Source organism: Trichosurus vulpecula, chromosome 9 (genome assembly GCF_011100635.1).
Source record: "Trichosurus vulpecula isolate mTriVul1 chromosome 9, mTriVul1.pri, whole genome shotgun sequence".
Lineage (NCBI taxonomy): Eukaryota > Metazoa > Chordata > Mammalia > Diprotodontia > Phalangeridae > Trichosurus > Trichosurus vulpecula.
The window spans coordinates 186,394,651-186,538,829 of NC_050581.1; the positions used below are offsets into that span (position 1 = coordinate 186,394,651).

Consider the following 144,179-nt stretch of genomic DNA (forward strand, 5'->3'; position numbering starts at 1 on the left):
AACTAGTCTCCTATTGTAGGACATTTAGGTTGTTCCTAGTTTGTTTTGCAGTTACAGACAATATCGTTAAGAATGTCTTTCAACAGCACCTCTTTTTTTGGTCATTTTTGGCTATTTTTTTAGGTATCCTGCCAACATTGGAATTTGGGTTTCATGCATTAGAATTATGCATTCAAAAGAAGTTCTCTTCCTTACGTCACCATCTACCAGGGCCTTGTACACAGCCGACACACAGTTAATATTTGTCAAATTTTGCTGTACGATCACAAGACCATAGATCTAGAGTCAGACGATACTGTAGACATCATCTAATCCAGCCTCATCGTTTCACAGATGGGGAAACTGAGGCCCACTAAGGTTAAGTGACCTGTCCAGAGTCACAAATACTAATGTCTGAGCCTGGATTCGAACAAAGGTCTGACGACTCCACACTCAAAACTCTTCTCATAATGTTACCTGATTTCCCTAGGTCTTTGACAGTAAGGTATACTATAAATTAGATGGTTTTGTAATTATTTTAATGTTGTGGGGGACAATGTTCAAATACCTGGAGAATCTGGAGAATGTTACCATGAAATAAAAGGAAAGTCTGACCTCTAGTAATGAAAGGATTTTGAAGGATTGAAGGATTAAGAAATCTTAGATTAAGTACACGGTATTCTAGTCATCAAATGTAGGAGTTATCCTCCACATGTCCTAATTTTTGAGCTAGAAGATAATTTGGGGATCCTCTCCTCCACTCATTTTAAAGACAAAGCTGAGATCCAGAGAGTCTAAGTGATTTGCTCAAGATGGCCCAGCTCATCAGGGACAGAGACGAGACTAGAATCCATGTCTCCTTGTGGCCCCTCAGTCTGGGGATCTTTCCAGGGTACCCTTGGCCTTTGCCAAGTCTATGCTTGGCTGCTGTTTCCTGTCTCCAGTCTTTTTTTGTCTTTGGTTGCTCACAGGTGGTCTCAAGCAGCAGATGACCTTCAAAGCACGTACGACAACCTGACAGGAGATGTTTTGGTATCAGCAGGAGTCATTGCCTACCTGGGTGCTTTCACCGCAGGCTTCCGGCATGAATGTACAAAGGACTGGAGCAGGCTGTGTAAGGTAATGGATGGATCCTTCATACGTTTTGTTTCAGAAGATTCCGACGCTCCTTTTGTCACTAAGCACATGATACAGTCTTTTTTATTTAAAGTTTTATGGATATTCTCTACATGCTACTTCCCTCTCCCCCAGCCCCAAAACTTCCCCTGATGCTAAGCCTTCCCTCAGAACAAATATATAAAAGCTTAGCAAACTGACCAACGGAGTGACCCAACCTGACGGTTCATGCACCATTCCATTCCACGGCCCCTCGCTTCCCCATTTCATCCTCTGTTCTCTGGGACCAAGGTTACTCAGGGCATTTATTATGATAATTTAGCGGCCTTTTAATGTTTTCATTTCTATTTTTGTAGTCATTGCATACATTGATTTCCTAGTTCTGCTTTTCTCTCCCTGTATCAGTTGATATAAATCTTCCCATATTTCTTTGATTTCCTCACATATAGTGTTTCCTCACAATAATATTCTGTTACTTCTGTTATCTACCACATATTCCCTGGGCAGTGTGGTGGTGCAGTGGATAGAGCGCTGGGCCTGGAGTCAGGAAGACTCATCTCCCTGAGTTCAAGTCCGGCCTTAGACACTTACTAGCTGTGTGACCCTGGGCAAGTTGCTTAACTCTGTGTGCCTCAGTTTCCTCATCTGTAAAATGAGCTGGAGAAGGAAATGGCAAACCGCGCCAGTGTCTCTGCCAAGAAAACCCCAAGTGGGGTCACAAAGAGTCAGACATGATTGAAGAATAACCGAACAGCCACATATTGCACAAGCGGTTCAGCCACTCTTGATAGACAAGCACCCACTTGGTTTCTAGTCTTGTTTTTGCTCTCACAAAATATTCTGTGCATGTTTTTGATATAATTTTGGTATAGATGGGACATTTCTTTCTGTCTTTTACCTCATTGGAGCATTGTCGCCTATTTTTTTAGATACTTTGTGGGGGAAGGATGGTATCTGGATGATAGAAATACTGAAGTTACTGAAAAATAATCATCTGTTTTTCCTTTATAAACTCAAGTTTTCATTCAGATCCTTTCAATCTTTGTTTTTGGTCATTTATCTACTTACTCATTAATTCATTTATCTATCCATCTGTTCATCCATCCACTAATTTATTTATTTAGGAGTTAATAATGGAATAGAATTACAAGATATTATCAGGGAAATGTCTCAAGGGAGAAAAGAGGGCTGGCTAGGCAGGGTCATCCATTTAGATCTGGAATGGACCGTAGGAGCTCTCTCATCTGATCTCTCTCATCTGCTGCTGCTGAGGAATTTGGGGACTTGCTCAAGGCCAGAGTTAGTAAAGTTAGACAGGGGATTGTAGACACTACTGGCTCTTTTTATTACATCACGAAGAATGGACAGCAAGCATGATAAAGGCTACCAGCTTGTTGGTTGGCCCTCTGATCGAGCTCTTTGAAAAGTCATGGGCTACAGCATGGGATGGGCAGGCCAGGATGGGTCGCCATTTGCATCACTGAAGGAAATGCCCGCATCATTGAGATCACAGATCCACTGCTGTATTTGCACATGTAATAATATTTTTGTATTGTTAAATGCTAATACTTGCTAAAGGCAATTAAAATGATCTGTCCATATTTCAGAAGATTCATGATTTCGTCAGCGTCGGCCCCTTGGGTATGGGGAGGAAAGCACTGGCTTTAGAGTCAGAAGATTTGGTCTTAATCCTGGGCTCTGCCATTTTCTGGTTGCATGATTTTGACCAATTATGTCTCCTTCACTGACCTCAGTTTCCTCTTTGCAAAGTGACAGGGTGAGATGGTCTCTGAGGTCCTTTCCAGCTCACACCTCCCCCACACCCTAAATGAGTTTTTGTATTGGCCGGCCTTTTAGTGTCAAGCCTCTCTAGCCCCTGAAGCTAGTCCTCAGATGACAGGTGTCCTCATATCTAGGCCCCATATCTTTCAGCTTGGTGGGACCTCCCAGAGATTATTTTTGTCTGGCATAGAGTTCTAGACATCCCACAGTGTGATTCTATGTGAGGACTGCAAATTTGGAGGACCACACTGGTACTGTAATTAAACTTTCCAACTGCAGTGTGAAAGAAATCAGAACTCTATATTGCCTTGTATTTCTTACAGGAAAAAGAAATCCCTTGCTCCGAAGAGTTCTCCCTGAGTAAGACTCTGGGTGATCCAATCAAGATCAGAGCCTGGAATATTGCTGGACTACCAACGGATACATTCTCTATAGACAATGGTGTGATTGTTAGCAATTCCAGGCGTTGGTAAGAACCAGTGAAAATGATTATTCTTCCTACATGTTTAATCCCAGACTCTAAAGAATACTGCACTTTTTTTTCTCCAGACCTTTTCCCTAGTAATGCCAATGTCAGATTTGAATTTTTGGTGCTGGTATGTGATTTCATCACATTGGCAACTCCGGATGTGCAAATACTTTCTGCCAGTGCAGATGGGCAACCCTTCTGCAATTATGGTCTAAGAGGGTTGTCCAGAGGACTAGATGGGTGACTTATCCAGGGTCACAGAGCTGTTATAGGTCAGAGGCAAGGCTTGAACTTAGGGCATCTGGAGTCCATTCACTCTATCCATTCACTCCACCATTCTCCCTCTCGTGATAGAATAGGGGTGATATAACCTGAAGACCACCCTCAAAGGGTCTGCAGTTTTATCTTGGAATTGATGACCCTGGGACACATTTAGGAAAGTGCTTTCCTCAATGAAGTAGTCCTTCCATCCAGATGGTATCTGTAAGTGAAGGATGTTCACAGCAAACATTATCATCACATAGGATTCTTAGAAGCTTTAATAATCTCACAAAGAAAGAAATGTGGTCTAGTTCATCTTATTTGTTACCAGTACTTTGTTCGGTATATAAATGTTTGAGGCCACAATGCTTTTACTCCTCCCTTTCTTGCATGTTGTCTCCTATGAATGTGTGGGTGTCTCCACTGACTTTTCTTCTTTCTACACTGTAGCTATGGCGTATGTGTTTAGCTTGGGGAGTTTATATTTTCTTTCTTCTTCTTTCGCAGTTGAATATCCTTTTAATTAGATTATTAAGACTTGAGACAAACATATTCTTACCATGCCTTGTTAGGTATACTCCCTTCCTGGCCGGGAGCCTGTCATTCCTGTGTTTCAGATTGTGGTGCAGAAATCTAATCTCATTTCTCAAACACTGTCTTCACAACTGGTTGTTCACTTCTTAGATCTTTCTTTCTCTTCTGAAGCACCTTTCTCCAGTTAGTAACAGGGATGAACACATCGCCTGTGCCTCTCATGTACAAAGCTTCTCGTGCAAGACTTTAGCGCTGCTTTATTGGCTCTTTCTTCCTTTCCTTTTAAAGGCACTTTTTAAATTCCTAAATAGGTCTCAATTGTAGGCCTTCTCAATTAAAGTCCAAGTAAATTTTCATTGAATTTGTGATTTTACCTCAGAGGAAAATACAAGCAAGACAAGCCTCTTTTTGTTGTTGTCCCTCCCTGCCCCCTAAATATTTCCCATCATGTTACTTTTCAATTCATATTTTTAGCCGTGATGTGTTTTCCAAACCTTTCCCCCTGTCTTTTCTCTCTCTCTAGTTGAGCCAGTAAGTAGTCTGTGTCTGAGAGTACTTTATCTCAGCAACACCCAAATTACAAAGCAATTTGAATCATAGACTCCCTTTGCTTTTCTTCCTTCTCTTTTTCAGGCCTCTAATGATCGACCCCCAGGGGCAAGCCAACAAGTGGATTAAGAACTCTGAGAAGGAAAACCAACTAAGCGTGATTAAGCTCTCAGATTCAGACTACATGAGGACGTTGGAAAATTGCATTCAGTTTGGTACCCCGCTTCTTTTAGAAAATGTTGGGGAAGAGTTGGACCCGTCTTTGGAGCCCTTACTGCTTAGACAAACTTTTAAACAAGGTAGAAAAGGAAAATCATAGTGATAGTAGTAGTAGTGATAATAATAATGAGTCATATCTTTATATTCCTAAGGTTTATATACATACTCTCATTTGGCCGTTTGAAAGCTGCTGACTTAGAAAAACTAATAATTAACAAGCCAAATTGTCTTTGCAGAATGAAAAGAAATAGCTCTCTGAATTCTGGTGTGAGTCTGTCCCCTTCCCATACTCTAAGGTCCAGAACAGCTGGCCGCCTTGCTCTTCCACGCACGTGGCCCTCCATGACGCTAGTCACTCCCCATTTCTGCAGTGCTCGTATCTCTGCCTGTACCTCACGTAATTTCTCATTTCCTTTAGGACTCTGCTCAAGTACTGCCTTCTACATAAAGCCCTTTCTTAACCCTGCCCTCCACTCCCCAATTGCTAGTGTCTTCCCTCCCTAAATTAGCTTGTATATATTCTTCCTCCATATAGATGCGTATACATCTGTATGTACATATATTGTGCCACCTAGCTGCCCCATGTGTGTATATATGTGTATGTGTATTTATATATATATTATGATATATATATATATATGATATGTATATTTATATATATACACATAGGGGCAGCTAGGTGGCACAGTGGGTAGAGTGCTGGGCTTGGAGTCAGGAGAGCTGAGTCAAATCCAGCTTCAGAAATTTCCTAACCGTATGACTCTGGGCAAGTCACTTAACTTCTCTTTGCCTCAGTTTCCTTATCTGCAAAATGAGCAGCCGAAGGAAATGCCAAACCACTCCAGTATCTTTGCCAAGAAAACCCCATGGACAGAGGTCCACAGGGTCACGAAGAGTCAGCCATGACTGAAGTGACTCTACAACAACAACAGATGCTTAGATAATGACTTGTTTTCTGCCCCATAGAATGTAACCCCCTTAAGAAGGGGAGTGGTTTAATTTTTGTCTTTGTAGTCCTAGTACCTACAATTCAATTTCAGTTCAATAAACATTTATTAAGCTATGTAGTATACCAGACACCATGCTAAGTGCTGGTGATACAAAAAGATGCTAAGGCAGTCCTTGTCCTCAAGGAGCTTACAGTTTAATGGGGGAGACAATACGCAAACAACTCTGTGGTGACAAGGTCTATACGGGATAAACAGGAAGTAGTTAATAGCGGGAAGGCTAAGAGGGGCTAGGGAAGGCTTCTTGTAGAAGGTGGGATTTTAGTTGGGACTTCAAGGAAGCCACGAGTAGTCAGAATGGAGGAGGAAGCAAAGGATTTTGTATTTGATCCTAAAGGTGCTGGGGATGCACCGTAATGTATTGAGTAGGGGAGTGATGTGATAGCTGTGGAGGAAAGACTAGAGTAAGGACAGACTTGGGGTGGGAAGACCAGCCGACACCCTGTTGGCTATTGCAATAGTCCAGGTGTGAGGGGAGATGAGGGCCTGCACCTTGTGACTTCATATCCCCTTTGAGCCTCAGGTAATTCCTTAAAACTGTAAATTATTAATAGATTATTATGGAGCAAATTCTCACACTGATGAAATCATAGGTCTTTGACTTTACCGACTCTGAAGGGGTTGATGTCAGATTGTCGCTTGTGAATGAAAATTTGGGGCTAACCAATAAGGAGTGAGCGAGGAAAGACCAGGCACTGCTTCATTCGTTGCTGCCATCTTGGATGGCTTACCCATTAGATTAGGCATGGGATAGGGAGTCAGGGGTATCATATGTTTAGGGAACACAATCCCAAGGTATGAACAACAGGGTTAATTTTGGGTCATGGTTGGATTGGCCTTTCCTTTTCTCTGTGCCCTCCCCAGTCAAGCAGGATAGTCTTCACTGTCAAAGTCTAGTGTACCTGCCATCTTTAAGTATCTTCTGCAAACTATTCGGATTTCTTGCTGGGGGTAGAGGGCAAGAAGGAAAAGTCCTTCAAAAAAAAATCTGATCTAGAGGGTGTCCGCAAAAGGATGTCCACCCCCAGAATGAGCCATACTGCTCGACTTCATCCTTGCTCTGTCTCCTAAAGCCTAGCACAGTGCTTGGTACATAGTAATAAATGCTTGTTGGTTGACTGATCCAACTTTATTTTCTCTGATTATTAAACTCAATCTCCATCTTTGTTAGCCATTAAAAGCACTTTAGAGTCATTAGGGAAACACCAATAGGACCTTCAAGGAAGGGGAGCCACACCAACCAGTTTGAGCTGTTCTTTCTTGTTTTTTGAAACATCAGGAGGCATTGATTGCATCAGACTCGGAGAAGTCATCATTGAGTATTCCTTTGATTTCAAATTCTACATCACCACAAAACTGAGAAATCCGCACTATATGCCTGAGCTGGCCACAAAGGTTTCTCTGCTCAATTTCATGATAACACCGGAAGGACTTGAAGACCAATTGCTAGGTATCGTGGTCGCGAAGGAGAGGTAGGTGCTTTCTTAGATGCAGCCAGAGAGGTTGTAAATTCTAGAAGGCCGTTAACCTATAGCTATGCATTTTGGGGTAGTTTCGTCATATTTTGTATTTCTGCATAATTTACATAATTTCCTTATCCTTTACATATTCTTTAAAAGCTAATACAGGTGTTAACTCTGTTCGGCTTTCACTCCATATAGGTGTGTTTTAGGAAACATAATTTGGGCCTTGACATGATGTAATATGTGTATCTCATATACCACTGAAATATAAGTGTTCTCAGTCTTGGGCAGTATATAATAGAGCTGTTCCCACTGACAACTAGAGTGAAAACTAAGGGGGCAGCTAGGTGGCACACTGAATAGAGCACTGGCCTTGGAGTCAGGAGGACCTGAGTTCAAATCCGGCCTCTGACCCTTGACACACTTACTAGCTGTGTGACCTTGGGCAAGTCACCTAACCCCAATTGCCCTGCCTTCCCCCCTCCAAAAACAAAACAAAACAAAACCAAAAAAAACAAAGAATGAAAACTAAGGAGCTTAAAATGGAAGAGTGGGGATTTTTTTTAGGAAAATAAATAAAAACCCCTTTTTGTGTAAGTAAGATTTTTGATACCTGGGATAGACTACCAGGGTAGACGGGAATCTGCCATCACCTGTGACATTTATTTTACTTTTTAAAAATCAAATGTATTATCTATTTACTTTTAGCATTCATTTTTAAAAAAGTTTTGAGTTCCTAATTCTCTCCCTCCCTTCAGTCCCTCCTCACCCTCAAAAAGGCAAGCAATATGATGTCGATTATACAAGTGAACTCATCCAAAACATATTGCCACAGTAGCCATGTTAGCAAAATAAGCAAGAAAAATAACGGGAAAAAAAATCTGCTTCATTTTGCACTGCAACCTCTCTCTGGAGGTAGATAGCATTTGTCATCATGGGTGCTTTGGAACTGTCTTGGATCATTGTTTTGATCAGAATAGCCACGTTTTTCACAGTGGATCATCATTACAACATTGCTGTTCCTGTGCACAGTGATCTCCCGGTTCTCCTCACTTCACTTTGCATCAGTTCACGTAGGGTTTGCCACGTTTTCTGAAACCACTCCACCCCTTGTCATTTCTGATAGCACAATAGTACTCCATCACAGGCATATACCACACCTTGCTCAGCCATTCCCCAGTTGATGAACATCCCCTGGATTTCCAATTCTTTGACACTACAAAAAGAGCCGCTATAAACACGCGTAGTTCCAGATTGTTCTCTGGAATGGTTGGACCCGTTTAGTGCTCCACTAACAGTTCATGAGTGTGCCTATTTTTCCACATCCCCTCCAGCATTTGTCATTTTGGAAAGGTGTGAGGTGGTACCTCAGAGTTATTTTAATTTGCCTTTATTATGGGGCAGCTAGGTGGCGCAGTGAGTAGAGCACTGGCCCTGGAGTCAGGAGGACCTGAGTTCAAATTCAGCCTCAGACACTTGACACACTTATTAACTGTGTGACCTTGGGCAAGTCATGTAACCCCAATTGCCCTGCCTTCCCCCCTCAAAAAACAAAACAAAATCTGCCTTTCTCTAATCAATAGGCATTTAGGGCATTTTTTTCATATAACTATAGATAGCTTTAATTTCTTCTGAAAACTGCCTGTTTATATCCATTGACCATTTATCAATTGGGGAATGGCCCTTATTTTTATAAATTTAACTCAGTTCCCTATATATTTGAGAAATGAGGCCTTTATCAGAGAAACTTGCTGTAAAATTTTTGATACTACTTCATTGTCTATGGTACCTTTTAGTAAAATGTAGTTTCCCTGATTATCACTTTTAATTAGGGCTATTTTTGCTTTTGCTTTGTCTGAGATCATGACTTCTGCTCCTGCCTTTTTTTAGTTCAGCTGAAGCATGATAGATTCTGCTCCAGTCCTTTATTTTCAACTCTGTGTATGTATTTCTGTTTGTGTGTCTTTTATAAACAACATATTGGTGGATTCTGGTCTATCTAACCTGCTCTCTGCTTCTATTTTATGGGTGCGCTCATCCCATTCACATTCACAGTTATGATTACTAACTGCATCTTCCTCTCCATCCCATTTTCTTCTATTACTTCTTCTCTATTTTATTGTGTCCCTGCTCAAAAATCTATTTTGCTTCTAATCACTTCCTCTCTTAATCTGTCCTTCCTTTTGTTACTCTCCCCACTTTCTCTTATCCCCTCCCCTCTTACTTCCCTATTGGATAAGATAGATTTCTATACCCAACTGAATGTGTGTATATGTATATGTATATATGCATATATATTTCCCTCTTTGAACCAATTATGATGACAGTATTGTTCAAACATTGCCCACCACCCTCCCCCATTTTCCTTTCCATTGTAAAAGGTCTTCTTTGTGTAGCTCTTTTATATGAGAAAATCTCTCCATTCTACCTCTCCCTACTCCATTCTCCCAGTGCATCCCTATTTTCATCGCTTCAGTTTTTGGTGATCATTCCAACATAATCAGCTCACACTCCTGCCCTCTATGTAAGCTCCTCTAAACTTGCCTAATAATGATAAAGTTCTTAAGGGTTACATGTATCATCTTCCCATATAGGAATGTAAGCAATTTAACTTTACTAAGACCCTTATGATTACTCTTTCATGTTAGCCTTTTTATGCTTTTCTTGAGTCTTGTGTTTGAATGTCAAATTTTCTGTTTAGCTCTAGTCTTTTCATTAGGAATCTGAAAGTCCTCTGTTTCATTAAATGTTCATTTCGCCCCCCTCTCCTGCTCCCCTCCCGCCGACGGATTATATCCAGTTTTATTGGGTAGGTTATTCTTGGTTGTAATCCTACCTTTTTTGCTTTCTGGAATATCACATTCCAAGCCCTCTGGTCCTTTGACATGGAAGCTGCTAAATCTTGTGTGATTCTGACTGTGGCTCCACAATATTTGAATTATTTCTTTCTGGCTTCTTGAAGTATTTTCTCTTTGATCTGGCAGCTCTGGAATTTGGCTAGAATATTTCTGAGAGTTTTATTTTGGGATCTCTTTCAGGAGGTGATCAGTAGATTCTTTCAATTTCTATTTTACCCTCTGGATCTAATATATTGGGGCATTTTTCCTTGATAATTTCTTGACATATGATGCCTAGGTTCTGTCTTTGGTCATGACTTTCAGGTAGTTTATAATTCTTAAATTATCTCTCTGGTCTATTTTCTGATGAGATATTTCATGTTTATTCTATTTTTTCATTGTTTTTGCTTTGCCTTATTGTTTTTTGATGTCTCATGGAGTTATTAGCTTCCACTTGCCCAATTCTAATTTTTAAGGAATTAATTTTCTTCAGTGAGCTTTGTACCTCTTTTCACATTTGGCCAATTCTGTTTTTTAAGGTGTTATTTCCTTTGGTGTTTTTTGTACCTCTTTTACCAAACTATTAATTCTCTTTTCATAATTTTCTTGCATTGTTCTCAATTCTTTTCCCAGTTCTTCCCCTACCACTCCTATCTCTTTCTTTAACTCTTCTATGAATTCTTACTGGGCTTGGATCCAACTAGCATTTTTCTTTGAGGCTTTGTTTCTGGCTGTTGTCACATTGTCTTTTTCTGAGTTTGTATCTTGGTCTTCCCTGCCACAAAGTAACTATTTGTGCTCAAGTTCTTCTTTGTTGTTGTTTTTTGCTCATTTTCCCTGCCTATTTCTTAACTTTGATCTTTATGTTAAAGTTGGGCTCTGCTACTCTAGGGGTAGGGAGGCCACTGTCCCAAGCTTCAGGCTTTTTTGTGCTTCTGTTTTCAGAGCTAGATAGTTCTGGGGATCTGCAAGTTTTTGGTGCTTCCAAGGTAGTGTGATGCTGGGAAAGGTGTGGTCACTGCTCTCTTGGTCTATACTCTGGTCTTTACCCAGGAAAGGCATCTGGTCCCCTATTGCCACAATCACTAGTGCTCATGACCAGGGCCCCTGCTCCCTTGTGACTGACCTCCAGCATGCCTCTCTATCTCAGAACTGCCACCCAGCATTGTGTATGAGCACTAGAGTTGCCAATCAGTGCCAGTGCCAGCAAATGTCGCCCTGTAATCTCTCTCTGCAAAGGTGTCCGGCTCCCTTACTGTGTCTGTTCTGAGAGCTCGCTCTGTTGCTGCTGCTGTGTGTGGGCTCCAGATAGGTCTCTGCCCTGGGGTTATAGACTCCATCTGTCACCCTCCTAAGTTTTCTTAGGCTGGAAAAATATCTCACCCTGCCCTTTGTTGGCTCTGCTGCTCTCAAATGTGATTTGAGGCATTGTTTTTAAGTTGTTTGGAGGGGAATGTTGGGAGAGTTCAGGTGAGTGGCCTCTGATCTGCCGTCTTCTCCAGATCAGTTTTCCCTTTATTATGTTTCCTTAATCCTCTAAGTTTATGAAAGTTGTGAGAAACTGCATGTTTGATGGCCAGAACTGACTTCCTAAAGAAAATGCTTCTCCTTTGTTAGACCAGAATTAGAAGAAGAGAGGAATGCTCTGATTCTCCAGTCTGCCGCCAACAAGAAACAGCTGCACGACATAGAAAGCAAGATTCTGGAAACCCTGTCATCCTCAGAAGGGAACATCTTGGAGGACGAAAGTGCCATCAAAGTCTTAGATTCGGCAAAGCTCATGTCCAACGAGATCTCAAAGAAACAGCAGGTGAAGCCAGAAACAAACGAGCGCATGATTAAACAGACAAAAAAGGCTTCCGGAAGATCTGTGAAATGGGGACGTCCATGAGAAGTCAGCACGGTGTGACCGACAGAGGGCTGGCCTTGGAGTCAGGAAGGCCGGGGTTCAAATAGGGCTTTTGACGCGTGGTAGTTGTGTGACCTTTGTCTACCTGCCTCAGTATTCTCATCTGTAAAATGTGTGCTGATAACAGCACCTGCCTCGCGGGGTCACGGCGAGGAGCGGATGAGATCACACTCGTAAAGCGCTTGGCGCGGCGCCTCACGTAGCAAGCGCTACATAAATGTCAGCTACTGTGAGTGTTATTCTGCAGAGTTCAGTTCGACGTAAGGAAACGCTTTCTAAACACCAGAGCTGTTCCGAATTGGAGCAAGCCGCCTTGTGGGTGCTGGGGGTGCCACAGAAGGGGTTTCTGTTCGTCTACGGCTTAGACTGGCACAGACAGTGTCAAAAACATTGAATTTAGAGTCGGGAAGGCTTGGGTTTGAATTCTGCCTCAGATACTAGTTCTCTGATCCTGGGGAAGTCAGTTAACCACCTTTTGCCTCTGTTTCCTTATCTGGGAATGAGGGGGTTGGATCGATGGCCTCTGGGGTCCCCACCAGCTCTAAATGTATGACCTTTAGAGTCTCCTGACTCTGAAATTTGGTGATTTTGTGAAAATTCTTAAGCTTTTTCTAACTAAATCCTTACCATCCGTACCCAGCTTGTTGCATTAATTGTAGGCATGGCAGGGGGTGGGGCAGGGAAGTTATTCTTGACAACTATGAGTCAAACTAACATTTTACAAAGAACAGACGAGAACTTCAAACCTTTGACTCACCCAAATAATAATAATGATGATGATGATAATAATGGTTAATAGCTAATGTTTATATGGCACTTACCGTGTGCCCGGCCCTGAGCCTCAGGACAGCCCTGGGAGGCAGGTGCTGTTAGCATCCCCATTCCACAGATGAGAGAATCGAGGCAAGCAGAGGTTAAGTGACTTGCCCGGGGTGGTCTGAGGTCAGACTTGAACTCGGCTCTTCCCGGCTCCAGACCCGGCGCTCTGTCACTGCCCCAACAAAGGGCGGTAGCAGTGGTTAGGCTCGTGAGACGCACATACTGCAGGCTCAGAGAGGCAGAGACTTGTAGGAGACAGAGAGCAGGCGGCAGTTCATCTGCCCTCGGTCATTTTGTCCAGCCCTTTCATTTGGGGGAGCAGAAGCCCAGGGGATGAAGGGGTGTTCCCAAGGCCACACACTACGTGTCAGAGGAAGCGTAGGAACTCATGTCCCAGAGTCATGGGTCAGTGACTGGGCACTTCTCATTTTACAGAGGGTGGAGCTGAGGCTCAGAGAGAATAAGGGACCACATGGGGAGTAAGTGTCTGAGGCAGGATTTGAACCCAAGTCTTCTTGGCTCCAGGTTCTGCACTCTATCCACAACCACAGGCTGCCTCTCCCCAGAGAGCCATCGTTCTTCCTGTTCCATGTCTTTGTCTCCTCATGCCCCTGAAATGGAAAGAGATCGTCTGTGTGTGAGGCACTATCCGTACTCCATTAGGCCTTTGTCTTTCTGAAAAATTTAGTAAGAGATGGACTTAAAAAATATATAATCTCAGGGCAGCTAGGTGGCACAGTGAGCCCTGGAGTCAGGAGGACCTGAGTTCAAATCCAGCCTCAGACACTTGACGCTAGTGGTGTGACCCTGGGCAAGTCACTTAACCCCAACTGACTCACACACACACACACACACACACACACACACAAAATCTCTACTTATATTGACTCTATTATTATCATCATTATGTTGGGACATGCCTCTAAAAAAATAAATTATGTTACTTGAAAAGATTGTTCCAGAGAGTGAATATAAGCCTTCTTCCATTCTTGATTCCTCTCGCTTCCATAGATTGCAGAAAAAACAGAGATCAAAATAGCAGAGTCGAGAGAAGGCTACCGGCCCATTGCCAAGCACTCCTCGGTGTTATTCTTCAGCATCGCGGACCTGGCCAACATCGACCCCATGTACCAGTACTCCCTTACCTGGTTCGTTAACCTTTACATCAACTCGATTCACGATAGGTAAGCTTCGTTTTCCGCTCCACTTATCCTCTGTAGGCAGAATTTCTCGCTTTTCCTGTTTGAAGGTGCTGGTGCAGACTGCTCAGTTTCTCCGTCCCTCCTTTATGTCTCCCTGTCTCTTCTCATCTCCCAATGTGGCCATTTCCCAAGGCCTCCTGATCTTTCTTCCCTCGGTACTCTGTGTCTTGTAGGCCTCATCCCTTCTCATTATGGCAGCTGGTTTTCCTTTCTGCTGCAGGGGGATAGGTTAGCTTGGGAACCAGCTTCTGCCCCAGGTCATTGATCCTTCCAGAGGCCCAGATAGCCAGTCTACTATGAGGCTTTCTTTCATCTAGACCCTCCACACACACATGATCCGTGTAGTCCAGTGGGGCCCAACACGTAAGCCTGCTCTGCCAGGCCCACAGAATCAGAGGGGGACTCCAGGAGCCTTCTCATGCAGGAGTTCTTAAGCTTGTCATGGACCCCTTTGGTCATCTGGTGGAGCCTATGGACCACTTTTCAGAACAATATCTCTTCACAATGGAAGAAATGCTAAATTTCTGTTAGAGGTTCATGAAAATAAAGATGTAATTTTTTCCCCTTCCAAATTCACAGACCTCTCATCTAATCCAAGTCGCGCCCACAAGAGAATTCTCTTTGCAACACGGCCAACAAGGACTTATCTAGCCTTTGCTTGTAGCCTTCCAGTGACAGGGAGCTCATTACTTCCCAAGGTAGCCCTTTCCATTTGGGGATTAATCTTATTAGCAACAACTGTCATGACATCATGTGTAAATCAGACTTTTGCACCTTTTCCCATCTCTCTTAATTCTGCCTTTGGGGCCAAGCAGAACCGTTCTCAACCCTTGAAGACATCTCTTTTCCAGGGCAATTACTCTTTGTGTTTTCATCTGCACTTCATATGATATGAACACCGGGTCCTAGAGGCAGCTGGTCCTGGAGTCAGGAAGACTTGAGTTCTAATTCTGCCCCAGATGCTTACTAGCTTTGTGACCTTGGGCAAGTCACTTCACCTCTATTTTTCCTCAGTTTCCTCTTCTATAAAATGAGGCCCTTGGCTTTGATGGCCTCTAAATTCTATAATTTTTCAATATCCTGGATATCCTCCCCTCAGTACTTTCCATTGCCTTTTCTTAAAATGCGATGCCCAGAATTGAACGTCATGCTCCCAGTGTGACCCAAGTAGGGCAGAGTACAGCAGGACTATAACTTCCTTATTCCTGGGTACTTGGCCTCTTTTAAGAAAATATTCATGGGTTTACAACATTCAATTCCACAAGTTTTTGAGTTCCAAGTTTTCTCCCCCTCCCTGCCCACCCCTTCCCCAAGACGGCATGCGTCTACATATACATATTATCACTTTAGTCATGTTGCAAAGAAGAATTATAGCCAAAGGAATGAACCACGAGAAAGAAGAAACAAAACAAAAAAGAGAGAGAGCAAATGGTCTGCTTCAATCTGCCTTCAGACTCCGTAATTCTTTCTCTGTATGTGGGCGGCATTCTCCATCATGAGCCTTTTGGAGTTGTCTTAGAACCTTGCATTTCTGAGAAGGGGCCAAGTCTATCAAAGTTAGTCCTTGCACAATGTAGCTGTAATCATGTATAAGGTTCTCCTGGTTCTGCTCCCCTCACTCAGCATCAGTTCATAGAAGTCTTTCCAGGTTTTTCTGAAGTCCACCTGCTCATCATTTCTTATGGAACAATAGTATTCCATTACATTCATATACCACAGCTTGTTCAGCCATTCCCCAATTGATGGGCATCCCCTCAATTTCCAGTTCTTGGCCACCACAAAAGGAGCTGCTATAAATATTTTTGTACATGTGGGTCTTTTTCCCATTTGTATGACCTCTTTGGGATACAGCCCTAGAAGTGGTATTGCACATTTTTATAGCCCTTTGGGCATAGTTCCAAATCGCTCTCCAGAATGGCTGGATCAGTTCACAACTCCACCAACAATGTATTAATGCTCCAATTTTCCCACATCCTCTCCAGCATTTATCATTTTCCTGTTTTGTCATGTTAGCCAATCTGACAGGACAGATGTGGTACCTAAGAGGTGTTTTGATTTACATTTCTCCAATCAATAATGATTTAGAGCATTTTTTCATATGACTATAGATATCTTTAATTTCTTCCTCTGAAAACTGCGCATTTATATGCTTTGGTCATTTATCAATTGGGGAATGACTTATATTCTTATAAATTTGATTCAGTTCTCTATATATTTTAGAAATGAATTGGTCTCTCTTAATGAAGTCAAAGATCACATTCACTTTTCTTCTGCATCACACTTTACTCATAGTGAGCTTGCCGTCCACTCAGACCTTTGGACCTTTTTCACATCAGCATATACTCACTCGTAGTCATCGTCCCTGACCAGGAGAGGATACCTGCCTTTGAGAAAGGACAGCCCTGCCAGGGGCCTGGATTCTTTAGCAGCCTAGGTCCTGCAGAGGTATATTTATAATGAGCTCCCTTAGAGCTCTATATGCTGATGGAACTCTCAGCAGGTGGGGTGGGGGTGGGGCAATGGAGAGGTGAGAAGCCATAGGGTGACCAGCAAGGCATAAAACTCACCTGGTTCTTGTGGACAGCACCCTGCATTGCTGCTTTTCTGTTCTGAGCAGCCCTCAGCAGCAGCCCCAGATAGTGCTGGTCCCCCTCTGCAACCCTGTAAGTGGGTGGGTGGGTGGGTGGGGCAGTTAAATCAGCACCATGGCCAGCAGCTCAGCTGGCACTACCTCCTAAGGCTTCAAGGATGGCCTTTATACTGAGGACTTCCCCAGTTGGCTGAAGAGCTAGAAGCGGCTTCCTATGCCCCAGGCCCACATGTCCAGTTGGCAGCTTGTTGGGGCCCTGGGCCTCAGACCCTACGAGAGCCACGGGTACCCACCACACTTCATATGGAGAAAATCCTGCTTGGCTTCAGCTTCATCTCTTAAGCCCTCATCCATCCCTGACCCTGACTTCAGAAACATTGCTTTCATCTGTCCTAAATGTATGTCTGTTCTTGAACATAGAGGGAGGTCTTCAAACAGTCCGTCTCCAGCTAGGTAAGGCCCTTGTGGGCAGAGTTAGAGAGGCTTCTCTAGAAACCATTGGATCATCTGGCCTTCCTAAAGTCCGTTTCCCTGTTGCTTCCATCCTACAACTTAACTTTGGAATTTTGTTGCCCCCCAAACCACAAGGCTGTAGAGGATTGCTTACTGAACTATACAGATGACTTTGCTAAAAAAGTTCAGAAGAGAGGTGGTTACCTGGAAACTGAGCCATCCAGGGAGGCTTTATAATGGAGGTGGCATGTGATCTGGGTCTCAAAGGCTGAGCATTTGGAGAGGGAGGGCAGAGGTAGGGAGGGCCTTGTCCTTGGGGTCAGTCAACCAGCCTTGTTCGTTTGCTTTTTCCTTTGAAATGTTTTTAAAACCCATCCTCTCATTTTCCCGCCTCTATCACTTTGGTCCTTGTCCTGTAATAGCTTTCCCTTTCTCCACGTGGATCCAAATCCTCCTATCCTTTGAGACACAGCTCATTCTACCACCTCAGAAATTTCCCTTGGTTTTACTCCAGCTGAAAGCGCACCCACGCTCTCTCTCTCCTTCCCTTCCCTTCCCATTGTTACATTGTTGGTGGAGTTGTGAACTAAGGAAACTTTCTTGCTTTCTTTCTTATCTTTTGTTGGTGCATAGATTGCCTTGTTGTGAGTTATTTCACATGTACACGTCTCCTCTCCCCATCCAGACTGCCTCTTTATTCTTTGCATTTCCTTGTGGTGCTTTCCATTCAATACATATTTGTTAATTTATTTCAGCCTTGCAGTTGGGTAGAATTAAATCAGGCATGTTTGCAAAGTGGGTGAGATAATGGAAATCGTATTTCACTTTTCAATGGAATGATAGTATTGTGTGTTTGTGACACTTAAAATTCAATTATTGAAATGTTTTTTTAACCTAGTTTTTTTTTCTTGTTTTGCTCTAATTTTATCATTTTAGTAACCGATCCAAGATTTTGGAAAAGCGCCTACGTTACTTAAATGATCACTTCACGTATAACTTATATTGTAACGTGTGTCGGTCCCTGTTTGAGAAGGACAAGCTGCTCTTCTCCTTTTTGCTGTGTGCTAACCTGCTTTTGTGAGTGGCATCCTCCCAGCCCCCAAGCCCCTTACCTCCCACCTTAGCTCAATTAACAAAACCTTAATGGGAAAAATAGAATCTAAACCCAAGGACTTCTTGCAGTTTCTCTCTTGGGAAGCCTGTATGCAGCCCGCCCCCCTTTCACTGGGTATCTTACTGACCCAATAGTAGTTAGAATACGATGATGTCATTCTCTCTACTTTTCCAACATCTCCCTCTATTGGTGTTTGCTTTTGAAATACAGAGCCAAGAAAGAGATCGAATATGCAGAATTCATGTTTCTTTTGACTGGTGGAATTGGCCTGAAGAGCCCTGAGGCAAACCCTGATCCTACTTGGTTACAAGAAAAGAGCTGGGAAGAGCTGTGCCGGGCCAGTGAATTCCCAGCCTTCAAAGGCCTCAAGTAACTGAGCTGCTAAGATATCACAGAGCAGAGGGCGGAGTAACTGGATGAATGAAGCTAGTGGCTAGTGACTGTTTGGGAATAATCCTGTAGGAGCCCATGCTGCCCCCTCTCAAGACAGAATCTTGTTTCTCTTTTATTCAGTAGAGTGTATGCTGTCAGAAGGCAGGAATGTTCCATTTTTGTCTTTGCGTGCCCAGCACCCAGCATGGCGCCATACACCTCAGTTTCCTCATCTATAAATGGGGATAGTTATGGTAGCTACCCCTCAGAATTGTTGTGAGGACCCGATGAGGCAGTATTTGTAAAGCGCTTTGCACATCTTGAACTCCTTCAGGAATATTAGCTATTCTTACTAGCAGGGCTCAGAGTGGACACTTCAGAACTCTTTGTTGTATTGCATTCATTTTTTTTCAAATAAAAGGAAAAATAGTTATGAAAATGTTTCTCTTTTAGGGAACATTTCCAGAAATCTACTAGAGACTGGCGTGAAATCTATGACAGTAAAGAGCCGCATACCGTTCCTTTCCCCAAACCGATGGACACAAGTCTGAATGAGCTCCAGAAGATCATTGTGCTCCGTTGCTTAAGGCCTGATAAGGTAACAGAGACTGTTTATTCCTTAGCCCAGCCTTTCCTTCTTCCGCAGGCTTCCTTCCGCACCCTCATGAGATTGCTTTGAGGTTCTGGGATTAGCTAGGAGACATGTCACATTTCGGAAAGCTCGGGCTTCCTTCCCTGCCACGAAGCCTGGGAAGTCTCCTAGTGCAATAGGTTGGCAGGCTTGGACCAACTACCCTATCTGCAAGCCAGCTGGTCACATCAAAGAGAAATAAAATTTTATGAAGAGGAAGTGAGTTCAGTAGGTGGACCATAGATTTCAACACAATCAAAACCATCTCTATGCTCCACTTTCCTCGTTTAGATAGGAGAGCGGGTCCAGGTAGGCACTGCAGTCCTCATCTATCACTCTCTCTTAAAACTCTATGGCTTTTGTGTTTTATTTGATAATTATCTGTTTATGCCTCATGTCTCCACTAGATGGCAATCTCCGTGAGCACCAGGACCCAGGTCTCATTAAAGCCCAGTATCTAGCACCTAACGCAGAGCTGAACTGAGCACACAGTAGGGTTATCTATGGAATGAAGGAATCTCTTTCTGTGGATGGATTCTTTCTAGGCTTTCTTTTCTTTTCTTTTCTTTTTTTTTGAGGGAGGAAGTCAGGGCAATTGGGGTTAAGTGACTTGCCCAAGGTCACACAGCTAGCTAGTAAGTGTGTCAAGTGTCTGGGTCCAGATTTGAACTCCGATCCTCCTGACTCCAGGGCTGGTGCTCCACTTACTGCGCCACCTAGCTGCCCCCTTTCTAGGCTTTCTAAAAGAAGACTACCCTTTCACCAAGTCACTGACTGGAGGCCACTAGATGGTGCAGTGAAGAGAATGCTACACCTGGAGTCAGGAAGACCTCTGTTCAAACCTGACTATAGACCCTTATTAGCTTTTTGACCCTGGGCAAGTCACTTAACTGTCTGCCTCAGTTTCCTCATGTATAAAATGGGGGTAGTTATAGTACCTACCCCTCAGAATTGTTGTGAGGATCAAATGAGGTAATATTTATAAAGCTCTTTGTAAGCCTTAAAATCCTACAGGAATATTAGCCATTCTTACTAGCAGGGCTCAGAAATGGCGTCTCCTTTATTATCCCATCAAGTCTGTAAGGTTTGCAAAACATCTTCCAAGAGATTCCCCTTTGGTAATTCCTTGGGGGCCTGACAAAGCCAACTCCACTCGCTACTTTGTTTGCCTCTTACACTTCACCAGAATTCCCTTTTGTCCTTGGTTTTGAGTATATCAAGAAAGTTAGAATTGACATAAGTCAGCTCTCCTCGTGGCCCATCCATCTGCTCATGTGTCAAGAACCTAGAAACTCTCCAACGGTCCAAAGAAACCAAGACAACGACTCCTGTTTAGAGAGCGCCCACCTTTCTCACCAGCACCCTGTGGGACAAGGAGAAAGTCGACCGAGTAGCCCCTGGTCAACAGCTAGAAGGTGTCAGAGGCAGGCTTGACCCAGGTCTTCTGCCTTCTCAGGCCAATGCTCAATCGCATAAACCACCTCGCTTCTTCTCTCTACTGGGGGAGAATGGAGCATGTACACAGATAAGTAAGCACAGGCAGTTTGAGGAAGGAGAAGGCATTAACAAATAGGAAGATCATGGAAGGCTCCCTGGAGGAGGTGATGTTTGAACTGACCCTTGAAGGAAGATGAATAAACCAATAAGCATTTATCAAATACCTACTAGGTGTCAAGTGCTGGGTTCTGAAGATACAAAGATAGAAGTAAATAGTCCCTGCTTTCAAAGAACGTACGTTCTATCAGGGGAGACAACAGATACAAGCTTATAAACTATAAGTACACACACACACACACACACACACACGGTACATTTTAGAGGGGTAGGTCTTATCAGGTGTGTGTGTGTGTCTGTGTGACTGTGTCTGGAGGGGGGTAGTGGATAGTGACAGGAATAGCTTCATGCAGAAGATGGTGCTTGAGCTGAGTCTTAAGGGAAACCAGGATTTGAAGAGGTGGAAGTGAGGAGCAAGGACATGCTGGGAATAAGGTCTAGCTGGTGCAAAAATATGGCAACAGGAGATGGACGGTCATGTGTGAGTTACAGCAAGATCGGCATAAGGATTTGGAGTGTCTTAGAAGAGAACTGAGCACATTCTTGACATCGGGACCTACTGGGATGAATGCTTCAAGGCAGGAGAGATGGGATGCTGAGTTTGGTGAACAGCGTAGAGTGTGTGAAATAAGGCAGGAAAGACTATAGGAGGCCTCAAACACCAGCTGCCTGCCTCACCACTATCCTGACATTTGGGGTAGGGGCTGTAGCTCATACTTTGGTTGTATTCCTGGTGTTTTCCATGTACTAGCCATTCCGTCAGTTTTTCTTGCTGCTGATGTAACATTCCCTTGGGCTTCACTCACTGAACCATTTGGGCCCCTAGAAGGCCCTTCTTTCCTCATGTGTCTTAGGGTGCTTAGCTTCAGTTCTGTTATGTCACCGACCCCCCCCCTTTGGAAATCTGAGGAGCTCCAAGACAAAGTGTGGCAGTAGTTTATGCCGGAGCCACATCCACGCTGTCCTCATCAGATTAAAGTGTTCGCGCCTCCCATCCTTTCTAGGCCGGGCAATGTTGATTTTCCACGGGAGGCCTTTCTCCTTTACCTTTCAATGCCTGTCTTTTCACGGGTGCAGGCTGTTCAGCTTTTATTATAGTTTCTCTCCTCCCCTTCCCCTTTACATCTCCATCAATGAGTTGGCATAGTTTGCTTTACATTAAACCTTTGCTCTAAATATTAAACAAAATGCTTTGTTCAGAACTATGCGAGAGCCTGTGCAAAGTCAAAACCTGCTTAAGCCCTAACTTTTCATCTTCTCTTTTAAACAGATTAGCCCGGCTATAACGAATTACGTAACCGATAAACTGGGAAAGAAGTTTGTTGAGCCTCCACCTTTTGATTTGGCAAAAAGTTATTTAGACTCAAATTGCACCATTCCCCTCATCTTTGTGCTGTCTCCAGGAGCAGATCCCATGGCCAGTAAGTGCGTGGAGGGTGGAGACTCTTAAGAACCTTAAAAATGGAACCCTGGCCAGTTGCCCTTTTGGTAAATTTGGATTGGAATGGGACTTGGTGAAATGAATGAGTGGGAAAAGGCACGGAAAAGGATTAATTGGGCATTTACTGTATGCCAGGCACTATACAGGTACAAGCCTTCAAGGAGTTTACATTTTAACAGGATCTTACCTTTCAATATAGGAAATGTAGAAAGAACTCTGGACTTGATGTCAGGAAAAACCTGGGGTTTGATTCCTTCTCTGGCACTCATTAGTCATGTGATTATGAGCAGGTTACCTCACTTCTGAGCCTCGGTTTCTCCATCTATGAAATGGATAATCACACCTCTGGTATGGAATCACAAGGTTGTTGTGAAAACCAAATGAAGTCACGTAAAGTGAACCTTCCATTCACTCTGTGGTCTGACCAACCAGACCTAATGGCTATTCTGCACGCAAGGCAATCCCTCTCCAAACTACTTTGTGTTTTTTGCACACACACACACACACACACACTCACACGCACACTCTCTATATAGTGTGTATATATACTATATGTACATGTATTCTCAATGTACTTACAGAGATATGTATATGTTTTCTGCCCCATCAGAATATAAGCTCCTTGAGGACAGGGACTGTCTAACTCTTGCCTTTGTATCACTAGCACTGAGCACAATGCCTGGACTACATATAATAATAAATGCTTGTTGACTGAGTGAGTGATTGATTAAAATTCTGTAAGAAGAGGCAGCATGGCCTGGTGGATCAAGAACTAACCTTGGAAAATGGTAGATCTGGGTTCTACTAGAAATTATTATGGGACTTTATTTGGTCATTTGGATATATATGGAAAATGGCGATTATGCTTTTGAATGTTCAAACATCTAGACCCTAAGGTAATTTTGAATTTGGTATTTTTAAAAGTAATTTTATAAACTTTAGAATATGGCCACACATCCAGGACCTGTGATTTTGACTCCGTGGAACTTCTTTCCCCTGGTAGATTCCAGCTGTTAATAATTGTAGATAAGTCACAGGTGGGCTTTGATCAGGTGTGTCTACTTCTTTTCAAAAAAAGCATTTTATAATAACTAGGCAATTTTTCTGTGCTCCTGTTAGGCCTTCTGAAATTTGCAAACGATAAAAATATGTCTGCAAATAAGTTTCAAGCCATATCCCTAGGACAAGGACAAGGGCCAATCGCAGCAAAGATGATCAGAGAAAGCATGGAGGAAGGAACGTGGGTTTGCTTACAGAACTGCCATCTCGCTGTGTCGTGGATGCCAATGCTTGAAAAAATATGTGAAGAATTTAGCATCGAGACGTGCCAGCCAGCCTTCCGGCTTTGGCTTACAAGCTATCCCTCTGAAAAGGTACACCGATGTTGGACAGACATTGGCTCTTTTCTGTAAGGACTTTTTACACTGCACATTTAAAGTGGGCTTTTCCTCTCTCTGGATTCATTGTATGTTTCCTATTTTCTAGCAAGTAGTGTGCCTGTTCACAGGATTTTGAAGTTGGTGGTTTTCTGTGATTCTCCATCTTTTTTCCCCCTTTAGTTTCCAGTAACAATTCTACAGAATGGAGTTAAAATGACAAATGAGCCCCCCACAGGTCTCCGGTTGAATCTCCTTCAGTCATACCTCACAGATCCTATTTCTGATCACCAGTTTTTCAAAGGATGTCCTGGGAAGGAACAGGTGAATATTTTTTTCTTGGGGGAAATGTTCACAGCTTTGCTTTTTCAGTTTGTTCATTCTTTGCTCTGACCTTTAAAAGTCTGTGTAATGGAAGTATCATTTCCCCCTCCCCCATCTGCTGGATTGGACTGAGGCTTGCAGGGACCATCATATGCATGGGCTACATTTTACTGTGTCAAGCTTTTTGTTTTTGCCAAAAACATATTTCAAGTTCTAAGCAGTTTCTCACTTGAAGGCACAAAATTTGCTAAGGCACTCTCGAGTCTGGAGTGGACAGAATGGCAAATCTGGTGTCTTTGAAGGCATTTTTTACTACACGGTGCTCTTTTAAAATGTGACGTGTATGTGTGTATGTGTGTGTGTGTGTGAATCTGAGCACCATTAAGATGCCATGCTCCTCCTCCTTTTACTCTTCTGACTTTTCTGTTTCCATTGAGGGCTTCTCTTCCCCATCTGTCATCTTAACTCTAGGTGCTCTCCAAGGCTCAAGTATTACTCTTCTGACTTTCTTTCTTTTCATTCTCTATTTGAAAAGCTCATTCTTCTTCTGGTGTCAGCTCTCAGGTCTTTGGCGATGATCACCCAAATCTCTAGTCTCACCTCACCTTTCCCTCCACCTTACAGCTGAAACCTTCTATACATGTTGTCTTCTTCATTCCTCCAAATCATTCAGCCTCATGACTTTCCATTTTGTCAGTGGTGTCCGTATTCTTTTCTATCATGCCTGAATTATGGCTAGATCTATGAGCCAGATTTTGCAGAATCACAGAAGCTGAGAGTTGGAAGGGGAACTTGGGGTCCATCCAGTCCAACCCATCCAGGAAAGGAATCCCCATTATAACACAGCTTATCATTGGCTGTCCATCCCCCTCCTGAAGACCTCTAAGAAGGGGGAACCTGCCACCTCTTGAGTCTTCCTAGCTTCGGGATTTGAAATCTGTTGGCCAAACTCATCTTCATAAAATCCTAGTTTATTCATGTCACTTCCATCCTATAGAACATATAATGACTCCCTATTTTCTACCATATCAAAGCTAATCAAACCAGTCTTCATAATCTGACTCTTACCCATCCAACTAGGTTTTCCACTAACTCTTAAACCTCAGATTGTGTTTTGTACAAACAAAGCCAATGCAAACAAGATTAGGAGGGAAGCAGAAAACTGGGAAAGAATTTTTACAACTAGGGTCTCTGATAAAGGCCTCATTTCTAAAATATATAGAGAACTGAGTCAAATTTACAAGAATACAAATCATTCCCCAATTGATAAGTGGTCAAAGGATATGAACAGGCAGTTTTCAGAGGAAGAAATTAAAGCTATCTATAGTCATATTAAAAAAATGCTCTAAATCACTATTGATTAGAAAGATGCAAATCAAAACAACTCTGAGGTACCACATTACACCTGTCAGATTGGCTGACATGACAAAACAGGAAAATAATAAATGCTGGAGAAGATGTGAGAAAGTTGGAACACTGATTCATAGTTGGTAGAGCTGTGAGCTAATCTAATCATTCTGGAGAGCAATTTGGAGCTATGCCCAAAGGGCTATAAAATTGTGCATACCTTTTGACCCAACAATACCACTTCTAGGGCTGTATTCCAAAGAGACCATAAAAACTGGAAAAGGACCCACATATAAAAAATATTTATAGTAGCTCTCTTTGTGATGGCCAAGAACTGGAAATTGAGGCGATGCCCATCAGTTGGGGAATAGCTGAACAAGTTGTGGTATATGAATGTAATGGAATACTGTTGTGCTATAAGAAATGATGACCAGGTGGACTTCAGAAAAACCTGCAAAGACTCACATCAGCTGATGCTGAGTAAAGCAAGCAGAACCAGGAGAACATTGCACCCAGTAACAGCCACGGTGTGTGATGACTGACTTTGATAGACTTAACTCTTCTCAGCAGTGCAAAGACCTAAAACAGTTCCAAAAGACTTATGATGGAAAATACCATCCACTTCCAGAAAAAGAAATATGGAGACTGAATGCAGATTAAAGCAGACTATTTTCTTTTTCTGTTTTGTTTTATGTTTTTCTTTCTCATGGTTTCTCCCATTAGCTCTAATTTTTCTATACAACATGACTAATGTGAAAATATGTTTAATAGGAATGCATGTGAAGAGCCTATATCATGTTGCATGCTGTCTTGGGGAAAAAGAAGGGAGGGAGGGAGGGAGGGGGAGAAAATTTAAAACTTACGGAAGTGAATGTGGAAAACTAAAAATAAATAAATTAACTTATAAAAACAAAACAACAACAACCCTCATCTATCTAGCTGTCTCTCTGTATCATCCATCCATCCCTCTCTCTCTCTCTCTCTCTCTCTCGCTCTGTCATCTATCATTCTAAACACTTTTTGAAAAGCCTTTTGAGAAAAGACATGAATAATTAAGGAGACAGAGTGAACAGACTGAATATATGATTTTTGAAGGAATTGACAGGTGTTTTCTGCCTTAAAATCTATTACTAATAATAACTGACGTTTATATAGCACTTTAAAGGTTTGCGAAGCACTTTGTAAATGTCATTTTGTTCTATACAAACACCAAGCCTGGGAGGTCGATTCTCTTATCATTCCCATTTCACAAATGAAGAAACTGAGTCAAAGAGAGGTCGTGACTTGCCTAGGGTCACACAGCTAGTAAGTGTCAGATTTGAGTTGAGGTCTTCCTGACTCCAGGTCCAGTACTCTATCTACCACACTAGCTAACTGGAATTATAGGAAAACCCAGACTTAAAGACAGCTTGCGCGCTTATGTATGTGTCTGTGTGTATACGTGTATGTCTAGATATAGACATATATATGTATAAAATTTTTCTACGTGCACGAACAGAACAGACACAAAATAAATTCAAGGTTATGTAGGGAGGGAGGGGTTTAGCAGGAGGGGAAGAGGCAGATGCTTAAGCTGAGTCTGGAAATCCGTGGAGGATTCTGTGGAGGGTTACTGTTTGCTTTCCCAAACGATTTCTTGCTTTGTACATGGATATGCAGTAAGAATCCCCCATTGTATTTAAAGTAAGGGTGGCTTTACAAAACTTTGGTTGCGCACAACTTTTCAGAAATCTATCGAATTGCATAAAGCAAGTCATGCTGGTGTTTTCTCCAATATGCTGTTCAGGAGTATGAGAGGAGCAGTGAGCAAAATGAAACATGTTCTGTACTGAGCGACAGTTTGGCAAAGTGACGATTTTCTGGTGGTTTAATCTGTCTTTGACCCCTCTCAAAGGAGTGGGGCTCACTTACCGACCAGGGCTAAAGATGAGTTGTCAGCCAATCAATCAACATGAAGTAGCCCCTATGTGCCAGGCACTGTGCTGAGTGCTGAGATATAAGAAGAGGCAGAAGACCTCAAGGAGGCCACAGTCCATTGGATGGGATCCCATTGGTATAGATGCCTTTCCCAATGCGGGTCTGCACCTGCTGGGTGACTTACAGTCTTAGAAATGTGGCGTGACTTGCCGGGGGTCACGGAGCCCAGAACTCAAGTCTTCTTGACTCTGTATCACCTTCTCTCTCCTCTGTATCATGGCACTTTCATTATGTTAATAGTGGTTGATAAAGTGGTTTGTCCTGAGTTCTGAAAAGATGAGCTGTTATCTCTTCCCCTGTTGGGACAGCTTGATATTAGTGGAGAAAACCCTGCTGGGCAGAATGGTCACAGACTTATAACCTGGTGGCGCTAGGAGGGATGTGGATGAGCAGAGGACCGACGGTGGCTTAGGATTTGGGCCTGCTTTGTTTTGCCCCTGCAGGTGTGGGAGAAGCTGCTTTTTGGAGTTTGTTTTTTTCATGCCCTTGTCCAGGAGAGGAAGAAGTTTGGTCCTCTTGGGTGGAACATCCCGTACGGGTTTAACGAGTCCGATTTGCGCATCAGTGTCCGGCAGCTGCAGGTAAGGTGGTTTATATTATTGCTGGAGTATTTTGGTAGCTGTATTCTGGCCAAAATGTGGTCTTTGAGAAACAGAGTGAGCCAGAGCCCAGGCTTGCTTGTTCCTCCAGTGGGGAGGTGGGCCTGTGGGGAAGGGCAGGAAGGCCCCTGATGATGGGGCATTCATGCCCCTCTTCCTGAGGAATCTTTCTCGTGAGATCATTGAGTCACAGACTTAGGGCTGAAAGGGACCTCAGAGACCACTGAGTCTAACCCCTATCATTTTACCCATTAGCAAGGTCAAGAGAAGGAAGTCACAGGTGGCAAGTATTGGATTTGAACTTGGACCTTGGACTCCAAATCCTTGAATGGCAATATGCATGGAGTCGGCTCATATTCACCTCGTGCTTCTCCGGTGCCCTTTGAGTGGCCCTCAACTTGGCTTCTTCCGGGGGTCCAGTAATGACTGACTCCCACCTCTATTGCATCAGTGGAAGAATCTTGGGGTTGAAAAGACAGTCTTTCGCTTTGGGGAGAAGCTTGGGGCCATTAAAAGCACCTCAGCATCTCCTAAGTCCTAAACCAAGTTTTCAATGGCCTCAGGGATAGAGTAGATGCATATGGTAAACATTGGGGGACAGTGGTGTTGACCCTTTATAAAACAGGGAGAAACTGTCCCCCAATTCCTGGAAGAAATCCCTCCCCTGCATGAGAAATAGAGTGGCTGAAAGTGGGGTGGTATTGGCAGGAAGTGATGCCCCGCTGATCCCTCTTGGCTATGCCTGTGGTGGGACCTAGATCTGTCACTTCATCTGTCCATCAGAGTGGGCACCTACGATGCTCCCCGAGGCCCTGGCCAGCTTGAGAGCCTCTTCCTGAGGTTAAATCTGGCCTCAGACACTTACTGGCTGTGTGACCTTGGGTGAGTCATTTAACTCTGCCCCAATTTGCTCTTCTGTAAAATGAGGTGGAGAAGGGAATGGCAAACCACTCCAGTATCTCTGCCAAGAAAACCCCAAACGGGGTCATGGAGAGTCGGACATGATTGAAAACGACTGAACAAAATTCCAAATTTAATATCATAGTAACAAGACTGGCTTGTCTGTGTTTCCTTTTGAATTTCTTTCATCTGTGTATTTGTAAAAGTTTCATTAATGCATTCTTCTTTCATCGCTTTCACTACTCATGAATTCTCTCTTTCCTTCAAAGTAGAAATCCTCCCTTGGAACCAATACATCTAGGCAAGCAAAACCAAAAACATTGCGGAAGCTGGGATGAGGTAGAGACGCCCTAAAAGTGTCCTCGTTTTTCTTGATTTCAGTTATTTGTAAATGAGTATGAGATGGTTCCCTTTGAAGCTATCTCGTACCTCACTGGCGAGTGTAACTACGGCGGGCGCGTGACCGATGACTGGGACAGGCGCCTCCTGCTCACCATCCTGGCTGACTTTTACAACCCAGAAATCATCGAGAACCCTCATTATGTATTTTCTCCCAGTGGAAACTACTATGCCCCTCCTCGGGGGACGTATGATGATTACATTGAGTTTATTAAGGTAACTCTTGGGGCTGAGGCAGGGGTCTGGAAGCCCGCTGTAATCCTGTGTATCCCAAACACTTCACACTGTAGCTGGCACATGGAATACAGGACCATATTTTGATATAGGAAGTCTTGGGTTCAAGTCTGGCCAGTTACCAGCTGTGTGACCCGGGGCAAGTCACTTAAGGTCTGTTTGCCTCAGTTTCCTTATCTCCAAAGTGGGGACAATAATAGCGTCTGCCTGCCAGGGTTTCTGTAAAGCACCTTATGAATGCTAGCATCAGTATTCCCTCCTTTTGTTCCAGTCAGGGTCTTCAGGTGATGTTTGAGACTGCTCTCTAGGCCCCTTGTTGGTGTATCCCTGCATCATGCGAATGATCTTGTGTTTTCCTGCAGAAACTTCCGTTCACTCAACACCCTGAGATATTTGGGCTGCATGAAAATGTTGATATCTCCAAAGACCTCCACCAAACCAAAACCCTCTTTGAGTCTCTGCTCTTAACCCAAGGGGGTACCACCCAGTCTGGGTCATCGGCCAGCACCGACGCGACTCTGCTGGAAATCACCCGCGATATTCTTGGAAAGGTGGGTAAGAGAGAAGCCCAGCACCTTCTTTAGAGCGTGTGGTCTTGTCCTCCCTGGGCAGATTGTGTTGTGCCCATCTCTGGAGCAGCACAGACCCAGATCTCTGTCCCTGGACCTGAGGGTTGCAAAGTTACAAGAGGTAGAGTGGGACAGGACAGGTAGGCAAGGAGCCCTAGCCATGGCTGGTGCTAGCCAGCTGTATGAATGTGGGCAAGGAATCAGACTCCCGAGCAAGAGCTGGACGGGATCTCGGAGGGTGTCAGTCCAACCACCTCATTTTACAGATAGGGCGACTGAGGCCCAGGGAGGGGAAATACCTTGTATAGGTGGAGGTGATGGAGGCTGGATCGGAATCCAGGTCCTCTGACTTGGCGGCCTTCCACTTGCTTCTCTGAGCCTCAGCTTCCTGATGTATAAAATGGGCATCATAATGCTGACGTCTGCACCTAATAGGATTGATCGGGGCCTCCGGTGAGGTGCTGTGTGTAGTCCGTAGTCTGGTCGGGCATTATCGTCGTCATCATTACAGCGACATTATTAGTACATGATTATTTTGTTATTGTGGTTGAATTGATTGCAGGTGACCCAGTGAGTGTAAGTGGTTTGTTTCAGTTTGTTTCACAGTTTAAAAAGATCCCTCGCAGGAAGCCAGCGCAGATGACATCTCACTAGTACACGTTAAGGTTTACCTAGCATCATCTTCCTGACAGCCCTGTGGGCTCCGTTGTACAAGTATTATGAGCCCTATTTTTTTTCAAATGAAGAAACTGAGTCAGAGAGGTTCAGTAATTCGCTGCAGGTTACCCAGCTAGAACGAGGAATTGAACTCCGGTATCTCGGCTGGGCCCTGTGGTCTTTTTATCATTCAGCAAAAAGGCCGCATTCTCTTTAACATATTTCTCTCAAGGAAATAGGTTTCTATAGATTGTTTTGGCTGTTAGAAATGGCAGCCCCCTGGAGCGTGGCTAGGCTTGTTCTCTTAAGGTAAATCCAAGTTGCAGCGATGGGTGACTTCTCGGCCCCTTCATCTTTTCATGAAGTTTATTTACAAACAGTGCAGGCCATGTTCTCAATAGTTCTCTTTCTAGTGATTTTTATGGTTGTTTCCCAAATTGCTCTGGGTTTTTTTCTGAGCAGATCCAATGAAAGGCCTTTCTAGACTTCCCAGCCACTAAACTTGGATTGTTTTGCATGTGCGCGTTCTATTCATTTATCTTTCTGCCGGTCATGTAGTAGCACCTAAGGGTCCAGAAGACGGGTCTTGGGGTCTTTCTTTTTCCTTTTTGTCTCTGTAGCCCCAGGGCCTTGTGCATAGTGGGTATTTAAGACATGCTCATCAAATTGCATTTTTAACACCAAAGAGCTTATAAGATCTGTGTGGCCCTGGTGACCTCTGCCTGCCTCAGTGTCCCATCTATAAAACAGGCATAATAAATAGCAGCATCTACTCTCAGGGTTGTGGGGAGGATAAAAAGAGGTGATTGCGAAGCGCTCCACAAGTGCCAGCTGGCACTGTTGTTATTATAAAAACGGAGATTCACAAAACAGAAAAATGATCCACTCGACGGGAAGATTCTTCCCTTTACTGTGGATTTCTCTAAGGTGGAGTTCTCCTGGTCCTTGTAAGTGTGTGGTGCTTTTAGGAGTCAGTGGCTCCAGATTCAAATCCCACCTTTGACCCTGGCCAAAACGCTTCACCTCCCTCCTCTGTCAAAGGAGGGGCTTGGGCTGGACGACCTCAGAGGTGGCCCCGTCCAGCTCTAGGTCTGTGAACCTCATAACAGTACCAATCCTAACCTTCCATGCACACTTGAAGGTATATATGCAAAGCTCTTTACAAATGTTATCTCATTTGATTCTTACGTCAACCCTGGGAGGTTGCTATTATGATCCTGATTTTACAGATGAGGAAACAGAGGCAGATGGGCTAAATGACTTGCCCAGCGTCAAACAGTAGGTGTCTGAGGTTGGATATGAACTCGAGTCTTCCTGACTCCAAGGTTACCATTAGATTCACTTAGCCACCTAAATGCCCATTCTGTGATCTAAAAACTTTTAATTTACTGAGGGATGAGCATCTGTTTATAAAAGACACGTTTATCTACTACTTGAAGGGGGTGGGATGTCATGCAAAGATCTTGGGTTCCAGAGTCCTCTAGCACACTTAGATTTGAAGCCTGCCACTGACCTTTGCTTCCAGTGCGATCTTGGGCCAGTCCCTTAAATTCCATGGGACTCAGTTTCTCCCTCTCTGAAATGAGGAGGTTGGGCAGGATCGCCTCCCAGAGCCCATCTTGGTACAAATGGGAGCAAGATCCACTCAGTAATACCCCGATTCGTTTCTAGGACCGTGAATAATCACATAGGAAGCACCCTGTTTGTCTCAGAGAGTAACTTACCATTTACAAATTCATTGTCCTAGCTCCCCCTAGACTTTGACATTGAATCAGCCTTATGGAAGTATCCTGTAAGATACGAAGAAAGCATGAATACGGTTTTGGTGCAGGAAATGGAGAGATTTAACAAGTAAGCAACCGATCTATTCTTAGTGATTCTAGCCTTTTGGTTTGGTTTTGTTTTGATTCCAGCTTTTTAAACACTTGCTTTAAAAAGATAACAAAATACCATTGACCTGTTATTTCACTGGGTTTGGCTCTCCCCACTGCGGAGATTCCCTGTACCAGTGCAGGTGAACAATTGTTTTGCATCTTAAAATTACCCTTAAGGAGGTGAGGCTTACCGATGTTGGTTATATAATGAATGCATGCACCAAACGGTGACACCTCATTGCAAAAATTGAGCTCACCCTCCTTTATTAACTATAATGACAAATGCCTGCATTCCTGCTTCCCCCAAAACCTCCAAACCCCACCCCAACACCCTTGAGAATTCAACCAATATTCTGTATCGGCCTTGGAGCATCATGACCACAGAACTGATGACCACAGGACTGTTGCCCACACCTTCCTGGCCATAATACTGATTCAAAAGAAATTAAGGACAGTTTTGATCAATGTTCTCATCTTCAAACGCCATGAAACAAAAGACTTTCAAAATATAATGGAAGAAAACCAAATGATGTGGCCAGAAGATGAGGTGTACGTCATCCCTGTTATCTTTTTTGTCATTGGAATTGTACCAAGGACCCTTCAGTGAGTCTATAGGATGTGAGCTCACATCCCAGGACTCCTATTCTGTGATAAAAAAGTAACTGTTTCATCCATCTGTGCACATAATGGTGATATAGTGACTTGTCCTCAAAGGATTTCGATCAGAACCCAGAGGAAAAGATGAGAGAGAGAATACGAATGATGCTAACACGTTAATGCCAGTTTAGTGTCCAAGGTGAGATTTGAACTCAGGGCCTCTTGACTCCAGAGCCAGTGCTCTATCCCTTACACCACCTAAGCTGCCCTTGAAATATCCCTTTTTTAAAGAATATTGTCTTTGGCCCTTTATGTAACTGAGAGACAGCTGTGAGTGGTGGCTGGAGATGAAAGGCCGTGGACTCATGGCAAAGATGCATCTTCTAGCATTCACTAGGAAGCAGTGTTCTTACTGTCACTGTCCCATAGGCATGTATCAATAACTAAGCTTTCCAACTTTCAGCCTGAGCAGAACAATCCGCCGCACTTTGCGCAACCTCGAGAAAGCCATCAAGGGGCTGGTGGTTATGGATTCCGAGCTCGAGGCTTTGTCCAGCAGCCTGATGATGGGGAAGGTGCCAGAAACGTGGGCCAAGCGCTCCTATCCGAGCCTCAAACCCCTGGGAAGCTACATCACAGACTTTCTCTGCAGGCTGAACTGTTTACAGGTAAAAAAACAAAAACAAAACCTGATTCCCAGCTGATTGGTCTTTTCTTTTGGGAGGAGGAAATGAGAAACCCGCTCATATCCTAAAAATCTGCCATTCAGAGCCTACCAGAAGGTGTTTAATATCTTCAGAGTGGTGGAATCTAAATCCTTGTGCACTGAAAAATCTGGCCTCTAAGTGCATGTATCTTGGGAAGCCACTCCACAAGAACTGTGCCACCCAAAGGTGTCATTAGAGAAATGCATAACAAGAAACATGGGTAGGCAGGGCAAGCAGCAAGGTCTTGGTACAAGAGCAGGCCTCAGCATCAGGCAGACCTGGGGTTGAGCCCTGCCTTTTTGTGACCTGAAGTGAGCCCATCTCCTCTTCACTCAGGGGCCCAGATAATTCTGTAAGATTATTAAGTTGCAGAATAGGTATAGATCTACACTGACAGAGGAGGTTTTCTCACTGGGAGTTCCCAATATCAATGAAATCACAAGTCTGGCAAAAAAAAAAATCTGTATAGAAGTAATAAGATGGTACCAGATGAAACTCATGTAAGTTGTAAAAAGGAAGTAATTTTGTTGTCTTTTCCTTCATAGGTCTGGTTTGAACAAGGAAAACCCAATGTGTTTTGGCTCTCAGGTTTCTTTTTCACCCAGGCCTTTTTAACGGGAGCCATGCAGAATTTTGCTCGAAAATACACGATCCCAATTGATTTGCTGGGGTATGAATTTCAGGTACAGTCAGCCACTCTTTGATCTCACTGGTATATTATGTTCATGGGAAGAGGATTTGTCTTGGGAGGCCTTCAGAACTAGCATTCAACTTTTTACTTATTCCCTGGGCTCCCTATATGTTCTCTGTATCTCGTCCTTGTGACAGAAGTGTTATTGAATCTGATAATTTTCCATGAAAGGCTATTGTGAGTGTTCAGCTTGGGGTTTTGTTGTGGTGTGAGTGGCAGGTCAGAACACCAATACTGTCCCCTGGCCTTGATTTTCCATGTTTTTGTCGTCCATCACTAGAAATGTCAGTGATAGATACAATTTGATTTGACATTTCCAGGGGATAGAGAATGTGGAGGGGGGCAGTCAGGGAGGCCTGAATTCAAATCCTGTCTCAGACAGTATCACCTTGGACAATAATAGCTAGTAATAACTGACTTTTCTATAGTACCTCCTATGTGTCAGGCACTGTGCTAAATGCTTTACAAAGATATAACTTGATTCGACAAGTAACAACCCCTCTGTGCCTCAGTTTCTTTATCTGTAAAATGGGGGGTTGGCCTCTAAAGCCCCTTACATGTCTGAATCTATGGTTTTATGAAGCTTTAAAAAACCCTTTATAATGGTGATTTCCAGCATTTATTTGGCATGTGTGCCAAATTATTCTTACAAGGTGGTTTATCTTGTAAGGCCACCTCAGGACTGACTTCAAACCACTTGAGGGCAGAGCTGTAACAACATGGGGATGGGATGCCTTCTCCCTGGCTCCTCGGAGGCCCTCAGAAAGTATGGCTGTGACTGCTCTGTGGTTGCCCCCCCTCCAAGGTCCTTTGGTTTTAGCAGCCTTGGCCAGGGTCCACCTTCTCCCCAAGCCTGGCAGGGCTCAGGGCCAGGACTTTCTGGGGATCAGGCTACGCATAGTAGGGCTGTTCTCTGTACTTACTCTTTCCCTAGGGTAGAATTCGCTTCTAGCAGAGACTCAGCTAGTTACACCTCTGCCTGGAAAAATCCAAGGGAGTTTGAATATGTGAGAATATGTGAGCTTTCACAAGAAAGCATGAAAACCTACAATATTCTAATTGTTAGAGCTCCCACACATGGATAACGCTTGTTTTATGTTTTGGAAATGCTTTGCTCTTGTTTTGATGCTTGTGTGAAGAAGAGTTATTCCCAGGCTTTCTTGTAAAATTCTAACTATAGATATTTTTTTGTGTGAGGCTAAGCACTGAACATTCCAGTTTTTGTAATGTTGCGAAAACCCAGAAGCAAGCAAATTAATTTGGATATTTAAATAAAGGCCCTATCACATCTTTGTCATTGGATTATCTCTTGTGCAAAGTTGAGTCTGTTTCAGTGAGGCCAGAATTCATTCATTCATTCATTCATTCATTCATCTGTCCATTCACTCATTCATTAGGTGCCAGCTTTAATTGCAATATAGGAGAAATCTTGGAAAGACTGAATTCAAGGGAAGTTAATCAGAGCTTGGGGGCCTAGTGCCGGAAAGCCACATGCTTCACCTTATCAGAAGATTTACAAACTCAGAACCTTAAATCTTTTGACACGCCTGGCCCTGACTTTTCCCAGGTGCCCCGCAGAGAGGTAACAGGTGTGTCAGCCCTCCTAACTGCCCTTGCTCTTTCAGGTGATTCCTGCAGACTCAGTTGAGGAGCCACCCACAGATGGCGTTTACATCCACGGCTTGTACCTCGATGGAGCCCGTTGGCACAGAAGGAGGTTAGTTCAGACTCTCGATATACTAGAACATGGTGATGTCATTCCAACCACTCAGTTAATACCTAGTATTGAACTCAGCATGGGGGTAATGTAAAGAAGCAGTTTTTGCCTTCGAGGGATGCTGAGGAGAGGAAGGGAGGTCCTGTCTCACCAAAGGAATTCACGTGGAGTCTGGATGGCTGCTTGTTGGCCATGTGATTGTAGAGATGCTTTTCTGGTATGGGTTGGACCAAGTCAACAAGCATTTATTAAGTGCCTACTGTGTGCAAGGCACTGTGCTGAGCATCCGAGATACAAAGTAAGACAAAAGACAGGGCTCTGCGCTCAAGGTGCTCACATTCTAATGGTGGAGACGGCGTATAAACGATGATGTACATGGAGAGAATAGATGGACATTGATCTGAAAGCAGAGGCATTAGCCACTGAGGGAACTGGGGAACTAAACTAGAATTAGGCCTGAGAGCCTGTCATAGCACATTGTTTTAAGTTTTTCTGTTCTCTCCATACCTCTGCTATTGGCCTGGCCTACTTCTGGTAGAAATCTTTCCTTATTCCCCAGCTGCTAGTACTTCCCCTCTGATTATCTTGTATTTATGTTGTATGTATTTTATATTGTATATCTTCATTCTGTACATTTATATACAGTATATATGGCATTGCATATATTTGAATATGTATAAATTGTTTTTTCTGATAGAATGTAAGCTTCTTGAGGGCAGGGATTCTCTCTCTTACCCTTTCTCTTGCTTTTTCCCCCTTCCTTCCTCCTTCTCTTTCTCTCTTTTCCTCTCTTTTTATCCCTCCCGCCCTTCCTTTCTTTTTCTCCCTCTCCCGCAGCTAGTGGTACAGTGCCTGGCAATGTAGCTACTGCTTATGTGGGATGGATTTCCCTCATCCCTTTCTCCAGTTTTTTTTTTGAGAGAGGAAGTCAGGGCAATTGGGGTTAAATGACTTGCCCAAAGCTCACACAGCTAGTAAGTGTGTCAGGTGTCTGAGGCCAGATTTGAACTCAGATGCTCCTAACTTCAGGGCTAGTGCTCTACTCACTGCGCCACTTAGCTGCCCCATCCCTTTCTCTTTTTTTTAAAAAAACCCACAACAAAATCCAATACACTTCTTAGTTATCTGTTGTTCTTTATAAAAATTCCAGTAAAATACCCAAATGCTTGTTGCATTTTTAAAAATTTCATTTCTCAGTTTGTTTCCTATAGCTTTTCTCTTTATTTCTCTCTGCAGAGGATTGCTCACTGAACAGTATCCTAAAGTTCTCTTTGATTTGATGCCCATCATTTGGATAAAACCAAGTAAGTATTTCTAATCACGAAGTTTCTAAGAGTATCCGGGAGGATAAATGGTGGCTGTCCTCCCAAACAACAACAACAAACCCCCAGAATTTCTCGCTGATATTTTTAGTGACAAAGAGTGACTTTGCCCTCTAGTTTATCTTTACGTTAGAATTTTGTTGATGGCTATAGGGATGCATTTGCTTGCTTGGCTTTTCTTATTTTTTGAGGAGGATTGGTTTGAGGAGGGAAATGAGGTGTTGAGGGTCCTCAGCATAAATGTTTGCTGTGGAGGACAATTGTTTGAGGTCATTCTGCTCTGCTTCTTTCTCCCCTGCATCCTAGAGAATGTGTCCAAAGTGGGGGTGGGGAGAAATCCTTTTTCTTCTTTCCCCATGGATTTAAGTCTGTTGAAAATCATAGAAGTTTTGTTGCTTGCTTTCGTTTGTTTTGTTGCTTTCCACCAGGAAAAGACTATTGGTGCCCACCCAGAAGGATGGCCAGGGCCCTGGACTGCACACCTTGTGACCTAAGGGAGGGGTAGTGAGAGCTACAACCCATGCTGTCTTCCCTGGAATGACCATATTGTCCTTCCTAATGATCTTTTCCCACTATTGCTTTTCCACAGGCCTCCTTTCTGAACCCTGGATCACAATAAAATCATGCTTGCCTAATAGGGTCACCTAAATTATGAAGGGCAGAGTGGAATATCTAAACCAGATCTCCTGCCTTCCAATTACAGATAATGCAAAAAAGGGAGAAATAGTCAAACTTTAGGTGGCAAATAACACTATTTGAAAACCAAATTCCTGAACCTCATAAATTAGAAGAAAAAAAAGTCCGGATTAAAAAGTGATTTTAAGAGGGAAAGCTTACTGTAGAGACCAGGTACATGAAAAGAGACTATCTTGACATAAGCAAACCATAAACACTTGGCCTTCCAATAGGTCTGTCTCCTGGTTTTTGATAGTTGACCGCAGGTGAAGCGCCGTGAACAGTTTTTAGCAGCCATGTTTCTAATATACAAGTAGCATATTGGTATATATACCAAGTAGGGGCATAAGGTGTAAGAAGATTGAAAAGGTTGAGAGGGGGACTAGGTTATAAATGGCTTTGAGTGCCAAACAGGATTTGTGTCTGATCCTAGAAGTGATACGGAGATGGTGGAGTTTATTGAGAAGGAGGGTGACACAATCAGACGTGTGCCTTAGGAAAATCACTTTAGTGGCCAAATGGAAGATGGACTAGAGTGGGAGAGACTCGAGGCAGGCAGAGCTGCCAGCAGCTATTGCAGTAATCTAGCTGTGAGGTGATGAGGGCCTACACCAGGGTAGGGGGCAGTGTTAGAGGAGACAAGGGGGCCTATTCAAGAGATCTTGCAGAGGTGAAAGCAGCCAGAGATAGTGCAGAGGTGAACTTGACCAGATGCTGCAGAGGTGAAATCAACAAGAGATGTTGCAGAAATAAAATTGCCAAAAGATGCTGCAGAAGTGAAATGGACAAGAGATACTTCAGAGGTGAAAACACCCCAGATGCTGCAGAGGTGAAAGTGACTAGAGATGCTGCAGAGGTGAAAGTGACTAGAGATGCTGCAGAGGTGAAATTGACTAGAGAAGCTGCAGAGGTGAAACTGATAGACATCAACAACAGATTAGATATGGGGTGGTGGTGGTGGTGGTGGTGGTAAGATAGTGAAGAGCTGAGGATGATGGCTAGTTTTGAGGCTGGGAGACTGAGAGGATGGTGATTTCTCCTACAGTAATAGAGGAATTTTGGAAGGAAGGAGAGTTTAGAAGAAGAACATAATGAATTCCATTTTAGACCCTAACTGCTATGACATCCTGCATCCCTTTTTCCTTTGAAGAAACCAGGGCTGGAAACAAAATAGGTTGCCATCCTACTGGGGAATGGTTGAACAAATTGTTCAACAGATGAATGCAATCTAATATTGCCATGCTGGAAGAAATAGTATATTACCAGGGGACGTTAGCATTCCTATGGCTCTTCCTTCCAACTCCTGACCTTCCAAATCCTCAGGCTTTGACTTCTTTCTTCACTCCACCTCAGGAGCACATAGGATGGTAACACAATGATCCTCGCCATTACCTACAAGGGTTCTACTTTCTTTATTAGAAATTCTGACATTCTCCTCTCCTACTATCATCCATCTCATCCTGCGTGTCATCCCTCCTGAACCTATCCTCTGTCCTCATCAAGACCTCCAATGCCTTCACTGCTCAGACTTTCTCAGGCTGTTACATCAGCTCTGATTTCAGTTTCCTGAAGGAGGCCGTTTCAACTGTGCATTATCCTCTGCCCTTGAATTCCTTTCCCCTTGTCCTATCACCAGTCATTTTTCACCAAACCTCATCCCCAGTATTTGGCACCATGGATCACCCTCTTCTCCCAGATACTTGCTTCTCTCTGGGTTTTTGTGACAGTGCTCCCTCCTGGCTTTCCTCCTACCTCTCTGACCGCTCCTTTATTCATCATCCCTATCCTATCACCTAGCTGTGGATATTCCCCAAGGTTCTGTCCTAGGCCTTGTTTTTTCTGTTTTGCTCTTTTGGTATCCTCATCGGGGGCACCAGGTGATGCAGTGAGTAGAGCAGTGGGTCTGGACTCAGGAAGACTCATCTTCTTAAGTTCAAATCTGGCCTCAGACACTTAGTAGCTGTGTGACCCTGGGCAAGTCGCTTAACCCTGTTTGTCTCAGTTTCCTCATCTGTAAAAGGAGGTGGAGAAGGAAATGGCAAACCCTTCCATTCCAGTATCTTTGCCAAGAAAACCCCAAACGGGGTCATGAAGAGTCGCAGATGACTGAAAAATGACAGAATAACAACAATACCATCATAGATTTCTATCTTCAGCCTCAGTTTCTCCTATGATGTCATTTTGGTCTTCTTAGAGCATGAATGTCACCAACCAACCAACCAGCCATCGTTCACAATTGTTCCATCTCCTGCCTTCTGCGACCCAGCCAAACTCACCTCTCTCTGTTCCTCACACACAGCGCTCCACCTCCCATCCGCATAACTCTGTCCTGTCCATCCTTCATCCCTGGAATGCACTGCCTCCTCATTTCATTAAGTTCCTTTTTTCCTTCAAGACTAAGCTTGAGCTCCATCTTCTCCATGAAGCCTTTCCTGATAGTCCCAAGTGCTTGCTTTCTCCTTCTCAGACTCCTTTGTGTTTAATTACCTGGTTTTATTTATATTTATTCTCTTCGTATATATATACATATACACATACACATTATAGATATGCATATATACATACACACATACATACACACACATCTCCTTTGTTAGAGTGTAAACTCCTTGAGGGTAGGGATGATTTCGCCCTTTGTACTTGTACCCCATATGCTTTGTACTTCACAGGAATTTAATAAATGATTGTTGCTTGATCGATTCTGATATATGGGCATATGCCTCTAACACAGATTAACTGGGTGACCCCGGGCAAATCATTTAACCACTGAGTGTACTATTCTCAAAGCTTCTAAGTTGCAGAACTGTGGCAAGATCTGCTTTCATGGAGGAAAGAAAGGATAGAGTTCCATCCTCCCTCCCTCTCCCCTTCCTCTCTCCCTTCCATGTAGAATAGTGAAGTCATGGGTCCTAATCAGATATTTAGAGAGGTAAACAAGTAGTGTGCAGGGCAGTGTTTTGACCGCTACTCAGCTGTTGGAGCTGAGGCAGGTCCACTTTTTAGAAGACCAACTATTCTGATTATCCAGGAATAACTGGTCTTTACTGGCTATTGTTTTCTGTCGAAAACTTACTCAACACTTTCATTTTTCTAGCTGAGAAGTCCCATATCATAAGGACCAGTGCCTATGTGTGTCCCCTCTACAAGACAAGTGAGCGGAAAGGGACCCTGTCCACGACTGGCCACTCTACCAACTTTGTCATCGCCATGATGTTAGAAACAGACCTCCCTGTCCAGCACTGGATCAAGCGAGGGGTGGCTTTGCTCTGTCAGTTGGATGACTAGGTTGGACGAATCTAGAGAACACCAGAGTGACATCTGAGCCGTCACATGTCTTCAGAGTCACTGAAGAATCTCAACCAACTTTCAAGAACCAGTGCCCTTCCTGGGCACTTTAAAAAAAAAATGAGGCTGATATTTATAGGAACTTTTCCCCCCAGAAACCACTGTGCTTAATCTGGACTATCACGTGATTAGCAAGATATTGCTAAATTATCACACTTTTGTGATTGTGAAAAGAAATTTTATTGTTATTTTTTTAAAGTATTACATTCCTCCTCTTGTGTAACTGATTTCTTTGTTTATGGTGTCGAATGTAGACAAGAGAGAATCTGGGGGGTCTGATGAAAGAGAATGAACTGCCCGAAAAATCAGTCGTCCCTTACCATTGTTCTAGACTTGGTGATGCCATTTCATGATTCAGTCCTCTAGTGGATCCTGTATGGGGGTCTTCCTTGCAATGGTGCAGGTTGCCACCTGTCCATGGGTGTTCATCCTGTGCAACTCTTATCCCAGTTCCTTACAAAGTCCCCTCAACATGCAGAAGACTCCCTCCCTTTCCCTTCATATCATGTGGATGCCAATGGAGAACATGGGCTGCCCTCTGTTGCTCTCACCATCGGTCTAGCCCATCTTTTTCCCATTTTCCATTTCCTTGATCACATTCTTCACGCCAGATTTCTTCATAATTACTCCTTTGTAATGTGTGCCTTCTCACATTTTATCCCTCTCAAGTCAAGTCAAGCATTTATTAGGCGCTAACTATGTGCCAGACATTGTGCTAAGTGCCGGGGATGTAAATACAAATGAAAAAGAAAGCTAGTTCCTGCACTTGAGGAGCTCACATTCTAGTGGAAGAAGACAACATATTTTTAAAAGCAGGATTGGAGGGAGCTGAGAAGGTACTCAGTGGGGGATGGGGCAATGGTGGAGAAGTGTGGAGAGCCAGGAATAGAGCCTGGAGAGGGAGGAAGGAGTGAGCACGGCTGGACTAGAGGTTCAGGGAGGAACTGATCAATCAGAGCAAAAGGGCTCTTCATTATCTCCCCTGCTACTTTCCTCAGGTAGAAACAAAGCATTAATAGCCCATATTTGATGAGCAGCAATGTGGGCACAAGGTCTTGTTTACCTTAGAGAACTTTGAAGGGGAACACCTTGTTCCCCATAAAGACCGGTAAATAAATCCAAAAGGATGCTTAGAAGGGTGGGGAAGGCTAACGAAGTCTCACACATACAGCTGCTCTCTCAGCTGTCTGTAACATTAAGCAGTAACACTTCCACCCACCCTTTTGATTAGACTTTCAGTGGGAGATGAAGGAAATTTGAGATTCTTTTTCTCGTCCTGGCAACCCTGATCAGGTTGGAGATTGTTGAGATACAAAAAGAAAAGGAAATCTTTTTTCTTGGTTTGTATAAATTTATGGCATTATAAACTAGAGACTAAGTTTGTAACTGAAATGTACTATCTTTACTGTAAATTTCCAAAAGAAGGTTGAAAGGTTTTTGTAACTGCTAAAAATCTTAGTGGATTTATAGAGGTTTGCAGGTAGGATTAAGATTACATACAGGTAAACAGCCCATGCCTCTATTACTCTCTCTCCCTTCAGTGGAGGGTGATATTTGCATTTGCGGGGGTGGGGGCAGGGGTAGAGGGAGATTTCACCATATATAGAAAAAGCAGAACTGAAGTTAGTTTAAAATGATTCAACAGAATGTGATTGTTTAGGTAATTTAGTGGCTAAATCACCTAAACTGAAATAGACTATGCAAGTCAAGAAGTAAAAGTTTATCAATTAATTAGTATTGTATAAGGAAATGTATGCAGGAGAGAGTCAGTGGAGTGTTAGACTATGATATGATTGGGAAGTAAGATGAGCTTCTTTAAGAAAAGCGGCAAAGGTAAAACGAAGTGTGGAATCAGAGGATAAGAAGGGAGGTTGATTTTGAAGTCGGTGTCTTTAATCCAAGTTAAGGGGGCGGTGTGGTAGATGGGAACACCAGAGAGAAGGCTTAAGCCACTAGAGATAGAAGGATAATAGAAGGAACCATAAAGAAAACTGAAGTCCTTTTGCACGGACTGTGTGGATGGAGGGTTTGGAGTTTGGGAAAGGTTTGAGAAGGCTTTTTATCTCATTGAGATAGGAAGGATATGAGAAACTTTGGAGAAACACCTGTTAGCAGTTTGAGACAGGTAGTATTCTATATTCAAGTTATAACATTGATCAAATAGAAGCTATAGAAATCAATTTCCAGCATGAGAGCGTTTAAGAGGCATACACCTTGAAGGACCTCAGAGCATCACGGGCTGTGAAAGAAGGAGATGAATTAGGAACATTGAGATTTTCATTGTTATTTTGTGATTATAAGTACAGATTTGATTTGGCTGAAATCTGTCCTGAAACCAAGTTATGATGTGGTCTCATCTAAAGTAAGATTGTTCTTCTCTCAGGATAATTGTGGTAAATGAGAACTTCATAAGAAATATTTAGCATGTGATATCTAACATTAGGGCAGCATGCTTGAAAATTGTATGGATCGAGAAAATCTGAGTTCAGAGCCATTCTCCGAAACTTACTACTTTGTGTGACTCCGAGCAAGTCACGTTACTGGTGTTTGCCTCCGTTTTCTTAACTGTGAAATGAGACGATAGTAACGCCCCTCCTCCTGGGGTTGTTGTAAGGATCAAATGACCTAAGAATTGTAAAGTGCTTATGAGCACAATGCTTGGCACATGGTGAGTGCTGTATAAACGTTGGCTGTTATTATTTTTATTAAGTGTAATTATACTGGTTTTCGAATGCAGTTATCGTAGAATGCCAAATTGATGGATAGATGAGGTGATTGTCTATATAAGAGGATTTGGAAGTACATTCAACTGAATTACTCAATTGGCAATAAGTTTTGTGTTATGTTTTAAAAACCATATCGCTTATGTTATTGTTAGACTTCTGATTTTTCTTGTGAATTTTGTGAAACCATTGTATGAGAAATGCTATTAACTTGAAAATGGTGCCCAGAGGGCGACACGTTTGTATCATTAGAAAATTAACTTCTCTTTTAATCTGGATGCTGTTAGATTATGAACGGAACTGAATGCGGTCATAATGTTTGAAAACTATTAAGCATTAAATTGGATAGATTTTGCTCCACAATGGATAATAACTTACTGTTGGAAAAGATGTAGCACAGACTTTGTAAATCAGCCTTGTCTGTGAGGTTCCTTGGGGTCTTTTGTTTGGCCGGCATCGTGTTGGGAACTTCTGAAGTAACAGACCTCTCCCACCAAAGTGGGGGACTAAAATGGTTGTGTATAGTAAGGAGTGAGTTTTGTCTGATGGATTATTTGGCCACCCTGTGGGCCAGAAGATTCCAATCTGTAACAAGAGTCCCTGAGAACTCCACGCATGATTAATCAGTTTGTTAGGAAGTCCAGGGGTGCCCTATTAATTGGGTCTAAGATCTTCCTCATGCTCAGAGACCCCTCCCTTTCTCTACTTTTATGTTTTTGGGAGGGTGTGAAAAATAGGAGATGCTACAATTCACTGATTGGTCAGTTCCAGAAGTGGGGAAATCTTATGGTTGGCTAAGGGAAATGTCCATCAATCATAACCACTTTGTCAACAGGCCTTTCACAGGTGAGGAGACCTTCTGCAGGTAATCAACTCTAGGTCATCTCAGCAGGGGCTTTCCAAAGGTCAGCAACACCTCAGGGCCTTCTACACATCTTAAGATCGTATTGTTTGACAAACAGCATCTTAGGGTCCAAGGAGGTTGTGGGTTTGAATCCAAGGTTACTAGGGAGTGGATGACTGTGATTCCTAAGGGTGAGGAGGCAAATGAACTTTATTACAGTGTGTTACAGAGGGTGGGAGTAATAAAAAAATTACATTCTTTTTGAATTTCTTACCAACAATATGAATCTGGCTGATAAATATAATCTATTCCTTGTAGATTAATCATTCATAATTCTTATCCTTACAGCACTAACATACATAACTAAATTAAACTTAAAACGGCTCTGTTTAATTCACTAGTACAGTCATTGTCATCCATCAAATCACAATAAACTGAATAAATACTGATTAATTTGAGTAGGGGAGTATCAAAGTTATCACCAACGTCATATCAATAAGTGACAGCTGGGACTCGAGATGGGATATGCCGATTAAATGGCCATTGAGAGTGGGTATCCAGGAGCAAGGAGGCTGGATATTATTTAATATTGCTGATCATTATTACTGTGCTGCATTTGGCTTTAATGTTTCCTGGTGTTTATGTTTGCCTGAAAGACAGCTATGCCCAGATTCCTTTAATTTATTCTTTGGGGATCAGGACCATTCCTCCTACAACTCTTTGATCAATTAAAAGTCTTCTGTTCATGGTAACCTCACCTGATCAAAACTTAACTTATGGAATAATAATGTTACCAGACATCCCTCGAGTAGAAGCCAAAGGGAAGTCTGAGCTCCCCAGATGATTTAGTTATTCTTCTACCTAACTGTGTTTAGCGACGATTCGGCTAGCAGCTGCTGTGGGGGTGAAAGACCAACACAAGCCCAACAACAACGCTGCCAGCACAGATTCTATTGATCTGCTTTACTAAGGAAAGTAACATTAAGAGGTTAACAATCTTACTTTAATCCAACATATAAACTCATTTAGTTCAGGAGGAAAAGGCAACAACCTGAACTTCAGAGCCAATACAAAAAAGTTACAAACATACACAATATAAACAGACCAGATCACAATTCATAGTTACCAAGAAACCATCAACATCTGGGTTGATGAGCTGGGAGGCTCTTAGAGTGGCTGCCCAGAGTCCCACCCTAACGCTCCTCCAGGAGTGAGAGCCTCAAGCAAACAGCTCTGTTCTCTCTTTTTATGTGACCAGAACTTAGGTGTCTACTATTGGCTCTGGTCTTAGCAACTCCCCTTAGGGCCCTGGGGGCTTCCCACCTCTCTCAAACTAGAAAACTAGTTTACTAACCATCCTGGGGCTTTGCACCTAGTAGTAAAAGGATGTGGGACTAGGGTTTAGCACCTAGTAAGACTCAATCAAAGATACTTAATTTAGCATTCTAAAACAGTAAAAAAGTCCCAACTTAATATTACACTATGTAACGATTTCCCTGATCACAGTTTTCTTGGTTACTTTAGCGACACGTAAATCTTCCCTCTCAATCATTCCATTGTGAACTCTCCAAGTGCAGTTTATTCTGTAACCTATCTGTAAACCTATAGTTTATCTATAGAGTCTGTTGACCAAAGTTTGTCTCCTCAAGGGATGTATGAGATTATGACTGTTTAACATTGAAGGAATCATGCAATTATGATTTCTGTAATACTCATGACCATCCTGTACCTGTTTCCTGATGTACATTTAAGTCCCTTAATGTATAGCCCCTGGGATATACTCAAATCGATCTCTCTGACTATGAGACATTGGGAAGAGTTTGTCTCCAAACTCTTGGGGCCCCAACCCCTCCTTAAAGGAATTCCATCAAGCTCCAGCTGGATGAGCTGACTTCACTGAGTCAGGCTATTGAATGAACTCCCTTTGAAATCAACCCAGATTTCTGCTTCTATAATTATGCTTTAGCTTGTATGAGAATGCTGGGCCTTAAGCTTCAAAAGAAGGGATTGTGGAGAAAATATTTTCCTTTATTAATATTGTTGAACCTAGCTTTATGTGGCTAGAAAATTGTCTCACCCAAAAACTTGCTGTAGAGGTCAGACTGACTTTAGAGATGCTCCAGGGAAGCCAGGATGGCTACAGGAGTGTATGGAGATATTCAGAGGGGATTAGCATCTCTGGTGTGAGGACTGCTCATCTGCCCTTGGTAGCCATCTGGCACTCAGCTCTCACCTGTGGCTCCAAGAAGTTGTAGCCTGTGCAGCCACACCCTGTATGAAACCATCTCGGCAGAAGGGCTAAGCCAGGTCAAGGGTAACTGATGGTTCTCAAACCCATCGGTGAGTCAGGGGGATGTCTACCCCCAGCACATGAAGACTTCTCCTGGAGAAATGGGTGGATGAGAACTATCTGTTCCAACAGCCAAGAAGGCAGCTGAAGCAGGCACCATGGAGCACTTAGAGCTTGGTCAGACATGGAAGACCCCAAGGTCATCCCCCGTTTCCCAGGCCATCACTAGTCATCCTGACTTTAGTCTTGCCACTGGGCTTTGATGGCTCAGGAAGAGGGAGTGAGGCTGACGATTTTGTGCAAGTCTGCCTCACTTAAATCCAATTCAGATGCAAGTCAAGCAAGGATGAAAAATAGCAACAACGGATCCCACCCAAAGCTTGTGTTTTGGGTTTTCCAAGTTAGATTGACTTACCTGCTGATAAACACCTCAAACTGCCCTTCTTTTGGAGACTACTTGCTGCCTATGTGAGATCAGTCAGGCAAATGTTCTTATTTCCTTGTGTGAACTCTGGATAATGTATTATATATAGTAATATATGTATATATATTATGCATAGTGCAATATATAATGTATTTATATGTATTATATCATAATGAATCCTATATATACATATATACACATATAATACATACACACACACATACATATATAAAACAAAGACTCATGGAGAGAGTCATTCCTTCTATCTAGCTGTCTGAAACTATTTTGGGGTTTGCTCTCATGAGTGGCACTATATACCAAAGAATCTGCTACCAGGAGATATGAAGGATGCATGCAAAGATGCTGGTAAAGCTAGTTTGCAATTATGGCTCCAAGCTGGCTTCCAAATTCCTCACATTCTTTCACAGCCATGAAAGGTGCTTTGTACAAATATTATTTTTAATCATTAATGTTCTTATCAACTGGTATAACCTCACAATGTTGGGCTGTTAATATTTTAAGCCCAGATTGTATCGAAATATTCTGTTAATATTTAAACTTATATCTTAAATATCTTAAACTCATGTTCCCCAGGACACCTTAAGGTCAGCCCCACAGTCCAAATAAAGCAGCTGCCCAGTGCAGAACTTGGGTCAACCCTGATTTTGTTGCCTGTATCACTGACATTGACGATTTTGGGTTGGCTTTGGATATGGGAGTAGAAGTGGAAGGAGGGTCATAGAGGGGTAGAGGGGCCACTCCTCTCCCAGGACTTCCATTTTTACCTGTCTTAGCCAGTAAAGGCCAAGACGTTAAATCCTTTCCATTTGTCTTTTGGTCTCTACCCATGAAGCTGGTGTTTCCAAACATAGCCAGCCCACATGTGAAAAGCCAGTCTATGCCAGGCTGTCTTATGATTGGGTATTTATAGTAAGGCTGTTCACAGCATTGTAGGAGAGGGAAGATTGCTTGGGTGTCAATGAAAATCTTCAAGCTGGTTACGCTCTTAAAATTTCCAACTTCAGTTCTGTTTGAACGGATGCAAGAAAAGGTAAAAACACTGAAGCTTGAGTTTGTAGCGACTTCTTTTTCTAAGCAGAGCGGAAGCAATTGCAGGATTGCCTGTAATGCCTCAGATCTGAACAGGCAAGGCTGATTTTACACTCTTGTGAAGGTGTACTTGTTCCTATGCTGGCTTATTTTAAAAGTGTATTTACTAATGGAATGTACAAGTTCTTCTCAACGTGCTGGGCACAGGAAATACGTCCTGCCAGAAGAGGCTACAGGCATGAGAGAAATATGCTTGCTATTCCTTATTATTAGGTTTAAGTGCTTTCAGAGTCTTACTAACATGTGTTTGTCCCCTTCCTTCCCTGCCCCCTTTCTCAAGAGGTTGCTTAGTAAAGAAAAGAGAGGCAAGATACCTGGGTTCAACTCCTCACTTTGATATATACTAACTGTGTGGCACTGGACAAGTCACTTAACTTTTGAGTGCCCTCAGGCAGATCTCCTAAGACTAAAGGCTACAGATGAGTGACTGATAGGCATTGGTGGAGGGAATGGCCATCCTGGGAGTGGGAGAGGCCTATCCCAATGCAATCTCAGCCTGAAGCAAAACTACTGTAATTTGTTACTAAATTTTCTTTTCTCTGCTAGCCTTAATACAGGAAAGAGAAGGAATGGAAAAATGAATCAAGTTTCCTGCCCAGTTCTTGCTTAAAGAAATTACGTTGTTATATATTCTGAATTTTTAAGAGACTACGCTTGAGTCCAATCCTAGTTCCATGGCAGAAGGATTTTCTAGTGACCTTAACAGAAAGGAACAATAACTTTTTGTAACTGTGTAAGGGCATGGGATATATATTTATTTATGCAATAAAGATTCAAGCAAACTCTAGGCAAATAGCTTACTGATGATCAGAGTTGTCCAAAAGTGGAAGGGGTATGTCTCAAGGAGGTAGTAGGCTCCTCATCACTGGAGGTCATCCAAGCAGAAGCTCTCTGACCACTAGTCTGAGATGTTATAAAAGGGACTGTTGTTCAGGTATTGCCTGCACCAGATGGCCACTGAGATCTTTTCTAGCTCTGATAGTCTGTGATTCTCCAAATGATCATGTTCATTTAATGATCATTAAATGTCCCCCAATTCTCTGCTGAAGTGATGATTTAAAACTAGGAAACAATGTGTGAAGCTCTCAGAATCCAGTCTTTTTAAATGAAGTTTAAAAACTATATCCCCCCTTCCCCCCCAGCATTTTCTTCAGTAATCCGTTCTGCCACTGTGGCAAATTTCTCAAATGCAGCTGTCATTTGGAGTTCGCAACTGAGGGGAAAAAAACCAATTTAAGCATTGCTTGGATTGTGGTTTAAAGCAACACACACGTCACATGAATAATTACAATGCCGATGAAGACTTGGACGATGACTTTGCCACCCAGTTTGTCATTCAGCAGAGTTTGCAGGATATATGCAAGCCAGAGACCATAGAGCATGCAGAAGACAATGAGAGGTAATGGCGGCCTCATTGGAGATACGTTGAATGTGTTATTTATGCTGATATTTGTGATAGCTCACACTTATAAAGCATTCTGGCTCGTGATATAAGGCAGAGCTAGCCTCGAAGCCAGGAAGAGCGGGGCACAAATCCCGTCTCTGACACACATTAGCTGTAGGACCCTGGGTGAGTCATGAAGTGTCCCTGTGCTCAAGGAAACCCTCTAAGACAGGATTTCTTTAATCTTTTTTGTGTATGTCCTGGACCCCTTTGGAAGTTTAGCAAAGTGTAAGGAGCCCTTCTCAGAATCATATTTTAAAATGCATAAAATAAAATGCGTAGAATCTGCCAATTAGTAAGCACCTAGTATGTACTAGGCACTGTCATCACAAAGTGATTACAAAAGAAACCAGTCCTATTGAAATGCATTTGTCAAAATATTTTTTAAAAAAATTGACAGACTCCAGGTTAAGAACCCCTGCTCTAAGTTGACAAATTGTGGTGAAGATGATAATGAGCATTGGTGGAGGGGGTTATTTCACCCAGGAGTTCCTTCAACTAGTGAAAGCTCAGGGCCAGTTGCCACCCTATGTGACATAACAAAGCAGCTTCTTCAAGTAATCCCCTGAGAATAGGTAGTATCTCTACGATTATTCCTCTTTCACAGATTAATAAAAAGAAAAGCCCAGAGAGGTTAAGTGACTTGCCCAGGGTCACACAGCCAGTGTATGTCAGAGCGAAGAGAGACTTTTTGATTCCACATGCATCATTGTTCTTCCCCAACCCCTCACTGCACCATCCATTTGGTAGCTTCCACCTGTGTTTTCCATTCATTATTCTTGTTTAAAACCATTGACACAATAGATGTAAATGGTCACTACACACCAATGTGTGTATTTTAGTCTCTACTTCAGTGTGTGGTTTATTCCGTGCCGTATTGTGTTAGTTTCTAGTAATTACTTAGTCCTAGATTTCTTTCTTAGATCCCTAATCTCTTAATTTCTCCTCTTGTTTTTTTAAAAAAAACCCTGTTTTCACCACCCTCCTCCCTCATCACTGGAGTGACAATTTCTTTTTTTAAATCTCCTTATAGTCTCCATTCTTTTTTGAGCCCAGAATATAAGAAGATTGTTGAAGCAATCAAGGCAGTTAAGTACCCTCCTTATTCTACCCTCAAGGGTTTATGGTAAGATATGATTATAATAACTTAAGGGACTTTCTTTCCTTTTGGGACAACTACTTCCCCTAGCAAGATGGTGGGAAGGAGGATAAATTAACCATCCAGGCCCATTGAATGCTTCAAATTTGGGCTATTTTTAGAGCTGAAATGTACCTTAGAAGTAATCTAGTCCAATCCTCTCATTTCAAAGATGAAGAAATGGGGCCCCAAGAGGTTGTGACTTGCCTGACGTCAGGGAGGTAGTAAGTAGTAGATCCAGTCAGGCAACAAGCATTTATTAAGCACTTGCTGTATGCCAGGCACTATGGTAAGGGAAATACAAAGAAAGGCAAAAGACAAACCTTTGAACCTGCATCATTTGACTCCAAAGCCTTTCCACTACCCCACCCTGATGCTTGGACCTTCCTCGGACTGATATCCAAACTCCATTTTTTCACCTTATGTACCTTGTGGATGGAAGGCAATTGGCTAACTTGGTGAAGAGTCATTCAACAAATCCATTCACCCAACATTTATCAAATGCTTGCTGTGTACAAGGGGGGGGGGGTGGATTCTAAGTCCAACAAAATGCAGTTCAGGGAGCTTGCTCCAGTAGGTGGAATGAGATGGGTCCCAGATAGATGCCTCTAACAGGACCCGAATGGGCAACAAGGGTTTATGGGCTAAGTGTGCTCAGGGGAGGGAGCAGGAGTCATGGCCCTGAATGCCGAAGGTGAGCTTGTCCTCTACAGGTGAGGAAGATGCTCTGTCAAAGCTGTCTGTGCACTCGTCGGCATTCGAGGAGGCGGATCAGACAGGCTGGCTCCCTTTACACCATGCAGCAGCTCAATTAAACAAACACATCTTGGAGCTCACTCTGAAAGGTAGCTGGTTCCCTCGGCTTCTCCCTCCCTGCTCCTTGGGAGTCCCTCCGTTACTTAACCTTTTATTCAATGGGGTCTTTCAGGTTCACAACCCAGACTATGGGAGCAAACTACTCGGAAGGGTGAGACTCCGCTCTTCTTGGCTGTAGACAAATGCCTCGTGGAAAATGCCAACTTTCTTCTTCTCAATGACTGTGACCCCAACACTCAGAATGAAGAAGGCCATTCTCCTTTACTTATGGGTAAATGAAAACTTCCCTTCCTTAGATCCGGGTGGCCCAGCTAGGAGGCTCCACGGAGGTGAATAGGGAATTGGGGTGAAAGTTGTTGATCCTGGTGAAGGATTTTTGACAGATTTTAGAAGAGAGGCTTTGGGGAATAGAAACACGCCCCTACTGGCTACCAGAGCACCAAAGCACAGGTGCTAGGTCAAACCCTCAGGTCTTGGGTGTGAGGTTCTTCCTTCTGTCACTCTGGTCCCATGTAGGCTTTCCCCTGCTGCTGGTGCCTTCCCTCTGACATTACCTCCCCTTCACATTATGCATACCTAGTTGTTTGCATGTTGTCTCCCCAATTAGATTATAAGCTCCTTGAGGTCAGGGACTGACTTGCTTTTCTTCATCTCCCCAGTGTTTAGCACAGTGCTTAATAAATGCTTGTTGACTGACTAACAAGGGTGCCCTGCGCCATGGACCTTCTATGCCCTCCCTAACGTTCTCATTCCTACACGCAACAGCTCCCCATTACTATCATATTCCCAACACCACATTTTGTGACCTTTTTAATGAGCAAGTATTTATTAAGCAACTACTATGGGCTGGGGTTCAAAGACAAAGATGAAGTCCCTGCCCTCAAGGAGCTTATTTTCTGTTAGAAAACTGGTGTGTACATATTATTTAGCAAATACTCTGAATCTTTGAAAGAGTCGTGATGCTCACAGGGGTTGATGCTATCTCCCTCGGACACTGATCATCCCCCCCGCCCCATAGTTGCCACTAGCTGGAGAGAGCTGTGCTTAGTATACATACATATGGCAGAGGGAGAGATGGCGGGAGGCTCACCTGGGGTGTGGCTATAAGGAGGAGCGTATCCTAGGACACAAGGACCTGGTATGAGGCCGAGTCTATATGGGCAGGGGAGGAAGTTAAGGGCAGTATTGTCTTTGCCTTCTAAATTGCCAAGCTGCAGGGTGGGAGGGGGGAACAAGTCTTGGGTTGAAGCTCTGACTGCTAGGAGGTGGGGATGGACAAAGGAGGAAAGGGGGGATAAGAAAGGGATTCCTGGTTGATGCTGTCAGTGCCGGCTAAATTTTCTCTCCTTCGACAAAGCCCTGATGGCCCTACCTTAGTTAAAGCCCTAGAACTTGGGCAACAACCTTCTAGAGAGGAGCATTTCCAAATTTAGTTCAGCTGGTCCTTGGAGGGGACATGCAGTCCAAAACCTGGACCACAGGCGATGTTTTACCAGCTCAGAAGCACCTTCTAGAGCTTATACTCCACTCTTCAGCCCTCAAGAGCTGTTGTTTCCACACATCAAAGAAAGACTTGAGTGGAATTGTTTGGGAGAGGGGTAGTAAGCATCTGTGTAGGACCTACTATGCGCCAGGCACTGGACTAAAGGCTTTCTTTAAGAATTATCTCCATTGATCCTCTCCTTGTGGATTACTCCCATTTTACGGAGGAGGAACCTGAGACAAACAGAGGTTAAATGACTTGCCCAGAGTCACACAGCTAGTAAGTGTCTGAGGGCGAATTTGAACTTGGGTCTTTCTGTCTGTAGGCCCAATGCCGTATCCACCATGTCACCAGCTACCTCTAAGGATCTATAAAAGAGAATTTTGCAAAGGAGTGACTTGGTTCTATATTTGATTTTCAAAACAGGGCAAGGCCCTGACACATCTGAAGGGGCCTTTGGCTCCTGTTCAGAAAGGATGACTGTCTCTTTCTCTCATGCTTTCCCAGCTGTCAAACACCATTCCTATGACATGGCTTCCTTGCTGATCACCTTTGGAGCCAAAGTTAATTTGTGTTGTGCCAACAAGAGGACTGCATTGCATGAGGCTGCCCGACTGGGCGGGAAGGACATGGTAGACCTCTTATTGCGTTCGGGGGCTGATCCTGACCCACAGAGCACCTATGGATTCACGCCACTTGCTCTTGCTGCCCAAGGCGGGCACACGGAAGTTATGGGACTCTTATTACAAAAGGGTAAGCAATTCTGGGTGTGGCAATTCCCTCCACCAATGCCTTATCTCAACCTCTCTGTGACTTGGTAGAGAGATCCTAGACAGTCCCCTGAGGCCTATAGAAATGAAATGATTTTCCCAGCCAGGGTCACCTAGTTAGTAGGCCTAAGAAGTGCGCCTTGGACCTACATCCAATTATCATAGATTTAGAGCTGGAAGTAAGTTAGAAGGAACATTAAGTCTAACCTTATTTTACAGATGGGGAAATTTAGGTACAGAAAGGTTAAGTGATTTGTCCACAATGACACAGCCAGTGTGTCTTTCTGGTTCCTAGTCCACTTTGGGCCAACTCTCATTCCTGGGGTGTTCTTCCTTACTTCAAACTTAAATGGGCCTCTCTTAACCTTCCACTCGTTGCTCCTTTAATGCCCTTTGGGGTCAAGTAGAACAAGCCTTCTAAGCCTTCCTGACCCATTAGCCCATACCCAGCTCGCCATTCCCTGAAGCCCAAAGCTCTGGTTGCCTCTTCCATTCCCTCAGCCCCTGTCCATGGTCCTGTCTTTTCTTTCCAACTGTAAGGTGACTGAGGGCTGGGATCTCTTTTGCATTCCCAGAATTTCAAAATCAATGCAACCAAAATTAGAAAGAAAGCAGGAAACTGGGAATGAAATTTTATAGTGTTTCTCTGATAAAGACTTCATTTCTCAAATATAGGTAACTGAACCGTATTTGTAAAAAATAAGAACCATTCCCCAATTAATAGATAGTCAAAGATCAGAAAGGCAGTTTTTTGAAGTAGAAATCAAAGCTATCAATAATCACGTAAAAATGCTCTAAATCACTGTTTATTAGAGAAACACAAATTAAAACAACTCTAAGGTACCACATCATGCCTATCAGATTGGCTAGTATGACAGAACAGAAAAATGACAAATAGTAGAGGGGATATGGAAAAGCAGGGACAATAATACACTTTTGGTGGGGTTGTGATATAGTCCAGTCATTCTGGAGTACAAATTAGAACTATGCCCAAACAGCTATAAATCTATTAGGCATACCCTTTGACCCAGCAATACCACTACTAGGTCTGTATCCCAAAGAAATCAAAGGAAAAAAGAAGGGGTCCTATTTGTACAAAAATATTTATAGTAGCTCTTTTGTGGTGGCAAAGAATTGGATATTGAGGGGATGCCCATCAATTGGGGAATGTTTGGACGAGTTGTAGTATAATATTGTGACAGAATATTATTGTGCTACAAGAAATGATAGCTTCTGAAAAACCTGAGAAGACTTATATGAACTGATGCAAAGTGAAGTGAGAAGACCCAGGAGAACATTATACACAGTAACAGCAATATTTTAAGGATGATCAGCTGTGAAAGACTTAGCTGCTCTGATCAAGACAATGATCCAAGACAATTTCAAAGGACCCATGATGAAAAATCCTATCCATCTCCAGAGAGAATTGATGAACTCTGAAAGCAAATTGAAGCATACTTTTAAAAAAGTTTTCTTTATGTTTCTTGTTTTCCATTTATTTATTTTCATTTTTTCATTTATTTATTTTGTGCCATGGCTAATATGGAAATATATTTTGCATGACTTCACAGGTAGAATAGGTAACACATTGCTTGCTTTCTCAATAGGCAGTTGAGGGGCAGGAGGAAAGAGAGAATTTGGAACTCAAAATTTTTAAAAAAAGTGAACGTACTCCTAGAATTTCATAGTGTCTATACATATGCATGGTAGATATTCACTTGTAAGGAGGATAATTAATTGTGGGGCCCCACGAGAAGACTCTTGGGGTTCTCTATCAAAAAGCTTCAAACAAACTTTATTTGTCCTCCCAGGGGCCAATGTTCTCTCACAGGCTTCAGATGCTTCATCCATTTTGCTTGAGGCTGCTGCTGGAGGAAATCCTGACTCTCTGACTCTCCTGCTGGAACATGGAGCTGATGCCAACATCCCCAAGAGTTCAGGCCACTTGCCTATTCATGTTGCTGCTGATCGAGGCCATTTATTGTAAGTCTAAATATTATTAGTATTATTTAAAATCCAAAGTGTGCTTTGCAATGATCGATTCCAATTCAATTCAGTTTCATACAATTCAATTTGATTCATTTTGATTTGATTCAATCACATTAGGTCCAGTTCATTTTAACATTTATTAAGGGCCTATCATTTTCCAGGCACCAGAAATTGAAAAAGCAAAAAACTATTCTTGCCCTCCAGGAGGATACATTCTATTAGGGAAAAGCAGCATGAACCCAGATAAGTCCAAAAAATAGGGTGACCCAAAAGTCCAGGTGCACCTTTAAGTTTTAATAATTTCAAAAGTACAAATGCCACAAACTTACAAAAAACAATACTCAAACGGGTAATTACTTAGTTTTCAAAAACATCACTATTTTTCTTACTAAAATTTGACATAACCACCATCTTGGGTTATACATTACTCTAGTCAATTTTTGAACTTTGATAGTGACTGAAAAGATTTGTTTGTAGCCCCAGGCTTTCTTCCCTTCCTGAAATGTTCACCCAGATTCTCAAAGAAGGATGAGCTGCTGAGGCAGTAGAATTAGCAAGATTTGGCATCTGATTGGATATAGGGAGGTGAATGACAGTGAAGAGTTGAGGACCTGGGTGCCTAGGAGAGAGCAACACCTCAGGGAATCTTTGTAAGAATTGCAGAGGGAGAATCCAGAACCCACTTGAGATCTCCAAGCCTGAGCCCACTTTCCTCTGGATTCTGTATAATTCTTGTGGGAAAGTGTTTCCCAGACTTCAGGGGGAGAATGTTTTTACCAAATAGCCCTTTCTAAAAGCAAATTAACTTTGGCTGGCTGAGAATCACTAGGAAGCGTATCAGATGGGGGTTTGTGAACATGCGTAGTACCACAAGATTCTCAACCTGTTAAGATTGCCATAGAAGTAGTCATTGTCTTCCATGGACCCAACCTGTTAGGGTAGTGCAAGTGGGGAGAGTGACCCCACAGGGGCTGCCACAAATGAATGAAAAAAACACCAGTGTTTACTATGTGCCTAGGACTGTGCTCCACACTGGGGATTCAGATATAAAAGTGAAGACAGTCCTTGTCCCTAAGGAACTGACATTATAATGGGAAAGGCAACACATAGGGGAGTGATGGATAGCCAGCTAGGGTTTGGAAAGTCACGGGGATGGTAGGTGGAACCAAAGGGGCCTAGATTGACATACCCTTTCCAGAAGAATCTGGTGGAAGTACATCTCAAAAGGCTTCTAGGGGCCCTGATACTTTTTAGCAACTTGTGGACAAAGCGGTGGGAGACATGGTCTCCTTCTTGATTTTGGGCTACTCTAGCTGATCTCATTGTACGTGGGGAAAATGCTGGAAGAGACCAATGAGAAACTGTTGAAGATTTTACAGTTGGCTGGTCTAAAGCTGGCAGCTATGTGGTGCAGCGGGTAGAGTGTTGGGCCTACAGTCAGGAAGACCTGAGTTCAAATCCAGCATCAGACACTTATTAGCTGTATCACCCTGGCCATGTCACTTAACCTGTTCGTTTCCTTATTTACGAAATGGGCTAATAACACTACCTCCCAGGGTTATTGTGAGGATTAAATGGATGATCACTTTTAAAGTATGACTGGCACAGAGTATGTACTTGATAAACGCTGTTCCCTTGCTTAAAGCTGTTGGTTGACACATATCCATACTGCTTGAGCATCAATCAAATATGTTGGGTCGCATAGTAAGTCAATGGGGAGCAAAGTTTGACCCCCAAAGGCAGAAACGCTTGCTACCTGGCTGTGTCCAAAGAATTATCATGAACCAAACGTCCTTCCGTGATTTGGTGATTATCATAGATTTATAAAAACTCTGCCTTTGATGTAGAGTCCGTTAATGATTATTTCCCTAGACAGATGACTGGGAGAGGCCACAAGCATTGGACAGAGGGGAAATCCAAACAGCATTCCAGACAGAAGAAACCTTTCCAACTTGATGTACTGGCACTCTTCTGAGATGAGACATGGGACCGGACCTTGAAGGAACTAATTATCTGCCATATACATGCACTAGTCATGTTTTAAGTTGATTAAAATAAGCCTTCTGTGTACCCTAATGCTATCTCAGAGGGCTTGGGGGCAGTCTTGTGCCGGAGAGAGATGGTGACCAGACCCTAGTTTATTTTCCAATAGGGGATTCATTGATCATGAGTGCCATTATCCCATCTGCAAGCTGCTGTTCTTGGCCCTGGAAAGTTCCAAGAATTTGGAACTAACCGATCTTTATTCTGACAAGTGCCAGGTTTGCTGTAACTTGCCAGGAGGGTATTTGTCCTCACCAATTATGAATTCAGAGGAAAATGGATGCAGATACACTATCCTACGAGCCCTGTGTCTCAGAGGACCCAGTGCCTGGCACATAGATAGATAAAACATTTATTGAGTTATTAGTATGTGCTAGGCACTGGATTAAGCTCTTCAGATCCAAATACAAGCAAATAAGATATTCTAATGGGGAAAAACAACATAAAGGGGAGCTGGAGGGCTGGGAGCGGTAGCTGTATGGGGGCAACATGCCTGGTGAGAGTTAAAAGTCCGGAGAGTGAGTCAAAGTGGGAGTAAGGTGAAGCCTGGCTGTGATGTTTTTGAAATAATGGTCTGGGCAAGGTAGTCATTGATTGGGACAGTGGGATCTCCGGGGTGGGAAGGTGACTGGTGAGGAGGAGGAGAAATCCAGAAAGTGAGTGAAGGAGAGCGACATATGATAGGTGCTTTACAAATGTTTATTGGTCAATTGATTGATGAGAGTGATTTTCAAAGCTGAAGGCAATCTGTAACTCAAAAGGAGCAGGGCCCCCGACGTAGGAAAGCTGTGCCAGTTCTTCATCCCCCACTGTACAAGGACGACTGTGGGTGAGCCCAGATGCAGGATGAGGTTCCATGAGTTGTGATAACGGTCAAGAGGAAGGGATGTATGCACAAAGGACTAGGCTTGGCTCGCTCACCACTGGTGGCAGAACTTGCACCTCGTGAATGGAATGATGCGGGCAGGGGAAGGGGACAGTGAAAGTGTCTATGTTAGGGAGGAGAAGCCAACTCCACTCCACAGCCAGGAAACTCTACAGGACGATGTTTGATTTCAGGGCCAAGAGGCCCCTCTAGCTTTGGGGCGGAATAGATTCTACTGTCCCTGGATGGTAGGTAGTACACATGGGAAGTTTTAGACCTGAGTCAGGTATGTTCAAAGAAAGATATTGCAAACTCATTCACCTGGACAGCAGCAGTCACATCACTGAGACCTGTCAGCACAGATTCTTGTCTCTGGAAGGGAACTGGAAGATGAGCAGCATTCTGGTGGCAAGGGACCGCTGTCCTGTCATTCAGTTGTTTCAGCTGTGTCTGACTCTTCATATCCCTGTTTTGAGGTTTTCTTGGCCAAGATACTAGACTGGTTTGCCATTTCCTTCTCCAGCCCATTTCACAGATGAAGAAACTGAGGCAAACGGTGAAGTGACTTGCCCAGGGTCACATAGCTAGTGTCTGAGGTCACATTTGAACTCAGGTCTTCTTGACTCCAGGCCTAGAGCTCTATCCACTGTGCCACCTAGCTGCCCAAATGGAGCGCTTTGCCCCAAGACATACGCCGTGGATTGATACTGAAGCTAGAGAATATTGTGAAATAGGATCGGGAATTTTTCTTTTTCTGTTTCCAGAGCACTAAAGATTTTGGTCCCTGCGACTGATTCGGTTGCCATCAAGAGAAGCGGGATCAGCCCCCTCCACTGTGCAGCAGCTGGAGCACATTCACAATGCCTCGAGTTTCTCCTCCGAGTTGGGTTTGATGCTAACTTCATGCTCGATCAGAAAATTCGCAAACACTATGATGACCAAAGAAAGTCAGTCCTATATTTTGCTGTGTCAAATGGTGATATCTCCTCGGTGAAGCTGCTCCTGAATGCAGGGGCTCTGCCAAATCAAGACCCAGTCAACTGCCTCCAGATAGCCCTCAGAATGGGTAACTATGAGTTGGTAAGCCTGCTGCTCCGGCATGGAGCCAATGTCAATTATGTCTGCAGGGTGAATCCTTTGCATTTCCCATCGGCTCTGCAGTACACCCTCAAAGACGAGGTCATGTTAAGGCTGCTGCTCAACTACGGATATGACACGGAGAGGTGTTTCGACTGTCCCCATGGAGACAAAGTTCATTCCCGCTACACTTTTGAAGGCTGGACCTCGACTGTCATCCGAGATACACTGGTAAGGACATGGTGTGAGTGAAGTTACTTTAGAACAGATTTATGTGTGTATAGATCTCCTTACCATTTAATTGGAAACAAATGGCCATCGCAGGCAGGCATAGAAAGTCTATTCCTTACTAAAGAAACCAAAATTCACATAAAATATATAGTGAAACAATTGAAAACGCCTCCATCATTGCCTTTGGAGAGATGCTGTCTTAGAGGGCAGAATTGTAGCTCAAATGAATGATTCTGTCATGTGACTTCAAGAGCATACCCCGCTCCTGTGTGTTACCTTTAAGATCTCACGTGTGTGAACTGTCATACATGTGACGTTTGCTATTTAGTCGTAACGTAATATATACACATCTGTATCCATATATGTGAGACTACACACACATTTTGTTCTATCCCGATTCCAGCTGTTAGGCCATATAATGGGTTGTGAATTGCAATAGTGTATCACAAGCTTGTGAGGCTGGTTATGGCTTGAGCCAGTGCCTTCTTGTATTTCCTCAAGCAATCCTAATGTTCAAAGACCTCAAGGCACGGAGTTAGAGGTGAGTCAAAAGGTAGTCCCTTGATTCTCCAACATTTAAAACTCTAAGTCCATAGTGGAGATGGAGATGGTGATATTCAGAGACAGCACCTCTGGAAGAACATAAAGTGACAGAACTGGATAATTAAAGTCGTGTTGTTTGCTGCCTCATGGGCTCCCTAAAGACTGATACTGGATTTCAGTGTACGGTATCTCATGGACGGGGAGAGACTGTGCTTCTCATGGAAGACAGAGCCAGCTCATGTTGGCTGTTGGAGAAGCTACTCTCCTGAGCTCTATCACAGCCTTGAACAAAACTCATCAGAATGTGGATTGTGTATAGGGTCGCCTCCTCATCTCCCACGGTGTGGCCACAGGCTTGTCCCATAGCAATCCAAGAACGCATGGGCAGAGCCGTGAGAGAACAGCAAATCTCACTTCATGTTGCTAACATCCATCCCACTCTAGATAAAAAGTGAGTTCTATCATGATATAGACCAAAAGGGATATGTGACCTCATGGTTTTGAATCCTACCAATGATTTGGTAGAAAAAAATGCTACCTTAATGACTCTTTTCCAAAAAAGTGGCTTCTATCCATCCCTACCTCAAAATTACTGAAGATTCCTTGAAAGATATAAAATAGAGAAAACCTCATCTGGAATCCTTCCGATTAAAAAATAAACACCAGACCAGTATGAACAAGGAGACATGTGCTTGCTAGAGGTATATGCCATTGTCATGAAAGCAAACCAACAGAGTCCACCTTGAAGAGGGACTGCCTATGAATGGTCTATGCCTATGAAAGTTCTTAGACAGGGATGGCGCACATAGTAAATGCTCATGAAATATTTTTTATCATCTTAGCGCCGACATACTTTAGAGTATCTAGTACAATGCATTTTATAGATGTTGAAACTGAGGCCTTGAAGGGTAAAATGCCCTGCCCAGGACCAGAGGCCCAATAGGGATGAGAACCCAGCTCTCCTGACTCCTACTGAGTACCCTGCAGTCTCTCCTGTAGGACAGCACTGATCACCGACTCTGATGCTGTTTGATGTTCTCTTCCTCAGTTCTGCGAGGTGATCACTCTGCCTTGGCTGCAGCATCTCTCGGGTAAAGTCATTCAGGTGATGCTTGACTACGTCGACAGAGTTCAGATCTGCTCCAAGCTCAGAACTGTACTCCAAGAACAGGCATCGTGGTCAGAAATCAATTCAGTACTGAGTAAGTACCAGGACTTCTCAGCCAAAATGCTCATGGCACCTTCCCCCCCCCCCATCTTCCTGGTTAAAAATTTTATGTGTAGAAAAACCCCCTATTTATGGTTTGTTGCTAGTACCATTTCCCTCTAGACCCCAAAGTAACATTATTAGGGTTTTCTGTGAGTAGTATTTCTTCCCTTTCTATATAAATTATGGTTCAATTCTGGGGTCGCAACAGTTGTCCACATTTGGAACAGCCAGGGAGGTGTGCAACATGAATGATTGCAGTAATTCAATAGGTGGAGAACAGGGAAGGACTGTAGAGACCAATACTGACAAGTGTCTCCAAATTCAAACTTTTGAGTCCCAGGGAACCCTCTCCCATCTAGGTCAGGCCTTTACTGTTAAGTCCTTAGGAAATATGGCTGAAAACCATTATAAGAAGGTGCCGCTTTTGGTTCTCATGTGACATGTCTACTTACTGGGCCTCACATTCCTGATCTCACCAAATAAAGAAGTCTTGACCAGGATGGGCAGAGATGACAAGTGAAAAGCACCATTCACCAGTACTATGTGGTATTCATTTATTAGTCAGTTTAAAAGAGGAAAAACGCAGCAAAAACTTCATATTGTTAGGTCATTCTTATATCTGTGCTAACTGAACCCTAAGATCATCCCAGATAAAGTAACCAACTCTTTTGGGACAATTTACCACTTTTTTTTTTCATTTTAGCAAACCCTCGTTCCTTAAAACATCTTTGTCGTCTGAAGATTCGTAAATGCATGGGCCGCCTACGTCTCCGCTGCCCTGTCTTCATGTCATTTTTGCCACTACCCAATCGACTGAAAGAATATGTACTTTTCAGAGAGTATGACCTTTACGGACAAGGATGTTTAACAGGGACCTGGTAACTGAAGTACTCCAGAGCAGAAGATGTCATTTTGGGGCTAGATTCCTTAAAAACCAGAAACTATTCGATCTGTCTCCTGGCTCTATCTAGCATGTGTAATATGCACATTAACCCTCCCCTTTGCCCAAGCTGTTCTGAACCCACCCGTCTATCCAGCTCCATGTACAGCTTTTAGTGGGTGTACACAAATACACTTGAGATCAGTGATTTGTCAGCTTGAGGAGCTTATGTGTGAACTCCCTCCAACGACTGACAAAAATCAGTCTAGCAGATAGATCCCAGGGAATTGTTAGAATCACATGGGGGTCGAGGCTTGCCCCAGTGTCAGACATTCAGTAAGGATCAGAGGGTGGCTTTGAATCCATGTTGTCTGGACCCTAAGCCCTGCTCTCTATTCACTTCACCACACTGCTTCTATGGCAGACACAAAGTTTTAGGAATGAAAATATTGCCATAAAACCTCAATTATCTGGAGTGGTCCCCTTTTCTGGCTAACGTTTTCAACCCATTAGAAATTTTTCCAAAGCTGTCCCTCCACTTCTGCCCTTTAGTGAAGGAGGTATTCTCAAGAAGATGGAATCTTTGCTGACTCATCTTGTAATAGTTTTGTTTTTAGCCATAGTTCTTACTGTAGAGTGTTGGCAGACAAAGAACGTGGCGGGCTGGCGCTGGGTGACCTGCCTCCAAACAGCTGTGGACAAATGACTTCCTCATCTGTTAAATAAGGGGATGAGAGGAGATGATCCCGAAGGTCAGTTCAGGCTCTGACATTCCTACTCTAGGCCACTTAGGTCAGGAATCTTTAGTTCAAACCCCAGATCCAACTGGCTGCTGTGTGGCTATGGGCAAGTTCCTTAATTTTTCTGAGCAGAAAATGGGGAAACACTAATCAGCAAGGATCTATTAAGTGCCTACTATGTGCCCTACCCTGCACTAGGTGCTGGGGATCCAAGCACAAGAGGCAGCCCTCTTCCTCCAGGAGCTCTGTGCTGGGGGCAGGACACGTGTCTGGTGACTTCAATGTGCCTGAGGCAAAACTGTCAGGAGCAGAAAAGGCCTGACGCTTGGCACCAACGTCTCATCTTAAAGGGGCTCTGAGGAAAGTGCTTTGTAAATCAGACATCGTGTAAATGAGCTGCAGTTTGATTCTCGGGGATTAATTAGAATGTGCACTTACCTTAAAAACATACAAAAGCCCACATCAATTTCCAGTCACCTGCTTTCTTAGGTCAAGTACAAAATAAGGAAGGAGGGATTTGGTTGAAGTCTTCAGTTAACTGAAGTTTTAATGTAAATGTCTTTATAAAGATGCTAGATGTCTGTTAAGGTTGCTATTAGGAGAACGCTAATACAGAAAGTAAGCTGTTTTAAATAAATACACATGAATTTAAATAAAATGCGACAACATTGTCAAATTTCTAATGACTCCAGTTACTTGAATATAAACTAATGACTTCTGGGCATACAGAAATTTTCAGATAACTGGTAGATTTATTGATAGAAACAATTATAGCATTTTGATTAAATTACCTAAATGATTTTGTTCCTGTAGATCTGAAAATAATGGATTTAAACACCAGTTTGTATATGTAGAAATTTAGGTTATTAAACATTTTACATGCATCCCAAGAATATGATACTCTTCTGGCTATGCTAGTATTCAGGCAATACATCAGTAATTTGATATAAAAATAAAATATTAGAGAACCAATCCCTTCCCATATTTATATTTTAATGGCAATGCCCAGTTCAGTAAACAAGAGTGCCCTCCAGAACCGTATGAGCATATGATATACACTGCTTCACTGAGGTTATCAGATGTGGGACTTTTTAAAAAGCACCATAGGCTAATTTAACAAGCACATATTTACATACGGAGGAATAAATTTAGTGATGGAGAGTCTTTCACAAAAACATTTGCAGGAATAACTGGGTTTAATAGTCTCATTTTTTTCTTAATAGGGTCAAATTATATATGTGTGTATGTATATATATAATATACATATATCTATATTAGTTAAATTACATTAAGTAAAAATTCTATTCCCTTTGTTCCCTGACCCCTCCAAAAGTTTACAAACCTTATAAAATATAGAGAGGACTAGCCCACAGAAATCGAACCTCTATAAGAATGAGATGTTAAGTACTAAAAGAAATTATAAACAGAACATGTGGAAATGATATCGTTTAAGCAGTCTCATGGGTCTATGCTGGTGTATACATTCACCTGATCCTTTAGAACAGAGGTGTCAAAGTTGGCCCAGCAGAACTCCCAAGTACTGCTGGAAATAGATCGAAATGTAATTAGAAAATGTTGAACAAAATATATAAAAATACAATATAACATAGATAATGTTGATTTGTGGTTTTCTAAGTCAGTATGTGGCTGGCAGAGATTGGTTTCTATTTGAGTCTGACCTCACTGCTCCAGAATGTGGCAATTCTTTAGAAAGTGCTTGGTAATAGTAAAACTGAAATGGTGCTAAATGCAATCCTGCTACCACATCAAATATAATTATTGAAAAATGTCACTTTTCACTGCCCTGTCACATTCCTGAAAAAGTGGCAATACATGGAATTATAGTGTGGTAAACAGAAGAAAAAAGTCCAAATCTTTGACAATGTATGTCATTTGAAAGCACTTAGATTCAATACAAAGTTATATTCCATTCACCTATTTCAAACCTCAAATTATTATATATAAAACATGTATTTTATTATACTTTTAAAATTCAAATGGCATATTACCATTCAGTCCTGTCAGCAATATTCTATGTCCATTTTTACAATATTGAAAAAAATCCCAATGTCACCACTGTCTTATATACAATCCCAATTCTAAAGGGAAATTTTGCATGATTTTTTAATTATTGAAAACTGCTGAAAATCACACCAATAAAAGAATCAATCTAGCATTACAAAAATTTGCCCATGTCACATTACAAAATCACCCCAACATACTACAAAAGTAGTCATTTTTGTACATGAACTTGGTTTGTACATGGACTTGTTCTCATGTTAGCTCTTCACATACATAGTAAATTATCTTAGACAATCGTGAATGATGGCTTAAAAATGCAACAAAATTCTGATTTCCCCACAGATGTTTCTTAATAATTGAGCCTTTAATTCCATGGGAATTAAATCTCATAGATGAAAAGTGAGCCACCATTTCTTCAACTGGAATGAAATGCTCTCAATAACAGGGGCTCCTTTGGGCACCTGAAATGGAGCAGATCTGAACCTGAGCTATTAAACGAAACAAGAACAAAACCAAAACCAATGATATGACCCAATGCCTTGTGAACCAATGGATGCTTCAGATGTTTAGAATTAAAAGAAAACTTCCTATAAGATACCTGAATTTCCTGGGTCTGGCCCCAAAATTTGTAGAATGGTTGATTTCTTTGTTAAATGAGAATTCTCATATTAGCATTATGTTCATTTCTCAATCAATCATCTATTATCTTTTTAAATTAGGTCAAAATTGGTTTTTAAAAAATTAGTTCAGTTTTATGGTTCTATTATAAAAATCCGTGAAGTGGAGGCATTCTAGTGTGGCATAACTCTCACTTCAGGTACAGTTTTAAAGATGCCAACAAGCGTCCGATTTTAGTATTTGACAACAGGAGAAAGGACAATGGAACAGTTGGCTTCTAACTTTTTTTTACTTTGGGTAAAAAGGTAGGTGTTTATATGTAGGGGGGCTAGGGCCTTAGACATTTTCTGCTTAAATATTTTATGTATTTCTTCAGGACGTGGATTGGTCCTGCTTGTATCTTTACTCATTAAGAACAGTAATCTGGGGGAAAATACCATAAGTCCTAATCCTATTATCACCAGGATTCAATTAAATACATATTAAGCAGCTACTCTATGCAAGGCACCTCTGGTGCTGACCGCAGAAAGATCTGCTAAAGCCCCTCCCTCAAGGAGCCTGTAATGTAATGTGAAGGGTGTGGTGTGAGAAGGGAAGACACAGACATAAGATAGAGAGAATCTGGTGACTGTGAGGGAGGGGGGCAGGTAAAGTGCCAGGAGCAATATGAACAGAGAGGGGCCAGGGAGCAATTCATGGAGAAGGTGGGGCTGGAATTTGGCTTTACCAGAACAGAAAGGACTTCAGGATACAGACTGGTTGGGGGCAGTGGGTGGGAGCTGACAGGGTGAGGCCAAGAGATAGAGAATAGTCTACTTTGACGAGAATATAGAATAAGGGAATAGTACATAATAAGGCTGGAAAGGTAAGTTGAAACCAGACTGCCTCGAATGCCAAGACCAGCAGTCTATACTTGATTCAGGTGTCAATGGGGAGTGTTGGGGCTAGAAGAGTAAAACAATCAGCTTGGTGAATTACGATTTCTAGGATCACAGTATGAATGACAGACTGAAGAGGGGACTGAGGGGAGACAAAAAAGAATCACTTAGCAGGTTATTACAGTAATCTAGGCAAGAAGAAAGGCGGCTCTGGACTAGTCAAGGAGAAGAAAACTGGTAGAGATGAAGCCCCTTTAGAACAATCAGAAACAAACATATAGAGTCAAATCTCAGCTGCCTACAGTAGAGCAGAGGCTGGAATCATCCAGGATAGCAACTAATTAAAAATAATTTTTATTCAGCTTTAGAGGTTTTTAATGTACAGTTGGGTATGGGTTTGATATCATGAAATTGACAATACTTCAGAACAACAGAGAGGCCATACCTCAGGGACTCCAGACAAACAGGGAGATGGCCTACCTTCCTCACTATGCTCTCCGCAAACCAAAGTCATATTGTATTAAGGGATTATTTTTACCAGCTTATATAGAACTTTCCCTTCTTGCTAAATGTCCCTTTGTTTCTTGTTTTCCAAGAACTTCCCTAAAGGTTACAGCGACTGCGCTTGAAATAAGAGTAAATGGACACAATCTATGGTGTAAATGAAGGATTTAAGCAGAATATGCACCATTTATCAATAACAACAACTTAAGAGCAAGGTTTTACATGGATGACTACTGATCAAAGAACAACTTTCCAAGGGGAGGAATCAGTTCATGTTGACATTTATACCATTCTCTATATAAACAGTAAGCTGTATCATATCCTCAAATAAATTCAATCATATGGACCAGCTTTAGATGTTTTTTTTTAAACTAAATGTCTTGGTAACATAATGCTGCCAGTAAGCATTAAATAAGCCAAAATTTCCACTTGGCACACAGACAGATAAAAGAAAGGCCTAATTAAGGATATGATATCGCCTGCTCTAGTGACCACTGAAAGCAGTAACCCACACACTGAGTAAAAGCCAAAAGTGAACCACTTTAGTTGACTTTTGAGGAAACAAGCTGCATTTTAAAGAACAGAGTTTTCCCTTGTGAAATTCCAGATTGCTATTGGAAACTAACTTTTGACCAAATTCACAAACTGACTAAAATATTTTTAGCACATTTAATTTGCTGAAACTATATTTTCGTGTGAAATTAAGTGCTGAGGAGAAGCACTATTTGTCAGAAACATTAATAATTGTAAAAAATAAACATCTGACATGGAAGAGGCCTGTAGAAAATTGTCATCATTTATAACTATGGCTCAGAGCCAAAACCGTTTTCTTTTTTCAATTTTTCTATAACATACCAGACATTACAAGATGTTTTTGAATCCTATGCATGTGTCTTCCACTCATTAGAACAGTATTATTTACAATAATTAGTGCAAATATGACATTTTTATAAATTAGTTGTTTGCCACTATGGATGATTCAGTATCATACACAGCAAAAAGCTGAGGGTTATTTAGTGGTGAAGATCTGGAGAATGTCAGTCGAAATCTATTCCAAGTGAGCACAAATCCCCCAATATTAAGGATTTCTGCTTAATCAGTAAACATAATTGCAGAAGAACTTTTGTTGCAATGTCACTCAACTGTAATGAACATTATGATTTTGTATTATATAAAAAATAGAATTCAAGACTGAGTAAAACAGATCCCAAAGGCCAGTTCGCCCTGTCCAAATCCACTATTTAAAATGTATCTGAACAAACAGATGTCCTTCCACAACCCCCAAACCTTCTATCACCACTACTACTCAGCGGCAGTGTTTCAGTCCCACCCTGAGAATGAGAATGTGATGCTCACATGCCAACCGAGAGGTTCATCTTGACATGGAGAAACCTTTGTTTCTATTTCCACATACACCGAGATGTAATTACATCCCACGAAGTCATGCCAATGATGCATTCTGAGATTAAATGGTACCTCCCTGAAAACTCTAAAACCACACACGTAAAACCTGTGTCCCAGGACTGTTCCAGGGTGTATTGCACATTCACTGTTGTTAATATTAGTCTCACAAGGATGAGAGATTCTTTGCAAAATGCAAATGATTTTTGAACCTGTTCACTATAAAGCTTATTCCTGCTTCCAGCAGACAGAAATAACACCCACCCTGTATAGCTGAAGCCCAAGGATAAACAATTCCTTTTAGTTGTACCCAGTTGCAAAGCCAAGATAAAAAGTTTGAAACTGAGAAAAAAATCTCAATTCAGTATAATTCTGCAGCAACCTACTTCAGTAAACCAACAGATTTTTTTTTTAAACACGTGGAATTAGGTGTTAAGTTATTGTTATTACAGTAATTGTAAGACAATTTTAAGAGGAAAAAAATCAAAGTAAAACTTGGTTGGCAAGTTCAGTCTTCTAGAAAAAAGTCTGCAGTATCCACCTTGATGCCTCTTAATGTTGTTTAACTTGTGCTGTTTCATCTCAGAAACTGTTAATAGATTCTGATGGTGGAAAAAAACCACCAAACAAAAGGACAACCTCATGCTTCTGACTCCTTCTTCTTCTTTCCATCTTCTCCCAAATCACTCTCTTCAGACTGGCTACTACTAAGGACCACAAACTGTCCTTCTCCACTTGTCTGGTTTGGTCTGCTGGAGGCAGCTATTAATCGACTTTGTTCTTCTAAATCCTAGGAGAAACAAGAAATCACAATGGATTTCATGGCCCTCTGTAATCAAATGGAAAACCACATAGCTATCATAAAATAACACAAAATTACTAAAAGGAGGGGATACTTGAAAGTCTAAGGACTTTTTCAGAACTGCCCATGTTTCAAGAACTCTTAGGAAAAGTGAACTATATATTGTATTGGTATCCTAGAATACTTTTTTTGCTTGCAAAATAAAATAAACACTTGAGGAACTGCCTCAATTGATCTAGAGATATTTTTTAAAAAGAAAACTGACTAGCATCATAAAGAAGTTTTATTATTTTATAATTCCACTTTGATTTTAAAATCATACCTCGAGTGCCAAGCACAGTGCCTGGCACACAGCTTAATAAATGCTTGTTGATTCCCTGACAGCTTTTGACCAAAAGTGTTATCCCTCAATTTGATCACTTTTTAAATTTACCAGACTGGGCTCTGACTCTCAGACAATTAAAAAAAAGTCAAATGCATCCTCAAAAACCCCAGAATTGTCCCAATTCAGGATTATCAGCATGTGCTGCTGGCTCTGCAGATCATCCAAAAAGTGCTTCAAAAATGTGTCGAGCACTAGGAATCCACTGGCACCTCCTCTCTAAGGCGATGTCACACATGCACATGCAAATAACAGCACAGTTGTGCCGACATCAGGCTCATCACTTGCCAGGTCACTCAAATTTAGGGGATATTTTGGAAAGCAATTACGAAGCAATAAAGTAGCTCAAGTTACAGTTCGACTCTAAAGTAACAAGATTTTAGAAAAAAATGATACCTTTTCGATTTGTTTCTGCTTATTCAGTTCCTTCTGTTGTTTCTCTTTTACTCTCTCTATTTCTTTTTGTTTCTCTGATGCTCTGCGATCCTGAAGAGGAAAAGGTAAGTTCATTTGTACAAAATAAATGTACCTATAAATGGTCTTAATCTATTCTAGAAATGAATTCTTACTTGGGATCAAACCTTAATAAACAGCACATTTTAATCTTTTTTACATTAAAACAGTCATGTAATGGGTTATTTTTTTACTTCATTATTACATTAACGTATAACTTCAAAATATTTTATTTCAGAAAAACATAACTGTAGTAATAAAATGCCTCCATGGGAGGAAGGCAGACTGTCTGGTTTCTAAATTCCTACTCCAGAAAAACTCTGAAGTCTGCACCAGACTGAACAATGATCAAGAAATTTAATGAGAAGCTACAGTAAGTGATTTCTCCCATCCCTGAAAGCCACTGGCAGTAGGAAGAAAAGAAAAAGAAACTGAAGTAATTAGACTAGGCAATGAGGAATCAAAACTGTTACTCTTTGCAGATCATATCATGGTATGTATACTTAGAGAATCCTCGAGATTCAACTAAAAAACTAGTTGAAATAATTAACAACTTTGGTAGGATAAAAAGCAAACCCACATATATCATCAGCATTTCTGTATGTTCACAACAAAGTAGAGATAGAAGGAAGAATTCCATTTAAAATAATCGTAGACAACATAAAATACTTGGGAGTTTACCTGCCAAGACAAACCCAGGAACTATATTAACACAATTACAAAACTCTTCTCACACAAATAAACTTAGATCTAAACAAATGAAAAATATTAATTGCTCATGGGTAGGCCGAGCCAATATAATAAAATGACAATTCCACCTAAATTAGTTTACTTATGCAGCGCCATATCAAACTATCAAAAGTTATCTTATAAAGCTTGACAAGATAATAACAAAATTCATCTGGTCAAAATTCATAAGGTCAAGAATATCAAAGGAATCGAAGTTCACAGGGGGCGCGGAGCCAAGATGGTGATGGAGATAAGCTCCCTGCCAGGTCCCTCCAAAAACCTATAAAAAATGGCTCTGAACAAATTCTATAACCGCAGAACCCACAAAATAGCAGAGGGAAGCAGGGATCCAGCCCAGGACAGCCTGGACGGTCACTGGGTGAGGTCTGTTGCACACAGAGCAGGGAGTGGAGCCCAGCGTGGGCGGCAGCAGGACCAACCAGACCAGGAGCTGGGCGGAACAGGCCCTAGCGCCCTGAATCAGTGAGCTGTGGTAGTTACCAGACTTCTCAACCCACAAACACCAAAGACAACAGAAGTTAGTGGGAAAAGCTGCGGGGGACAGAATGGAAGGAGTTTGCGGTTGGGCCACCGCCCCGGGGGGCAGCAGGGTGGTGCAGCTACAGAACTAAAGCTGCAGTTGCTTCTGGCCCCAGGCCCACCTGGTGAGAGGAATTAAGTGGTGGATCAGAGCAGCAGTGCAGAGCCAGCTTACATCTGAGTCCATTCCAGGTTAGCAGTTCTTGGGGAAGGAGGAGTGCTGGTGTGGCAGAGCTGGCTGTATAGAAATAGCTCTGAAAACAACAGCGCATCGCCTTAAGCTTGGAACAAAGTACTCTTTACTCTACAAGCAGTCATACCCCGACGAAAATCTCAAGGGTCAAGTAAGTTGGCTGGGAACATGACCAGGCAGTGGAAACTCACCCAGATTCAGTCTCAGACTTTGGAATCTTTCTTTGGTGACAAAGAAGACCAAAACATACAGCCAGAAGAAGTCAACAAAGTCAAAGAGCCTACATCAAAAGCCTCCAAGAAAAACATGAACTGGTCTCAGGTCATGGAAGAGCTCAAAAAGGATTTGGAAAAGCAAGTTAGAGAAGTAGAGGAAAAATTGGGACGAGAAATGAAAATGATGTGAGAAAACCATGAAAAACAAGTCAATGACTTGCTAAAGAAGAACCAAAAAAATTTGGAAAAAAATACTGAAGAAAACAACACCTTAAAAAATAGACTAACTCAAACGGCAAAAGAGCTCCAGAAAGCCAATGAGGAGAAGAATGCCTCGAAAGGCAGAATTAGCCAAATGGAAAAGGAGGTCCAAAAAGACCACTGAAGAAAATACTACCTTAAAAATTAGATTTGAGCAAGTGGAAGCTAGTGATTTTATGAGAAATCAAGATATTATAAAACAGAATCGAAGGAATGAAAAAGTGGAAGACAATGTGAAATATCTCATTGGAAAAACCACTGACCTGTAAAATAGATCCAGGAGAGATAATTTAAAAATGACTGGACTACCTGAAAGCCATGATCAAAAAAGCCTAGATATCATCTTTCAAGAAATTATCAAGGAGAACTGCCCTGATATTCTAGAGCCAGAGGGTAAAATAGAAATTGAAAGAATCCACAGATCACCTACTCAAAAAGATCCCAAAAAGAAATCTCCTAGGAACATTGTCACCAAATTCCAGAGCTTCCAGATCAAGGAGAAAATACTGTAAGCAGCCAGAAACAAACAATTTGAATATTGTGGAAACACAATCAGAATAACACAAGATCTGGCAGCTTCTACATTAAGGGATCGAAGGGCTTGGAATATGATATTCTGGAGGTCACTGGAGCTAGCATTAAAACCAAGAATCACCTACCCAGCAAAACTGAGTATCATGCTCCAAGGCAAAATATGGACTTTCAATAAAATAGAGGACTTTCAAGCTTTCTCAGTGAAAAGACCAGAGCTAAACAGAAAATTTGACTTTCAAACACAAGAATCAAGAGAAGCATGAAAAGGTAAACAAGAAAGAGAAATCACAAGGGACTTACTAAAGTTGAACTGTTTTGTTTACATTCTTACTTGGAAAGAGGATGTGTATGATTCATGAAACCTCAGTATTAGGGTAGCTGAAGGGAATATACATATATATGTATGTGTGTGTGTGTGTGTGTGTGTGTATGTATGTATATATATATACACACACACACATACATACATATGTACATAGGGCACAGGGTGAGTTGAATATGAAGGGATGATATCTAAAAAAAAAATCAAATTAAGGGATGAGAGAAGAATATATTGAAAGAGGGAGAAAGGGAGAGAGCAAATGGGGTAAATTATCTCGCATAAAAGTGGCAAGAAAAAGCAGTTCTGTAGGAAGGGAAGAAGGGGCAGATGAGGGGGAATGAATGAGTCTTGCTCTCATGGGATTTGACCTGAGGAGGGAATACCATACACACTCAATTGGGTATCTTACCCCACAGGAAAGAAGGAGGAAGAAGATAAAAAAGGTGGGGATGATAGAAGGGAGGGCAGATAGGGGGAGGAGGTAATCAAAAACAAACGCTTTAGAAAAGGGACATGGTCAAGGGAGAAAATTCAATAAAGGGGGATAGGTTAGGAAGGAGCCAAATATAGTTAGTCTTTCACAACATGAGTATTGTGGAAGGGTTTTACGTAATGATACGCATGTGGCCTATGCTGAATTGCTTGCCTTCTTAGGGAGGGTGGGTGGGGAGGGAAGAGGGGAGAGAATTTGGAACTCAAAGTTTTAAAAACAGATGTTCAAAAACAAAGAAAAGTTTTTGCATGCAACTAGGAAAGAAGATACACGGGCAATAGGGCGTAGAAATTTATCTTGCCCTACAAGAAAGGAAGAGAAAAGAGGATGGGAGGGGAGTGGGGTCACAGAAGGGAGGACTGACTGAGGAACGGGGCAACCAGAATATACGCCATCTTGGAGTGGGTGGGAGGGTAGAAATGGAGAGAAAATTCGCAATTCAAACTCTTGTGAAAATCACTGCTGAAAATTAAATATATTAAATAAAGTATAAAAAGAAGGAAAAGTCAAGAGAAGTCATATGAAGCAGAGCTGCCTATGGGAAATGGGAGGTTGTCTAAGAAATTTGTATTTTTAATTTTGGAAAGTCTCAATGTATTTGCTTAACACAAATATAAGCTCATTTCTCATCTTTTTTAAAATTTCCAGACAAATAAATTTGTAGGTGCCAAGAAACAAGTTAAAAAAAAGGAAGAATATCAAAGGAATCAATAAAAAAATGTGAAAAGTGGCCTAGCTATGCCAGATCTCAAACTGGCATAAAGTGGTAATCATCAAAACAGTCTCGAACTGGCTAAGAAACAGAGTTGGGGATGAGTGGAATAGAGGACGCACACAATACATTGTAGTAAATAACCACAGCAATTTAGTGTTTGATAAACCCAAAGATCCAAGCTCTGGGGACAAAACCTCATTATTTGACAAAAACTACTGGCAGAACAGCATGGCAGAAACTAGGTATTACACCAACACCTCACACCATATACTAAGATAAGGTCAAAATGGGTACATGATTTAGATATAAAAGGTGATACCACAAGCAAATTAGGAGACCATAGAATAGTTTACCTGTCAAATCTATGGCTAAGGGAAGAATTTAGAACCAAACAAGATATAGAGGGCATTAAAAAAATGTAAAATTCATAATTTTGAATGCATAAAAAGCTTTTGCACAAACAAAACCAATGCAACCAAAATGAGAAGGAAAGCAGAAAACTGGGAAAATTTTTTTACAGCAAATTGTCTCTGATAAAGGCTTCATTTCTAAAATACATAGAGAACTGAGTCAAATTTATAAGAATACAAGTCATTCATTGCCCAAGTGATAAATGGTCAAAGGATACAAACAGGCAATTTTAAAGAAATCAAAGCTATCTATAGTTATATGAAAAAATACTCTAAATTGATTAGAGAAATGTAAATTAAAACAACTCTTGAGTATCGTCTTACATCTATCAGATTGGTTAATATGACAAAAAAGGAAAATGATAAATGTTGGAGGGGATGTGGAAAAACTGGGACACTAATGCACTGTTTGTGGAGTCGTGAGCTGATCTAACCATTATGGAGAGCAATTTGGAACTATGCCCAAAGGGCTATAAAACTGTGCATACCCTTTGATCCAGCTCCGTATCCCAAAGAGATAAAAAAAGGGGGGGGGAGGAGAGGGAAAAGAATCTATTCACACAAAAATATTTATAATAAGCATCTGTTTTTGTAATGGCTAAGAAATGGAAACTGAGGGGATGCCTATCAATTGGGGAATGGCTGAACGAGTTGTGGTATATGATTGTGATGGAATATTATTGTGCTATCAGAAATAACAAACATGAAGCTTTCAGAAAAACCTGGAAAGACTTATGAATAGATGCAGAGTGATGTGAGCAGGACCAGCAGAACACTGTACGCAGCGATGGCAATACTGTACGATAAACAATTGTGAATGACTTAGCTATTCTCAGTAAAAGAATGATCTAAGACAATCTCAAAGGACTCATGATGAAAAATGCTATCTGTCTCCAGAGAAAGAATTTATGTTGTCTGAATATAGAACAAAGCATAGTATTTTTCATTTTCTTTCTTTATTTTTGTTTGATTTTTTTCCTCCACAAAATGACTAACATGGAAATGTTTTACATGATTGCACACCTATAACCTATAACAAATTGCTTGCTGTTTCAGGGAGGGGAGAAGGGAGTGAGGGAGGAATAGGGACTTGGATCTCAAAACTTAAAAAAATATGAATTTTAGAAATTGTTTTTACATGTGACCGGGGAAAAATAAGATATTAAAAATGAAAAAACAAAAAACCCAGAAAGAACCTGAGGCCCATGGAGGTTATGAAATACTTGGGGCTGCATAGTTGGTGAGTCATGGGCCCAGTCAGAATTCAAACTCAGATCTTCTGACCCCAAAGGAGTCCTCTCCTAATTCCATGGCCTTTCCTTCCTCCCCACACCGCCTCAAAAGAATTTAGTTGAAGCTGTACCCAAATAATCTCCTCTACAACACCTTGGACAAATGGTTGCCTGGTCCTCGGCCTGAAGACCTCTAGTGGCTTCCTGAAATAGCCCTTTTCGCTTCTGAATATCTGTTAGGAAGATTTTCTTTATAATAAACCAGAAATCTGCCTTTGTGCAATTTCTACCCATTACTCCCAAGCCCTCTTGAATGTGACAGAGCTTCGTGATTTCTCTAGACTCTGTAGCCCTTCAACTAATCCTCTAAGGACAGTGAGTCAGGTTTGCTGCTTGTTTAGTAATCGCTGACCCTAATTTTCACAGAAATGGCAGACTTTTGGCAGTATACAAAGTTAATATGCAAATTTAATAAAGCTATGTTTTGAAGTCTTACCAATTCAGAATGCAAAGCGATCTGTTTTGCAAGTCCAACAGAATCACAAATCTAAAATGAAAAAAAAAATGGTTTGAACAAAGCAAAAAAAAGTTAAAAGCATTTTCACTTTGAGGAAATAAGTCTGAAGAAATTATTTAAACATTCCCCACATCCCTCTGGCAAAACTAGATTCACCAACACAGAACAAAATAAGTTGCCTAATAAATCAACTGACTCAAGAACTCCATCCCTTGCAGTCTACGCCTGGTTTGTTTTTAAGAGCCTGCTGGCTCCTACCTTTAGATCCCTCCTTCATGCTTTCTTAGGTTTAATGAAAAGACACTTGAGATTTCAAGAGCAAAGTAAATGTCCAAGACTACTACTTCTTCCATACTGAAGGCATTTCCAATGGTGTGAGAACACCTATGCCCTGGGTCTCATTTACATCTGATGAGAGGTGGGTACCACTTGGAGACATCTCCATTCCAAAGGCTCATATCTGAGCTTGCACTGGTCTGATCAGCCACAGTGGGACACACTGTACATTGATCCCCACGTACTGATGTCATTTTGGTCTTCTTTGATTACAAAGGACAACAACCAACAAAGCCACAGGGAATGGATCATTCACACACTTACCGACCACAAACTGCACAATGCCTTGTGCTGATCCCCTGACATGGCTGACCCACTGTGCAAAATACGGCAGTCTCAGCCCCCACCTTCCTTAGGCAGAGGAATGGGTAATACTAGAGCTTTCTTTAGGGGCTTTACTAAAAACTGTTATATGTTTCTCATATATATACATATAGGAACAGATGTTAAAATGCAAAGTACCTTTTCTCCTTCATTGTTTGATTCAAATATGTAGCAGACTGAAGTTGGATGACTCTCGACTCTGCCTCCTGATGTTCGAAGCACAAATCCAAAGAGACGTTTACTTTCCTGATGCGTAGCATACAGGACCACATTGGGCAAGGGGAACTGTCTCACACAAACACATAGGGAATCAAGAGTAAACAGTAAGAATCTCAAAGCAACATTCTTAAAAAAAAAAAAACACCACCAAAACATCTTTAGTTTCTATTCTAGTAATTATTCATTTTAACATAGTATTAACCCATGCTTCTGTCAATAGCAAATGTCATTATACTTAATGGACAAGGCTGAGCAGAAGAAGACTGTGGGGTCCTGCCTCTGGAGACCCAAGCACCTGCTTCTGTCCCTGGCGCTAACGCCCTGTGTGACTTGGCAAGTCCTTCACTTCCTAGAGCTAAGGTTCCTTAACTACTCAAGTCAAATTAAATAATAAAAAAACTAATTTTCAAATATTAACTAAGAAAATAATGTGGGCTTGCAGATCTTCCCATTTTATGCATCCTCACCCTCAGCCTAACACTCTAGTTTCTATTTCCAGGCTCCTTAGTGTGCTGTATGTTAACTAAATCAGTAGATGAACTAATCATGTCAGCCAAAGTTTCAAGTAATGAGAAACAGTTGCCAATTGCTTAGGTTTTGTTCTAAGTTATATGGGGCGCTCAATAATCACTTGACATATCTGAAGAATCTTAGTCCCATGAGCACATGTCAGAACCATCAGGATGACCAATGTACTCGAATACAAAACAGACTATAAATGAATTCGTGTACACATATATATGCACATAGCTAAAAAAATTTATATAACTTACTCTCAGCCTTGTAACTTGAGTTTGTGGATCAATTAACCTAAAATTAATAATAAAAATAGTATCAGGAGATAATAGTACATTTAGACTAAAAAAAAGTTAGACAAAAATGATTACTTACTTTAAACAGTCACAAGTAACTAATAAGTGTGATTCTGTCATCCGGAAAATGTTATGGATTGCCCGGGCTGCCAAGATTTGGCGCATTGTTTCATAAACGACATCTGGGCTATCATCTGATTTTACCTCCATAGAGCCAAGGAATCTGACAATAAACAACTGATGAAGGATGGAATCTAAAGCAGAAAAAGGCATATTTTAAAATTCATTAAAAAGTATCTAATTTTACATGATCCAGTGATCATATTACAAGAGATCATTTCTGAATATACTAGGAAAAGCAATGTATACATTATTGAGGTAAACCAGAAAAAAAAAAAACAACAGAAAAACTGGGGGGTGGGGAGGGTTAAAGGGGACCAGGGCAGGAACAGGGCTTGTATCTATGAATTCACTGGTATAGGAAACTTCCCTTGACTCCTGCAGGTGGGCACCTTTTCTACAAATTAAAGTTTTAAGAGAATTGCCTAGAGTAGTGTGTCAAACCTGAGGTCCTCTTGTAGCCCTCAAAAATCCCCAGGAGCCTAATCAGATTAAAATAGAATTAAGAAACGCCTAACAAAAATATAATAAAACATGTTAATTTTTTTTTCTAAATCACCACATAGACCCAGGGATGGATGTAAAGGCCTAGGGCAGAACGGTAAAGAGATTTGTGCAGGGTCACACAACCAATCAGTGTATCAGAGGCGGGACCTGGAAGTCAGGTCTTCAGGATTCTAAGGCCAGGTCTTCATACTGCACTGTACTGCTCCAGGAGGTTTGAAGTTTGAATAAAAGACATTTCTGGTATATAAGTTGAAATATCAGTTGTAACTCCAGAATAAGAAGTGGGATAACAACTGTCAGATTAGGAGACTTCAGCTGATTAAAGGACCCTTTGGGAACCTGGCCAAGGGAAGAGAAATGGTGGATTCTTGGGGTGCAAACTTCATAGGCCTCACAAACTGGGCTTAGCTATAGACTGAGAGAATGTGGGAAATCATTTAGAACATGGTATAAGATAGGGGCTGACCAGGGGACAGAGGGCTGGACTGGGCAGTCAAGAACAGGATTCGACACAGGCACTTCTTATGTGACCATGGGCAATTGATAACTTCTTTGAGCCTCGGCTTCTTCAAATGTTAAATGGGCATAAACATCCCCATATACCCACCACACAGGGTTGGTGTGGGGACCGACTGAGTGTAAAATACTCTCCAGCCCATTTTAAAGGGCTATAGCAATGCGAGATCTTATGGACCAGATTCAGATTCACCTCTGGGACAAAGATGCGCATACCCTCAGACTGAATGACAAACTCTCTTACAATGACGGAGGTTATGAAAATTGGTCTTCAGAGCTGAAACAATGAGTGGCTGATGAATATTAACTAAATGATAAGTCACTCTCATATTTTACTGACTGGAAGCATCACTAAGGATATGGAAGATTTTTTTTACCTTCAGTTTCAGGCTTTGGTCTTCCTCCAGATTCTCCAAATGGATTGGTACGTCTGGAAAAACATTTTTTAAAGGACACAGTTACCATCAGGCACTTGGAGAAATGATTTCTGAAAAGCCCTTTCTTCTCACCCCTTCTGCTCTCCTTTGGAGGGCTGCTGCTTTTTTTTTTTTAAATTAGGAATCAGACAAGATTGAAACTAGTAGTCATGTTTATAGAAAGAGATAAATTATATCTTGTATAGGAGGTGAGAAGAGGGGGAAAGCGTTCTTTGAAAACAAAATAAGCCCCAAACAGTATCCCAGAGACAGAATAAGGACACCCAGAGATGGCTAGGTAGGTGGGTAGAAGAGACACACATGGACACATTCATAGTTCTTTGGTAGGGAGATGTGTCGAAAAAACAGCTGTACTGAAGACCCAGAAGGAAACGTACTACAAGATGGCTCTGCCTCCTGGAGGTTTAGAAGGGGATTAGGGAGAGGGGAGGGACAAGGAGTTGGGATCTCAATGCTCCTTCCAAGAGTAGCCGGAACTCAGTTCTGGGTGGGTGAAAGAACAGTGCCCAAGCTGAGTCCTCTCCTTGACCTTGATGGTGTTTACCTCAGACAAACTAAGGGCAGTAAGGAACAGGAATGGAAGGTTGGGCAGGGTCCAGCTAAAAACCTCTATCCCCAGGATACCCTTCCTTCCTTAGTCCCCAGAAAGAGAAGCCCTTTCCGTAGTAGCTAGATGAGACAATGGACAGAACCCTGAACTTGGAGTCAGGAAGACCTGACTCCAGACACTTACTACCCGTGCGACCATTTAACCTCTGCCTGCCTCAGCCTTCTCAACTATAAAATGGGGATGATAATAGCATTTACCTCATAAGGCTATTGTGAGGATAAAATAAGGTATCTGTAAAGTGCTTTGTAAATTTTATATAAATGCTAGCTATTACGATTTTTCAAGGCTCAGGGAGAATGAAGGGGCAGAGTATAAACATATATATTAAAAATATAACTCTCTAAAAGTTTAGATTTTTGTACAAACTTGAGAAGCCAAGACTAAACTAATAATAAGAATGCTTCCTGATCTTATAAGCTAGCTGTCCATTTGCCTCATAGGCTAACTGTACTGTATCAGGCTTTTCTTAAATATCGTTGTTAGGTTTCAGGAGAAGCTATGTGACCAGCGCTACAGTTACAGGAAGAATCTCTGTACCAGTGAAGTACTGTAACGAGAGCTACAATAAGTTTGCTCAGTGCACTAATTTAGCTCAATAGTAATTAGTCAGCGTATTCATTTAGCTCCAGATAGAGCTATCCAGAATAGCTCTATACTACAGATATTTCTTTATCTCTATGCCTATCATTAATCTAAATGTAGGAAAGATCTAAACTTTCAGACTGTTTCTCAAGGCAGATGAAAAAAATACAATGGAAATGAAAGCATGAAGACGTACAAAGGGAAGAGAAAAAATGTTTTCCTCTTTTTCCAAAATTACTCAATTTTTGTTCCACTCACGGTAAGAAAAATGGAAGAACTAAAATTTTAAACAAATTTTGGAAACAAACAGATGGAGAGAGCCAAATTTTGGAATGTCTAAGTGGTTTTAAAATAATCCTGGCATTAACATTACATGAAATGCATCTCTTGAATACACCTGACCTATTACATCAAATGGCTAAATTTATTTCAGCAATTAACTCTGGATGGCTGAGTACTTGGGTAAAAGCCATGTATTCCAAATCCAAGTCAACAAATAAGGTGAATTCAAGCAGATTTTCATTATGCTATATTTCAGAAACATGAAGAGACCAGCTGCAAGTCACATTAATGATAGATGATACTGAGTAAGTCAATTTCCAATGGTTAAGCTAAATTATAAAAACAAGGAGAGCAAAGCAAAGAGTTTTAATGTTGTTTCACCTACTTGCCTCCCTGCCCAGAATTTTTAGCCTGGCCAGGCTGATCTTCACTAACAGGAGAAATTATATCAAACTGTATAGGAGTGTCTGGGGCAACGAGCGAATCCAGGGAAAGGGTTGCCAAAGTTGTTGACTCAGATCCGAGAGACCCTGAACTACTAGTTCGAGCTGTGGGTGGTCGAGTTTGTCTAAAAAGAGAGAAAAGCAAGAAAATATTCAATTTTAGCTTTTTGGAAACTATACTTAATATTTTTAAAAAGTGGATATATACACATCAAAAACCACATAAAAATCTTTAATAATCATACAAATGCAAATTGCAACAACTCTGACATCTCAAATGGCACTCATGAAATTGGTCAAGATAAAAGATGACAATTCAGTGCTGGGGTGAGGCTGTGATAAAAAGCAAGACCTTTATTACACTGCTAAAAGAGCTGTCAAATTGTTTGACTTTGGAAAGTAACATAAAATTAAACTAAGCTACAAGAATGGGCATGTCCTTTGACCCAATGGTCCCACTGATACAAGGGTTCTTAATTTTTTTTTTAAAGTGCTTTGCAAATTTTAATGAGCTTTATAAATGTTAGCTAGTACTAAGACTTTTGGGATACCCTGTATACACATACAGACAACAGTAACAAATCTATGCTAAATAAATTAGATAATAGTTTCATAAACAAGGTCTTACATGGACACTCTTGTACTAAATCTATCTGCATGTATACATACATGTATTATGTATGTGTATTTATGTACATATATGTATCTTCTCGGCTAGAGTTTAAAACTGGTAAATAAACTTGGCACACACACAACCATTAACAATTCTACAATTGTCCTTTTCTTTTGTTCCTGTGCACATATTTGAATACTGGTTTAAGGGAAAGTTCAACAAAATTTATGTAAAAAAGCAAAAAGATTGGATGAGAGAAAACAAAACTATAAAAACACAAAAACCCTGATTTTTAAACATATCAAATCATGGCTTCTTGGAATTCTAAAAGATGTATTAATTGATCCAGAACTATAAAATAAACACTGGAGAAATCAGGATAAGTGACCTGCCATGGAAGGCTCTGTTGTTTTTTAAAATTTTGACTTTAGCAGATTAATTATAAATTCACACACCATTAAAATATAATTTTAATATTGCCTGAGAGAATTGTTTCCATTATTAGTGTACACAGCACTGCTAAGATCAAAGTATATAATTTGGATCACTGTAAGTATTTCACAAAGGCCTTTAAATAAGTAGTACTGTAACTTACGGGTTTGGCCGCAAGCTCTCATGTCTCTGCTGGAAAGACGGTGATGGGGTGACTGCTTCTAGAGCAGACTGATTTACTCTTGCAGCAATTTCCTGTATTAATTTTTAGAAAAAGACCTTCAGAAAAGTAAATGAATCAAAAGCCACTAAGCAATATTTTGAATTAAAAGTTATATACATCCTACCAAGTTAGATTCTTTTGAAGCTGCAATAAAACATGAACCTATGGAATACCTCCAGACACTCTAGCTCTAACAGCACTTCTGAAACATCATCAATTCAGATGTCCTTCTTCATTAAACTACTTAGTTTTCACTAACACATGAAATAACAGTATTTTAAAACTTTTGAGTTTAGGTACCAATTTAAAATTTTTTTTTAAATTTTTTATTCATTTTGAATTTAAATAGAGAGCAGAACACAAAAAGAGGATTCAACATAAAACCATGAATTTCCATTTCAGACTGTTAACTGTTATTTTTTGAAAAATTATGTAATTTGTTTTCAAAGCTACCCTGCTTTTCTGTGCCTTCAAGTTTTCTTCTGTTCTCTGCTATACACTTTTAATTTTTTTTCTTCCTCCTCACCAATCCTTACAATCATTAGATAGGATTCACCTCCTCACTCCTCCCTAGAGAAGGCTATAATTAAATACAAATATGTGTGTGTGTGTATGTCTAAACACATATGTACATGCATACGTAACATACAAATACACACACACATACACATGTACATGTATGGCACCCACTTTTTTACACATCCCAAGTATTGACATTTACAAGGTATTTTCAGATGCCACATTAAATGTTGGCATGCAGGTAGATGGCATTTCTTTCTTTTTCATGGTATTTTCCTCAGTGAGCATTTGCTGTACACCTATTGAGCTTCAGCTATGTGCCAGGTCTTATGCTTACGTACAATAATAATAACTGAAAAGCTAATTTTAGATAGAAAAAGTCCACATATTTTAAAAAAACCTGTCAATTAGCATTACTAAAGTCGTATGTTAATTTTATTTATAAATGGCATGGCTCATAAGAAATATAAGCGCATTCTTCCAAATACAACTTTTAAAGACGTGGCCAACAAGCAGAAATTACTTAGCCAGTGGATATTTTAGATAGTTATTATAAACTTACTAAAAATGTTACAAATACGTGACCATATTAGTAGACTTTAAAAAATTTGTGGGGAAAGGACCATAATTTTAATTTATGAACATCTAAAACATATTTCCCACATTTCCCCTCAGACACAAACATACCCTAATTTGTATTTTGATTTTTGCTTTCAATAAAAAAGGAAAAAACTAGATTGAAAGATCAAGCAAAAGGTTTGTTTAGGGATTATCAATGATTTTCTAGGGTTTCAACAACAAAAATTACAAAAACAGGGAAGTTTTAATATTTAAACTGCTCGTTTTTCCTCACTCACTGCTGACTTTCTAACAGATTTCTCCAACAGCATGCTCTTCTTTCACACCAAACTCAATTCCATAATTAAATGCAAAATCTTAATCAAATCACTTCCCCATTCTAAATTCCCAGCTGCTGGCAAGGGCTCCCCTTTTGTCTGCCCAAGCTGTCTATCCTAAGCTTGTTTTAGGATTACATACAACTTACCCGTTTTTAGCTGGTTCAGCTGCCACTCTGAATTCTTTCTTTGAAATGTTGCCCAGATTCACTTTTCCCTTTTTATTCCGGCAACTACCACTCCAGCTGGTCCAGGTCTGCACCTCCACCTCATACCTCAATGACTGTAACTGGGTTCCCTTTCCCCCTTCTAATTAATTTTAAACATCAATGCCAGAGTAAAAGAAGTGAGACTTCCCAAGAGGACTGAGTCCTGCCTGTGCTGCAATCCTGAGTCAGGATTCACCTGTTGTGTCATCTCTTGGTATACAGAGGATCAATACCCATGCCAGAGGTATACTGCCATATGACCTTGCTTGTATGGCTCTTACACAGTCTCCCTGCACTGTTTTCTTCACACCCAGTTTCAGTATTGAATCTTGGTCCCTACTGTACACTTACACTATGCTTCTACCTCTGTCCTCCTCAGTCTGAATCTCTTAATACCAAGCTGCCTGCTGGATCTCAACAAACTGGTCTAGCTTGACCTCTTTGGACCATACGTATTTGTTTTTCTTTTCTTTTTCCCAAAGGCAGGTGGAAGGGTGAGGGAAAATAGGGATAGGGCAAAAGGAAAAGAGGGCCATTGAGGCATCTTTTTAAAAAGGGCAGAGAAAAGAATGGAAGGCCAGGAGGAAGCAAAGATAAACTATGGGTTGAACTTTTATTTTTAAAAAGAAAAATAAGCTGTATATATTAGAGACTTGCAGTTTTTTCTGTCCTATTATGTATAAGAAAATGCCAGTTTTATTTGTTCAGAACAAAGTTTTTAAAAATTAAATTGAACATTTAAAAAAGCATGATGTTTTTGATCTCTGATCTTAGCTTTGTCCAGAGGACACCTGGTAGCAATAGACTTGTTTTTTCTGCATTAGCTGATACTTTCATTGCAATCTATTGTTTGCAGGCTGGATTGTTACCTACACCAAATGAGGACAGACCAACTCCTGATCTTGGCCTTGTCCACTTTACTGCTGCCCATGCCCCGGGACCCATATCCTTAAAATCCTGCTTTGGTGATTGATAACTTAATGATTTTCTATTTTCTGCTATGGATAAGGGAGGGATTGGATCTAGGATTTCACTGATAGAGGAGTCCTTCTACTCATAAGGGCTGGTGTTGCCTCTACAATTCACACAGCTAGTATTAGAAGCAAGATTTGAATCCAGATCTTTCTGGCTTCAAGGCCAGCTCTCTATTCACTGTGCCAACCTGCTTCTCTATTTATCAGGACTAAATTCCCATTATTTGGATACCAAAGTACATTCAGTAGACATGTAATAATTACTTCTTTTTACAAATCCTTCTGTATTTGATTCTTTCAAATTGTGCCTAATACTATATCAAGCACAAAATAGGTCCTCAATAAATCTTTATTGGTTGATTTCAGTGTTTCCCTCCAGGAGTAGGGAACCTGCAGACTTAAGGCCACATGTGGCCTTTTAGGTGATTGGGTGTGGCCTTTTGACTGAGTCCAAGTCCTTTTATTAAGGGAATTTGTTCTGTGAAGTTTGGATTCAAAGGGCAGCACTTGAGGACCTGGAGGGAACATGTGGCCTCGAGGCCACAGGTTCCCCACCTCTATGGGTCTATATCATGTTTAATGGGGTTGAAAAAATAGGGACTGAGTATAGATGTGATATATTGTTCTTATAATGTCAAAGTGAAATTAAAAAATGTTATTCAAGAAGTTACATTATTCAAGAATTCAAGAAATTAGGATTCAATTTACAAAAAACCTAGATTTTGCTATCACAATATTACCTCTGGATTTTCACTTAAATATATCTGCTTGGAGATATTGTTTATCGTACAAATCCACTGAAAGAGAAAACAAAACAATTTAAGACTTTATACAAAAACTTGTCAAGAATAAAATACATAATATTTAGTAAACATACAACATTTTCATCAGAAGTAATGTTACTTGTTCATTCTTTCTGACTGGGAGGACATTTTCATTGAATTCAGAAAATCTATTAATCGGCTAATTTTTAAGCAGTTGCCAGGTCTGATTCTAATTTCATGACATTTCTTCTATCAGTCTCCTGATATCTATTCATATGGTCACCATCCTAGCTTGGACCCTTATTTCCTCTGTCTGTATATAGATTATTATTGTTATGTTTAGGTCTAGACCTATGATTAGTGTTGTAAATTCCCAGTGAGGAAATGTCCCCCACAAAACACAGATCAGCACAACTCATTTGTACCTTAGTCTTAGAAAGCTGCCTGGGGCTGAGTGACCTACCCATGGTCAACAAGGTAGCATATATGCCTCTGATGGACTTGAACCAACGTTTTCCTGACTATCCATCACACTATGTGGCTTAACACTCATTTTTTAGAAACTGGGAACAAAAGTAAGTTTATAATGTGTGTACTACAGGGTGTTCCTAAAGTCTGGACACATAGGAAATGTGGAGTTACTGCATCAAGTTAACATGAATCTTGCAAAGTGCATCAACCTTTGTATCACAAATGATGGAAATCATAATGAAGATGTTATTAATATTCCAATTAAATGAAATGTTGTTGAAAATTTCATTCATTTCATTTCTTGAAAATATGCATTTTTGTCTATGTGTCCAGACTTTAGGCACACCCTGTGTTATAACAGCCTTGGTGTTCTTGATTCTGGCTGCTTGCCTCTTCAAACCATTCTCCATGCAGCTAACACACACACACACACACACACACACACACACACACACAAAATCTTCCTAGGGCACGTCTGACCATTTTCTCCCTCTTCTCTCTAGGTTAAAATACAAATTCCTTATCTAGGGATAAAGGTTCTCCATAATCTGGTTTCAAACCCTTTTTTTCCTAGTCTTTCTCTCTGCTCTAGCCCACCTAGGCTCCACTCTCCAAACCCAGCATTTCATCTCCTGTCTCTGTGCATTGATCAGCACAAAGCACATCCCATGCCTGGGTGGATTACATTCTACATCGCTGCATCTCACAATCATTATCACTTTCTCCAAGGAAGCTTTCTTTGATCTCTTCAACCAAGTAATGTTCTTTCTCTCTTCAAACTACTTTGTGTATATTTATCTGTGGACATGTTATATCTTTCCCACCCTCTCCCCCAAACCCCAGTAAAATGTAAAAGTCTAAGTTTAAGGGCTGGAACTGTTTCAGCTGGTGGTACAATAGAAAAGGACACTGGGCCTGGAGCCAGGAAGATCTGAGTTCAAGTCCAGCCTCAGACACTTACCAGCTGTGTGACCCTCAGCAAGTTACTTAACCTCTATTAGCCTGAGTTTCCTCATCTGTAAAAACAGAGATAATATAGCACCTACCTCCCAGGGATATTGAGGATCAAATGGAATATTTGTATTTATACTGTAATATTTTATTTTGCTTAGCAAGCTTTAAAGTGTTACAGAAATGCTAGCTATTATTATTTTTGTCTGTGTATTCACAATGCCTAGTAGGTGCCGTGCACACAAGCAGGTGTTTACTAAATGTTTGTTGAACTGAAAGTGTTAAAATAACCCTCTGAGCAGATCGTAATATCCACATTTTATTTCAAATAATGAACATGGAAACTTCCTAGCAATATTACAGGATCACAGAGTTAAATTAACAGCTAGAAAGGACCTTAGAGGTGACCGAGTCCAACTCCCACAATGTCACAGATGAGGAAAGCAGGTAGAGTGCTTTGCCCAAGGCAGAGCCAAGATTCCAATCCACAGCCTGTGACCCAACTCCTTTACTCTTTCCACGGTACCAGGTAGCCACCAATGTGGTTAGCATGACACAAACTATGCATTCTTCTTGTACCATTTTGCCCAGAAAGGCATTTGGGGTCAGATATCCTGCATGGGTTTAATACAAATTTCAAAAGTAGTTCTTTGCTAATGATAACTATTCTACATAACAAAATTTTTCAAATTTTATTTTCAAATTAAACTTCTTCATATTTCTAAAGGATCACCTTATGAAATATACTTCGTTTTTACTTCATTTCTCCTCCTACTGATATGTGCTAGGATTAGCCTGATGGCCCTTTATAATCTTATGTGTCTGCTGTATCTCATACCGCAACCTTCTTCTGAACTCCAGTTTTGTTTCTAAATCCAGCACAGGGTAGATATCATACCTGCCAGTTTCCCCAGATAACAGAAAGCATTAACAAGCTTGATAACTATCGAGTTATCTTTTCCTCAAGGGCAATATTCAAAGTAAAATCTGACTCCTTTCCAAAAGTTGTCTTGTAGGAACACTACTACAGGGCAAGAATGATAAATAGTTTTTCAACAAGTTATACTAGAATATTGATCAGAAATTTGTGCCTGTTTAGAGAAACTTCCTCCCAACGTTCTCCTCCCCCTCCACCCCAGCCAAACACAAGCACAACACAGTTGTTTCTTTGTAGGTACCTTACCTTCCATAGCTGGTGTACTATAAGCAAAAATGGAGCCAAAAATAAAAGGCTTGTAAGGAAGAATACGGATTCCCAAATCTTTGTTTTTCTGTCTTTCATTCCCACTCCCAGTGGTGTTGGGGTTTTAGCTGCTACAGGTCATATCTGTTGCCACTATGTACTTAGTTGGCAGGTGGTGAGAGAAGGGTATAAATTAGACTGACATTTCATGAAGCTACCAGTCTGCCAACTCAGAAAGCAATGGTCACAAGGTCCCTTTTTATTAAGCCTTCCAAGCAGTGAGTGCACTGACAATAAACAAATATTCCTCTCGGGAAAAACATATTTTGGCAAAAGTTCTCTTTAAAGGTATTAACTAGATGCGATTTACCTCTTCATAGTCTTTTTTACTTTCTGCTTGCAAAATTGAAGACCTGAAAGGAGGAAAAGAAATTTGAGCTTCAGTCTTTCTTTCAAGCACTTTTCAATAAGATTTGAAAGTATTTAGTCTTCCTTAAATGCAAGTCAAAACCAATCAATCTGTACTTCTTTACATGGAATTAGCCTTTCATAACCTTAACTTTTCTTATGGTGTGCCAAGTTATACAAAAATCAGAAATAGATGTTGTTCCACCAGAACATCAACTACATAAACCAAATTTGGAATTTCTACTAAGAAAAGGAGAGGCAGCTTCGTAAAGGGGGAGTGGAGAGAGCAGACCTCACTGTCAGGAAGCCTTGGGTTCAAGTTTTACCTTTTACATAGACTAGCTTGTGCCCCTGAACAAATCTCGTAAGATGAATGCACCAGGAAACTGTCTAAAACTCAGAGCTACAGAACAACTGCTGACCTGCTTGATAAAGGGAGGTTTCCTATCAAGGCATTACCTATACCAATAAGATCACATATAAACGACCAGAACAAAACAATAAAAACTCAGAAATACATCGAAGACAAAAATCTCAGATAATTCATTTCAGTTTTCTGATTCCTAATGAAGTTTATCAAACTAAATCTAAAATGAACTTAGAAAACCTACTTTAAATCATCCTTTGGATTACTTATGCTTTAATAAGCCTTAAAAGCTAATAGTTCAACCTATTAATCATTGATATGGAGACTTTGTTTTTAAGAGGGTATCAAAAAAAAAGTATGAGAGACTAAATTCTCTGCTGAGAGAAGAAGTGAAAAACAATTCTACCAAGTTTCCATTTACACTAGTAAATGCGAAATAGCAAATTTATAACAAGTAGCCAGTGAAGCTAAACCTGTAGATACAAAATGTCAAAAACTGTTGTATCCACTGTTAGTCTGATCCTTTTGATGTAGGGAGAACAGAAGAGCAGCATCTAATATTGACTACCGAGAAAGGAGGCAACATGCTAAAGTACTGGATTCAAAACACCTCATATCAAGAAAAATTTAGCTGAGAACCTTTGGAATAAGTAAGCAGTGTCCAGACATTAAAAAAAAAGTAGAATTTAAGGCATATATAAAACAAAGCAGCGAAGATGTTCATGTAATATTAGGAAAATTAACAATTATTTATACTGGATCTAACTTATGAGTAATAGGGGCCTCAAAATTATTTTAAACTGTAAATATGAAAACCAATCTAATCAGTTATATCTGAATAAAAAAATTCTACACCAAGTGCTTAAGTTTTAACAGACTCAGAACTAAATGAAAACACAACCATTCAGTAACTATTAAAGAAAGCAAAATACACCCTAACTCAATCCATTATTTACATTATTAAAGCAATCTTACATTGTTCTTACACTGAATGTATTTAATAAGAAATATCATTTCAAATACTTTGGAATTTAAAAAAAATCGCTAGCCTTTTTGTAATTTCTTCTGGCATTAAAATAAATGAAGAGAAAAAGTACTCACTTTTTGCCATCAAAGGATGTGATCTGGAAACAGTATCGTCTATCTTCACAGTCGACGGCCATCACAGAGCAGTTGTCTATGTCCATGGCGAGGCCTCCTGCCACGTCTCCCCGGGCCTGATTCATCAGGTTTCCACCTTGAGTAAAGTAAAATTGTCTATCCCAGGTAGAGGACACGAGGCCAGTCTTACTAATCAAAGAAAGCATATTCCCATTTAGTAGTGACATGTATAGACTCTTCATAACTTTTAACAAATTAACAGAAAAATAACATACAACTCAAACCAAGAATAATTCTAAAACTTTGCAAATAGACATTATATGGCAAAATGTTGTTCTTTAAACTGAAGAGTTTCAACACATTCTAATAGAAATCAATGTTAAAGAAACTGATTAATAAAACCGATTATGAGTGAGCTAAGCGGCTCCTTTCACTCCTTGCTGTGTGCATTCTGTTACCATCTCTGTATATCTTATGCCTTTTGTTAGAGCCAGGTGCCAAAAAAAAGATCCATTGATTTTCTCAGTCACAGAGATTAGGAACATCCACATATATAATGCTTCTAAAGCAATGTTTGGAAATCTAACAGCAGGTGACATAAGGTTATTTCTATATGCAAAATAATATTAACATAAAACAGAATTCAGTTTTATGTGCACGAACGCAAAATGTGGGCCCTGCTGCTTCAAAAGAATTCTTACTTTACATTTCCTGGTACAGAGGTTTTATGGGGTCCAAACTGAGTTTTCACAATAATACACCTATTACAACCAAGAGAAAACTGTCCCTTTGGATCCTGAGAGGCTTTTATATCAATAAAATAGAAATTATTTAGCTACCAAAGTAGTTCTATATTTTGTTCAGACCTGTGATTTCATCATTGTAGGGAACTCCTAGTGAGGAAGCTCTTTTTAACAAATGAAAATCAACAGCTACTTTAACTTAAGTCTAAAAGAAGTTTAGAGTTCTCAGAGATTAAGGGACTTTGCCCAGGGTCCCACAGCCAGGACAGGTCAGGAGCAGGGCTTGACCCCAGTGGCTTCCTAATTCTACAGCCAGCTTTCTCTCCATCCCACTATTCTGTTTCCATTGATATAACTTAGGGGGCCAAAAACAAAGCCCTGTCAAGTTTTAGACCAATTTTATTTTTCAATGGAGAGTAATTATAAGCAAAATATCTGCTTTAGTAATGCTAAATGACTCAATGAATACCAAAGGAGAACACGACTTTGCAGCTCCATTGATTAGCAGTGTCTAGCCCACAGTAAGCACTTCATAAATATATACCTGTTGAGACTGATTTGTGACTTCCTCTTTATTCTGTAAGTGAAAAATTATTCTCAGAAGATGGTTCAAGCTTCCATGTGAAACCCACATTTGGCAGGCAGACTTCATGGCATATTATAAAGGGAGCTAGGTGACATGGTGCAAAGAATGAGAGACAGACATGGAGTCAGAGAGTCTTAAGGTCAAATCCTGCTTCAGACACTTCCTAGCTGTGTGGCCCTGGGCAAGGCACTCTGTCTGCCTCAGTGTCCTCATCTGTAAAAATGGAGAAAATACTAGCAAGAACCTCCCAGGTTTGTTGTGAGGACAAAATGAGCTATTACTTATAAAGCACTTTGCGAATCTTAAATTGCTATACAAATGCTATTATTGGTATATTAAAACTCATTAGATCAATTCTGTTTTTTCACAGTAGCTCGTGAAGACAATAACTGACAGCATCAATGTCAGGAGTAAAGACAGCCATGAAATCACAGGTCCTTAAAGTAATCATGTATTTATTTTCATTCCATTCTGTAATATATAGATATATACACACACATGCATACACACACACATATACATACATGCATACATATACATACACACATGAAATATCACAATAATAGTTTACATATATATATGTGTATGTACAAATATATATTTACAGTCCTCATAATATACTCTTTTATACTAGACATAAAACTGTTTGAGGTCAAAAGAGGTTTCTCTTACTTCCTAGCATTGAGATATCCTGCCTTGCGGGTTAGGTTCCGATGAACAGGAAACTTGGTGATGTCAGGGTCAGGCAAATACAGTGGGTCACTGGCTGCTTCCAAATCCTCTATTGTCTGCTGCATGGTTTCTACTTCACAGTCCATTTCCCTGCGAACACTAACGCAGCAAGCAGGTTATAAGTTCAGTTTCAATGGATAACATCTTCACTAAATACACATATTTTTAGCAAACAGCTTTCTTCTAAGGGCAGTTAGGCGACACAGTGGATAGAGCGCTAGGCCTGGAGTCAGGAAGACTCACCTTCTTGAGTTCAAATCCGGTCTCAAACACTGTCTGCCCCTGTGTAAATTTAACCCTGTTTGCCTCATCTGTAAAATAATCTGGAGAAGGAAATGACAAAAACTCCACTATCTATCAAGAAATCCTCAAATGGGGTCACAAAGATTTGGACACAACTGAAACGACTTTTTCCAAAGTTTTAATATATGTAGTTTCAAACACACACACACACACACACACACACGCGTGTGTGTGTGTGTGTGTATTTAAATATCTCTGTCAAATATTGGCCTTCTCTAGTGTGTGACTGGGAGGGAGGGAAACAGCTTGGAACTCAAGGGTAATAAAAAAAATTTTTAAAAGAAAGTTTAATACAGTAAATCATTGATTACCTTTACTAATAAAAGGAAATATTTTTTAAAAATCCAGCAACTAATTAAAAAATACTTCAGATTTTATTCTGGAATGCATTTTTTCTGCTTGTTTTAAATATGTACAGATTTGCTGTTCTTAGAACCAAAGTGAATATATGACATGATGGGAATAAATACAGCTGTAAAACAGCTCAGCTTTCCCACTCTACTTAAGTTTGTCACTGGATAATTTTATTGTTCAGATTGTGCCAGAATGATTTAGAATTCATCTCTTCAAATTCCACATCATGATGAATAGGTGTTCCTGTTGGCTAAACTAGCCTCCCAAATTGGGTCTGTATGGATGTTTAATCGATAAAGGAAGAACAAGGTAAAATAGCAGTTCATTCCCTGAAGACTCCTGAGTACTTACTACGTGGAAAACATTATGAGGTTCTACAGAGAGTACAGAGTTGATTAAAACATATTGTTTTCCCTAAGGGAGCTTATAGTCTACCAGGAAAGATAGGTGACCACAAGTAAAGAAATACAATGATAATCTGGGATAAGTGTCATTGAGAATGGAATGCACAGCAGGAATTTAGAGTGTAGACAGTAACTTCTAGTTAGAGGCGTGAGGAAAGGCATACCCTATTAGGTTAAAAAAAATCTACCAGGTATAAGGAATGGAAAAAGGGACAGAAGCAGGACTGTGTGGGGAGGATGAGTTCTGAATGAAGGTGGGTCATGGGGAACAAGTGCTTTTATATTGTGGGTGTCAAAGAAAGGTTCAGTGTCCATGTGCAACCTTGTACAGGATTCTGTACCAAGGTTATCAAGGCAAGCCAAATGCCAGTTTAGGTGAGGTAGGAGATGGCAAGTACACTCAAGAAAAGTTTAGAACAAAGCAGTGTTGCTGGGCCTCTGTGCCAGTGTCTGCTGAGAGCTTTAAACTGAATTAATTTACAATTGGAAACTTACTATGCTAATATGTCCCTATATAAAATTTAGCTTAAAATCCAATAATCATTAAAACTCATTAGATGTCATTAAAATAGAGAATTCAAATTTAATAGTTTTTTAATGCTTTTCAGTCAAGATGGCTGAATGGGAGGTTCCAAGGGAAGAAGGTTCCTCATGTACTCAAAACCCAAAGAAAAATAGTTTAAAACAAAAAAAAAAAAGGAAAATTAAAAAAATCATCAGACCAAAGAAAAACATATCAATACAGTAGTATTACAGAACAACAGAAAAAAAATACCATAAGCCATGCTGAAGAAAAAAGAATCCCCCAACTTGAAAGGGAAAGGGTGTGGTGGCCATCTAATCCACTTGCTGGTTCTGATGGTCATCCATGTTCTGCCTGAAGAGCCCCAAGGCAAAAGGGACCTGCTACTTTGGGAGGCTGCCCATTCCATTCTGCCAGTGGACAGCTTCATTGTTAGCAAGTTTTCCTGATCTTTTGTCTAAATTTGTCTTTGAACCTTCTACCTACTTCTCCTGGTTCTGCCTTTTGGGGCCCAAAAGAACAAAACAGACCCCTCATTCACCTCACACCCCTTCAGACACCTGAAGACAGCTACCATCATGTACCCCAGGTCTTCTCTTTTCCAAACTAAACAAACACTTCCAAATTCCTTCTATGACACCCCCTGAAATGGCCTAAAATCAACATATGACAGATTCCACAGAACTGCAAACTATAAAGGGTCATATGAAAATGATCGAAATCACAACTAGTAAATTTGGAGTTAACTGAAAGAGGAATGTAGTCCTGCAGTACAGAGGTAAGCATACGTCCTTCCTCAGAGAGGAGAGGCAAGGGATTTCTATGGGGAAGTGTCACATGCTATCACTGCGCTGGGGGTGATTCTGTTTAATTGTTTTTCTTTGCTACCAAGAATGAGTCATTTTGTAGGGGATGAAGGAGTAGTTCCAGAACTGGCTGCTATATAAATTAAAAGTATCAACATTTTTTTTTTAAAATGGCAAGTGTGAAAAAAAGTGACTTGAACTGTTAATGTGATTACTGAGCCACTGTTAGTGATAACTGAATGACCATGGAGAATAAGAGAGGAACCACAGGAACAAAGAGCAAATGTTTCTAGATTTCCAAAAGAGGGAAGAGTCTATAAACCATGGGTCAATGAGCTTGACTTCAATTTATAGGAAAATTCTAGAAAGGCTCACTGAAGCGATGGTTAGTGACCATCTAAAAAGGGAAGAGGTGATCACAAAAAGCCAGTGCAACTTCATCAAAGGCAGGTTATGCCAGATTAACCTTATCTCCTTTTTCATAGGGTAACTGAAGAGATAATTGATGGGACGGCTGCAGACAGAGTTTGCCTCCATTTTAATGAAACATCTGATAAAGTATCTCAAACTGTTTTTGTGGAAACGGACACATGGGTTAGAAGATAGTACAATGCAATAGATTTGGATCAGACTAAAAGGCTGGACACAAAGATCATTAACGATTTGATGTCAACTTGGAGATATCCAATGGGGTGCCTCATGGAGCTATGCCTGGTGATTAGGATCAAAGTATACATCACATGTTTATCAGCTTTACAGGTGACATGAAGCTGGGAGGAGACACAGTGAAACAGTCAGGATCATCAAAAATCTTTACCAGCTAGAACACTGAGCTAAACCTAAGAACATGAAAGTTTACAAAAAGAAATGTAAAGCCTTACACCTGGGTTTAAAAAAAGAGTCAACTTCACAAATACAAGATTGGGAAAGGGATTGTTAGGCAACAGCTTGTCTGAAAAACAAAAGACAAAAACAACCAAACCAAACCAAACCCAAAACCCTAGGGGCAAAATCCAATAGTCTAAACCTATAAAAAGATAAAATAAGCCATTAAAAAACTGGAGGGGAGAGGGAAGAGGGAGGAGAGAATAAAAAAGAAAAGGCAATGCTGGTGGATCTGGGAGCTGGCCCAAACTGGCCCAAACTTCTGGATCGCAGTATGGCAATATACAACAAGAATCACAAAACTTAGTGCTTTTGATAAAGTGATTCTTTTGCTACCATTTTAATTGAAATATATTAAGAAGAGGAAAAAAAGGCCTATTTGTACAAAAGTATCTCTAATTGATTGACAATGGCAAAAATTTAGAAACAAACTTCATGTAAAATTGAGGAATAGATGGCTGAATAAATTATGTAGTACATTAATGTAACTGAATGTGATGGCATCATAAAACAACAAATCTGTAGCATATGAGGAAATATGAAAAGCATCATATGAGGTGATTGTAGTAGCAATTAGATTTGAAGCTCTTTCCCACCCATTAAGGCCATGTGACCTACTTACACCACAGGAAGCCTGGGTTACATGTGGTGGGAGGAGACTCCTGACAAGAAAAGGAAGTTATGTCACATAAATTGCTGAGAGAAAGATGTTATGGCTGCTGGTGGCTGCTAATGGCTGCCCTCGTGATTGTTAGAACTGAACAGGCTGACTTAGCTGTACTGTGAGTTTGTTTTGGGGAAGACCCCTGCAGCAGGTTGGAGAGGTTTTGGGATGGTGAGTTTCCAGGCTGTGACATGGTGTTTTAAGTTCCTTGCTGTTATGATAAAGTGGGCCGGCTGGCTGTGGGAGCTGAACATTTGGTTATGGGATATGATTTTCTGATGTCTGAATAAATGTTATACTTCTTTTACCTTCTACATGGAATCTCATACTTTGCGTTACAGAACTACATAGGCATATTCACGATTATCGCTGATGTTGTGTTTATTGCCTTACTGTTTCAGTGATGCAAATCAAGATGACCAAAAGAGCATGCAGATTCTTACAAATCTTAAAGCTAACAGAACTTCAGAGAGAGTTGGGAAAAGGCAAATGTGTTTGTTTCCTCATTTATGTGGCTCTACTTTGTTCATTTCTACAGTAAACTTTGGGAGTCCTCTAATATTTTTCTCTTACTTATTTACTTTGGCAGGGTGGTGCAAGGAAATGAGGGCTGATCTGAGATTGAGGAGAGAGAGCCCTGGGAGTGACTCCTGCCTTTGTCATTGACAAGCTGTGTGACCATATCAAGTCCCAACCTCTTTGATCCTGTTTTCTTATATTAAAACTGTGATACTATCTGTGGTGCCTCCCACAAAGGGTGGTTGTGACAAAATGTTATTTACAGGACATAACAAAAAAAAATCCCATGACAAAAATAAGATGTTTTCATTGAGATTAAAAGGTAAATATAGCAGGGACATACTTACTTCTGTACACTTGTTCCAATATTTGCTAAAAATTCTTCTAGCTGTTCATTGAGATTTTCAGAACCCATCTTAAAAAAACTTATCTAAGAAGAAAAAATCAAAATTTTATTTAAATATAACTTCTAAGATACCATTATATATTTATCAGAAAAAGATCAATATATTCAATTTTGAGAAAATTAACTTTCATGGTTGAAAATGTTTCAATTTCCATTAAACTTTGAGTATCTAGGGCCTTAATTCTTACTTCTCCTTCTATTGCATACCTTTCGGCTATTTCAATGCTTCTACTTTTATAAGGAAGTGGTCAAAGTAAAGGAAAAACAAAACTCCAACTTGTCCTGCTCTTCTTTAATATCAATAATATGTAACTTACATAATACATAAAAGTAACAAAACATGACTTAGTATCCAGAGAGTTAAAAGTGATAACTTTGGGATCTGTGGCTTTCAATTAAGCTCCCTTAAGTAGTGAGAAGCATTGAGGTGTGGTGGATAGTGAACCATCTTTAGCAAGACCCCAGTGCAAAGTCATACGTAGGCTCTGACACATAATGGCTATCTGACCACAGATAAATCATTTAACCTTGCAGGCCACAGGCAAGACTAGAGCTATATCCAAGACTATAGCTGTTGATCTGCATTGGTAGAGCTAGTTCCATTGCTATACCAATGAAATCACAACAAAAATTTCTCAATTACCACATGTAAGAAAGATTTTTAAAAAAGGAGAGAAAGAGTCACTGCTTCATTACTAAGGCACTCTTAAGGCATTCAATGAGATCTTCAGGTGAATAGAGATACTAGCCTCTGAGATGTAAGGCTTACCTAAGGGCTACTCTGACCAAAATAATCCACTGAATGTAGCCAACCTTCTCTAGACTTGGTGGGTCTTTGACAGTATACAGTCACTGAATTTCTGGCCTTTGGGGGGACCCACAGGAACTCGTGCGCCCATGAGCAAAGTCTTTCAGAAACCATGGTGGGTTCCACGGCAGGATGTGATAGGGAAGCTAAGGGGTTTTCAAAGTTACAAAACTCTCTTCTCCTAACTGATCTATGGTACAATTGTAATACATTCAAATTTAAAACTTGATGGAGAAATTCACCATAGAGTTAACCTCTAATATTTACCTGAGCTTGCATGTACCCAAGCAGGGGCTCCAGCATCGCTATTTTCTTCTTATACTGAAGAGTATTCAACGCGCAGAAATAGTGCATCATCGTCTGGTGCTGTTTTTTTCTAGAAGTGTATACATCTTCAGTAACTTCGTACTTCACCTTAGGATGCAGAACACAATGATTTGCTCCATTTTATACACTTCTGGTGATATCTACGATGAAAGCCCTAAAGAAAATCTGTCAGATTTGTGCAGCCATCTGATTTGACAAGCACCAACTAAATGAAGGATTGGAGATGGAAATGACCAACCGCAGTATCTTTGTCAAGAAAACCCCAAATAGAGTCATGGAGAGTAGGACACAACTGAACAAAAACGTGAAAGATGCAGTGCCAGGTGCCAGGGATACAAAGACAAAAAATAAAAGTCCTCGTCTTCAAGGAGCTTACTGGTAGGTGGTGACAGCTGTGGTGTACCATTTACGTAAGTGAATACATGATTAGTCTGAGTTTTGGGAACATATTGAACCATTTACTGAAATTGAACTATCAATGATTTAATTTTCAGAAATAAAAATTAGAGAATGAAAAGTTTAATTTATATTAATTTCATGAGCAAAATATGCATTGGTAGAAGAACAGAAGGAAAAGAAGCTCACGCCATACGGTAAACGCAAAACTGCGGGCAGGAATGGCTTTTTTGCCTGCTAGCATACTTGTTCCCCCACATGAAAATAGGTGGAAAGCTTTTCCACTTATAAATGTTTCTCCTACCTTGTATTCCTTGACGATAAATAAAAATTAAGCACTTTCTATTTTAATTCTTTCCTAGGGGTTTAAAGTTGATAACACTTCACTTTTAGCCATGGCAACCTTGGGCAACTTACCACCTTTCCGGAATTCAGTTTCCTTATCTAAGGACCCTGACCTACATGAACCTTTCCAGCCCCAATACAGATTTAACTCTTTATTTTTTGACACAATAGCTTTTTTGTGCTGACTCTCTCATTAAACAGATATTAGTAGTTAGACTGAAAATGGTCACTGTGAATCCTTAGGAGCACAGGAGTGAACACTGCCTTCCCATGTGCTGGCTCTTTGTTTCATTTTATTTGCCTTGTAATTATCACAATGTTAGTAGCTGCATAAATGACGTTGTTCCAGCACTTTGTCTATCAGTATGAATGGTCTTCTTTGATCCTCTTAACAACCCTGTGAGATGGGTACTATGATGCCCATTTTACAGATGGGGCTCAGAGAGGCTCACTGATTTGTTCAGGGATGTACAGCTAGTAAGTTTCTGAGGCGAGATCTAAATCCAGGTGCAGTGCTCTTTCCATTAGGCCATAATAGAGCTTTCTCAACTCTCCCACTAGAAAGCCATGGGGTAAAATAAAGTCAGTGTTACTTTTCATGTTAAATTTCAAAAATAATTCCAGTGGAAAACAAAACCTGTCACCTTCACTTTGCGCTCTTTTGTCCATGTCAGAACACTTGTAGTAATAATAATAAAAAGTCTTAGAAATAGTAACACAGACACACCCTTGGGCTTATCATTTTGTAATTTTGCTTTGTGACTGCAGGTGACTTCTCTTCTTTGGGTGTCAGTCTTCTCCTCTGTAAATGGGCCAATATGGTGCACCCACCAGCCAAGAAACACAGCTGACAATCACAGAGCCAAGCGATGACAACAGGGCCTCAGAAGAGCCAGATACAATGAGTTTTATTAGCCCTTTTTTGCAAATGAGAAAACAAAAGCTCAGAGTCCTAGTGACTTGTCCATGGGCATATCATTTGTGTCAAGGTCAAGATTTGAACTCAGAACTTCTCAAGTCCATCTCTTCCACATCCTAAGGTGCCTCACAACTTATGCAGAGAGCCCATGGGATATGGAACAAATGAAGTTAATTCCCTGTAGTTTGTGCCTTAATTAAGACCCTTTTCTCTCGCCACATTTTTAGAAGATGGGTGAGACAGAAACACTAGATCTGGAATCAAATGGCTGAGGACTGAGTTCTAGCTCCACTACCTGTCAATTGTGTGACCATCATCGGGTCATTTTAAATGAATGGTGCAGCAGACGGAGTGACGGACTTCAAATCAGCAAGACCTGGGTTCAAATCCTGCCTCTGTCACTTCCTAGTGGTATGACTTTGGTAAAGTCACTTAACCTCCCTCAGCTCCAGTTCTATTTATAAAATGGGGATGATCATAGCAATTATCTCCCAGGTAATCTCAGATCAAATGAGTTAACGTGTCAAACACTTTGCAAACTGTCAGGTGATATATAAATTGCTATTACTATTTTAATTAGGTATTATGTATTTATTAAATAATCACAATTATAATAAAATGGTGCTAATTATACTTGTATTAGCCTCATAGGGCTTCAAGGAAGGTATCTAAGGTACTTACTTTTTGAGCTACAAATGTCTATTTATGGAACGAAGGAATGAAAAGTATTTATCAAAGACCTACTACAGAGCCACGTCCTGTGCTAAATGCCAGAGATACAAACAGAAGGAGAAGAGTGCCCCTCCCTTCAGGAAGCTCTCTGTCTAACTGGAGAAGACAACACATGTAGAAGAGAAGATGGAAAGGCTCACAGGCCCTACAGGAGTGGGACACAACTCCTGTATCCCAGTGGAGTTTCAGCTGAATACTCAACAGTTCAATTTTATTACTCTAGTTTTTTAAAAGACACTTTTTTCCAACACTCCAGCATATATCTGCTGGTTCATATGACTGCTGATGCCAGAAATTTTATTTGTTAGCGACTATGTTAAAAAAACCCTTCCAAAACTATGTCCTGAGTTAAAAGTTTTGGAAAAAGTTATGGGTTTAAATATTACTAATTGTGATAACAATAAGTCTTTTATTATGGGGAAGACAGGAAATTCCTAAGCTAGGAGCATTAAAAAGCAAGTAATATTTTCATTTAATCATTGCTAGTTATTCTTTTAAAACAGAAAAACCTAGCAAACTTATGACACACACACACTCATGACATGTGGGTTTAACACTGTGACATTAATCCTAGTATCCAAAGAATCCATATCAAACCTTGTCATTTTCTCTTTTTTTGGACAGTCGACTATATCTATTAATTGCAGCGTCATGATCTGGAAAACAAAAATAATTTATGTAACAGTACTACGTTGAAAAGTCCTGAGCACTTGAAATGTTCTGAGAAAGTACATTTTTTTCTCAAATGAGAAAAAGTCACATGATTTCTCTCTTCTCTCAATAAAAGGCTCTGTCACTATGAATAAATTCTAAATTATATTTTTTGCTTTTTACCATAGCCAATGATGTTTTTTTTAAAAATATGAAGTAAATTTCTTGTTGTTTACTTACTAAACCAACCAAGTTTTGATACCATACCATATCCTCATGCTATATGGAGGTATTCTAAGTCAAAATCTACTGGATATCCTCCCTATGGTACTTTATAAAAGATTTCAATTTAAGTAACAGAATTCCTCAGTTTTTAAAAATCTAGGCTTATTTTTTTCTCAGTTCCTTACTACTATAATATTAGAAAGCATTGGGCTAAAAGACTTTGATATTATACATGTAGACTTTTGCTAGTGATAAAAGATTAAAGTACGTAGGGCTTACCATTGCTGGCAATCTGAAACACTTCCTTTAATGTTAATATCTCTGAGGAGAAAAAAAATATAGATCTGAGAATTATTCCAGTTTAATATACAAATAGACATCCTGCTACATTCACATTTTAAGATATCTTCTAACGTGCTAAATTCATTCCTAATTTTATAACTAAAATCCCAAATGACATTTTTATGGACTAAAAAAAAGCATCATAAATCAATAGTTCCACATCCAGAAATACAGCTGGCTTTTTACCAGATTAGTCATGAAATTCCAGAGCAGATTTAGCTAGATAGCTCTTTGGGTTCAGCGATAATGGTGTGAGATATAATCAGTCTTAGAGGTATTAATATAAATAAACACATTTACTAACAAACACTTCTAAATATATAGTATGGTATCATCTTTACCCATCTTCTGAAAAATTGTAGACTTCAAAGACAATACTTTGTTGTACTGGCATGGCCTGGCTTGTTGTTAATTTATTATACACAGCAACTAATGTTTTAAAAAGGACTTAAGAGGTAGCACATGAAAAAATTAGGTTAACTATTTCTTTCTAAGCTAATCAGGGAGGAACTGTGTAAGTCCTTTTTCTGCCCATCTTTGACAGTGAATCATTTTCCTTAATTTCTAGCACAATAGCACGGTCTGCTCCTAAGATGCATTTTTTATCTGTAAATGATTTAAGTACTTTTCTGTCAGTTTCAGTATTGATTCACTCTGATATTTGTAGATTATACACACATGTTAATGTGTCTGTCTTAGATTATAAATTATTAAAATAGATCCAGATCAGAAAACTTTATTGCTACAATAGCCAGAAGCCCAATTAAGAACACATGTATGCACACACTGCAAATAAAAATAAAAGTAAATTGGTAGAGAGACTGACAATACATCTGAGTCTAAAGTAAATGATAGAGATCATGGCCAGGGATGGAGAGTGACAAACATTTTACAAAAGCAGAACCATTACTAGAGCTAAGAATTTTAAAGTTAGTTTAGCTTCCATACCTTTTAGATCCCTTTCTTTGAACTGGGAAATAGGAAACATCATAGCATCGGCAAGCTGAGTTGAAAGTACTGCATGACAGGAACTTAGCTGGCAAGAAATGAAAAAAACACCAGGTCATATAAATTTAGAAACACAAATCTACACATTTAACTTATTTTGTTAAAATTAAAGTATTTACCTCGTCAATCACTTTTGAAAACTGCTGCAAAGTAGAGCTCATTACTTCATCATCGCCCCCTAGTGGAAAACGCTGTGAAATTGAAAAAGAAACCAGCTTATAAATTCTCATTTCTCCTTGGAACATGTAAACGTCCATTCTTAACACACGTTTTTACAAATGATGCTGCTTTTGTGCTACCAATGCATTATATTTTGTTTTATCTTAATAACTTTTCCAAGAGAGGCCTGATGAAATATCTTGCCATGGCATGGAGGTAACCCTGCACTCTCCAAGGCCAGGCCAGAAGAGGGCAAGCACTGGTAGGTCTGGCTGGAAAGCTTCTAGTAGGGGTTTAGCAATGGACCGTGTCTGAAGATGAAGAGCAGAAATCTAGGCAACGCATGATGAATTTTTAAAGATCATGAATATGGCAAGACTGTAATCTTGGATGGTGAAGGGAGCACTCACACCAATAAAATAACATCTCCCAAAGGATCAAAGTCATTTCTGGAAACCCCTTAAAATACGAATAAACCTAAAATAAAGTTGTATTATTTTTATGAATGTTATAATTTATGTATCACTAAAAAACACAGCTTTCCTCAGCTTCCCCATCTGTAAGATGAAAGAATTGGGTCTCTTCAGGCTCTACCCTTCTTTGACCGAGAGGCAAAAGATAATTGGAAGGTGCTAGACTTGGTGCTGGGGACACCTGGCTTCAAATCTAGCTTGGTCCTTACTCTCTGTGCTGAAGTGAACGAGTTCCATGTCTCTCTAACGCTCGACTTCCGCATCTGCTGGATAGGGATGACAATACCCAGGATAACAGCTACCTAACAGGGTGACTGTGCACATAAAATGAGAAAATGTACACAGACACTTTGAAAATCTGGAGCTCCTACGTTACTGCTTTTCCAAGACCATCCCTGAATATTCTAGCTAACATTTTATGTGATATTGCCATGGACCTCCCTCTAGGTTTGCAAAACAAACAGTCTTCCAGGGAACTGGTATATACTGTACCTGTTTCTCATATTCTTTCAGAAGTTTTGATGTCAGGTGTGTTGCTGCGCTTAATTCATTCTATGGAAAAGAGAATGGTATTGGTATTTTCAAATAAATATAATGGTAACGATTAAAAAGAAAAACTTAAAAATGCCAAAGTTAACAGTGAGGATTGTCAAACTACCTGGCAGTGTATGGGAAAGGGCCCTAAATCTGGAGTCAGAGGGATTTTGGTTCTTCTACCTAATACCTGTGGCAAGTCATTTGCTTCTCTAGGATCCAGGCTGTTTTTTTCTCAGTAAAATGAAGGCACTGTACTAAATGGTCTGACATCCCTTTTAATTCTGAATCCTTTAGCATTATCACTTAATATCTACCTTACTTGTATGTTTTCTGAATCTTCCAGTAACTCATTAAAAAGCCCTAATTTGTGTTATATTTTCAGAAAACTAGGTATAATACATATGAAATATTAATTGATGACATTACTGGAATTAAAAAATAAGAGAAAAATAAGCAAATACCACAATAATAATTTTTAAAAAGCAGTAAGTGAAAGAATAAGTCTAGAGATGAAGGGAGGGGAAAAGTGTTCCAGTTTCTATTAACTCCAACGAAATTGGATTAGAGAATTAACGTTGATTTATGATCTAATAATGAATGGATTACATGAGCATTATAGCCTGAAACTTTCTATCTCATTAGCTAATAATAATAATAATCTAAATTCACAGTTACTCTCTTAACCAAGTTCTCTCTCTCTGAACAAAACTCATGTTTTACTGTCCCCTTTTCATCCAAGTAAATCAACTCTCTCACTCTAACCTTAATCCAATTACTGGTTACCACAGTGAAATGGAATAAAGTAACCTTCAAATCTGATTCTCTCTCCACTCTGAGAGTTCACTTGTTTTACCAACATGCAATGTATGTGACCAGTTTTCTTTACATTTTATAAGCTCTTTCAACTAACATTTAGCAGGCATTCCAAATAGAAAAGATATTGTTATACAGGCATACCCTACCATCAATGTCAGTAATTAAAATTACAGCTGTCCCCAAAAGGTCCTTTCAATATTATTCTTTTTTTTTAAATTAGATTTTTTATTTTTAGTTTACAATACTTAGTTCTGGAGTTTCAAATTTTCTCCCCCTCCCTCCCCTCAAGACAGCATGCAGCCTGATATAGATTCTATATAAACCTTCGCATTAAACTTATTTATACAATAGTCAAGTTGTAAAGAAAAATTATAACCAATGGGATGAATCATGAGAGAGAGGAAACAAAACCAAAAAAGAAGAGAAAAAAAAAAGAGAGCAGATAGTTTGCCTCAATCTGCATTCAGACTCCACAGTTCTTTCTCTGGATGTGGATAGCTTTTTCCATCATGAGTCCTCTGGAGCTGTCTTTGAACCTTGTATTGCTGAGAAGAGCAAAGTCTATCAAAATTAGTCATCACAGAATCATTATGTCTGTGGTTGTGTACAATGTTCTCCTGGTTCTGCTCCCCTCACTCAGCATTGTATCATGTTAAGTCGTTCCAGGTTATTTTGAAGTCCTTATCTTGCCCATTTCTTACAGCACAATAGTATTCCATTACATTCATATACCACAACTTGTACAGCCATTCCCCAATTGATGGACATCCCCTTGATTTCTGATACTTTGCTACCACAAAAAGAGCTCCTATAAATATTTTGTACATACGGTTCCCTTTCGCACTTGTGTGATCTCTTTGGGATACAGCCCTAGAAGTGGTATTGCTGCATCAAAGGGTATGCACATTTTTATAGCCCTTTGGGCATAGTTCCAAATTGCTCTCCAAAATGGCTGGATCTGTTCACAACTCCACCAACAGTGTAATAATGTTCCAATTTTCCCACATCCTCTCCAGCATATTTTTATCATTTTCCTGTTTTGTCACGTTGGTCAATCTGACAGGGGAGATGTGGTACCTAAGAGTTGTTTTGATTTGCATTTCTCTAATCAATAGTGATTTAGAGCATTTTTTCATATGCCTATAGATATCTTTAATTTCTTCCTCTGAAAACTGCCTCTCCATATCCTTTGACCATTTCTCAATTGGGGAATGGCTTTTATTCCTATAAATTTGGCTCAAGTTTTCTGTATATTTTAGATATGAGGCCTTTATCAGAGACACAGGTTGTAAAGATTTTCTCCCAATTTTCTGCTTCCCTCTTAATCTTTGGTGCATTGGCTTTGTTTATACAAAAACTTTTCAGTTTAACATAATCAAAATTATCCATTTTTCATTTTGTAATGCTCTCTATTTCTTGTTGGGTCATGAATTCTTCCCTTTCCCATAGATTTGATAGGTAAACTATTCCCTGCTCTCCCAAATTGCTTATAGTATCAGCCTTTATTTCTAAATCATGAACCCATTTTGACTTTATTTTAGTATAGTGTTAAGATATTGGTCTATGTCCAGTTTCTGCCATACCATTTTCCAATTTTCCCAGCAGTTTTTGTGGACTAGTGAATTCTTAGCCCAGAAGCTGGATTCTTTGGGTTTATCAAAGAGCAGATTGCTATAATTGTTGACTTCTGTGTCTTGTGTACCTAACCTATTCTGCTGATCTACCACTCTGTTTCTTAGCTAGTACCAGGTAGTTTTGACGATTGCTGCTTCATAGTACAGTTTGATATCTGGTATGGCTAGGCCACCTTCCCTAGCACTTCTTTTCATTAATTCCCTTTCAATATCAATATTATTTTAAAAGTACCCATCGTACCCCCCCCTTCCAGTATCATTTCAAGATCAGCTCAAACTAGTGTCAAATTTGTTTTTGTCCTTCACTACAGAATTATTAACTAGTCGAGAGATATGCTGAGTACTGTATGCAGTAAAGTTCACTGATAAAAAGCCCTATTCACAAAGGAGTGGCAGTAATTGCCTGCGACTAGCTGCTTCTGGGATAGAAAGGGAAAAACCAAAACACTTTTCAGCACAACTTTTTCAAGTTTCAAAGTCAGTGTTATCCCAGCTGGCCTAGTTTTCCAGCTCTGAGCCATTACCTCCTTTCTACAGTAAGGCCTAGCACTTTTCTGGGGCCTTGTCCCTTTGGGGTGATCAACTTTTAAAAAGAAACAATGTTCAAACCCATTTGAAAATACTTCAATTAGATCTAAACTATATATTTAAGATTTCTGAGAAGAGTCAGCCTCTCTTCCCATACCCTTCCAGAAAGTTGCTGGATTTCTCACTTTACTCCTTCATCCCTCTGTAAACTGATGTTTAGTTGTGCGTGACTCTTTGTGACCCCATTTGGAGTTTTCTTGGCAAAGATACTGAAGTAGTTTGCCATTTCCTTCTCCAGCTCATTTTACAGATGAAGAAACTGAGGCAAAGAGAATTAAGTGACTTAGCCAGGATTGCATAGCTAGTAAGTATCCGAGGCTGCATTTGAACTCAGGTCCTCAGGACCGGTGTTCTATCCATACTGCCACCTAGCTGCCCACTGTAAATTCCTTCCCTATTCAGGCTTCCTTCTTGTCCTGCCCCTACTGGCTGATGCCCCATGTGCTAACTTGTAGTTTGATCTCTAGTGTCAGCTTATGCTCCATTATCCAGAAAGAAGTTCCTCTTCTCCTCCACTGGATACCTATCAGGTGCAAAGTTTCTGGAAGGCACTACATATTCCCTTTCCCCTTTACTATGGACTAGATTTCTCTAAAAACTGATTTTAAGCTTCTATAGTTCAAGTTTCTTTCATTTAAAACATTGCTGCTATGGAATGTTATGCAATGAATTACCTCCTGCACCGCTTTGCTTAGTCTGTTTTTGTGGAGTCAATTAGCCAGGATATACCTGCACTTCAGAAAAAACAATTTAATCTTAGTTGTGGCATAATGCAATAAATATGAGGTAATAACTGAAACGTAGGCTCTGTAGTTTAAAATACTTGTGATAAAACTGCATTAATATTCACAGTTAAAGACTCTGGTTCATTCTTTACCTGTGCATCATAAATTCGACGCATGGCTTGATATAACTGATTCATGTAATTGGAAATAGCTGCAGCATCCTCTTCAAATACACCCAGCAGGGACCGTGTCTGTATTAAATAAAGAGAAATAGTTGATATTTATTAAGAGGTGGAAAGAAGTCATTTTAATTTCAAATAGGGATATAAAACCCAGAGCTCTAAATGTGGAAACCTCAGTAGTACTGAAACCAAATCCACATTCCTCTATGTGGGTTCTGTGCCTAAAAAGTCAGTGCTTCTTTGGTTCTCAGTTTTACTTCCTGAAAGCATAAGTATTTTCTAATTATGTCACAAAAACTAGGCTGAGACATGATAATAAAATTGAGTTATTTCTTAAAAATAATAAATTTTATGGTTACAGGACAACTAAGAAAGTTAAAATAGTTTATCATTTATAAGTATCATTTAGAAAAGTACTAGTTACAATAATTCTCCTGCCCAAGCTTCATCATGGTGTGACAGTGACCCTAGGTTCTGAAAGGCTATACAAACTGAACATAAACTCTAGTAGGCTCTATCACACTGAAAAGGTTGTGAGTAGGGACCCGGTAATTGACCACTTTTATCATTACAAACTGGGCTTCTCCAAGCATGGAAAAACTCATTACCAGAAGGTTGTCCAAAAGGAAACTGCTTTGTCCACAACCACTCGGAGCCGCTGAGAGTGGGGTCACGAAATGCACTGATGGGGGTAGAGCCGGTAGGGTGATCTACACAGATTGTATCACAGATCTTTCAAACTACAGTAATTATTATGCAATTATTTGGGGGTATTATTGGACAGTCTAGCCTCCATAATATCCATGGGTCAGATACATTAATCATTCCTATACTTTCCTTCTAAACTAATATCAAAACTCCCTTGAACCTGTCTTAACTTTAGAAGGCTGGTTTAACACTGCTTTGGCTTTTTCCATTAGAAAAATTAAAAACTTGAGGTAGTCCTATGATGCCACTCAAATAATAATTACATGTTTGAACACTTAAATGACCTTTTTTTTTGTAAAAGGAGAAATCAAAATATGGACTTTTTTGTTTGAAATTATAAATCACCTTAACATTTTACTTCTCAATGAATTACATTCTAATTTGTGATGCAGGGGAAAGTCTACATGTGACTAAATTATATTATGTTTTGCAACAATAGGCTGATTTCTAGAAACTCATACCACTATTAGAATACTTTCTCTATTTAAGCTATATTCATACAATGTAACAGGCTGTAGAATTGTCTAATATTATGAGATTGGTTTGTAATAAAAAAAACCCTCTTCAATTCTGAGTTTTCATAAGAGTCTGTGAAAAAGTTTTCAGAATGTAAAAAAAAATGAGAACACGTAAAAATCAGGTACTTCTATTAAGCATCTCACACAGCAAATCTCAATCAATAGTAAAGAATGAAAACATTACTATAAGAAAACTGCTAAAAACAAATACTCAAATTATGCGCAATTCTTTAGGGTTGTTAAATTTTCAGTAGAAACTGACTTAAAAGCATCTAAACATCCATCGATCATACATATTACTTGTACATAAATTAATTTTAGAAACTTTAAATTAGACAGTGGAAACATATGAGAGAGTCATGAACATATTACAATTAACTTTTCTGTGTGATTAAAGAGTAGTATGCTCTTATTAATCAAATATTAAGTTGATATTAATATTTATTTAAAATCAGAGATTGCAGCAAAAATATCCATCAACAAGTTTATAGGTCAATATGGCTCTAATATTTTCTTAAAGCATGGCCTGGTAGGTTTGCCAGTTAAGGTTAAATAGTCCAACAGCTAGCAGGGGTCAGAGGCAGGGGTCTGAACCCAGGCCTACTAGACTCTAAGCCCAGCAGTCAATCCACTATATAACACTGTGTCCCTGAATTTTAATGAACATAATTAAATTGTAAATGTGCATGAATATTGGATTAATGGATTTTTGGTCAATACAATGATATATAAATAAAAATTTCGAGTTCAAGTACCTGTTGACTCTTTCAGTGGCAAAAACGTAGTTTAGGCCTCATCTGAAACATTAGTATTAAAATCTTCCTAATAATTAAGCTATTTCCTAGATTAGGGAGTCATTGGAGAAGATTCATTACTAGGATTTTATTTGTTGAACACTTTTTCATTTATTACATTTACTAAGGAATGAATTTAAGAATTTATTTGAAGAAATGGTATTTATTTTTGAGGACCAGCTTGTATTCTGGTCACAGATGTCAAAAGCAGAAAGCGCCTATTATTCTATTATTTAAAAAAAAAAATCAATGATAAGATTTAGGCAAAAGAAACTGTTTGCAAAGTATACCAAAGTCTAGGGGTAAGAAAGCACCTATGCCAACATGTCCCAAGATTTAGGTACATACCACCCTTGTTGCTTGAAAAAGTCAAATGTTGATTACTGCAGAGAAAATGGGAAAGCAATACCAAAAAGATAATGATCCTTGACCTTTACACAATAATTTTTCAAGCTGCTTTATAATCACAATTCCCACCTCAACATTGTAACTTTGATTAGTACCATCTAGCAGTCTATTTTTATAGAGGGAGTTAGTTCTCTCTCTCACACACATAAAATTTAAACACTTACTTAAGATCATAAAACAAGTTACTGGTGTGTAATTAGAGTTCATGGTCACTTAGTACTACACCTTCCAGAGCACAAACAGGCTAGATTTTGCATACTTTTAGAGCACCCTTCCCCTCCTTTTTGTAAATAATTAGAGAGGAAAAAAACTGGGATTTTTTTTTTTTGCAACTGAATCTGATGCAGAATTGATTTCACAGAAGTTGAGCCCTACCTAGTGTTAAAAACATCGAATAAACGAATGTTTCCTTAAAGATACAAGTTTGTGAAAACTGAAACTGAGTATGGTAATTGTGGTTTCCTGGCAGTGAGAAAAATCAATCTACAATAATCTACTAAGCACTTATAATGTGGCTTTCTTATTCTATTATGATTATTATCTATGTCTATTCTTTTCTAAATTATAAAACGTCTTTTAAAAGACTGCTTTCAAAAAAAGAAAAAAGTTTCTAAAATAATCTTAAGATTCCTCATTTCAGTTTAGCTCTGATTAGACGGTTAATGGATAAAAGGTGAGAAATATTTAGATTTTTAAAGATAGTAACAAACAGCCAGGTTCTGAGTTTATTCTTCCCTTTCCCCATTTTAACAACATTCATAGGGATTCTTTGTGTTATATGCCTTTCATTATCTTCCTTCATGTACCCAACTCCTTCCCATACAGGTATCTCTGAATAGTTTTCTGACCGATGCCAAATCATTAATTAAAATAACTAATCGATATGCTACATATTAGTCACATAATTGACTGTAAGTAGAATGTTGTTGTCTCCTCTCTTCTCCTACTCCCCAAACCCAGTGAGTGGTACAAAGTAATATTCCAAAAGCAATATTTAGCTTGTAAGACCTGTTACTTCTGTATTTTGAAAATAAAAACAAAACAAGAAGAAAGGTTCTGTTCTAGCTACTTTCATACCTACACAAATAAAGATAAAGAAATCTAATCGTCCAAGGTGTAAACTGTTTCGAGTTAAAGATATAAGCCTAAAAAACTACTTTTCTTCATCTCAGTGTGAATCCCTTGCTATAAGTTATGTAGTAAAATCTGAGCTATTCAGTTTTCATGGGTCTTGTACCATGGATGGTTTGATCGAAAGGTAGAAACTTTTGTTAGAGGACAAAACAGTAAAAATGACCAAGTCACCATACATAATCAACATCATGTAAGGCACTTAACTCTTTCTCACAACTGCACGGCCACCTCTGCAGTCTTCCATAACTATTCCCTATCTCAATTCCCAGAGAAGTTAGTTCCAACCTTCTCCTTGCCCCTCAAGCCTTCGTTCCCCATGTACTCTCTACCTGCTTCCACAGAGAGAAACCAAGGCTGCTAGGCATGAGCTCCTTCTCCCATTTTCGTCATTTCCAAACCCTGTGATGTCATTCCCCATTCTCCTTTTATCCCCCATTCTCTGACCATGTAACTTTGGACCTCACCAAGCCTGACTGCTTTTACCTATCCTATCCCCTCTTCTCTTCTCTGGCAGATAGACACCTTAGTTAGCCCCTTTCTTTTCCTCTCCTTCCCCTCTTCAGTCTCTCCACCTACCATCATCTAGCCTTCAAACATGCCCAAGTCTCCCTCATTCTTAAAAAAACCTTCCCTGGATCTGACCCCCTCCTCCCCTTTTCACCCAAACTCCTTGGTAAAGCAGTCTCTTGCTGCTCTCCGCACTTCTGCTCCTCTCCCTCCTCAGCTCTTTATATTCTGGTTTCTACCCTCATCACTCAATCAAAGCTGCTCTCCAACGTTCCCAACAATCTCTTAAAAGATCTTTTCTCTGTTTTTATTCTTCACTGCATTTGATACAGCTGAGCATCCTCTCCTCTTCGATGTGCTCTCATCTCTGACCTGTCTGACCTCTCCTCCATTTTCTTTGCGGGCTCCCCCTCCATACCACACTGCCTACCTGTGGGTGTTCCCCAAACTTCTTCTTACATTCTCTTCTCACCTCCCTCCCTAGTTTCTCTCCTCACTTCATCAGCTCCATTTCTCTGCTCAGCTTCAGTTCTGAATCACCAACTGTGTGGTACACATTTCGAACGGGATGTGCTAGGGGCATCTCAAACAGGCCCCAAACTGAACCTGTCCCCGCCAAGCTCTCTGTTCCTTTCATCTCCTTGGTTCACATTAGCATTATGCTACTCACCCTCAGCCCACAGAGCCAATTAATCAATTGCCAAGTCTTGACGTTTCTACCTCCATAACATCTCTTGAGACCTCTTCTCCTTACTTACACAGCTACCACCTTAGCAGGCAGTGGGAAGGAGGGAGTGGATAGTGCCTGAGGCTGGAGTCAGAAAGATCTGAGTTCAAATCTAGTCTCAGACACGTAGTACCTGTATGACCTTGGGCAAGTCACTTAATCTCTTTTGCCTCAGTTTCTAAAATAGGGACAAGAGCACCTACCTCTCGGGGTGTGAAGATGGAATAAGATATCTAAAATACTTAGCACAGTGCCTACCACAGAGAAGATGCTATGCTAGCTATTACTGTGATTATAATATTAGCCGATGTCAGCTATTCTTATTAGTTCAGGTTCTGATCACTTCTTGCCTAGATTATTACAAAAGCCTCCCAGTCTCATCTCTCCCAGATTCTCCTCATCCTACACACTGCTGCCAAAGCGATCTTCCCTAAGATCTGTGACTCTCCTCCTCAATCAACTCCAGTGGCTCCCCACTGCCTCTAGAATATGAAATCCTCTCTTTAGCTTTTACACAAACGAAGATCAACCTCTCTTTCTAGCTCCATTGGATGTTACTTCCCTCCCTGCAGTCTACGTTCTCTATTCCTCACCGCCCGTTTGTTCTCCATCCCTGAAATGCATTCCCTCCTCATCTGTGCCTCACAGAACACTTCTCTTCCTTTGAGGCAGTATAGCTCAGGTACCCCCTTTTTATGCGAAACCTTTCTTAACCTCACCCCCGCGCCCCCAACTGCTAATGTTTCCTCCCAAACCAATGAGTATTCAACTACTTTGCATTTCTTCTTTTCCTATTTCTTCAGTACATACTTATATTTTTACCTGTTGTTTCTTCCATGGCCAAGAACGATTATTTCAATCTTTGTACTTGTATCCCCAGGGCAAGGCACATTTACTAAGGAGGGTTTAATAAATGCTTGCTGATTAGTCAGTAGGGATAAAGACCTGTTATTTAATTTGCGGCAGGAGCTCCCAGTGAAGACCTTCCTCTACCAATGTAGGGGTTCAGTGATTCACCCAAAGTCACTCAGCCAGGATGTTAGAGGGTAGCCCTTCGATCCCAATCTTTCTGGCTCCAAGGCCACTTATCCATCCATTATGCAGAACTGCCTTCATATAGTCATAATAGATATCTACACGAATTCTGATTATATACTGTATTATAAATTACATGCTAATAGCAGACTGAATCCAAGGAGGTTTGAATGGATGGGAACGTTATTCGGGCCACTACATAAATTCAAGAAATTGTTTTCCCTTGTGCCAGTTCAGGCTTACCAAACAGGCAATGGATCTGTAACAAATCACTTTCAAAAATAAAAAAGAACGAACCATTTTCCCAGCAGCTGAACCGGGCACGTGAAAACCCTTCACAGCATCACCAACACTGTAGTGGGGTGAGGGAGGAGGAAAGAGTCTGACCTGGAGCCCTTCCCCCGCCCATCAGGCCCACAGTTCCGTCACCTGGACGCACAAGGCTCTCAACAGGTGATTCAGAAAGGGTTTTCTTCTATTCAAACGGCATCCAACTCCTGTAATTTTCTTAGGTGGTTAATAAGATTAGGTCAAAGGGCAGCGTTTAAACAGTTTCTCTGAAAACTTCCCATCTTGTTTTGCGGCTCTTCCGTGACTGTTCCCATGGCAACAGATTCTGCCGGCGGCCGCTTTTCCAGCACAGAGGCATCGCGGCCGGGCCCAGGAAGGCGCTCGCAGCGTCGGGGCTGGTTGGGAACCAGGGCTCCGAGCCTCGCTTCTCCCGGACCTGCTGCTCCCCCTAACCCGAGCCTTCTGCTCTGGGCCCGGTGACACCTCTGACACCGCCTCCTGCACCGCACCGGGTCAGGAAGATCACACGATCGCTGCTGTTAGGAACTAGGAAGCCTAAGCTAGTCTCGGCTTAGAGATCCCCAGGCGGCCGGGCGGCCCAGTGCGCAGGGCGCGGGCCTGGAATCAGGAAGACCTGGAAACGAGGCACTGCCCCTGTTTGCCTCAGTTTCCTCCTCTGTAAAACGGGTAGCCGCCGCATCTACGTGCCGGGCGGGGAGCGCCGCGAGGAGCGTGAGTGACTGGGGAAGGCCGGCGCACACAGTAGGAGCCTAATGAGTGCTCCTCCGCTTCCCCCGTTCTCCAGGGGCAGAGGTGCTAACCACCGGAACGTTCCCCAAACACAAGCTGAATTTATTCCACCTGAAGGGAACGGAATCAGGGCCCGCAGCAGAGGAGAGCGGGATGCGGGGCCGCGGTTCGAATCCACCCAGAAAACTCCCGGGAGAAGGCGGCGGATGGGCTCCCTCGAGGGCTAAGGAGAGAGGAAGCGGCCGCCGGCTGCCGGGTCCAGGCCGTCTCCAGCCTCCCCGTCCGGGGACCAGACCCCAGGTGCGCCCCTCCCCCATGGTCTTTCGGGGAAAGTTAGTCCACGGCCCCGACGTCGCGGGATCCCGGGTAACTGGAGCGCCCCTGGGCGGGGGAGGGAAGAAGGGAGGGGCCCGGGGATTTAAAGCCCCCCTGGTCCGGAGCATCGCGGCGGTGGGAGGAGGAGGAGGAGGGGCGGGCCTGGCCCCGGGGCGCGGCGGGGGGCGGGAGGAAGGGGCCGGGACCGGGCACCTGCGGGCCGAGGGGGCCGCGTTACCGCCGCCGCCGCGCCCGGGCCTCCCTAGGCCTCGCGGGCCGCCTCACCTGCGGGCTGTCCTCCAGAGTCTCCTCGATGGGCAGCTTGTCGATGCCCGGCATGGCGGCTGACGGGCGGCCCGGCCCCGGGTCGGGTCTGGACCGAGCGGAGGAGAAGGTGGCTGCGACGGTGACGGCGACAGCTGCTGCCCGAGCGCCCGCCGCCCTCGCTGGCGCGCCACCGACCGAACCGGATCCGGCCCCGCCCGCCCGTCCGCTGCCGCTGCCTCCGCCTCCTCAGCCGCGGACGCCGCCGCCGCCGCCGCCGCCTCGGATCCCGGGGAACGGCCGCAGGGGGAAATCCCGCCCCACTCCCCCGTCATTGGCCAGGCCTGGCCAGCCGTGCCGTCCATTGGCTGGCGTCCACGCCAGTCTACTCGAGCAAAAAGGGCGGGGGCGACGGCTGTCTCGAGACGTAGGGTCTCCGAGGAGAGGCGGCGGGGGCGCGGGCGGGGGCGGGGCCGCGCCTCCGCGCTCCCGCAGCGTGGGCACGAGCCGCCCCCTTTCCCTCCTCCCTTCCCCACCCCCCCCGTCCCAGCTCCGGAGGACCTCCCTGCGCGCGCAGACCCTCTGCGCCCCGCCCTGCCGGGAGGGGCCACGCAGGCGGCGTCAGAGGCGCGGGGATGCTCTGGGAGGTTAGTTTCTTAGTCTATGGAATGGGGGCGCGGCTCCCATCTCACTTCCAGATGTGACCTGGGCTCTCTGGTTCGCAGGCGGAATTCGAACCCAAGTCCTCATTCAGCGCCCTTATCCATCCGCCCCGATGGGCTTCCCACGCGCGGGGCGTGGGGTGCGGGGTCGGCGCCTCTGTCCATCCCATGGATCGTGTCCATCCCGTGCCCTGGGCAGGGGAGGGGGCGCTAATCGGAGCTGAAGCTCTTCAGTCCATGCAAATGCTCAGGGGAGCCCCCGACGCCCACCCGTGGAGTGGGGGTCTTGGGCAGTGGGCGTCGGGGGCCTCAAGTCCTCTAGGGCTGGACAGCCTCAGCACCTCGCGGGTCATCTCCAGAGAGGCAGGAGCCAAACACCGTCCCTTCCCTTAAGGAGATTCAAGAGCTTTGCCAATTAACCAACCAACCAATCAATCAGTGTGGCGCACCCACGGATGGAGGGCCGGCTCTAATCAGGACGAGGAGCGCCCCCAGGCCCTCTCTCTGGCTGGAAGCCAGGACCCTCCACCAGGGTCCGTGGGGGTTGGGAGCTGACCAAGGTGCGGCTGGGCTGGTGATGGAGACGGTCCCGAGACAGCTGAGTGAGGACACGCCCAGCGGTCTCCAGGATGGGCACAGCCCCATTCCTGGGTATCGAGCGCTCCCGATGTGCCAGGCTCTGTGCTAAGCGCTCAGGATGCCAATCCGAGTGAGGGAGGGGAGGAAAGAGGAGGTGGTATTCGCTGCTAACAATAATAGCTAACGTTTATGCCACTTCGAAAATATTCTTTCATTTTGTCTTCACAACAATCCTGAGAAGTAGGTGCCATTTTACAGATGAGGAAACTGAGGCATGCACCTGTTAAGTGACTTGCCCAGGATCACAGGTCTGGAGCTGGATTTGAACTCATGCCTTCCTGACTCCAGGTCCAGTGCTGCATCTAAGGTGACTAGCTGCCTCAGTGTTACTTCTCTTCTGCGCTTTCCTTTCCACTCAAACCCACGGCAGCTTCCTTCATTGACTGGAATGCTCTCTCTTCATCTTGGCCTCCTCCTGGTTTCCCGGCCACCTTCTGCAAGAAACATTTCCCAGGTCTCCTTAACTCGTGCTGTGGCCCTAAGATTATCCAATTTATCCAGTGTATATCTTGTTTATACTAGAGTTGTTTGCATGCTGTCTCCCCTCCTGAGACTATCCTTTGCCTTTCCTTATAGCCTCTCACCTTTAGCTCAGTGCCTGGCACACAGTAGGTGCTTAATAGATGTTTGTTGACTTGCTTTGACTGAGTCCAAGGCTGGTAGATAAAAGCAGGGAGCTTTGGGACCTGGGAGCCTGAGCTGGCAATCCTGCTAGACTTGTCTGTTTTGGCATGAAGGAAACAAAAGAATGCCCAGGGAGATGGCTCTGTGCAACCCTGGGGAATCTGGTTACCTAGGCGACTTTTCCTGCATACCTGTTTATGTGTGTCCCTTGGAAACATCTTGTGTATGCACTGGCCTCTGTGGCAGACTGCCTGAGGACTTAAGCCCAGCATACATCGACCTTAATGACACCTGCTAACCCTGTTGCCTTGGGTGTGCACGAGTCAGAGGCCACAGGACCCTTTAGGCCAATAGTCAGAAAACCCTGGCAGGAACATCAGCAGTGTGGACTGTCCTCTCCTGTAGCCCTCCCGTACCCCTATAACCCCAGAAGGTCTGATGGGCTGGGAGAATCAATCAACATTCGTTATGCGCCAGGCACTGGCGCCTGGGGAATACAAAAATAGGCAAAACGCAGTTCCTGCTCTCCAGGAGTTTACAATCTAATGGAATGACCAAAGGACAGATGGTGAGTTTTGCTGAGTTTATGGTATGGCAGCAGTGCCCCCTACAGGTGACCGAGACAACTGCACAAGCTGATGATGGAGGGTCTCAAGGTGATGCCATATGGAGGTCCGCTGAAGGAACTGGGGATGCTTCAACTGGAAAAGAGAAGACTTGGGATTGGGACATAATAGGAGGATGGGGACACTCTAGGCATTTTCTATTTGAGCCCCAGGCCTGAAACACTCTCCCTCCTTGGCTCGACCTGCTGACCTCCCTGGCTTCCTTTGTGGCCCTAGGAAAACCCCTTCCCCAAACCCTCTTAATCCCTGTGCCTTCCCTCTGTTAATTATTTCTATTTATCCTGTATATAGTTTGCTTTGTATATATTGTTTGCATGTTGTCTTCCCCATTAGATTGTAAGCTCATTGAGGCCAAGGACTGTCTTTTGCCCCTTTTTGTATCCCCGGTGTTTAGCACAGTGCCTGGCACGTAGAAGGTGCTTAATAAGTATTGGTTGACTGATTAGTGATTGATAGCTATCTTCAAGTAATGCAAGACTTCTTTTGGAAGGAGGATTAGCTTTGCTCTGTTTGGACCTAGGAGGGAGAACTGAGAGGTCAGCCTGGAGAAATTATAAAGTGGCCCATCCAGGCAGAGCTGCCCAGAAATGGAACGCTGCCTCTGGAGGTGACTGACTCCCCTCATGCTCCAGGGCTTCCATCAGGAGGACCACTTTGGGGGGTGGGGTGCTGTCAAGGGAATTACGGGTCAGCAGTGGATTGGATTAGGTGACTGCTGCGGTCCCTTCCAGCTCAGAGATTCAGTCATTGTCTTATGTCTTCAAGCCACAACTGTGGACTTTTTCAGTAATCCTGGCGAGGGTCACCTTTTTTGTGGGCAAAGTTGGGTGGAGGAGGAGTGGTGACCTGGAAAGGGGAATTTCTTTGGGCTGGGCAGCCATTTGCAGGGTTCTGGCTTTTTAGGGGGGAGGCAGATCTCCATTCTAAGGGGGGGCTGTTGCAGGGAGGTAGATTTTTATAGTTTAAATAAATTAATTCAACTGAGGGCCACTTCAGGTTGCCGGTGGTGATGTTAATATTTCAGAAGAGGTTTAAGTGAGAATTTGAAGGGACTTGTAGAAGCAGGTTAAAAACTTTCTAGTTCAACCAAAAATATTAAGAAATGGTTATTTATTGCAACCTGAAACCCTTTCCAGACTTTACCCTTTAGGAGGATAAGTAGGGAAAAAAAAGCTAAGGCCTTTCTTAGGGAAATAGATTAGGAATGATGACCAAATTTAAGTTGGGTCTAGGTAAGCTAATTGCCTCCTTTTGCCCTATGTGATTGCATTTTAAGGCTGTGACCCACCTAACACCCTGCCCCGCCCTCTTCTGCATTCAAGTTTAAGAGGTAAACAGCCTGAAGGATGCCTTTTCAGTTCTTCAGGGAATGGTCAAGGAAGGAATGAGTAATGCCTATGTTAATATGGAATGTTAACCCCAAACTATTTTATCATATTAAACGTTATCTTGAATCATCCTGGGTTAGAGGGATGTCTGAGGACATGAGGAAACCCCTGAATAGTTAACATGACATCATGGAGTGAACTGGATTTAAGTGAGGCTCGGGGTCATGAGCCTCACTCTTTCTTCCTGAATAATCATTGGCAAGACAAAAGTCCAGACTAAGACCTCTAGGGACTCAGGGGATGACCTTGGCATCTTTGATGTCTGACCAAGCTCTGACCGCTCCTGCTTTAGCCACCTTCATGGGCCTTGGAACCAATTGTTTTCATGTACCCATTCCTCCAGAGGAAGTCTTCACATGCTTGGGGTAGCTATCTTAACTCACCGTGAGTTTGAGGCCCATTGGTTACCCTCCACCTGGTTTAGCCCATTTGCTGAGACAGATAGTTGCTAGTTATTTGACTTTGGACAAGTCCTCTAACCTCGGTTTGCCTCAGTTTTCTTGTCTGTAAAATGGTGACAGTACTAGCACCTACCTCCCGTGGGGTGTTGTGAGACTTAAATGATAGAATAATTGTAAAGTGTTTAGCGCAGTGCCTGGCACATAGTAAACTTTATATAAATGCTATCTATTCTTATTAGAGATTTTGAGTGTTGCTTGGGGGTTACTGAGAGGTTCCGTGACTGCCCAGGGCCCCACTGCCAAATGTGTTTTCCTGGCTCTGAAGCCAGCTTACTAACTCTTTCATCAGGCTTCCTCTCATCCCAATTAAAGCAGCCAATTAGCAGGCCATTGGACAGTGACCTGAATTAGTCTCTTACATGGTAGATAGAATCTTGGTCCCCCTTGTCTCAAGTTCTATTTAAGGCCAAACTCAGGTTTTCAAATTGTAATTTTAATTTTAACGTGCTTTTTTAATAGTAGCTCCATCATTTCCAAGGCTGAGAAAGATCCCTGAGTCATCACCAGAGAGAGGAATAAATGGCCCCAAGCTCTCTGAAAGCAGCCTTACTGAAAATGAGAACACTGGACAGGAAGGAAGCAAGAACTCTGGTGGGAGTCTGGGGGTACAGGAGAGAGGGCAGAGAGTGGATTGGACTGCTTTGCCAGGAAGTCTGTTTGATGGGTTCAATTTGAAGAGGCTCCCTAAGGAGTTGGGGAAGCTTGACAAGTTTCTTCTCTCCCTAGAGGGAGCTTGCCTCAATTCTGGGCAGAGAGTACATGGAGGAGAAGAAAAAAGGGTCTAGAAAATCCTGAAGAGATAAGGTTCTGAAAAAGAACAATGTAGGGCAGGCGAGTGAATGGGTGAGTGTCCCTGCATTCCAATAATGACTAACATTTCTATGGTGCATTGATTGCCTTTACATTCATTATCTCATTTGAGAATCACAGCAATCTTCTGAGGTTGTTCCTACAGGTATTTTTACCCCCATTTTACAGACAAGACTCAGTGCTAGCCCATGGACACATAGCTTGTAAGTATCAGAGGCAGGGTTTGGATCCAGGTCTTCTTGCTTCAGTGTCCAGTACCCTAACCACTATAACATGATCCCTTGAATAAAGCATTATAATGTTTAAAAAGTTCAAGAGACATAATTTCTGGGTAATCATTTATTTTATTAATATTGCTAGCATTTTAATAAAAGAGCTCAGTGGCACTCATGAATGCCAAAGACCCTCATGGCTGTTGGCTCAAGGTTTATATGGCCCTGGAAAAGTGGGAGTTCCAGAGAGTGGCAATCAACTCTGATTGGTTAACAAGTAATGAGAAAATGAATATCACAATGAGGGGCTGGATTTATTTCAATAAACTTGGATTATGTCATTTATTTCTAAGTTATTTCTAGCCTTGGCCCTCACTTGGTCCCTGTTTGTATTCTGATGGCTCAGAGTAAGTATAAATTGCAATTGTCCCTGTTTTGGCTGGAAACCCTTAGGGTCTCTGGTCTCCTTCCAGCTTGATTTTATTTTATTTTATTTTATGACTAGGTAAAAGAGGCCCTTCTTTGACTCATTTTTACCTAGCCTTAATCACTGAGTAGGTGTTGCCTTAGACAAACTCAGACCTGTTAAAGACCTTAGCTTAAAAAGGCCAAGGTCTCCCACTGCATCCAGGGCCATCTCCAGTTGTCCCCATCTATATCTGGCCACTGGACCCAGATGGCTCTGGAGGAGAGAGCGAGGCTGGTGACTTTATATAGCCCTGCCTCACTGCCTCACTTAAATCCAATTTACTTGCAAGTCATGACATCGCCTTTCTGATGTGACAAAGAATGGCCTCTTTTACCTAAGTTCAGTCTGGGAGGGGAAGACCCTCAGGGTTTCTGGCCAAAACACAGAAACAGTTGCTATCTACACTCACTCTTCAGAATCCAAGCCATGGCTAAGTGAGGCTTAGGATGGGAGCTGTTGTTGGCCAGTCAGTGAGAGCCAGAGTGATTTGGGTTTAAGGCATGGTCCATAAAAAGCCAAAAGACTGGAAAGCCCCACCTTTTATAAACAAGGTCTGTCCCTTTCCCCAGCCCTCAAATTTTGTGTGTTAGGAGCATCTGGATCCATCTTTCACTTTGCCAGTAGCTCCCACCTTAATTGGGGAAAAGGCTTGTCTGTCTTCTCTTCTCTCTCAGGCTTATACCTCCAGGGGGAATAAGGGTCCAGACTGTCCATTCGCTTTAAACAAAATCAAAATAACTGCATAGTACAAAGAATATTAGAATTGGAGTCTGAAAACCCCGGGTCACATCCAGACTCTGCCTTTTGGGTTGGCTTTCCCATCTATAAAATGAAAGGGCTGGGCCAGAGGATGTTTAAGCTCCCTTTCAACTCATTAAATCTGTGATTACTGAGATAAAATGTGTTATAGCAGTTTTGTGGAGTTCATAGGTCCTAAAAATGACTGGAACAGCTGTTGGCTTGTGTAATCTGGGATGAGTGTCTCACATAAAATTTGTCTTACCAGAAAACTGCTTGTGACCCAGACTTTTGCATTCGATATTGAGTTAAGCTGCAAATATCAAATGATGTGTCAGAAAGAGCAATGTATTTGGAACATGGTGGTGGGGAGGGTGCTGTGCTTCTAGCCTTAGCCTAGTCAATAATAGGCCCCAGGCTATTGGCTGTCAATCAAGCCCTGATCCCACCTCTCTGGCCTCAACACTCGAGGGCCCAGATCCTTACAGTTCCTCCCCAGCCCTTCCCCTGCCCAGCCAGCCCTGGCTTTCTGAAAATTCATCTCCCTTGTGGTTGGGTAGCTCAGAGTCTTGTTAGTTGGGAATTGTCCAATCAGATCATGGCTTGCAGCCTCCAGCTAGTAAGAAAACACTCCTCATCCCTTATTATCCAGTCTCTCTGTTCAATGGTTAACAGAGCATTCAGTACATGTTTACTATGGACCAGGCACTGTGCTACCCACTGGGGATACAAAAATACAAATAAGCAAGGCAGGCCCTCCCCTCAGGGAACTTACATTCTGATGGAGGAACGGCAACGCGTCAAGAGGAACTAGAAAAAGTGGGCAGCCCTGGTTCCCTCCAAGATAAGGTTGATGGATCCCATCCATCAGAGCCCGGCTTCCCAGCGGCAGTGACCAAGGTTCTGTGGGAGGGTGATGGGGGTGATTTTAACCAGAGTATGAGAAGTAAATTAGAGCAAGTAAGTAGCAACACACCCGGCCCAATTCTCTCCAGACACAGGTGTGGGGATTAAAACTACCCATCCTGCAGTAAAAGAGACTGAGGCAAAGCTCTGAGCCAATGGCACTTTATCAAAGGGTGCATGATCTCCTCTGATGAGGTGGACCTCAGATCTTCCTCGTGATCTGAGATGCCCCCTTCTTCCAGGATCTTGTCTGTTTGATACCCAAATATGCAAAAGAGGCATGGTAAAATACAGAATCTCCCTGGTGATACGATGCATAAGCTAAAATGAGCAAAAATGATGTGTCAGCCAGGTCACAAGGTGGGTGAAGCAGGGGATATCTCCGCTGACTAGGTGGTCACCAGATGGATGGGCAGGAGGAGATGGTACGAGCTATACATATTCAGAAAGGTAAATTTTGGTGGCTGAAAGCTGCCCAGTTAGTTTGGGGTTTACTGGCTAGATCTCTCTCTCTCTCGATCTCTCTCTCTTTCTTGCTCTCTCTCTCTCTCTCTCTCTCCCTCCCTCCCTCCCTCCCTTCCTTCCTTCCTTCCTTCCTTCCTTCCTTCCTTCCTTCCTTCCTTCCTTTCCCCTTCCTTCCTTCCTTCCTTCCTTCCTTCCTTTCCTTCTTTCTTTCTCTCTCTCTCTCTCTCTTTCTTTCTCTCTCTCTTTCTCGATCTCTCTCTCTTTCTTGCTCTCTCTCTCTTTCTCTCTCTTTCTTTCTTTCTTTCCAAACCTTAATCAATTTCACTCTGTAGCTCATAGATTGGACAAAAATAGGTCCCTGACCAACTACCACTTAATGGCTATTTTTTGGGCCCTCTTGGCTCAGAGTGAATATAACTGAAAGTAACTGTTTCTCTTTTGGCTAGCAACCCTGAGGTTCTTCCACTCCCAGTTTGATTTTTTTTTCTTTTTCTTTCTTCTTTTAAATTAAAGGGGCCGTCCCTTGACTAATTTTTTAAAGAGGTCTATTCACTGAGTGGGCGTTACCTCACTCAAAGTGAGAGTCTGAAAAGACCTTAGCCTGAAAGGGCCAGGGTCTCCCATTGCATCCTGGGTCATCTCCAGTCATCCTGATGAATATCTGGCCACTGGACCCAGATGGCTCTGGAGGAGAAAGTGAGGCTGGTGACCTTGCACAGCCCTCCCTCACTCAAATCAGAGTCAACTGCAAGTCATGTCATCATCTCCCTGATGTCATGGTCAAGGAAGGATGAACACAACAACACCACTAAGTATGGATTAATACATTGCTTATCCTTATACCTATTATTAGGTGATTGACTGCCTCGGCATTACTAGATGAATATATAAAATAATTGCTAACAATCATTTCCCCTTATAGAGTCATAATGAACTGACTAATACTGATTAGAGTTTGATGAGGGGTCTTCATTGAATCACCTCTCTCTAAGGATCATAGTTCTAGAACTGGAAGGGACCTTAGACACCACCTAGTCTTGTTCTCTCAGTTTACAGAGTGGGCAATGGAGACCCAACGAGTTTAAGTGACTTTCCCAAGGCCACAGAGGAAGGGTCTGCGGTTGTCTGGCTCCATATCCTGAACCTGGTCCACTTTGCCTTCAATCTGCCTAATGGGGGTATTCCCTTCCCTAGTATGGATCACAGCCTATCCATGCCTGTTTTTCCCAATGCTTCTCTCATCTACGTCCTCCTTTAAGTTGTGCGGGCAGCCGAACCAATGTGCTGATACCTTTCCTCTGCTTTTTCTGACATCACAAAGATACCAAGGTCTATCCCACTTCAACCTTCTTTCTCTGGCCTCTCCTGGAAGTTGTTTTCTCAATCCCTGGACAGGAAAATTTGTTTCTTCATGAGATCCCAAACAAATTCTACTGTGTTCCTCTAGTCCCATCGAAGACGGATCTATGTGCAGGGAAAGTCTGCAAGGATTGCCACATGGACTCCTGGGATTTGTGGTCCAATATCTTAAAGAGCAGCTTCTTAGACCAGAAAAAGACAAAACTATAGCAGGGGTGGGACAGTAGAGTGGGGTCTATGTCAGCCGGGGACATGTAGAGATACTCTGCAGGGGGAGGCAAGGACGATACACGGACATGTGGACCTCAGAGGCAGAAAGAACAGTGTTGTCTGCCCGGCTTCCAGCAGGGTGGCAAGGACCCTGCTGGCCAGAGCAGGAGAGAAGTCTGACGGTTGATGGATTTTCTCTATACGTGAATCCAGGGAGCTGGTGGAATTTCCCTTCTACTTTCCTTTTCCTTCTGAAAGGATGTTTAAATGAAAACTCTGTTATGTTTCTTTTTAAACTGTTCCTTGTGGTTTCAATAACACTTTAAACCTGCCTTTGTCTAGGTAAGATATAAGTATAACATTGATTCTTCTGTGCGTGTGTCTTTAATTGCATGCTGAGAGTACAAACAATGAAGACTTCGATTATTTGGCTACACAAAATTTAATTGGCTGGAAAGTTGCCTTTGCAGTGTGGTGGCTTAGTATACCTGGGGTCGAGACAAACTTTTATTCCATTTTGTTAATAATTCTGTAAACTTCTATAGAATTTAAACTGCTGCTGAGGTTTCTTTTAGTTTCTAGTCCAGTCTATCGAAACTATTGTTGTAATGTGGGTTGGCCTAGTCCCCAACCCTGAGGAGAGGTTTGACCAGTGCAAATTCAAACGGGGGAAAGTCCAGCTTCCAGCTATCTTAAGTGGGAGGAGAAAGGTATGGTCTGGGAGGATTCTGTTCTCCCCTGCTCCCTGGAGAGAGGAAGGAATGAGGAGTGAGTATCAGCCAGGTAACACCTGCAGGTTCCATTTCACTAAATCCAGATCAGTTAGAAATATAGAGTCATTGAGCAATGCATGTAGTTGTTACGAAGCCTTGGGGTTGGCTCCTGCTGCCCTCACTTAGAGCCTTTTCCTGGTTTCTAATATATCACTTTAGAAGGAACCTACTAAAGGCAGGTGATGGGCCCAATAATGGTAGGGACAAACAAGCAAGACAACAGGTGGTGATACCGGAGATTTTCTTTTAGCAGACACAAAATGATGCAGTATTGTCATCAGCATTTGTAGTGACCATTGACTATGTCCTATTAAATCACACTCCGTGTCGTCTATTCACATACAGTTCTGAAAGATTTTCACCAAAGTAGCTAAAATAAAATTTAAAACATGCTGTTGGAAGGGATGAGATTTAGTCACTTCGAAAGATTTATTTGTGTTACATCTCATGCCCCAGTGATGTTAGCTAGATGAGGTTTTATATGTATGCTGTAATCATAATTACCATTTCGGTTTTCTTTTGGGGACTGGGAAAATTTAAAAACAACAACATTGTAATTATTAGATGCATGAAAAGAGGAAGGCAATTGAAGGATGAAAAAAGAGGACCTAAAGCCTAAAAGCTTGAAGAAAATTTGAGACATCAATTGTGTTCTAGTGGAACTAGGGTGGCTCTGGAGGAGCCAGAGGACCTTGATTCAAATCCTGTGTCAGATGCGAGTCAAACCTCCAGGGCCTCAGTTTTCTCATCTGTCAAGTGAGGGAATGGCACCAGATGGACTTTGAGGTTCCAATCTATGATCCCAAGATGGAGAAGTGAGGCACAGAGTGCCACAAGGAGGTAGGAAAGCAGGAGATCAAATGTCTCCGGCGACCACACTCCTGTGGTGTCTGGACCTTCCCAATTGCAGTAGAAGGAAGTCTATTTTGGGTGAGGTTTTGCAGAAGTGCTGTCCTTTGCCTTGAGGGTACTGTGACCTCTAGCCTAGGCATGGAAGGTGTCCAGAATGCCTTGGGGCACAGCGGCATCACCCACCCAGCCTTTGGTATCTGTCGAGATTAGGGCTTCTAGCAGCCCACAGCACAGCTCATTGCTGGAGGCTCTTAGGAACACACCCAGCCCAGGGGGTGGGTGGGGAAAACCACTCATGCAACCAAACTCCCAGAGATCATTGCTGCTGAGTCACAAGGATGCTCGAGCCTCTTCCCTTGTTCTCCCTCCTGTCAACATCACTATCTCTGCAGTGTGAGGGCCAGTTTAGGAATCACGCACTCAGAAGCCTGGCCTGGCTCTGCTTATGCAAATTGGCAGTAGGTAATCCCAACACAGGAAAGCACCTGAGGCCCTGCTTAGTCTTTTGACAGTGGTGGCCACCTTTTTGTTTTGAGATAATCTAGAGATTGTAGTCTTTCTTTACTGATGATGGTAAAAACATCTCCCCTCTAAAACCTGACCCCTGCTCCCCTTCCTACAGGAGGTGGGGGTGTGTATGACTGTTTTGGCAATCAGACTTTTCCCTGTTCTTCCCTTTTGGGATACTAAGACTATCAAGTCTCCCCTTTGTCTGAATGAGTGGGAAAGCTTTTACTGTCTTTTTTTTTTTTTTGGAGTATTTCTCAGCTATTTCTCAGCACTGAGACACTCAGGAGTCATTGACTTGTACGCGATGTGATACTGGGGTTGGGGAACTTTCACACACCCAAACTGGGTGAGATCAGAGCCCTCAGGGCTCCGAACAGGATATAACTGAGGTGAACTTGGTGTTTGACTTTTGGGACTCACTCATGCAAGGAGTGTTGAAACTCTGGGCAAGCTGTTGTAACTGCCCCCCAGCTTTGATACCCAGACAGATATTGGTGCTTCTCTGGTAACTATGCATTGTGATTTGAATCAGATAAGGTCTGTCTGTTGATGTTTGTAATTTCTGTTTGTATTTTCCTTGAAGTTCAGGGGGCTGATCTTTTCCCCCTGAATTAAGTGAATGATATATGTATGTTTGATTAAACTGAGCCTGTTAACCCCTTAAAGTTACTTTCCTTAGAAAAGCAGATCAAAGAACCTGTGTTAGCAGCCTTCTGTCTGCTGGTCGTTGTTGGTTTTGCACAGCCACAGTAGCTGCTAGCTAGATTGTTGCTACAATGACCCTTCCTCAATTTGCATTCTAGGTGGGAAATCAAGTGGATCGCTTGACAGTCTCTCCTTGCTTGTGCAACTATCAAGTTTCCCTGTGGAATTCACTTTTGTACAACTGAGGCAGGTGAGCCTGACACTGTCATCCCTTAAGGGCTCATAATCTGACTGGTCCTTCCCTCACCTCTCCTCTGTATCCCATCCAGCTGCAAGGTTCCAGAGCTTCACTGCTTCCCTGGTAGTTTGGTATGTTCTTTGGGTCCTGAATCTGACCCATTTTCCTATTTTAAGGTAGTCATTTGTTGAGAACCAAGGCTGCTAAATCTCCTGGCATAGGGTGCCCAGCAAAGGGGTCCTTTAAGTCCCCAGAAATCCTTCCGTTAGTACTGCCTCCTCCCAGCCAAGATGGCCTTGCATTGATGGCCCACTAGTATAACTTCACACAGGTACTGTGTCCCAGTGCTAATATTACTGTAAGCTTGTCCTTTTTGAGATGTCTATCCCCAAACAGCCAGAAACCCTGCCTTAAACTTCTGGTAGTTTCTCAGAGTTTCCCTCCCCAATTAGAGGAATGGCCCAGTTGTGTTGGTAAGCAAAATGGGCTCCTTAGCACTTAGTTCAACAAGTGTTCTTGAATAGTTTGGCTTTTGTTCCCTTTGAGTAATTCATTGAGCCTTACTAGGTGCTAAGCCCCAGGCCTAAACCCCTATTAGGTGTAAAACCTTAGTGGGTGTGGATTGGCAACTAAGGTGGGGCCCAAGGTGGGGCTAACTCCAGGGAGGGCCTATTTTATATGTCTGGGAGAGCAGAGGCTTTTAGACCACATGGGTTTAAGTCTGCCTCTTTGTGACAATTCTAGGTCACGTGGGTGAGTCGCATGTATGACTCACCCCTGACACTGAAAAAGATATAAAAACCAGGGGTTGGCTGTCTGTTCTTGGGAGCTCATTCCTGCAGCAGTTGTGGTGCGTGACTCTGGGCCAGCCCTTGTTCTGAGCTCCTGGGCTGAACCTAGATGCTGGTAACTATGAATTGTATTGGGTCTGTCTGTTGATGTTTGTACTTTGTTTGTAATTTGCTCTGAAGTTCAGAGTGCTGGCTTTTTCCCCTGAACTAAGTGAATGCTGTCTGTACGCTGAATTAAAGTAAGCTTGTCAACCCCTTCAACCTTGCTTTCCTTATTAAAGCAGATCAAAAGAACCTGTGCTTTCTGAGAGTGCTGGCAGCTTTCTGGGTGCTGGCTGTGGGTGGATCTTACACCCCCACAGAAGCTGCTAGCCAGATTGTGGAAACACCAGTTTAGGGTGTCTCCCCTTCCTTCCAACCTCAGCCCCTCTGTAAGTGGTCCCAAATAAAGGCTGCCATTGCCAAGTTAATGGAAAAGGTACATGGGTAGTTCTTAAAGACCAGCTCACACTGGCCTGAGGAAGCCAGGCAAGTTCCAGCATCAGTAGTGGCACTGTGGTATCTGGGCACTGGTGGAGCCCCCCAGCCAATTCCCTGAGACATTCCCTCTGTGCCACACATGAAGAGACTGTGTTTATGGCTCTGACAGCTGCCACCCAGCCTGCGCACGACTTCCATCGGTCTCTTGAGGGCAGCAGGGGTGCTGGAGGTAATCTCCATGGCAGGTCGTGATTACTTGTCATGGTCCCATGATATCTGACTGTCAGGCTCCTGTGACCTCGGACACAGGCACACACGAGAGAATAGGGAGGGGCTGAGAAGGTCCTGCCAAGAATACAGTTGTGGGTGATTCTGTGGCACAGCGTTCTAGCCGCCCAGACCTTTGTGCATGCTGTGCTTTGGGTTCCATCAGAATCTCCCTATCCATCAATCCATAAGCATTTGTAAGTACTTACTAAGCGCTAGGAAGGAAGGAACCAAGCATTTATTAAGTGCCTACTGTGTGCCGGGCACTGAGCCAAGCACTTTTGATTATTCTCTCATTTGATCCTCACAACAACACAGAGAGGTAGATGCCATTATCATTCCTACTTTCCAGTTGAGGAAACTGAGGCTGACAGAGGTTATGTATGTAGGAGGCAGCGTTTGAACTCAGGTCTTTGTGACTGTAGGCCCAGGGCTCTATCTACTGCACCACCCATAACTGCTGGGTGCTATGCCCATGGCTGAATATGCAAAGACATTACCAAAATGATCCCTGCCCTCAGGGATTTATGTTCTATTGAGAGAAAACCTGCACATGGATAGATATGTGCAAAACACATATGGAGAGATAACTGTGTGTGGTTGGGGAGAGGGGAGGAGAGGGGGACTAGGAAAAACCTCACACATAAGGTTGTGCTTTTATTGAGTCATTAAGGAAACCAGGGGGTCCTTGAGATAAAGCAGGAAGACAGGAGGTGGAGGTTACATATGAAGAATAGTGCAAAGGCCGGTACAGCCGGACCAGAGAGTGTGTGGTGGGGGATAATGTGTTAAGAAGACTGGGAACGTCAAGGGCCAATTATCCATAACTTTAAGTGGTAAACAGATGACTTTACATTTGCTCGCAGAGGTGATAGGGAGCTGCTGGAGTTTATTGAGCAGCATGGTGTCATGGTCGGACTTTGTGCTTTAAGAAAATCTTTTTGGTGACTGTGTAGAGGATAGATTGGCGTGAGAGAAAGATGAGATAGGGAGGCTGATTAGAAAGCTATTCTAAGTCTGAGTGAGAGGTGATGATGTCCTGAACTTGGGTGGTAGCTGAGATGAGAGATTGGAGAGGGGGGATCTAATGGGAAAGATAGAAAGGAGATAGGACTGGACCAGATTGTGGCTAAGGTGGGGTGGGGGTGAGGGGTGGGTTACCAGGAGTGAAGAGTTAAGGATGATGCAGGTTGCAACCTGGGAGACTGGAAGGATGGCGCTGTCCTTGGTAGCAATGGGGAAGCTCAGAAGAGGGATGGTGTGCACAAAGCCCAGGTGAGCACAAATGGTCTCAGGTCTCCCCAGAACTGCTCCACTCTACCACCACGGCTCACCGGGTTCTTTTATTCTTTATGTGATGCACAATCAGTCATTCCTGCGGTCCAAGGACTGGCTTAGAGATCATCAGCTTGGGAGCCTGGGCTAGCTCTGAGGTGACCCCATAGCAGACGTAGGCAGACACCCTCATCAGGTAATTGGCAGCAGCCACTGCCTGCCTGCTTTATTTATCAGTTGCTCTGCTCTCCCGATTGTGGCAATATTTGTCAGACCAGAGGCTGTAGGGAGTTGCTGCTAGAATGAGGAAGGCCTGTGTTCAAGTCCCCACTCTGACCCTTACAAACAGTGGGATCCAAGTTGCTGAACTTTCTCTGAGCTTCAGACAACTGCCTAAAACTGATTAGTTGTTAAAGACTATTACAATCTGCCCTGGGGGAGGAAGCTCTGTTCCCATAGATCCTTGGTCTGTCTGCAGGCCTTGAATCTTGGCTTGTTCCTTAGGATTACTGTTTGTATGGTAGAAGGATGTCTCTTTGCCATGGTCTTCCTCTCTAACCATCTCTGCTCCAGAGAGGAAGCTGGTCGTGCAGTGGATAAAACGCTGAGCCTGGAGTCAGGAAGGTCTGTGTTCAGTTCAGATATGACCTGAGTCACTTGCTAGCTATATGGGACCTAAGCAAGACACTGAACTTCAGTTTTCTCAGCTGGAAAATGGGGATGATAAAGCACCTGCTTTGCAGGCTTGTTGTGAGTCTTAAATGAGATTTTTAAAAAGAAGTGCTTAGTATAGTGCCTGGCACATAGTAGGTGCATACAAATGCTTATTTCCTTCCTAAATGCTATTCCCCATTAGAAACTTGAATTCCATGCCCATGATAGGGTTGTTGTTCTTTTGGCCTTATATTGCCAGGGACTAGGACACCAGGTAATGTCCCCAAATCTCCTTGCCATGCCCCTATATGGATGCTTCCCTATCCCGTTTTCACTCTGTGCTAGCTTCCTCTCTGGGGAAGGAAGGAAGGAAGTAAGGGAGGAAGGAAGGAAGGAAGGAAGGGAGGAAGAAAGGAAAGGAAAGGAAATCTAGAAAGCAGTTATTATTGAATGCTTGCTATGTGCCAGGCACTGCATGAAATACTGAGGATACAAATACAAGCAAGCAAGACAGACCTGCCTTCAAGAAGCGTACATTCTAATAGGAGTAAAAAAACCAGACCTTCCTTCATTTCTTTCTTTCTCTCTTCCTTACTTTTTTCCTTTCTTTTGTCTATCTCTCTGGCAAAAGGAAGAATACAGCAAGTGTCCAAGAAGAAAGTGAAAGTGCAGATTTACCCACGCCAATGAGATGGAAGCTATCAAAAGAAAGCGCAGCATCCTCAACACAGGGTGATGAAAATCCTGAAAGAATCTGAGAGGTGAGCCAGGGAATTATCAAAAAAGAATCACTCAGGCTGGCAAACAAGTCACAAGGGCAGCTAAGTGATGTGAGGATGATGACCATTACATAACTAACTGAGCAGATGTGAACTGAATGCATTTCACAGTGAATTAATATATTGGCAGAAGCTTTGGAAGAGTAGGTATTTGTGTGTGTGTGTGTGTGTGTGTGTGTGTGTGTGTCTTTTGCTATTGTCATCACTTAGAGACTACTCTGAAATCTTAATATCTGTTCTAATCTCTCAGATCAGACCCTTGGGTTTCTATTAACTATTTTTATGCCTAGGTCTCCCCCAAACTGGATAAAAGGGTCCCCAGCTCCTGTGTAAGCATTTGAGTTAATAACTGCCTTAAATGCATGTGTATTGGGCATAGAATAGCTTTTGCTTTATCGCACAGAAAATTCAGAAAGGTACAAAGGATTCCCTGGAGTCCATTAACAATGTAAACAAGTAATCAAAAGATTCACAGTAACCCATAAACTATCAGTCAAGAAGCACTCATTAAGCACTTAATTTGTGATTAGCATTGTGCAAAGAAAAAGCAAAAAGAATCCCTGCCCTCAAGGAGCTTACAATCAAGTAGGTGTGACAGCATGTACATATATGGCCACATACAAGACACAGCCTAGATGAAGCTTCCTTTTGTGTCTTGTCTTTCCCCAGTAGACTGTAAGTTCCTTGAAGTCAGGGACTATTTTTTTCTTCCTTGCACCCCCAGTAATTAGTGCAGTGCCTGGCACATTGTTGGCACTTAATAAATTTTGTTGGATTGAGTTGAATTGACCAGAGAATTCACGGAGGAGAGTAATGTCTAAGAAGACTAGAAAGATAGGAAAGGACAAGATTGCCAAGAGCCTTAAATGCGAAGTAGAGGATTTTGTATTTGATCTTGAGGTGATAGGAACCCACTGGAGGTTATTGAGTAGGGAGGTGACATGATCACCTGTGCTTTAGGAAAATCCCTTTGGCATCTGTGTGAAGTATGAACTGAAGCAGAGAGAGACTTGAGGCAGGAATTAGAAGACTTTTACAATATTTCAAGTAAGAAGCAACAAGGGCTTGAACTAGGATTGTTGTGAGAATGGGGAATAATGAGAGAGAGAGAGAGAGAGAGAGAGAGAGAGAGAGAGAGAGAGAGAGAGACAGAGACAGAGACAGAGACACACACACACAGAAAGAGAGAGACACAGAGAGAGAGGCAAAGAGAGACACAGAGAGACACATAGAGAGGCAGAGAGAGAGAGGCAAGGAGACAGATTTGAAGAGAGACAGAGAGACGGAGACAGACAAACACAGAGAGACACACAAAGACACAGAGAGAGACAGACATAGATAAAGACTGAGACAGAGAGGGAAAGGTGGACAGTGAGAGAGAGATAGAAACAGAGAGACAGAGAGTAAGATAGACATAGAGACAGAGAGGGAAAGACAGGCAGAGAGAAACAGACAGAGACAGAGAGACAAAGAGATACAGACAGAGATTTCAAGAGCCTCCCAAAGATTGGACTTTGTACATGTGAACCTAGGACTTGGGAGTAGGGGGGATTTGGGCCATAGGAGCAATGGATTGCAGTTAAAAAAAACAAACCCCAAACCAAAACTCTTTCACCTAACAATCCTGGGACTCAGTTTCCTCACTCATATAGTGAAGGAGTCATTTGTGAATATCTTTTCCAGCTCTGCTTCTAGGGTCTTATGCTTTCTTGGTTCTCTTGGACAAATATTAGTGTACGTGCCATCAACTTTATACTCCTGTTCCCTAGACTCCAGTCTGATAAGGTTCTAAAGGTTAATATTCACAGTGACTGGAGGAGGGAGGGGCTCTTACTACCTTATGAAACCTTATATTAGAGTGACATAATGAAGGCCTACCTGGCATTTACTTCTCAAAAATTTCCAACATCTTATATAAATTATTCCAGTTCCAAAATCTTTCCTTTAGATCTGTGGCTCTCAAGTTTTTGGTCGCAGGGCCCCTTTACACTCTTAAAAATTATTGAGCATCCCAGAGAGCTCATATTTATATGGGATATATCTTTCAATATTTACCATGTTGGAAATGAAAACTGATATATTAAAATATTTACTTATTAGTTCATTAAAATAATAAACAGAGTGTTAATATAAATATATTTATCAATAAAATAACTATATTTTCCAAAACAAAAAAATTAGTGAGAAGCATGATGTTGCTTTGAATATTTTTGAAAATCTATTTCATGTCTGGCGTAATAGAAGGCAGCTGGATTCTTGGATCTGTTTCTGCATTCAATCTTTGTTATAAATGGCTTTGATTAGAGTGCATGATGAAAACCTGACCTAACACAAATATGTAGCTGGAAAACAGAGGGGCATTTTAATAGCAAATAACATCTTAGTATTACTATGAAAATAGTTCTGATGTTGATGACCCCTTGAAATAGTTTCAGGGATTGTGAGAGGTGTATAGACCACCTTTTGAGAATGGCTGTTTTAGATGTAAGCTAACAGTGCCATTTCATATCTTCACCACCAGATGGCAGTGCACCACCATTCAGCTTTTCTGACATGCTGGGGAGAAAACTTACAGCTGACTTAGTGGTGGTTCAGGTGGGACGTAGAAAATATTCCATTGAGAGCCCGAATCCATACACGAAGGATAGAAGAATTTCCTTCATTTGTTTTAATTTCCAGATACTACATTTTTATTATCTGAGGTTTTATCTCTTTAGCAGCGTGGATTTGGAATTAGAAGACTTGGATTCAAATCCTAGCTTAGCTACTTCCTATTGGGATGAATTGGGCCAAGTCACATTGACTTCTTTGGGCCTCAGTTTCCTCATCTGTAAAATGTGTGGGTTGGACTTGGTGATCACTGAGGCCTAAACCAGTGATGTCATACTGAAATAGAAATGGGATCAATAAACCACACGTGAGACCGCATGTTGACTTAGAAAGCCACATGTTAACATTATTTATGTTCTATTGTATCTTTATTTATTTTGTTAAATAATTCCCAATCATATTGTAATGTAGTTCCAGCTGCACCGGGGGAGTGTTGTGTTTGACACCTCTCCTCTGAACTAGGACTGCTCCTCAGTATGATGTTAATCACAGAGCAGGCCGCTTCACTTTCTTGGCAAGATGGGAAAATTCAGGGTTGCACTCGGGACTTGGAGCCAGAGCACCCGGATTCAAACCCCAGCTCTGCCATTTACTACTGGTACGACTTTGAGCAAATCACTTAGCTTCTCTCTCTGGGTAGAATAAGAAGGTTGAACTAAATGACCTCTAAGTCATGTCAACAAGCCAAGTGAAGTCAACAAACATTTATTAAGTGCTTACTATGTGCCATTCACTATGCCAAGTGCTGGGGACACAAAGGAAGGCAACCTCCCCAAAGGGCGCTTCCCCTATACGGTCACTGCTGTCAAGAATTCATAGTCTAATGGGGGCGACAGTTATATACAGACAAACAGCTATGTCCAGATGAGACACAGACAAGATAAATTGGGGATAGCCTTAGAGGGAAAGCATTAAGATTAAGGAGGATGGGGAAAGGCTTCTTCTAGAAGCTGGGATTTTATCTGGGCCTTGAAGGAAGCTATGGAAGCCAAAGAGATGAAGATGAGGATGGAGAATATTCCAGTCATAGGGGACAGATGGTAAAAGTGCAGTCAGGAGATGGAATGTCTTGTTTGAGGAACAGCAAGGTGACCAGTAAGGTCACAGAGTCTGTGGAAAGGAATAAGGTGTAAGAAGGAAAGGCATGGATGAGGGGTTAGATTATGAAGGACTTTAAAAACCAAACAAGGTTTTAAATTTGATCCTAGAGGAAATGAGGAGTCACGGGAGTTCATTGAGTAGGGGAGTGATATACATTGTCAGACCTGTGCTGTAGGAAAATCACTTTGGGATATATAGGGGATATTAGGAAGGTAAAGATGATAGGGCTTGGTAACTGATTGGATATAGGGGTGAAAAAGAATGAGGAGTTGGAGGGTACACCCAGCTTGTCAGCCTAGAGGACTTGGGGGGATGGTGGTACCCTTAACAGCAATAGGAAAGGTAAGAATAGGGGAGCGCTTGAGGGGAAAGATGAGTTCAGTTTTATAAATGTTGAGTTTAAGATGTCTGTGGGATATCTACTTCAAGATACTCAACAGGCAGTTGGAGATGTGAGACTAGAAGTCAGGAGAAAAGTTAGAGCCAGAAGAACAGACCTGAGAGAAGAGAAGAGAGCCCAGGACATAGCCTCAAGAGCCCTGTGTGGTTAGTGAGCATGGCTTGGCTCAAGATCCAGCAAAGGAGATTGAGAAGGTGCAGTCAGACAGGCAGGAGGAGGATCAAGAAAGAACAATGTCATAAAAACCTAGAGAGGAGAGCATCAAGAAGAAGGGGGCAACTGACAGTGTCTAAGGCTGAGGAGAGGCCAAGAAGGATGAGAAAAGGTCTCTAGATGTGATCATTAAGAGATAAAAAGTAATTAATGACTTGGCACCAGAGACACAAAACCTTGTCTGAGCAACAAACTTAAAATTAGAATGGACCAAATAGAAGGCAATGACTATGAGACAAGAAGAAATATTAAAAGTCAAAAGACTGAAAAGTAGGAGAAAATATAAAGCATCTCATAGCAAAAACATTGACCTAGAAAACAGATCAAGGTGAAAAACTGAAGTGTCATTGGATTACCAGAATGCCATGACCAAAAATGAGTCTAGACGTCATATTTCAAGAAATCTCAAAATAAAACTGCCCATAATTTCTTACAACAAGAGGGCAAAGTGGAAATAGAAAGAATAAAAAAAACCAAGGAAAACTCCCAGGAATCTGATACACAAAATCCAGAGCTTTCAAGTCAAAGAAAAAATACTACAAGCAGCCAGAAAGAAAGAATTCAGATACTGAGGAGTCACAGTCAGGATCATACATGATTTATCAGGAGCATAAAGCTTGGAATACAGTATTCTAGAAGTCAAAAGAAATAAGTTGACAGCCAAGAATAAGTTATCCTGCAAAACTGAGTATCATCCTACAGGGGGAAAATGGATTTTTAATGAAATAGAGTACTTTTAAGCATTCCTGATGAAAAGGCCAGATCTACATAGAAATACTGCTGTTCAAACACAGAAATTAAGAGAAAGCATAAAAAAGTAAACATGAACAAACAATCATAGAGATAAACTGCTTATTTTCAAATATGGGGATATATGTGTCCCCTCTGATTATCTGGGGTTTAATTAGCCAAGGCCAAGAATGCTGGAGTAGTTTCTGGGGACTCCTTCCTTGTCGACATTCAGCTTTGATCCTACGAGGCCCAGGATCTCAAGACCTTTTTAACTCATAAAGTTGCCTCCAAGGCTGGACATGTCCATGTGAGAACAGATACTTCTTCACTTAAGATTAAGAAAGGACAAACACAAAGGTAGAAAAGACCTTCAGGGGTCCAGATACAAGCTCACCTTGTTGAGTTCCCCTGCCCTAGCTGCCACCTTGGCCTATTTGTCATGATGTTTGGTTGGAGAAAGGCTCCATGTTACATGTTGCCACCTGGAGATGATCAAGGAGGAAGTGTTTCTTTTTTAAACTGATAATACCCTGTACCACTACTCTGTCATGGGGTAGAGGGTGATCAAGGAACCATTTAGAGTTTTGCACATCATACCAAAATGATCACCAGATGGCTGGGAGCAATCCCCAAAGTCTGCAGTCAATTGGAACCAGGAAGAGCAATTCTAAGTGTGTTCCATGGAATGACCCTTAGCTAGGTTAATATTCTGCTGGTATTGTTTTATGGGAGTGAGACCTGGAACATCTCTGCCTCCAAAGAACTAAAAGTAAGTATCATGCGGAGGACAAAGAAGTGGTGCATGTTGAATGTGAACAGGCTACAACATACAGCCAATGAGAAACTGGGGCTGAATTAAAGAAAAAGACATCATCAGAGAATCGTATGATAGAAAGAAAAGATGGGCTAGTTATGTGGCAAGAGTAAACTCCACTGCTACCCTTATGATAATGGGAGAAATCAGGACAATGAGTTGGGCAGACTCTTGTGGTGAATTTTGGGGAGGACATGGATAGGCAGGCATGGATGGGATGCAATCTGCATCATTGGAGGGAACTCCCAAATCAATGAGATCCCAGATCCATTGGTGTATTGACTAGCAATGAGATGAGTATTGACAGGGTTTGCAGCTACCATGTAGTCCTTAATCCACATCATATACAGACTGTCAGAAGTTAACACAGCCAATTGTTCTTTGTGCTGTGATATTCCATAGCTGTGAATCACGGCACATTGTTATCTCAGGAGAATAAATGGACCAGTAACCCAAGGGTTGAAAGCACACACACACACACACACACACACACACACACAGGGTAAATGTGTATGCTATGGCATATAAGTAATAAGAATGGATTCTATGCATGAAAGAATTAAAAACAGATTATGTACAACGGGGAAAAAAGGTAGAATTGTCAGGTAGTGAGGATGAGAACATAAGATGAGAGCAGCATAGATTTAGAGTCATCTACCACCCCCCCCCCATTTTATAGATGAGGAATCTGAGGGTCAGAGAAGTTAAGTGATGTGCCTGGGTCATGTGGCCAGTAAAAGACAGGATTTGAACCCAAGTTTTCCTAACTCTGTGTTCAGCACGCTACTGTGTATTTCTGCCTCTATTTTTAAAGCATAATTTTTACCTACATGAAAACCAAGGAAATGACATCTGCAGTGAGTGTTTTCTAAGGTCTAGTTAACCTTTCAAAAAATTACATGGATTTTGGACTAGTTTAATTCAATAACATAGACCTTTGTATATTTTTTTAAAGGAAAATGCATCATTTGACCAGGGGAGACAAACAGGTTCAGGAGGGCACTGTCTCAGATAGACCGATGTCTAGAGAATAAGAGACAACAGCCCTCCTATACAAATACAGCACCAGGGCTTTCTATGGCGAGTGTTCACAGATGAAGAGATCAAAATGAGGGAAGCTAATGTGTATTGACATAGACATGGTTCTTCTCTCCCCACTCAGCTGGACTTCTCGAGACCATCTTGCCTCCATAGGGGTTGTCTAGCTTTCAACATTTTCTGTTTTCTGTCCCCAGTTTAGTCTTTATGTTACTTTTGGAGGAGGAGATATGCCACTACCTCTCAAAGGTCTCTGACTGATGACCCTGGCCTAGTTATTTTTCCCTCTGAGCCTTAGTTTCCTCATTTTACAAATGAGGGGGCTGGACAAGATTAACTCTCAGGTCCAGCTCTTAGTCTGTGATCCTGTAATCACCATGGCTACCATCGTCATCATCACCATCATCATTTTTATTATCCTTCTTTGGAAGGATGTTTCTGTAATGGAACCCTTAATCCTAAATGCCTGTGACAGGACAAAGAAAAGTTGGTGCAAGAATGATGTGAAAATACCCACGATGAACCCATGGGCCTTGTGGAAACCTCTAATCAAATGAGAATAGATTTTATTTGGGAGAGTGTTCAAGAACAATTAATTATTCATGGCAGCGACATCATTAGGATTTTATTTTGTTTAAAGGCCTCTAAATGACTTAGAAAATTGGGTTATCCTTGAGAAGAGTTTCAAGAAAGAGATAGGGAAAAGCTTTTCATTATATTGACTTGGCCTAATATTTTCACAATAGCTAGCACTTTAAGGTTTCAGGATGCTTTACAGGTATTTTCTGGTTTTATCCTCACAACAAACCTGGGTGATACATGTTCTTATTATCCATATTTTTAGCTGAGGAAGTTGAGGCAGATAGAGTTTAGTGACTTGCCCGGGGTCATATAGCTAGTAAGTGACTGAGACTGGATTTGAACTCACATCATTCTGACTTTACGTCCAGTGTTCTATCCACTGTGCCACCAGTTTGAAAATGTGGGTGAGAAATTCCATGTGGGTGGACCAGTGAGTACAAGCGGAGTGAGAATGATACACTCTTGTTAAGGGATTGGGACATGGATTCTCAAATTGTTTCAGGCCAGTTTGACTCATTGGTTGCCCTGACATTTTGAGTGTTGCCAATAGGGTGTGGGATGATTGCCATGTTCTCTCACCCAGGCCAGTGTCAAACTACATATATCTGATGCTCCTAAATATCTCGGAGCAATCGTAATCAATGGCTTCTTTCCACAGTCACAGAGGTACGCAATAGTTTTGATTTTAATCAGACTTGTGATTTCATTGGCTTAGGGAGTTCCCAGGAGAGGAAAATCATTCTACCAATGCAGATCATCACCTATTGCACAACTTATAGTCTAAGGGAGTTACCTGGGAACACTGAGAGGTCCTATTACTTACCCAGGGTCACACAGCCCAGAATGTGTCAGAGGCAGGACTCAAAGCCAGGTTTTCTGTTTCAGGAGCTGGCTCTATGTCCCTCATGCCAGAGGTATCAAACGAGTGCGGTGAAGCAGTTAAAAATGTAACTGAGAAACATTTAACAACATTAACAATAGAATAAAACCTAGACAATATCAGCATATGGTTTTCTAAATCAATATGTGGCCTGCAGGGATCCTTATGTATGGTTTAGTGGCCAGATTTCTATTTGAGTTGTATACCACTGACTTGGGCAGCTATATGGTACAGTGGATAGAGTGTTGAGTCTGGAATCAGGAAGACGCACCTTCCTGAGTTCAAATCTGGCCTCAGACCCTTATTAGCTGTGTGACCCTGGGCAAGTCATTTAATCCTGTTTGTCTCGGTTTCCTCATCTGTAAAATGAGTTGGAGAAGGAAATGGCAAACGACTTCAGTATCTCTGCCAAGAAAACCCCAAATGAGGTCATGAAGAGTGAAACAACTGAACAGCAATCACTGCCTTACTCCATAGTGATCTGACAATCGGAAAGCACACAGATTTCAGGCTTCATTAATAGAGGCACAGCATCTCTGACTAGGGAGCCGATAATTCCACTGTTCTTGGGAGGAAGGATTAGACCTGGTCCGCTTGGCTTCCAAGGGCAAGTCAGGATCAGTTTGTAGAAAATGCCAAGAGAAACTTGATGCTAGGAAAAACTTCCTAGAAAGTAGAACTGCCCTAAAGGATCATGGGCTACCTTCAGATGTAGTGGATTCCAGGCCCTTGGAGGTCTTCAGGCAGAGTTGGATGACCACTTATCAGGTACGTCATGGTGGGGATTGTAGAGAGTAGAACTAGATGGCCTCTGAGATTTCCTAATCTCAGATTCTTTCATTCTGTGATCATCTACCCACCTCATTTTAAAGATGAGGAAATCAAGGGCCATGGAGGTTAATTGACTTGCCCAAGGTCACACAGGTAGTAATTTTCAGGTTGTACTTCCCAGGTAGCACAGCACAGGTAATCATCCGTGGTTCTATGTTTCTTTTTTTTTCCTTTAAATTTTTTTTTATTTTAGATAAATACTAAAACTTAAATACATAATGAGAGAAGAAAAAGAAACACTATGAACTTAAGTATAAGATAAGAAAAGAAAAAATATAGGAGAGGATTCAGAATATATAGCAGTAACTTATCATTTCAAGAAAGCCTATATATTAAATACTGTGCGTTATGTTGAAAGCTGTCCATTTTTTCTTTGCTTCCTTGTAGGTTTTCTTTTGTTCTTTGCTGTACACTTTTTACTTTGTTCTTTTATCCCCCTTCCTCCCCTCTACCCATCACCACAAGGCTCCAATTAAGCATGGATATATTTATATATAGGTATTGATATATACATACACATATACATGTATATACATACATACACATATAGACATATGCTTTCCCTAAGAGATTCTCCTCCTAATCTTGTTTTTATGTTTACATATCTCTTTTTTCCTATTTCTCCTACCTCCTCTACTTTACTTCTACCTGCTACCTTGCTCTCCTATTACTTAACCTACCCCAACTCCAGCACTCCTTCCCTTATCCTCCCAGTCCCCTAAATTTAAACACCCTTTTGCACACCCTTTGAACTATTCCCTCACCCTCCCTTCTAAAGATCCCTCCTTTATCCTCTCCCCCCTCCCTATCCCCTTAGGGTTTTATTTCTTTTTAAATTTAGAAGACTTTTATATTCTTCTAAAGTATATGTATTTTCCTCTCTTAAACCTATTCCCAATGAAAGTAGGTTTTCAGAATTAACAGCCCCTCCCCCATATAATTTCTCTGTATTGGTTCTTCCTCTTGCACCTCATTTGTATAAGATAATTACTCTTGGCTGTTCTTTACCAGTTTTACTTTTTAAAGTCGTATCATACTCAGGTCTACCCCAGTCTTTCTTATAAGCCACCTAATTACTAACAACAATCTTGGACATAGATTTTACATTTTCCATACATAAAAGGTAAACATTCTATCCTTATTTAGTCTCT

At 41.6% G+C, this 144,179-nt stretch overlaps 3 protein-coding genes across 7 annotated transcripts in view; 2 read left to right on the forward strand and 1 right to left on the reverse strand.

Moving 5' to 3' along the window:
• DNAH12 (dynein axonemal heavy chain 12) overlaps positions 1–41,831 on the forward strand; it is a 151,200-nt gene extending 109,369 nt beyond the window's left edge. The window contains 21 exon segments of the mRNA XM_036739678.1: positions 951–1,098; positions 3,201–3,346; positions 4,775–4,989; positions 7,196–7,388; positions 11,834–12,026; positions 13,956–14,128; positions 18,126–18,266; positions 18,514–18,672; positions 19,129–19,273; positions 22,131–22,281; positions 23,421–23,674; positions 23,861–24,001; positions 27,769–27,906; positions 29,206–29,439; positions 29,820–30,008; positions 32,431–32,534; positions 33,618–33,822; positions 34,407–34,544; positions 36,178–36,269; positions 37,506–37,573; positions 41,361–41,831. Coding sequence (XP_036595573.1) covers positions 951–1,098; positions 3,201–3,346; positions 4,775–4,989; positions 7,196–7,388; positions 11,834–12,026; positions 13,956–14,128; positions 18,126–18,266; positions 18,514–18,672; positions 19,129–19,273; positions 22,131–22,281; positions 23,421–23,674; positions 23,861–24,001; positions 27,769–27,906; positions 29,206–29,439; positions 29,820–30,008; positions 32,431–32,534; positions 33,618–33,822; positions 34,407–34,544; positions 36,178–36,269; positions 37,506–37,573; positions 41,361–41,551 — 3,418 coding nt within the window. The 3' untranslated portion in view covers positions 41,552–41,831.
• Positions 41,832–48,842: 7,011 nt separating this feature from the next.
• On the forward strand, positions 48,843–68,599 carry ASB14 (ankyrin repeat and SOCS box containing 14). 5 transcript variants are annotated; one of them, XM_036737595.1, is made up of 10 exons: positions 48,846–48,943; positions 50,196–50,401; positions 51,480–51,572; positions 52,298–52,429; positions 52,513–52,671; positions 54,391–54,636; positions 56,465–56,636; positions 60,315–60,858; positions 62,450–62,603; positions 63,315–64,911. In XM_036737595.1, the coding sequence occupies exons 5-10, from the start codon at positions 52,668–52,670 to the stop codon at positions 63,491–63,493; spliced, it is 1,299 nt and encodes a 432-aa protein (XP_036593490.1). In that variant the 5' UTR covers positions 48,846–48,943; positions 50,196–50,401; positions 51,480–51,572; positions 52,298–52,429; positions 52,513–52,667; the 3' UTR covers positions 63,494–64,911. The 5 variants fall into 5 exon arrangements, with proteins under 5 accessions (XP_036593488.1, XP_036593490.1, XP_036593489.1 ...); XM_036737594.1 differs by lacking the exon at positions 63,315–64,911 and adding an exon at positions 68,346–68,599 and having other exon boundaries at positions 48,857–48,943; positions 51,480–51,535; XM_036737596.1 differs by having other exon boundaries at positions 48,857–48,943; positions 51,480–51,565.
• On the reverse strand, positions 66,184–117,261 carry APPL1 (adaptor protein, phosphotyrosine interacting with PH domain and leucine zipper 1). Its single transcript, XM_036737590.1, has 22 exons — positions 117,016–117,261; positions 109,514–109,612; positions 105,554–105,613; positions 104,549–104,620; positions 104,370–104,457; positions 103,359–103,400; positions 102,801–102,859; positions 99,752–99,898; positions 98,618–98,700; positions 93,753–93,911; positions 91,752–91,940; positions 90,246–90,288; positions 87,247–87,303; positions 83,849–83,940; positions 82,583–82,765; positions 80,664–80,716; positions 79,223–79,397; positions 79,105–79,141; positions 78,251–78,397; positions 77,432–77,482; positions 71,235–71,324; positions 66,184–70,444 (listed from the first exon to the last, which is right to left on the reverse strand). Exons 1-22 carry the CDS (start codon positions 117,067–117,069, stop codon positions 70,295–70,297), a joined length of 2,130 nt encoding a protein of 709 aa, XP_036593485.1. The 5' UTR covers positions 117,070–117,261; the 3' UTR covers positions 66,184–70,294.
• Between the last annotated feature and the right edge of the window lie 26,918 nt (positions 117,262–144,179).

What these genes read in the sequence shown, in the direction of transcription:
- ASB14 (XM_036737596.1), top strand. Translation starts at nt 50,280, where the DNA reads ATGAATAATTACAATGCCGATGAAGACTTGGACGATGACTTTGCCACC. An exon ending in GGGACTCTTATTACAAAAGG is followed by an intron (nt 54,637 to 56,464) that starts GTAAGCAATTCT and finishes TTGTCCTCCCAG; the next exon opens with GGGCCAATGTTCTCTCACAG. An exon ending in CTGTCATCCGAGATACACTG is followed by an intron (nt 60,859 to 62,449) that starts GTAAGGACATGG and finishes TCTCTTCCTCAG; the next exon opens with TTCTGCGAGGTGATCACTCT.
- APPL1 (XM_036737590.1), bottom strand. Translation starts at nt 117,069, where the DNA reads ATGCCGGGCATCGACAAGCTGCCCATCGAGGAGACTCTGGAGGACAGC. An exon ending in CTCTGGAGGACAGCCCGCAG is followed by an intron (nt 109,613 to 117,015) that starts GTGAGGCGGCCC and finishes TATTTAATACAG; the next exon opens with ACACGGTCCCTGCTGGGTGT. An exon ending in TGAAAGAATATGAGAAACAG is followed by an intron (nt 104,621 to 105,553) that starts GTACAGTATATA and finishes TCAATTTCACAG; the next exon opens with CGTTTTCCACTAGGGGGCGA.